Below are 144,179 nucleotides of genomic sequence, written 5' to 3'. Positions count from 1 at the left end.
AATAGAGTCAAGGGGAAGAACATCTCGTAAAAACAATGGCAACTAAATAGAATCAAGGCTCACAGTCTCAGTCCCCATTTTACCGATGAGGTAACTCAGGCACAGACAAGTGAAGTGACTTGCCCAACGTCACAAAGCAGAAAAGTGGTGGAGCAGGATTAGAAACACTGACCTTCTAACGCTCATGGCTCAGAAGCAGCCACAAAGCAGCAGCAGAAGAGAAGCAGCATGGCTCAGTGGAAAGAGCACGGGCTTTGGAGTCAGGGCTCATGAGTTCGAATCCCAGCTCTGCCACTTGTCGGCTGTGTGACTGTGGGCAAGTCACTTAACTTCTCTGTGCCTCAGTTCCCTCATTTGTAAAATGGGGATTAAGACTGTGAGCCCCACGTGGGACAACCTGATTCCCCTATGTCTACCCCAGCGCTTAGAACAGTGCTCGGCACATAGTAAGCACTTAACAAATGCCAACATTATTATTATTATTAACGCTCAGCGCCATGCTCTGTCCACTAGGCCATGCTGCTTCTCCACTAACAATGGTATCTGTTAAGCACTTCCTATGTGCCAGGCACTGTACTAAGTGCTGGGGTAGATACAAGCAAATCAGGTTGGACACAAATAGGGAGAGGGAGGGAGAGAACTTGGCCAAATTCTTCGTGTTTCAGGAAAAGTACGCTTTGCAGTGATATATGTCACCGTCATACATGCCCACAGCTCCCCAGCCTCAGCTTGGAGGCTGGCTGCCAGGGACCTCATGGTAGCATTACCTTACGGCCCATCTTGGTTGGGGTTGCTGATCTGAGGGGAGGGAATCATGGCAGTTGCCAGCTCAGCCATCCTATGGAAGGATGCAAGAAGCCAAGGCTCACCCTAAGCTTCATTCAACCCCAGGGCTGGCTATTGCTAGTAGACGTAAATCCTGGAAAGCAAGCTAAATCCAACAACTTGGGTAACCCAGAATAATCTATAAACTAGCCGGTAGTAACAGCTTTAGATTGCATGAGATGTTCTTCCCCTTGACTCTATTTATTGCCATTGTTCTTGTCTGTCCGTCTCCCCCGATTAGACTGTAAGCCCGTCAAAGGGCAGGGACGGTCTCTATCTGTTGCCGACTTGTTCATTCCAAGCGCTTAGTACAGTGCTCTGCACATAGTAAGTGCTCAATAAATAAATAAATACTATTGAATTGCAATTGTTCCATCCCGCAGCCCACATTGAGGGGAAGTTCCTCAGAGTACTTAACAAATACCATCATTATCATTATTATTATTAATCAACCAATCAGTGGCATTTACTGAGGGCTAACTATGTGCAGAGTGCTGTAATAATAACAAGTAAGGTACTTGTTAAGCTCTTACTATATGCCGGGCATTTTACTAAGCTCTGGGGTAGAGGCAAGCTCATCACGATGGACACAGTCTCTGTCACATATGAGGCTCACAGTCTTAATCTCCATTTTACAGATGAGGAAACTGAGGCACAGAAAAGTGAAGTGACTTGCCCAAGATCACCCAGCAGACAAGTGGCAGAGCCAGAATTAGAACCCATGAATTTATGACTCCCTGGCCCGTGCTCTTTCCACTAGGCCATGCTGCTTCTTGGGAGAATACAATGCACCCAATTGCTTATTGAAATATTTGACTGGCATAGGAACTCCATTCTCCAAAAGCCTACCCCGAACCATATCCTGTGGATAAAATTAATTAATAATGTTGGTATTTGAAAGCACTTACTATGTACAGAGCACTGTTCTAAGCGCTGGGGTAGATACAGGGTAATCAGGTTGTCCCACATGAGACTCACAGTCTTAATCCCCATTTTACAGATGAGGTAACTGAGGCACAGAAAAGTGAAGTGATTTGCCCACAGTCACAGAGCTGACAAGTGGCAGAGCTGGGATTCGAACCCATGACCTCTGACTCCCAAGCCCGTGCTCTTTCCACTGAGCCACGCTAATTAGTTTCACATCCTCAACTGAACCAGGATTCTTTAGAAACCATGTTCAGTGAAGATAGCTCTGAAAATAAGACCATCTTCTCCACTCCAGCTTACTTCATAATCAACTATTTCTAAAAAATCAAACATCCAGGGAACATTTAAAGACAATACATTCGATCAGTACGTTATAGAAGAAATTTCAACCCTGCTCTAAACTCTAAAATTCTCCCCTCTGAATGTATTTTTAAGGTAGTTATACTTCCAGAACCTATCAACAGTATTTACTGAGTCACTATGTGCAGAGCACAGTTTTAGGAAGACACAGCAACTTTAGCTATGAATTGATACTTCTCCCGTGTGAAAATGGCAACTCTGAATGTTTCATTTTACCCCCTGTTAAAATTGTAATTTATGTGTTTATTCATATTAATGTCTGTCTTCCCTCTAGACTGAAAACTCATTGTGGGCAGGGAATGTGTCTGTTTATTGTTATATTGCACTCTAGCCAAGCACTTAGTACAGTGCTTTGCACACAGTAAGCGCTTAACAAATGCAACTGAATTTTATATCTAGCAGTGTTCTTTGCTCCATAATAGTTATGCAATTAATTATCCAAACCTAACTTATAACATATTTCCACAGCATATTGACAGATGCTGTGAGGTTATTGGAGAATGCATTTATTCCACGCGCAAGCCCTTGTAATGGGAACATCCTGGGAACTAAATGGTACAATCTGACTCCCTGAAACAGGTGGTGTTTTACACACCACAAGAAATTGTTTCATAAATGGATAAACTCCAATTATAAAACAGCCTCCAAGACAAATGAATGAGTGTAGCAATCCCAGCAGTATTGTGTTGTTCATGTAAAACAGCCAGGTAATTGCTATAACCCGAAGAAATATTGATCATAACCATCCTGGCTATTTATAAGCCTCTAAATGTAGCCAGCACTCTATGGAGTTTGGGATTTCCCTTTTGCTACCATAAACCACGCTTCCTCCCAAAGTTCTGTTTATACATCTGCCTGTCAGCTCAGAGTCAGGGCCTGTCTCTCTCTCTCTCTAAAATTCACTGGTGCCGCTCCCTCATCCTGTTTATAGGTCAGCAGGGATTACCCCTGATGTAGCATTACTTAGTGCAGATCCAGCAGTGCTTGGGAGTGTCCCCGTGACATGGCTTGGGTTGTTTTGTTTCAAGCCCTCATTCATGTCTTAATCGGGGCCTTTCATCAAGGTTACGGTTTCGCCATTGAACTACAGTGCCTCGGTCCTCCTTAAGAGTCCTTTTCCTCTCAAAAAAAAAAATCAGTGGGTTTGGGCAAAAGCAAAAGACACAAAGGAAAACATTTTTGTTAACGTGGTTTAAAGTAGAGCTGGGTGATAAGTAGCTTCAGAAGAATGAGATCTCTTTCTTGCAGGGGGACGGGTGTCAGGTGGGTGCGCAGATGACAGACTTCAACAGAGAATTCACAAGGGGAACAAAAATTCAAGTCTGCTATGTGGCACACACATCCCCCCAAAATGAATAGAGTACCAGCTGGCTAGTGTTATAGTACACTGATTACCACCAAGTATAAGTCACTCCATTGCTCTGAGACTGTTAATCTAGTTTTCACATTATACAAGCTTTCCATTTTTCCTTTTATCAACCAACAATATGTAGTCTATACCAGATGAGAGCAGAGCACAGGGCAAGTATTAAAGAAGGAGAAAAGGCAATGCTTGTCTCCTGGGTGTTTTCATTTCAGTGTCCTTTCTTTACCTCTCAATATATCCAGTGTTTTGTTTTTGCATGGGGATTTCATACATGCTGAACTACATAATGGAAAGTCCAGATCTATAATCAATTATATTTATGGAGCATTTACGGCACTAAGCGCTCAGGAGAGTACGATATAACAGAGTTGGAAGACACGTTCTCAGACCAACAGAGTCTACCAAGGAAACATGCATGATCTGGATAACTGAGCTGGTTTCAAATATTCCATTTGTTAGCAGTGTGGCTTAGTGGCTAGAACACAGGTCCGGGAGTCAGAAGGACCTGGGTTCTAATCCCGGCTCCACCACATGTCTACTGTGTGATCTTGAGCAAATCACTTCACTTCTCTGTGCCTCATTAATTCATCTGTAAATTGGGGGTTAAGACAGTGTGCCCTTAGCGAGACAGAGACTGTGTCCAATCCAACTTGCTTGTATCCACCCGTGCTTAGTACAGTGCTTAGCCCATAGTAAGCACTTAAATGCCACAATTGATTAAAGTTTGGATTAAGAGTGTGGGGCTTTTGTGGGACAGGACTGTAACCAACCAGATTAATTTGCATCTACCCCAGCACTTAGAACAGTGCTTGGCACAGAGTAAGTGCATAACAAGTACCATAATTAACGATTAAAAATGATATAACAAGAGTAATCACCACACTATTCCTCCAAGAAAGCTGGTACCACTGTTGAAGATTGAATCCTGGGCTGGGTAGACTAATGGGCTGACACAGGAATGACATTCACCTGGATCACTCAGATTCACGAGTAATAAACATAAATGTATATATAACCCCCGTCAATCAATTGTATTTATTAAGCACTTACTGTGTGAGGAGTACTGTACTAAACTCTTGGGAAAGTACACTATAACAGAATTGGTAGACACATTTCTTGCCCACAGTGAGCTTGCAATCTAGAGGACTAACCAACCACAGCTGCATTCAAAGATGTTCACTATCCGGGAAGAGCAGGAAGGAGGAAGGTTCAGTGATGGGGCAGTGGCTGAAGGTGCTGAAGCCCAGTGAGCCTAATCTGGAAAGTTTTCATTGAGGAAGTGAGATGTGAGTAAAGGTTCATAGTGTGTTGCAGAGGACTGAGAAAGTACAGATGGGTGGCTCAGAGGCAAGGGTACACAAGGGATGGCAAGAAAATGGGAAGAGATCCTGGGCTGGTAAGGAAGAAGTGAGGGAAGTTACTGCAGTGGGGGACCAGTTAATGTAGGGGATTTTAGTGTTAGGTAAACAGAGATTAGGGACTACTATCAGGCTCTTAGAAAGGCTGAAGTTTAAGGATCAGGACTCTGGAAAATGTGACTCCTAATTGTGCATGGTATAGGCTGGAAGGAAAGAGACTTGATTAAGGAACTGGTATACAGAATTCTCTTGACAAGTGGAAATCCAAACATGTAAAAAAATTAAAGAATATCCAAAGTCTCTGAGGAAACTCAGAAACGGCTCCTAATTCATGTTCCTAATTCCCTGTCTCCCAAAACAACCCCTCTAGGATATTCCAAACCCATGCAGAAACAAGACTGAAGACAATTGGATCACGGTTCTTAGAACCAAATGTCTTTCAGTACTATGTCAGATGGATTTGACAACATCATTTTCCCTTGGGCCATAGGGAAACAACAACTTTACCTATAGACTGAAAATTCATTTTTTTATTATATTTCGAAGCAATTTCTATGTGCCAGGCACCGTATTAAGAGCTGGGGTAGACGCAAGTCATCGAGATGGACACAGTCTCTGTCCAACCTAGGGCTCACAGTCTTAATCCCCATTTTACCAATGAGGGAACTGTGGCATAGAAGAGCTTAGTGGTGCTCTGCACATAGTAAGCGCTCAGTAAATACTACTGAATGAAAGTTCATGGGCTTGGGAGTCAGAGGACAAAGGGGTCCAATCCTGGCTCCGCCACTAGTCTGCTGTGTGACCTTGGGCAAGCCACTTAACTTCTCTGTGCTTCAGTTATCTCATTTGTACAGTGGGGATTAAGACTGTGAGCCCCACGTAGGACAACCTGATTACCTTGTATCTACCCCAGCTCTTAGAACAGTCCTTGGCACATATTAAGCACTTAACAAATGCCATTATTATTATTTTTATTACTAAGTGACTTGCTCAAGGTCACATAGCAGGCTAGTGGTAGAACAGAGATCAGAACCCAGGTATTCTGACAGACTGGTGCTCTCTCCACTAGGTCACCCTGCTTCACCCTGTGGGCAGAGATCATGTCTACCAACTCCGCTATATAGTACTTTTTCAAACAGTACAATTCTGTGGACACAGTTAAGTATTCAATAAATACCACTGATTGAGTCACCTGTAGACATGACACACCAGGTATGCCTCAGAGGAGGAGTACCTCTTCCCTTGATTTTGCTTGCTTCTATGCTTCTCCTGGGGATTCAGTGCATGCACAGCCTGTGGCTCAGCCTAGTTCTGGGACTGGAGTCTTGATGTGTGGAAGTAAAGGTGTTTTAACTTTATCCCCACCTCCTGCAAAAAGGCAGATCAATGTTCCTATTACATGTGGTTTATCGTGGCTCAGTGGAAAGAGCACGGGCTTTGGAGTGAGAGGTCATGGGTTTGAATCCCGGCTCTGCCACTTGTCAGCTGTGTGACTTTGGGCAAGTCACTTCTCTGTGCCTGTTACCTCATCTGTAAAATGGGGATTAACTATGAGCCTCACGTGGGACAACCTGATTACCCTGTATCTACTCCAGAGCTTAGAACAGTGCTCTGCACATAGTAAGCGCTTAACAAATACCAACATTATTATTATTACCCCAGCGCTTAGAGCAGTGCTCGACACATAGTAAACGCTTAACAAATACCAACATTATTATTATCTACTGGGCAAGCGAGGCTTTCACTGAAATTGAACTAGTCACCCAATCCCACTGCTGAATCCACTTAACTGCTATCTTTAACTGCTATCTTTAACAGTTAACATGTAGTGGTTTTGTTTAATTTATGCATCTTCTCTCATTCAAACTAGAGATTAACAGATTTAGAACAACAAATTTTTTTAGGGCATTAGTTAAGTACTTACTGTATGTCAGGCACTGTACTAAGTGTTGAGGTAGCTACAAGATAATCAGGTTGGACATAGTCTATGCCCCACATGGGACTCACAGTCTTAATCCCCATTTTACAGATGAGGTAATTGAGGCACAGAGAAGTTAAATGACTTGCTCAAGATCAAATAGCAGACAAGTCATGGAATCAACGAACATTACAGCCTTGTGTTTTTTAAAGCAACAATCCTGGAAGAACTTATTCATTCATCAAGCATATTGCACCTCTTAATCCTTGTCATCATCCTCCTCCTTTTTTTACGGTATTTGTTAAGTGCTTACTATTTGTCAAGCTCTGTTCTAAGCACTGTGGTTGATACAAGGTTAATCAGGCCAGACACAGTTCCTGTCCCACATGGGACTTCCCAATCTAGGATCACAGCATATCTTCCTTTCTTTACTCCCTCCCCACCAAGCAACAACTATCGTGGACCCACTTGGAAAACACCATCTTGGATCATATTCCATTTACAAATATTCCGAGCCATTTCCCTTCCTCCCTTCAAAGCCCTCCTTAAAAGGAACTTCCTCCAAGAATTTTCTCCTGGATCATCCCCATCTTTCTTCCCATCAGTCACTGGGTCAAACTCAATGTTCATTGCTCTGGTTATTTCTGGGGTGAGGCCTAAGGAGCAGGGTTAGCCTTAACAGAAGTTCTCAGTGGGACTGTCATGCTTCAAGACCCCAAAACAGAGGAACATTCAGATATTTTATTCTCCATCTACATCTTAGAAAAAGAGGTTTTGAAGGCAAGGTAAAATCAGAGAAGCAGTGTGGCTTCGTGGCTAAAGCAAGGGTGTTGGAGTTAGAAGGTCTTGGGTTTCAATCTGGATCCACTACATATCTGCTGTGTGACCTTGGGCAAGTCACTTAACTTCTCTGGGCCTCAGTTACCCCATATTTAAAATGGGGATTAAGATTATAAACAGTTTGGGGGACTGTGCCCAAACTGATTAACCCTTATCTACCCCAGTGCTTAAGTACTTAAGTAAAATTATAATAATTAATAATAATAATTATGGCTTTTGTTAAGCACTTACTAGGTGCCAAGCACTGAGCTAAGTGCTGGGTTAGATATAAGGTAATCAGGTTGTCCCAAGAGTGGCTCACAGTTTTAATCAGGCAGCAGACAAGTGGCAGAGCAGGGATTAGAACCCATGTCCTCTGACTCCCAAGCCCGCGCTCTTTCCACAAAGCTATTATTATCAGTCTCAAACAATACAGCATAGCAGAGGACAAATGGGTGACTACTGGTCAGATAAATTGGGCCGGCAGCAATTGGCAGAGGGGTTACTCAAACTAGAGCAAAGATTTTGTGAAGACTGGGGTTTGAGGAGGCAATGAGAAGCCAGATTTGTGAGAAACCCAATACGTTACAAATCCAGGAGCGTGACAAGGATTTTTGCAGACACATGCTCTTTCATTTTTTTTATGGTATTTGTTAAGTGCTTGCTATGTGCCAAACACTTTTCTAAGCACTGGGATAAATACAAGGTAATCAGGTGGGATACAGTCCCTGTCCCACATGGAGCTCAGTCTTAATCCCCATTACAAATGAGGTTACTGAGACCCAGAGAAGTGAAGTGACTTGTCCAGTGTCACACAACAGACAAGTGGCCGAGCTGGGATTAGGATCCAGATCCTTCTGACTCCCAGACCCGTGCGCTATCCACTAGGAGACACTGCTTCTCAAGCCACTTTGACAGACCTCGCCACCAGTAGCACCATCTCAATTACATAGAACTGGTATAAACATCTTTAGACTACCCTAAGTTGTTAGGAATGGTTGTCTAGGGGTAATGCTCATGACAAGAATCTCCAAACTTTCCTCATCTCCCTAGGCTGGTCTTTGTCTAAGGCTGGCATTCAGCTTGCAAAAATAGAAAGGAGAGCCTGCTGATACTTCCAGAGCCTGTCACGTAAGGGAGGCCAGCGCCCCTAGATGGCTCATGGAACTTGGGCCAGATCTGGAACCTGAGAGGTTGTATCTTCTGTTGGTTCTCTTGAAGTTTATATACCTTAGATCTAATAATTCTGATAATAATTATGGTATTCATTAAGTGTTTGCTGTATGTCAAGCACTGTTCTAAGCTTTGGGGTAGACACAATTTAATCAGGTAGGACACAATCCCTATCCCACATGGGACTCATAGTCTAAGTAGGAGAGAGAACAAGGAGAAAGCATCCCCATTTTATGGTTGAGGAAACAGAGGCATAGAAAAGTTAAGTGACCTGCCCAAGGTCACACAGCAGGCAAGTGGCAGAGGAAGAATTAGAACCCAGATCCTCTGACTCCCAGATCCATGCTCTTCCCATGAGGCCACACTGCTTTTCATTTTAGGCGTGGCCTTTTTCCCAACCCTTTTTATCCAGCTAGCAATGGCACATGCTCTCCTGCTCCGCATTTCAGCCTCCCCTGTTCCCCTCACCACCAACCATACACTCTTTTCCCAAGCATTCAGTTCCCTCCCAAAGACTTGAAATGTTCCATAGAGAGATACGTACCAGCTACAAACTGGGACATGTTTATTTTGGGTTCTGCTTGCCGTATTCTTTTTCAAATATAAAAGGAAACAACTCCAAAATGAAAGCCTCGGAGTAAATATGCACTTGCATTTTTAAAGAAGCAATTGAAAATTCTAAAAGCTCCGGCAAAATGGGAATATCACTGCCACAACAAGCACAGTTTTATTTTGGAAAGGCAGGAAGAGTGTTATTTAGTTAATTCGCCTTTATTTCTTGTCCAGGTTTTTTAGTGATTACTCCCAAAATGCAATTATGATCCGATTTTCATTCCTGTCTGTGCCAACCATCAGCATTCTTTGTTTCTCCAGCCCAGAGATTAATCTTCATTTGCAGACCTGAAGGAGATCTGATGTCATTAGATAACAATTACTGTGGTATTTGTTAAGGACTTAATATGGGCCAAGAACCATATTAAGTGCTGAGATATATACAACATAAACAGATCAGAAACAGTCCCTGACCGGCATGCAGCTCACAATTTAAGGGGGGCAGAGCAAAGGTACTTCCATCCCCATTTCAGAGATGAGGAAACGGATACAGAAAAGTTACATGACTTGCATGAGATCACTCAGCAGGCAAGTGGCAGAACTGGGATTAGAACCCAGATAAGTACTCAACTTGTAATTTTTTCTGGACCTTCAAGACTACTGTAAAATGGAAAACCACAGGACACACACCTATCCTGTAACATTCAGGGGGAAGAGAGAACTCCAGACACTCAATGTTTCAGGCCACACCATAATTGTGAGCAATTTTGATGGATTATCATCATCTTTGATGCAAGACCTCAAAATGACTCGTCAATCAATCATTCAATGTTATTTACTGAGTGTCTCCTGTGTCTGAGGGACTGTACTAAGCACTTGGGAGAGTACAATAAAACAGAGATGGTGGAAGATTTGTCTGCATTTTAAATGCAACAACCCTCGTCTATATTCTCAATCCAGCTCCAAAAGCCACTGTAGACAGTTTAAACTATGGAGAAGAAAATCAGGATTTTCTTCAGTCACTTCTCTTCTTGTGAAACTAAATATTCTAAGAGGTTGCTTAGGCGTCAGGGTTCTTCAACTAGTTTAATGCAATAACTCTGCAGCATTGTCCATGAACATTCAAAGGTGGTGTTTTTTGGTTGGTTTTTTTTTTGGAGTAGGTTACTTTACACGACCACTTTCTGGGGAATGTCAAGAAGAATCGCCTTGGGTTTACAGATTAGCAAAGTAAGGTAAAAGCAATTTAGGCAATGTGTCTAAGATTGTAACCCAAGTCAGAAGCTGTTTACATTTGTACTCATGGACAGTATATTTCATCTGGAAGTCACAAAGTACTTTAGACATTGCCCTGGACAATTTTAAATCATGTAGGCTTTCCCATTAGAGATATCATGTGACTTGAGTATGAGATAAGAATTGTGTCCTAATCCTAACCCTCATTATTCAAGTGTGCCTTTGGACTAAGCAATGAATTTCTAAGAGTCAGTTTCATTATCTCTAACTGGGGATGAGTTACTGCATGGAGATATCAGGGCCCTCAACTAGAGGTTTCAAAGCCCCTTTGTATTTTTAATCCTCTAGAAAAAGGCAAAGTATTACATTGTACTTCATCTTCCATTGTAGACATCAGAAAATTTGTGTGGAGATTGAACCAAATGGCCTAATTCCCGGGTAAAGTCACAAAAAGAAAGGAATGCAATTGCCACTCATCTATCAACCTCATCTGCCCACTCCCACACACCTGAAAATTGCTTTTCTTTTCTCCTTCAGACATAACGAATGGCAGAAGAGTAGATACAGGGTTATTCTTTCCAGAATCAGTGTCAAAGTCCCACATTATTCGGCTCAGTTTTTCGAGATTATGAATCGTGTTACTTTTTTATGATATTTGTTAAATGCTTTACTAAGTGCTGGGGTAGACACAGTCCATGTCTTACATGGGGCTCACAGTCTTAATCCTCATTTTACAGCTGAGGTTACTGAGGCACAGAAATTAAGTAACTTGCCAAATGTCACACAGCAGACAAGGGGCAGAGCTGATATTAGAACCCAGGACCTTCTGATGCCCAAGTCTATGGTCTTTTCACTAGGCCACTCTGCTTCTGAGCACCAACCGGGTGCCAAGCACTGTGTCCTGAGTACCAACCAGGCTCAGCAAGACACTGTATCCTGAGGACTGACCAGGCGCAGACCACTAAGTCCTGAGAATTTAGTGGAGGGCAGTATAAGTAAAAGACATTGCTTTGACACTCAAGAAGCTTAGAAACAGTGGAGACAGAAGGAAAAACATAATATTCACAATGGCAAATGTATGGAAAAATGAATAAATAAGTGGAAGCTGCAAATCAGTGCAAATGTAAGGGCTAACGGTGGCTTTATATGTATACATATATGAATATATATACATACACACACACGATGCATTTCACACAAATTGTCCCACATTTATATTTCTAAATGTTTCTCTGAGGGTTTCAAATATTTGTTGAAACCTAATCTATTTGTGAATCTCCCTTTAGAAACTACCTATTTAGAATTCAATTAATGTACTAAATGGGTTTGCAAAATTAGTCCTGAGCGTGGAAGCAGATGAGATTTTCACACCATTTTATTAACAAACCAATTTTTATCCAACACGATTGGGAAGAACTGTTCATTCTCATTAATACCCAAAAGTAAATGTCACAAGTAATGGTCTTCATTATTGCAAAGAGCCGATTTATGGCTTCCTTTTCTTATTAAGTAATTTTGCTTGGTTACCCTGTGGACCATCATGGGCTCTTTTGCTCTGTGAAGACCAAAGAAAGCTGGAAGGGAATCATGCTCCTTTGTGAACAACTCGCAGCTCTTTCTAGAAGCTGATTCCAACTGCTACTTAACAGTGCCTTCTAGAGAGAAGAACCAGAAATGCACAGCTCAGCAAACGCCCACTGCCGATTCAGTCATCAAAGCTGAATTACATGCCTGTCAGTTATAGCTGTGTAATCATTTAAAGTATGTAATTATAAGGTGTATGAGAAGGTGAAGACAGAAAAATCTCCCCTTTTGTAAAACCACGGGGTCAAACACGAGTCAAAGAATAATGAGCCGATACTCCGGTTGCATTTTAATGCATATAGACGTTACCTATTTGTTAGAAATCAGAGGAGAGGACAACTATTATATAGGTCAAAAGAAATATCTGAAGATCTATAATGTGCACAGAAGAGCAATTCTTTGGAAACGTTACCCTGGGATGACCTCTGCATTTATAAGCATTTGTACATGCCCACGGGATGGAGGGAAAGAGAGTTCAAAGTGATTAACACCAGACAAAACGTTAGAGGCCTGGAGGTTCAATTCAGAGTAAGAAGGACCTGGGTTCTAATCCCAGTTCTGCTACTTATCTGTTGTATGACCTTGAACAAGTCACTTAACTCTCTATGCCTCAGTTACTTCATCTGTAAAGTGGGGATTAAGACTCTGAGTCCCATGTGGGCAGGGACTGTGTCCAACCTGATTAGCTTGTATCTACCTCAGTGCTTATTACAGTACAATGGCCTATAGCGCTTTAGAAACATCTTAAAAGAAACCAAAAACTGCTGCCAAAGCCAGTCATAGATGTCTGACATTGGTGAGAAGAGTGGACATTGCATGGGGGGACGGAGGAAGCAAAAGTGAGTTAGCACTGTTGGGGGTGCCTCATTTTCCACTAGATTGTAAGCTCCTTGAAGGCAGGGATTGTTATTCGTTCATTCAATCGTATTGAGTGCTTACTGTGTGCAGAGTTGTTTGCAAACAGTTGTCTATCAACCCTATCGTACTGTTCTCTCCCCAAGCACTTAGTACAGTGCGCTGCACAGAGTAAGTGCTCAATAAATACCAATGATAAGTCCCGGAGCTGAAGAGACTATAGTGGGGTGGGAATGGGAGAGGGTTGGCCTATTCTCCTACAGCTCTGGCTCTTTCAACTGGCAGAACGTGGCCTCCAGCCCAGGCCACAAACCTCATGTGACAACTCCTCATTTCCTCCTCTCTGTCTTTCCCTGACTCTCTCCTCCACCTCCATGTTCCTTTACCTTCCCAATGGAGCCCAAGTCCTGGAAGACAGTTCCTTGGGGGAACCATCAGAACCTGAGGGAATGGGCTTTTTTTTTTTAACCTTTCAAGAGCTCTAGTCACAATTAACTTTGTGTTTGAATGATTATTATAGCTTTACCTCCAACAGAGTAGCAGCCTTGAATCCTGTGCTAAATATTTTGAGACTCTTCCTAGTTCAGTGGCAAATTATTACTTGGTAAAAGCTTGATTTGTTAGTGTTTTTTTGTTTGCTCAGTGACACATCCATCATCTCCTTTCTTCCCCAGGCTGCAACTCATGCCCCGCTTAACTCTCTGTCCACCACCACTACTGAGGTTTGGAATCCCTCCCCTCGTGCCTCCTTCCCCCCATGCAATGTCCACTCTTCTCACCAGTGTCAGATATCTACAACTGGCTGTGGCAGCAGTTGTTGTTTTTAAAGATGTTTCTAAAGCGCTATGGGCCATTGTACTGTAATAAGCACTGAGGTAGATACAAGCTAATCAGGTAGGACACAGTGCCTGCCCCACAGGGGACTCAGCGTCTTAATCCCCACTTTACAGATGAAGTAACTGAGGCATAGAGAGTTAAGTGACTTACTCAAGGTCACACAGCAGATAAGTAGCAGAACTGGGATTAGAACCCAGGTCCTTCTTACTCCCAGCCCTGAACTCTATCAAAGGCCTTTTCCCCTCAACACCTGCTTTCCATTCCAGTAAAAGAAATCTTTTACTTTCCCTTCTGTTTATAAGAACCCAAAAAGTCTTCAAAATGAAACTGCGCACCCCAGTCTGAGGAAACTATGCAGTTCTAATTCATACAATACTGCCTGTTCGGACTAAAAGCAAACAGCATTTGGATCCAGTTGATCCAGTTCTTAGAACAGTGCTTGGCACTTAGTAAGTCCTTAACACATACCATAAAATATCTGGAGGTGTACAAAAAACCCAATGCACCATATTCAGTTGAAATCTGGAAAGAGATTGAAATTTTTCATTTTGTCTAGAGATAGGATTTTCCTCATGAAAGTGTCTAAATGTATATGTTCCACTCAGCCGTTTTTTTCTTCACTTCGACTGTAGCAGGCACCTCAGTCTATGCTCTTGAAGGGATATAAAATTGGAAAATAGACCACCAAACTGACATTTTGAGGAAGGAGCTCCTTACCAGGTGATAATACCAGATAAAAGATGGACTAATCAATCACTCAATCGTATTTATTGAGCAGTGTGTGCAGAGCACTGTACTAAGCACTTAGGAGAATACAACAGAGCTGGTAGACAAATTCTTTGCCCACAGTGAGTTTACAGTTTAGAGCGGGAGTAAGACAATGAAAGCCACAAATCTTAGATTCAAGTTGTGGTTCTAGTTCTGACTCAGGATATAGCTTCGATAAGGAGCCCTCTCTTTGTTTCAGTAGCAGAAAGCAGGTAACACCAAATCTCTTCCTAAGAATGGTTGGCTCTGCTTTGAAGAATCGGGACCAGTTAGTGCTCTGAATCGGTTCCATGAAAACAGCTTTAAGCAAGAGGCTGATAAATGCAAGTAGGTTCTCATAGGAAATGATAAAGTGTATTCATCTGGGTATGTTAATGGTATTTTTTAAGCACAACTGTATGTCAAGCATTGTTCTTAAAGCTGGGATAGATATTAATCAGTTGGGTCAGAAACAGTCCCTGTTCCACATGAGGCTCACAGTCTAAGTAGGAGGGTGAACCAGTATTGAATTTTCATTTTACAGTTAAGGAAACTGAGATACGGAAAAGTTTAAGTGACTTGCTGAAGGTCACACAGCAGGCAAGTGTCAGATTAGAACCCAGGCTTCTCTGACTCCCAGGCTCTAAATAATACAGTGCTCTACAGAAAGTAAGCACTCAATAAATAAGAAACGACCCAAAAGAAAGCATATGAGCTTTGAGGACCACAGCCTCTGGACCAGTCAAAATCCATGGAACATTAGAGGCCCACAGTTAATATTCTGATCATTTTCTTTTCTGGCTGCCATTTTACTATAGCACTTCAAACAATCATACATTCACTTGCTCTGATTTATAAATTCCTTATCTGGGGATCCTAAGAATTTTATTGGCAAGAACATCAAAAAACACTCTTTTGGGGTGGTCTCAAAACTCCTGGGCCCATGACTGATGGCCTGTCTATGCTGGGAGTAACAGAAGGGAGAGAGGGGCTTGGAGAAGTCATACAGGGGCGGGGAAAGGAAAAAAGAAAAGACATCCAGTGACATGATTTATTAACCCTCCTAACCGCCCCCATGCCCCTCAACCTGTCACCTCCTTAATCCCAGGCCTTTTGACAGTTTTCCTGAAGGAACTGGGTTTTCCCTCAGCAGTGGAGGGCCCCAGGGAATTCTCCTGCTGCTGACTGGTAAAAGTTGTGGTGGCAGTGGGTCCCGGTTGGGTTTCCGTTGGGTCTTACAAATTTCAATGGAGAGATTCTTTTAGTCACTCAATAAAGCATTTGTGCCAAGGGAGCAGGAAGGAACCAAGTTCAGTACAAGTTCAACACCAGCCCCACCTCTTTCCTCCCACATTCTGCTCTGTGACCTCAAATTAATGACACAGTTTACCCCTAGCTCTATGCCACAGCGTGTTTGCCAGCATAAAAGACATTTAGAATAAGTCACAGAGCTCTGCCTGTCAGGAACTCTGCACACTGGAAATAAGACTCTTGGGGCATTTAATCTTCTGATCATGCAATTTGCCTCCTGCCCCATATGGTCTGTTGGGTGGGGGGTGGGGTGGAGGGGAGGGAGAGAGGAGGACACAGGATGAGGTGTTTTTGATCCACAGTCAGATTATGATCATCACGCTCTCTATGACTAATAGTCTGAGCGTAAGGTAAACACCAAAGACAGATGGGATTCCAATTTTTATTTATTTTTCTTTTATTAAAAAAAAGAAGAATACCAGAGCAGTTCTAAATCTGTTGATTTGGGGAATGAGGTGACAGTCACTAGCGGAGTTCTGTTCCTGAACAAGGGGGAGGGGTTACCTGAGTGCATGTACTAGTGGGCGTTGCCATCTGGGTAGGGGATGCGGGGAGGGAGTCTCATGTCTGGCGATGGGTTTAGGGAAAGTTGGGGTAGGGAAAGAATGAATGTGACTAGGCAGGAACAGATTAGCAGCTACATCACAGCAGCAATTAGAGGAGATGGATTGTAGATTGAACTCTGAAAGACAGTTTGAATTCAGACTTTGTAGCCCCTTCTTAAAGCATGAGAAAAATTGCAAAGCTGGAGCAGGAGATGGAATAGAAGGAGCCTTTTTGGACCCTGCCAGCAGATCAAGGGAAAGGGGAGAGGAGCTCAGGCCATCTACCTAGGAATAAAACACTGAATTCCGTGTTTCACAGGCTGCAGAAGAGCAAGAGAAAGAAACAGTCTTTTCAACAAGAAATTTGTCAGAAAATTTGTTCTCAATCTATTACCAAGATGAAGCCAGGGTTTTGAGAGCATCAAATCACAGAGCCCTGAACTGTAGACAGGACGAAGGTGGAGAGGAAAAGCACATTTGGTGAGGGTTTCTAATGAGTTCTTGATGGTTCACCATTTTACTTTAAGCCTATGGAGAGGGCAAGGGTCCTGCAACCTAAGGCTCACAGACTAAACCCAATTCAACTCAACCCTTCTGCTCCAAATAAGGGGTGAACAGAAGACACCCTCAAGACTGCAAGCTTGTTGTGAGAGTTTGTTGTTGTTGTTGTTATTGTTGTTACAAGCTTGTTGTTGTGGGTGAGAAATATGTCCATTATATTGTACTCTTCCAAGCACTTAGTACTGTGCTCTGCATGCAGTAAGCACTGCTTAACAAATATGCTTGACTGACTGACTGACACCTGTTCCCGTAGACCCCCTTTTGGGAACAGGAAGGAATCACTCTTAATAATAATAATAGTTGTGCTATTTAAGTGCTTCCTATGTGCCAGGCACTGTACTAAGCTCTGGGATAGATACAAGCAAATCAGGTTGGACACAGTCCCTGTCCCCTGTGGGGTTCACAGTCTCAATCCCCATTTTAAAGATGAAATAGAGGCCCAGAGAAGTGAAGTGACTTACCCAAGGTCACACAACAGACACGTGGTGGAGCCAGGATTAGAACCCATGGCCTTCTGACTCCCAGGCCCGTGCTCTCTCCACTAAGCCACACTGCTTCCCTCTCGTCCTTGGCTGGTATTTCATGGTGGTGAGGGAGGGCCCGCACCACCGCTGCATGTCTCAGCCCACAAGGACACTGCCCAATCACACCCCTGGGACTATGAGAGCAGGAGGGAGCAGTTGGAAGGGGAAGGAAGGGAAGGAGAAAGAGATGGTCCCCTGCTATTTTCCATCTACATTCGTTCTCTTGGAGAACTCATTTCCTCCCATGGCTTCAATTTCCATCTGAATCGGGTGAGTCCCAAATCTACATCTACACCCTGATCTCCAAGCTCGCATCTCCTCTTGCCTTCAAGACATCTCTACTTAGATGTCCTCCCTTTGCCGCAAACTTAACATGTCCAAAACAGGGCTCCTTATCTTCCCACCCAAACCCTATCCTCTCCTGGACTTTCCCATCACTGTAGACGGCACCACCATTCTTCCCATTTCACAAGCCCCTAACCTTGGCATTACCCTTGACTCCGTTCTCTCATTCAACCCACATAACAAATCCATCACCAAATCCTGTTGGTCTCACCTTCACAACATCGTTAAATCTGCCCTTTCCTCTCCTCCCAAACTGCTACCATGTCAGTACAATCACTCATCCTATTCCGCCTTGATTACTGCATCAGACTCCTTTCTAAATACCCAACCTCCTGCATCTCCCCACTTCAGTCTGTACTTCACTCCTCTACTTCACTCCTCTGCCCAGATCATCTTTCTACAGAAACGTTCAGGACATGTCACCAACCCCCTGCTACCCGGCCTAAAAAATCCCCAGTCGTTGCCTATTCACCTCCGTATCAAACAAAATCTCCTCACCATTAGCTTTAAAGTACTCCATCCCCTTGCCCCCTTCTACCTCACTTCTAAATATAATAATAATGATGCTATTTTACTAAGCACTTTCTATGTGTCCAGCACTGTGCTAAGCATGGAACTCACAGTCTCAATTTCCGTTTTACAGATGAGGTAACGGAAGCACAGAGAAGTGAAATGACTTGTCCACATCTGTCTTCTACTTCTCTCTTTCTATAACCCAGACAGCACACTTTGTTCCTCTGGTGCTGATCTTCTCACTGTGCCTCGATCTCGCCTGTCTCACCACTGACCCTTGGCCCATGTTCTGCCTCTGGCCTGGATTACCCTCCCTCCTCATATCTGACAATTACTCTCCCACCCTTCAAAGCCATATTGAAGGCACATCTCCTCCAAGAGGACTTCCCAGACCAAGCCTCACTTTTGCTCACCTCCCACTCCCTTCTGCATCACCTTGACTTGCTCCCTTTGCTCTTCCCCATCTCCCCATCCCACACCACTTATGTATATGTCTACAATTTTATTTATTTATATTGTTGTCTATTTATTTTTACTGATGCCTGTCTACACCCTACCCCCCCACCCCCAGCCAGACCATGAGCTTGTTTTGGACAGGGATTTTTCTCTTTATTGTTGTATTGTACTTTCCAAAATGCTTAGTACAGTGCTCTGCACACAGTAGGCACTTAATAAATATGCTTGAATGAATAACCATACCAGTGCCTACCTATAATGCCACTCATCCCTTCCCTCCTCTCACCCTCCACCCATCCTTCGGCTGCTGGTAGCTGTTAACAGCAACTGCCCAGCACAATGTTATCACCACATTGTGCTGAATGACCCAAAAAAAAAATAGGAATTGAGTCCCCCAGCAGAGAGTTCAAAACTCATTATGAGCAAGGAATGTATCTGCTAATTCTGTTGTATTGTACTCTCCCAAGCGCTTAGTATAGTGCTCTGCACATAGTAAGCACTCAATAAATACCTTTGATTGATTGATCAATTTGGCCAAGCTCCTTATGGGCAGAGAACACGACTACCAACTCTGTTATATCGCACTCCCCCAAGCACTTAGTACAGTGCTCTGCACACAGTAGGGGCTCAGTAAACATGATTTATTGACTAATTACTATGGGAAGGTAGAGGATTGAAAACCACCATGCAGGGGTGGAGAACGCAGCATTTCAATTGTATTTTCCAAGCACTTAGTAAGTACAGTGGTCTGATTGAATTAAATTGAATTCAAACTTCAGATTTACCATGAAGTAGGCTCCATTAATATGTGTTTAAATTGTATGGTTGGATGTTGGTGTACTATCTGCTCAGGGGCTTCATGTTTAAGCTCTTCTGAACAACCTCTACAAAAGGTTGCCAAAGAGATAGAGTGGGTAGTCATTGGACAGTGGGTCTCACAGTGCTTTGCACGTAGTAAGGGCTTAACAAATACCGTAGTTATTATTATTGTCCCCCAAACAGAATCAGTAGAAAACTTCATACTCTTGTGAGCACATGTGCTTTCTAAATCTTGAGACATTAAAATCAAAATGAAATGCAATGAGGTCAAAAGACTTCACAGAGGCTCTCATTTTGGGACACAGAGAAACATCCTTATTTTCAAAACAGCTTTTCCCCTAAATGGAAACTGGAAGCTTCGCAAGCCCTTGTTGAATATTGTATAGATCAAGCTGGCATAGAGACTTCTTTAATATAAGAATTATTCTATAAAATATTCATTGTCATCCTTTAAATTTTTAATCAGTTGTTTTAATTGCTCTACCTTTTGTTGGGGGTGGAGGGGAGGGGATTACAAATAAACTGATATCAGGGATCACCAGTACCACTTAAAGGACAAGTTGGGCACTTTTGGTCCAGATCCTTCACAAGCGCTTAATACATTGCTCTGCATACAGTAAACGCTCAATAAAAACGATTGAATGAATGGATTCTGAGCTCACTTTTCATTCATTCATTCAGTCGTATTTATTGAGCCCTTACTGTGTACAGAGCACTGTACTAAGCACTTGGAAAGTACAGTTCAGCAAGAAATTGAGACAATCCCTACCCAACAATGGGCTCACAATCTAGAAGAAGTCTTTTGAAATCACCCAATGTGCCCATAGTCCGCTTCTTTTGTTTCCTGCTGCCCTTGCCAACTACTTTGAGGACAAAATCAAAATCATCAGGTATAAGTTCCACCAAATTTTCTTGCCCTCCAGACCTCTCCCTCTCCCAGTTCCATCCTCTCATCCTTCTCAGCTATTTTTCGAAAGATCTGAGATTGGCCTGCCTGCTTTCAAAATCAACACCCATTACCTGTGCCTCTGTCTTCAACTCAACTCAATTATTCCTACTCATCTTCCCTTCGTGATATCTTTCTTCAAATGCTCACTCTCTAATGGCTTGAAGCCTGCTCACATCGTCTTTATCCTAAAAAAGAGAAACTCTAGATCCCACTGCACCCTCCAGTGATCCACCCCATTTTCTTCCACTCATTCCTGGCCAATCACCACAAAGAGGTTGTGATGAAATTAAAGTACTCTTACAAGCACTTAATACAATGTTCTGCCCACAGTAAGTGCCTGATAAATACCATTGATTGATAATGGTATTTGATATAAATTGTCTTCAAATTGAGGTGTCTGAATTTCATTTAGAGTTGGGAAAAGAGGATCTATAAGGAAAAACTCAATGCACTGGGGTTCTATAACCAAAAAAAGAGAAAAAATTAAATTACTTTGTCATCATGTTTGAGTCACTCATCAACAACATACAAGCCCTATTTCATCATGAAAATTCCAGTGCAGAGAATGAATATAATGGAATAGATCATAGTCAAGCCCAATTAGGCTTCTGTTCAATGTTTGTGGATTGATTTTTTGGGGGGCCATATCGTGACAGGTGAAGGCATTATGTTGCTCTGTGTCTGACATCATTAGAGTTGTCCCTCCCTCTTGACCCCAGTCCTACCCTCCCCTGTGCCCTATGGGATTTTGTGGGCCACTAGATAAGATCGTGGGGCTGGGAGGTCTGTGCCTGTCGAGAGGCCTTCCCCAGTCCATGTTGGCTCCCCCTTACCACTCTCCCAGCCTAGAGGAGATTCATAGGTAGTCACAGCCAGATGTGGGCTAAGCTATGAGGTTGGGGCACAGTGTCGAGAAATACCACCCTCTGCAGACCAGGTGAACTTGGCAGAAATAAAGCTCAAAACATTTTCACCAAACCCCAACTCTCCCCTTCTTCCAAACCCTTCTGAAAGCACACTTTCCCTAATTAGTTTTTCTCATTTCCTTCCCAGGTCCTAGCCTCCAAACTGCCATCTCAACCCTTAGCATTTTCCACTCTTAAACACTCAAAACCACCCATAATATTTCCAAACATATTACCTTAATGTGAGGAGCAGTGTGGCCTAATGGAAAGAGCCTAGACCTGGAAGTCAGAGGCCCTGTGTTCTAACCCCAGCTCTGTCAATTGCTTGCTGGGTGAACTTGGGAAAGTCACAACTTCTCTGTGCTTCAGTTACCTCATCTGTAAAATGGAGATTAAATCCTCTTCCCTCCAATTTAGACTGTAAGCTCCTTGTGTAACAGGGACTCAGTCCAACCTGATAAACTACTATTTACCCCAACACTTAGGATAATACTTGACACACAGTGCTTAACAAATATTGTAAAAAAGAGCTTAGCATAGTGCTCTATGCAATCAATAAGTGGCACTGATTGATTGACTGTTAATTCCACTGAGCAAAGCCTCAGAATTCTTAATAATTTAGAGAAGCAGTGTGGCCTAGTGGAACGAGCACAGGCCTAGGAGTCAGAGATGTGGGTTTCATTCATTCATTCATTCATATTTATTAAGCACTTACTGTGCGCAGAGCACTGTACTAAGCACTTGGGAAAGTACAATACAACAATAAAGAGTGGTAATCCCTGCCCACAGTGAGCTCACAGTCTAGAGAGGGGAGACAGACATAAATACAAATAAATAAAATTACAGATATATTCATAAGTGCTGTGGGGCTGGGTGGGAGGGGAAGAGCAAAGGGACCAGGGTGATGCAGAAGAGATTGGGAGATGAGGAAAAGTGGGGCTTAGTTTGAGAAGGCCTCTTGGAGGAGATGAGCCTTCAGTAAGGTTTTTAAGGGAGGAAGAGTAATTTTCTGTTGGAGTCTAGGCCAAGGGCGGGCGGTGAGCCAGGCGAGATTGAGGCACAGTGAGAAGGTTAGCACTAGAGCAGCAATGTGTGCAGGCTGGGTTGTAGAAGGAGAGAAGCGAGATGAAGTAGGAGGGGGCAAGGTGATGAAGTACTTGAAAGCCAAGGTTCTAATCCTGGCTCCACCATTTGCCTGCTGTGTGACTTTGGAAAATTCACAACCTCTCTGGGCCTCAGTTACTTCATCTGTAAAATGGAGCTTCTATATCCTACTCCCTCCTATTTAGACTGTGAGGTCCGTTTGGGACAGGAGCTGTGTCCAACCTGATTAATGTGCATCTACCCCAGAAGAATTTAGGACAGTGTGTGGCACTTAGTAAGCACTAAAATACCATTATTGTTAGTACAGGTATTATTATTATAATAACAGAGTCACCTAATGGAAAGAGCATGGGCCTGGGAGTCAGATGTCCTGAGTTCTAATTCCTGTTCTGCTCCTTGCCTGTTGTGTAGGCTTTGTCAAGTCACTTCATTTTTCTGTGCTTGAGTTCCTTCATATGGTCTCTCTCCAACTTAGACTGCGGGTCGTCCTATTTCTCTGGCCACTTCTTCTCCATCTTTCACAGGCTGCTCCTCTGCCTCTTACCTTTAACCGTGAGAATCTCTCAAGGTTTGGTGCTGGGTCCCCTTCTATTTCTATCTGCACCCACTCGCTCAGAGAACTCATTCACTCCCACAGCTTTAACTACCATCTCTATGTGGATACGTTCTAAAACTACCTCCCCAATCCTGACCGCTCTCCTTCTATGCAGTCTCACATTTCCACATGCCTTCAGCATGCCTTGAAGCAGTGTGGCTCAGTGGAAAGAGCACATCTTGGGAGTCAGAGGTCATAGGTTCTAATCCCCGCTCCTCCACTTGCCCAAAGTCAAACAGCTGACAAGTCACTTCACTTCTCTGTGCCTCAGTTATCGCATCTGTAAAATGGGGTTTAAGACTGTGAGCCCCATGTGGGACAACCTGATCACCTTGTATCCCCCCAGCGCTTAGAGCAGTGCGTCACACATAGTAAACACTTAAGAAATGTCATCGTTATTATTATTCAGGAAATCTCTACTAGGATTTTTCTAGGATACCTCAAATTGAACATGCCCAAAAAAGAACTCAGCTTCCCACCCAAACCCTATCCTCCCAGTCTTTGCCAACACTATATGACACCACTATCCTCCCTGTCTCCCAAATCCATAACCTTGGCATTATCCTCAATTCTTCACTTTCAACTCTTGTACTCAATCTGCGATTAAATCCTGTCAGTTCTACCTTCACACCATCTCTAAAATCTTACCTTTTCATTCCATCTAAACTGTTACCACACTCTTATCATATCCTACTTCAACTTCTGCATCAGATTCCTCCCTGGCCTCCCTGCCTCCTGTCTCTCCTCATTCCAGCCCATACTTCACTCTCCTGTCCAAATCATTTTTCTAAAATAAGTTCATTCCATGTCTCCCCACTCCTCAAGAACCTCCAGTGGTTGCCCATCCACCTCCACATCCAACAGAAACTCCTTACCATAGGCTTTGTGGCACTCAATCAGCTCTTATCCTCCTACTTTGCTGATTTCTTACTACTACCCAGTCCACACACTTTTCTCCTCTAATGCCAACCTACTCACTGTAGCTCTGCCTCAAACTATGTCACCACTGATCCCTTGCCTACATCCTCCCCCGGCCCAGAATTTCCTCCCCTTTCATATTCATTCATTCATTCATTCAATAGTATTTATTGAGCGCTTACTATGTGCAGAGCACTGTACTAAGCGCTTGGGATGAACAAGTCGGCAACAGATAGAGACAGTCCCTGCCGTTTGACGGGCTTACCGTCTAATCGGGGGAGACGGACAGACGAGAACGATGGCAACAAATAGAGTCAAGGGGAAGAACATCTCGTAAAAACAATGGCAACTAAATAGAATCAAGGTGATGTACATTTCATTAACAAAATAAATAGGGTAATGAAAATATATACAGTTGAGCGGACGAGTACAGTGCTGAGGGGAGGGGAAGGGAGAGGGGGAGGAGCAGAGGGAAATGGGGGGAAAAGAGGGTTAAGCTGCAGAGAGGTGAAGGGGGGGGTGGTAGAGGGATTAGAGGGAGAAGAGGAGCTCAGTCTGGGAAGGCCTCTCGGAGGAGGTGAGTTTTAAGTAGGGTTTTGAAGAGGGGAAGAGAATCAGTTTGGCGGAGGTGAGGAGGGAGGGCGTTCCAGGACCGCGGGAGGACGTGGCCCGGGGGTCGACGGCGGGATAGGCGACACCGAGGGACGGTGTGGAGGTGGGCGGCGGAGGAGCGGAGCGTGCGGGGTGGGCGGTAGAAAGAGAGAAGGGAGGAGAGGTAGGAAGGGGCAAGGTGATGGAGAGCCTTAAAGCCTAGAGTGAGGAGTTTTTGTTTGATAGGCAACCACTGGAGTTGTTTAAGAAAGGGAGTGACATGCCCAGATCGTTTCTGCAGGAAGATGAGCTGGGCAGCGGAGTGAAGATATGATAGACGACCATTCACCCTAGCTTCAAAGCCCTATTCGTTCATTCAATAGTATTTATTGAGCGCTTACTATGTGCAGAGCACTGTACTAAGCGCTTGGAATGTACAATTCAGCAAGAGAGAGAGAGACAATCCCTGTCCAATGACGGACTTACAGTCTAATTGGGGGATACAGACGGACAAAAACAAGACAACATAATCACGATAAATAGAATCAAGAATAGAATTGTTGAAGCCAAGGTTAGATAAGATTCACGTTTAAATTGGCATTATCCACAAATACTAATTGGGGGGGAGGAGGGGATCGCTGGTACAGTGCTCTGCACAGGGTAAGTGCTCAATAAATACGACTGAATGATCTCGGGGTCTTCACGTTGCATCTAGGGAAGCAGCATGGCTCAGTGGCAATAGCCCAGGCTTGGGAGTCAGAGATCGTGGGTTCTAAACCCGGCTCTGCCACTTATCAGCTGTGCAACTTTGGGCAAGTCACTTCACTTCTCCCTGCCTCAGTTCCCTCATCTGGAAAATGGGGATGAAGACTGTGTTGTCCCACATGGGACAACTGTTTAGACCTGTGAGCCCGGGACTGTCTCTATCTGTTGCCGAGCCCGTCGCTGGGCAGGGATTGTCTCTGTTGCCAAACTGTCCATTCCAAGCGCTTAGTACAGTGCTCGGCACATAGTAAGCACTTGATAAATACGATTGAGTGAACGGCAACCTGATGACCTTGTATCAGCATGGCTCAGTGGAAAGATCCTGGGCTTGGGAGTCGGAGGTCATGGGTTCGAATCCCAGCTCTGCCACTTGTCAGCTGTGTGACTGTGGCCAAGTCACTTCACTTCTCTGGGCCTCAGTTCCCTCCTCTGGAAAATGGGGATGAAGACTATGAACCTCACATGGGACAACCTGATGACCCTGTATCTCCCCAGTGCTTAGAACAGTGCTCTGCACAGAGTGAGTGCTTAACAAATGCCAACATTATTATTATTATAAAATGGGGATTAACTGTGAGCCTCACGTGGGACAACCTGCTACTGTAATCACATCTCTCCCAAGAGACCGTTCCCAACAAATCCCTCATATTCCCTACTCTCTTTCCCTTCTGGATTGCCTATGCACGTCAATCTGTATCCTTTAAACACTTTATATTCACCCATCTTCAACCTCCAGAATTTATGTAAATATCTGTAATTTATTTTGATGTCTGTCTCCCCCTCTAGATTGTAAGTTCCTTGTGGTCAGGGAATGTGTCTACCAACTCTGATGTATTGAATTCTCCCAAGTGCTTGGCACAAAGTTACAAAAACGCAAAGAACTCGATAAATCCTACTGAATGATTGTGAGTGCTGTGTGGTACAGGGACTGTGCCTGACCTGATTGTCTTGTATCTTCCCCAACACTTAGTACAGTGCTTGGCATTTAGTAACCACTTACCAAATGCCATTAATATTAGTATTGCTCTATTAAGCATTTCTTCAACCACATATACATCCTTCCATTCTCCTCTCCCTCACCCACTTCATTGTAACCCTCATGCAGACAGAGATTATTTCTTCTAACTCTATCGTATTCTCCCAAGGACATTAGTACAGTTCTCTGCACAGAGTAGGGCTTTTAAAACCATTGATTGATTTTTATTCAAGAAGCTTTGCAAATATTGTCTAGAGAGTGACCAAGTTAAACATCTTTCCTAGTATTATTTTGTTAAGAGTAATACCAGAATTTTTTTGACTATACTAATTCTGGGAAAATGTATATTCTCTAGAAATAGGGATTTGGGAGAAAGTTGGCTTAAAAATGTTTAAAAGCCCTAATAATGTGTCAAATTTGTAAATCAATTGTATTTATTGAGCTCCTAATGTGTACTGAGCACTATTCTAAACTCTTAAGGCAGTAGAATAGACAATTCCTACCCTCAAAGAGTTTACAATATAGGAGAGAACACAGACAGTAAAGTATGTTACAGATAGAAGTAGTTTAATCATTCATTCAATTATTTATTGAGCACATACTGTGTGCAGAGCACTGTACTAAGCGCTTAGTAGACTACAAGACAACTTATTCCTTGCGCACACCTAGCTTATTGTCTGCAGGTTGTGGGAGACATATCAATACAAATAAGCAGTGTGGTTTAGTGTATAGAGCACGGACCTGGGAGTCAGAAGGGTCTCTAATACCAGCTCTGCCATATGTTGCTGTTGACCTTGGGCAAGTCACACACTTTCTCTGGGCTCAGTTACCTCATCTGTAAAATGGTGATTAGGAGTGTGAGCCCCATGTGGGACTTGGACTGTGTTCAACCTGATTAACTTGAATCCCGATTAGACTGTAAGCCCGTCAAAGGGCAGGGACTGTCTCTATCTGTTACCGATTTGTACATTCCAAGCGCTTAGTACAGTGCTCTGCACATAGTAAGCGCTCAATAAATACTATTGAATGAATCTATCCCAGTGTTTAGAAATCACCATTATCATTATAGGAGAAAGTAAAATACATAGATATGATAATCAATGATATTTATTGAGCGTTTACTGTGTGCAGAGCACTATACTAAGGAAGTGTTGACTTGGCAAGTTGGGGAGATCTAGGAATTAATTGGGGCAGGCATCCTAGAGGAGATGCGATTCCAGAAGGGTTTTGAAATTGGGGAGGGCCATGTCTATCTGACATAAAGGCAAAGGGAGTTCCAGTCATGGGGCAGGATATGAGCAAGAGTTCAGTAGAGGAAGAGACAAGAATGAAGTAGAATGATTAGGTTAACTTGAGAGGAATGAAGATGTGAGCTGGAGTGTAGTGGGAGAACAGAATGGATAAGTAGATGGTAGAGAGCTGATTGAGTGTCTCAGTTTCCATTTTTGTATGGTGCAGAGAGGAATGGGCAACATCGGTGTTTTTTGAGGAGTGGAGACAAGCTGAATGAGATTTTAGAAAAATCATCTGGGCGACAAGGTGAAGTAAAGGCTTGAGAAAGAAAAGACTGGAGGCAAGGAGATATGGAAGGAAACTGATAATAATAATAATAATGTTGGTATTTGTTATGCGCTTACTATGTGCAGAGCACTGTTGTAAGTGCTGGGGTAGATACAGGGTTATCAGGTGGTCCCACGTGAGGCTCACAGTTAATCCCATTTTACAGATGAGGTAACTGAGGTACAGAGAAGTTAAGTAATAATGTTGGTATTTGTTAAGCACTTACTATGTGCCGAGCACTGTTCTAAGCACTGGGGTAGATACAGGGTAATCAGGTTGTCCCACGTGAGGCTCACAGTTAATCCCCATTTTACAGATGAGGTAACTGAGGCACAGAGAAGTGAAGTGACTCGCCCACAGTCACACAGCTGACAAGTGGCAGAGCTGGGATTCGAACTCATGACCTCTGACTCCCAAGCCCAGGCTCTTTCCATTAAGCCACGCTGTTTCTCTATAACTGATATATAACTGAGTCAACTGATATATAATAGGCGAGTCAGGATACAGTAAATATCAAAGAGACTGAGGTGCCAGGAGGACATTCCTAAAGACGTCCTGGGGCAAGAGGAACTGCAGAACTGCAGAGAAAGAGAGAGAGAGAGAGAGAGAGGTCAAGAAGCGAGGGAGCTTTGCAAACCAGCTGCTTAGAAAGTTTCCTTGAAGAAATCTCCAAGGACACTTTTTAAGTAGAATCATTAAAAATGAAAAGAAGAAATTTTATGGGCTTGGTGACGGCAGAAAAAGAATCAAACTTTCCATAAAAAATAAATCCACTAGTATCAGTCATAAAACAACGTAAAGCAGAAAAGACGCTCTACAAACGACAAACAGTATTTTCACCAACCTGAGAGTAGACTTTAATACATTGAATTAATAATGCAGATAACACCTAGTTGTACAAAATGTTCAAACTACAGGGCTCTTTCCAGTCAAGCTGAATGGCACTAATTAATAAATCTGTCATGCGTAAAGTTTCAGAGTCAGCTTCAGGATGACCAGTAGGAGCCAAAATGCAATTTCCAAATCTGATTAAGTTAAATATTACTCCCATCGCTTCATATGAATTTATGGCATTAAATAACACAGCTAAACCACCTCTTTAGCTTGTTCCCATCCCTCTCCCCGTTTCTGCTCTATATTTGGACTTTGTGCTACATTACCATCATTAACTGTGAGAGATTAATCATTATTGGATTTACCACTGGATGTGAAGTCTTAGCTCTCTTTTCCATGCTGTCAAAAAAAAAAAGGCAGTCACATCCATGATAATGGATTAGAGCACAAAAATAAATCAAAGGTTGCAAATGGATATTTTTAATATATAACTTATTAGATCAACTCACATTTGCATAATTAGTTACAATTATTTTTAATCCTTCCAAACTCCCTAATGGCAACATGAAAGCAGAAATCATTTTTTCAAGTTTCCTGCATCACAAAGAATGTCATACAAAATGCTCAGCTCCTCTGATCTTAAGAATGAAGCAGGAAAAGAGAGGGCTGTTGACCTTTTGGGAAGATCAGAGAAAATTATTCCTTTCTACTTGTGAAATGATGGATTACCTTTAAGTGGTTTCTCCTCTGGAAAAATGATGTGCATTATTTGCAAAAACTCCATTGCTACACAGCTTTCTATCCAGTCAGAGTGGATTACTGTCAAGAAAATGATTGATTTTCTAGCATCCTGCTTTTAGCATTTGTTTTTTAGAGGCCCAGTACTCTAGTCAGAATCTCCTGCTTGGTCATTATGATAGAGGTTCATCCTCATCTGAAAAAGCTTATTTGGAGTGAACAGCAGTAGTGAGTGTATGAATCATAAAATCTCCTCAACACCTGGGTCTTTGGGCTGCAGGCCTGCCCTATCCTGCCAAATGCCACACAGACTTGCTCCAACCCTGAAGAGCAGCAGCTGGGAAGACCAGCTTGGACCCTCATCCCACTCAGCATCATCCATGCAGGAGCAGCAAATGGAAAACAGCTTGAATCTACATAGTAGACTGCTTGGCATGTTTGTAACTTTGGTATTTGTTAAGGGTTTACTAAGGGCCAAGCACTGTATTAGGCTCTGGGGCAGATACAAGATGATCAACTTGGACACAGTAACTGTCCCACACTGGGCACGCAGTCTACATAGGAAGTAGAACAGGTATTTAACAGGAAACTGGGGAACAGAAAATTTAAATGATTTGCCCAAGGTTACACATCAGGTAGAGGTAGAATTAGAACCCAGGGCCTCTGACTCCCAGACCCATACTCATTTCATTAGGCCATGCTTTAAGGGTGTAACAAATGCCACAATTAATATTGCTATTATTATTACTTAACTGAGGCTTTGTTGACCACCAGATGGTTCAAGAATTTTTTTACTTCATAGTAAAACCTTTCTTCTTTTAAAGTGGTAAAGAATGTGCTTTCTTTAAGAAATGTCAGTAAATCTGAAATCCATCCTATTTTAATTAGGATAGATGCTTACATGACTTGTTTTTTGCATTTTGAATTTGCAGAGCTTTTCATTTTTCCAGAGCCCCTTTTCTCAGAGTTGTTTTATGTATTCATTCATTCATACAATTGTATTTACTGAGCACTTACTATGTACAGAGCACTGTACTAAGCACTTGAGAGAGTACAATGCAGAAAGTTAAGGTTAAGCAAATAGGATTATCCTCTTTTGTAGATGAGGACATTAGAACCAAGCCATGATTTGAAGCATGCATTGACTCGCCCAAGAACACAGCACAGGTTAATGGCAGACCCTGGACTCCAATTCAGTTCTCTGGGCTTCCCAGGCCTTCAGGGTATGTTGGACTGCACTAAGGGTGGGAGTGTGGAGAGCAACCCTCATGGTAGATATAGCTTTCTGGGATGACTGAAGGAAGAAAACCACTTGAAAGTGGTTAAATTTTTAAATTGGCCAAGTTTTATGTGTGTTTGCCTTCTCCCATTTATGACTGTGAGCTCCTTGAAGGTGCTCCTCCTCTAAGAGGCCTTCCCAGATTAAGCCCCCTTTTCCTCCGCTCCCCCTCCCTTCCACATCACCTCGACTCGCTCCCTTTGCTCGTCCCCCTTCTCCTCCCCAAAGCACTTATGTATGTATATATAATTCTATTTATTTATATTGATGCCTGTTTACTTGTTTTGTTGTCTGTCTCCCCCCATCTAGACTGTAAGCCCGCTGTGGGCTGTGATTGTCTCTTTTTACTGCTCTATTTTACTTTCCAAGAGCATAGCACAGTTCTCAGCACACAGTAAGTGCTCAATAAATACAACTGCATGAATGAATGAATTTGTCTGCTTTGTCCTTTCTTTCCAGAGAAGCTTGCCAGAAGGATTAATAATTGCCCAATATCTGATTACTCAAGCCTTGCCCCTCTGCAGGGGCAGACAGAGAAGAAACCAGGGACCATCCAGAATCTCATGTTTTCAAGTATTTTGTCTGATGTACTTCTATGAGCGAAAGGTTGAGCTTCAATCCATGTTAGTGTCTTCTAGAAAGAACTTCTGGTGAGGCGTGATTCTTTTCTCCCAAGTACTTAGTTCAATGCTCCACATGTAGTAAGTACTCAAAAAATACCATTGACTGATAACATTGATGGAACATTTTGCTACCTAGGTCAGCCTTTCAGAAGCATCAAATATTCTCGTGTGTTTTAGCCAATGAGGCAGGACATATGTTTTTCATAGCTCAGGAACGTGTTGGCCTGCTGTCTGTTCTCAATCCATGTAAGGTCATAATTGTTGTCACTGTGAAGATTTACTGAAAGTATACTTTATTTGGAGCTCTGCAATGAGCACTGGGGAAATTACATAGCAGGTGAAAGAACTGTGATCCTTGGCCTTCAAGGAGCTCACAGTCATAAATGGGAGAAGGCAAACACACATAAAACTTGGCCAATTTAAAAATTTAACCACTTTCAACAGTGAGCAATAATGAAAATGAAAGCAAACTACCCAGTTATCCAGCTATGGCTCCTTGCTGCCTCTGGGTCTCATTGCACAAGTGGACAATTCCATCAAAACTCCTCCTAAAAATTCAGCCACCATCTAATGGAAGAAAGGATCATTTTTCTTACCTATTTGCTTATGCGGGGCTTGGGCTTATCTTAAGGATGGTGGCAAGTGACATGGGGAAGGTCTGCATTGTTCATGATTCCTGGGTTCCTGGAGACAGAGAGGGAAGCAGTGTGGCCTAGTAGATAAAGCAAGGGCCTGGGAGTCAGAAGGACTAGGGTTCTAATCCTGACTCCATCACTCTTCTGCTGTGCGACTTTGGTCAAGTCACTTCACTTTTCTGGGTCTCAGTTACTTCATCTGTAAAATAGAGATTAAAACTGTGAACCCCATCTAGGACATGAACTATGTCCAACTTCATTTCCTTGTATCTATTTCAATGCTTAGTACAGTGCCTAACATGTACTATGTGCTTAACAAATACCGGTTTGGGCATTCCACAGTCCTAGTGTAGCTTTGATAAAATTGGGAATCTGATTTGATCAAACTGAGCATTTAAGACTTCTGGTAGGGTCAGTTTTTTAAAGAGCAGCAGGGTCTGTGAATAGCTGCTCAGAACCACTGATGAATAGAAAATCTGGCAGCATTCATAGGTCTGACCTGGAGGATCCAGTATGTGTTGCCAGAAGCAACACTAATTTAAACCACCCATGCTCTGTACCTGCTGCAGTCTTTTCCTGATATCAACTGGTACTAATGCATGATCATTGTCACTGACATGCCTTCTCTTCCTTCTCCTCCTCCTTCCTAGCTGATGGGAGTTCACCCTCAGGCTGGAACACAGGATAGCAATAAATGCTAATGGTCAAGCTGTAGAACTCACTTACATGCTGCCTCCTCCTCAATCACTTTTATTGAGCATTTAGTGCATACTAAGCACTTGGGAGACTACAACAGAATTGGTAGACATGTTCCCTGCCCACCATGAGTTTACAGTCTAGAGGGGGAGGCAGACAAAGAGCACGGGCTTTGGAGTCAGGGCTCATGAGTTCGAATCCCGGCTCTGCCACTTGTCGGCTGTGTGACTGTGGGCAAGTCACTTCACTTCTCTGTGCCTTAGTTCCCTCATCTGTAAAATGGGGATTAAGACTGTGAGCCCCACGTGGGACAACCTGATTCCCCTGTGTCTACCCCAGCGCTTAGAACAGTGCTCTGCACATAGTAAGCACTTAACAAATACCAACATTATTATTATATTAATGTAAATAATTTACAGGTATGTACAAAAGTGCAGTGGGGAGGAGAGGTGAATAAAGGATGCAAATCCAAGTGTAAGAGTGACACAGAAGGTAGTGGGAGTAGAGAAGCAGCAGCGTGTCTCAGTGGAAAGAGCATGGGCTTTGGAGTCAGGGCTCATGAGTTCGAATCCCAGCTCTGCCACTTGTCGGCTGTGTGACTGTGGGCAAGTCACTTAACTTCTCTGTGCCTCAGTTCCCTCATCTGTAAAATGGGGATTAAGACTGTGAGCCCCACGTGGGACAACCCCAGCGCTTAGAACAGTGCTCGGCACATAGTAAGCGCTTAACAAATACCAACATTAATTAGAGGAATTGAGGGCCTAAGAGGGGAAGGCCTCTTGGAGGAGATATGCCTTCAATAAGGCTTTGAAGGTGGGGAGAGAGAATGTCTGCTGGATATGAAGAGGGAGGACATTCCAGGCCAGAGGAAGGACGTGGCAGGACGTGGACTCCTCCTTCTTATCTCCTTAGAACAGATACTGTGGTCTTGGCTTTTGGTCAACACTTGAAATCTGGAGGTTTGTAATTTCAGCAGAGTGAAAGGGAGGGTATATAGAGGTTACATGGAAAAGGAGACTAGTGGACATCCGTGGAGCCATTCAGTATTAGGGCTATTCTATGATGATGCCATTATGTCACATTACACCGGTTGTCATCTCTGTCACATAAAGAAGCAGCATGGCAAAGTGGCAAGAGCACAGGCTTGGGAGTTAGAGAACGTGGGTTCTAATCCCGGCTCCACCACATCGGCTCTGTGACTGTGGACAAGTGACTTCACTTCTCTGGGCCTCAGTTACCTCATCTGTTAAATGAGGATTAAGTCTATGAGCTCCATGTGGGACAACCTGATTGCCTTGTATCTACCCCAGGACTTAAAACAGGGCTTGACAAATAGTAAGTGCTTAACAAATACCATCATTATTATTACTATAAGGGATTTTGCAAGACATTTAAATCCCAGGTGCTGGTGTCAGCTAATCCAGACCTGGATCTCTTTGAAGATTGGTATATTCAAATGATATATTATTTTCTGAAAGATTCATTTTGGAACAGAGGGGAGTTTCTGAACAGAGTGGAACTAATTAGATACCTATATGGAAATGGAGACTCATATCCTGAGGGAATTTTGAATTCATTTAGGCCTCCTCCAGTAACCCACAATGTTTTGAAGCAGGGTGGCCTAGTTAATTTTAATTCATTCAATTGTATTTACTGCTTACTATGTGCAGAGTGCTGTACTAAGTGCTTAGGAGCATACAATACAACAGTAATCAGATACATTCCCTACCCACAACAACCTTGCAGTCTAGAGAGGGGAGACAGACATTAATATAAATTGATTACAGTCAAAAGTTCTGTAGAGTATGGGTCTGGAAGTCAGAAGAACCTGCATTCTAATCCCAGCTCCACCACTTGTCTGCTGTGTGACCCTGGGCAAGTTACTTCACTTCTCTGTGCCTCAGTTACCTCATCTATAAAGTAGAGATTAGGACTGTCAGCCTCATGAGGGGCATGGACAGTTTCCAACTTGATTAACTTACAATTAACCTAGGGCTTTTAAAGTGCCTGTTACATAGTAAGCACTTAAATACCATAGAAAAACATCAGGCCAATTCTAGTTAAAATAGTATAGGTTTCAGATTGCTAACATACCCTAAAGAAAATAAATTATTCGTCTCTTCAGAGGACAGAAACGCTTGAACCATATGGTTGTCCATAGAGCCTCAGATAACTAGAAGCAGAATGTAGAAGCAGCGTGGCTCAGTGGAAAGAGCACGGGCTTTGGAGTCAGAGGTCATGAGTTCGAATCCCAGCTCTGCCACTTGTCAGCTGTGTGACTGTGTGCAAGTCACTTAACTTCTCTGTGCCTCAGTTACCTTATTTGTAAAATGGGGATTAAGACTGAGAGCCCCACATGGGACAACCTGATTCCCCTGTGTCTACCCCAGTGCTTAGAACAGTGCTCTGCACATAGTAAGCGCTTAACAAATACCAACATTATTATTTCTCCTTCTCAGCTCCACATACATGCTAGGTGAATTAGACCCACAATATAATGAAAGTACTTTATAGAAACGCCTCAGACTGTTCCCCAACTCAAATTCATCATTCTCCTTTTTTTTTTTTTACAGCTTCTCAGATATTTATTTTTCAAATGATTACATTCACACAGCAAACATGTATAATTACTTCAGAATGCCTGTTTTTCAGGTGTGCTCCCTTCCAAGGTGATTAACTCATTCCCCATACAGTGGTAATCAAAATCTACTGCTAAACATTTACTAATGGTGAAGAGGACAACAATTTTCAAAAGTTGAATTTGAAATTTACAGGTTTTACATCACTATAAGCTTGTTGTAGGCAGGGAACATGTTTACCCGCTTATAGTGTACTCTCCCAAGCTCTTAGGACATAGCCCATAGGAAGCACTCAAATACAATTGACTGAGTGATTGATCACTGACTTAGTCTGTCACTGGGCCTCGAAAAACTTGCTTGAGTGTTTTACAGGAGTGTCCTTGCTGGTACTGGAGTCTGTTTATTTGCCTTAGTTACATTTGTAGCCATAAATCACTGAACATCCTCATTAGGGGAGGGAAGAAATAATAATAACAGCATTTGTTAAAGGCCTCCTGTATGCAAAGCACTCTACACTTAGGTGGACGTTCCTACAGAGTGCTGGCAATAGAAATTCTGGATTGGTCATGAGTGACAGGCACAGCCTCAAGAATGGTGTATAGCCCAGAATCCAAGAGGTAGTGCAGAAGAATGAAGCTCCTTTCCCAAAAAGGAAACAAAATAGGTATTTTGTGAGGGAAAGGGAAGAAAGCAACTTGGCGATCTAACAAAAGTTTCAGGTTTCTCACCCTTCCTTGTCTCTGAACTCACCCAGGGTGCATTTAACCATAGACCAAAGCAAACCTGACCAGATTTTTAATGCCACTGATGGGCTCAGAGGAAAGAGCACAGACTAGAGTCAGAGGATCTGGGTTCTAATCCTGATTCCTACACTTGCTGGCTGTGTGACCTTGGCTATACACCATTCCAGAGGCTGTGCCAGTCACTCAGGACCAATCCAGAATTTCTGTTGCCAAAGGGGCTCCCAACACACTCTGTAGGAATATCCACTTTACTTCTTGGTGCCTCAGTTTCCTCACCTGTAAAATGGAGACTCTATAATTGTTGTCCCTCTAACCTAGACTGGGAGTCCCATGTGGAACAGGGACTGTGTCCAACCTGATTATTTTGTGTCTATTCCAGTACTTGACAAAAAACGTTATAATTATCATCATCATCATTAAATCAATAAAAACGAGAGCTGGGATGCAAATTCACAGAGAGAGTCAAGTCAGACACAGAGGCAACTGACATCTCGGAAATAATAATTATAATGATGGTATTTGTTAAGTGCTTACTATGTGCCAAACCCTGTTCTAAGCGCTGGGGTAGATACAAGGTAATCAGGTTGTCCCCCATGAGGCTCACAGTCTTAATCCCCATTTTACAAATGAGGGAATTGATGCACAGAAGTTAAGTGATTTGCCCAAGGTCACAGACAAGTGGCAGAGCTGGGACTAGAACCCATGACCTCTGACTCCCAAGCCTGGGCTCTTTCCACTGAGTCACGCTGACTTTCTATACTTCAGTGCTCTTCATTCTAGCAGCTCTGCAGGCCCAGAGCCTGAGTGGGTAAGATCACTGCTTAACTTCCGACATCCAATGGGGCTGCCAATGCAGAATGACTATGGTGTAGAAAATATACAGGAGACAGAGAGGAAATCTAAGGTTAGGAAAACCCTTTTTAATTAAAGGGGAGAGCCTATAAGTATCCCACAGATTGGAGAGCATTTCCAGCTACTTGCCCAAGGACTTCTAAGACATAGAGTTGAAAATAGTTTTTGCAGAGGTTATGTAAGCTCTACCTCGATATGCTGGGAGCAAACACATCCCCTATGTTATGGGGAGGCTGAGCACATGGTGAAGAGCAGGGAGCACACGCTCTGTGGCTCGATCGGAGGGAACCTCAGCCGGAACAAGAATGACCAGATGGCCAAGGTGGTATGGAAATCGTTTGACCAGAGCGGCAGCAGGTTGTAGCGTGCTGCTGCTCCAACCCTTTTGGCCATGGTGGCTCCCCTGCTCACGTGGGAGTGTGGCGGAGTGACACAACCCCAATCCCAACCATCCCACTCCTCCAGGATAAACCTGCTCACCGCCTGTCACCTGTCATGCGGGGTCAGGTTGGAGGATTGGCACTGTAAGAGAGAACGGAGACAGAGAGGTTGTGCCATGCAAAGTGTAACCTATGTGATGGACTGAACTTCCCTTTCAACAGGAATACACTCATTTTTAGCTATTCATACACGGCAAATTGAACTTCCCTCTCAGGAGGAATACACTTATGCGTTACTCTCACATGGTGAAGAATCCAGCTCCCATTCATGAATGATTCCTACTTGCGTTACTCCCATGGGATGAAGCACCTAGCTCCCACCCACTAATGCATCCCACTCGAGAGGAATTCCCTTATGCGTTACACTCACATGATGAAGCACCTAGCTTCCAGCCCCACCAGACCGTAAACTCTAGTCTGTAAGTTTGTTGTGGGCAGGGAATGTGTCAGTATAATGTTACACTGTACTCTCCCAAGCACTTATTACAGTTCTTTGCACATAATAAGCACTGAGTGTGTATGACAATGAATTAAATGAAAAAGCATTCAGCAGGCCACCCACCTGTTCCACAGCCCCTCACTTGATGCAGAGTGGGCATTCCACGCTCTGGGCAGAGGCAACATGCAGCAGGCCACTGCAAGTCTCCATCTGCTGCCCAGAACATCAGAGTGGCAGGTATATACCACCTTTTCTTCCAGGACATTTGGGCTTTCAGTCTCCACTTGCCCAATCTCCATCCCTGCTCCTCCATACCTTTTATGCTTGCACAGGGGTGAGGGACACTAGCTTCCCCTTTCTTGGCCATAGGGATGTCTAGTAAGGCCTTAGCCCGCCACCACCCCCCACCTCTCTACCATCCCATTCTTCTACATTAATAATAGATATAAAACCATCATTCCCCTTATTCCTATTGCCGCCATCAATGGCCCCCTCTACTTCTTCTTCTGCCCATCTCCTCCCCCCTTCTAGACCCTGAGCCTGTTGTGGGCAGGGTGGGTCTCTCTTTGCCCCTCAGTTGGACTTTCCCAGCGCTTAGTACAGTGCTCTGCACACAGTAAGCGCTCAATAAATATGATTGAGTGAGAAAGTAGCCGTTTCGACGCCCCTCACGCCCTTCCAAATCTCAACTTGCTAGCTCAGGAAGTCATGGGTTCATCCATTCAATCATATTTATTAAGCACTTACTGTGTGCAGACCACTCTACTAAGCACTTGGGAGAGTACGATACAACAATAAGCAAGACACATACCCTGCCCACAATGACTTGATAGTTAGAGTCACCTCAGCACATCACCTTCCCTCCCTCCTGTCCCCAGGAAAGTCTGTTCACCACCACCTTCTTTTTTCTCCATTCTCTTTCCCCAAGGAATGTCTGCTCCTCACCCCTTACAAAGAACACCTGTTCACTGCCCTCCATTTCTGCCATCATCTCTCTCTTCCCCATTCCCCCATCACATACACACAATGCCTATTCTCCAGCACTTCATTCATTCATTCAAACATATTTATTGAGCACTTACTGTGTGCAGAGCACTGTACTAAGTGCTTGGGAGAGTGCAATACAACAATAAACAGACATATTCCCAGCCCACAATTAGCTTACAGGCTAGGGATGGGGAGTGGTGGTGGGGAGACAGACATGAATACAAATAAATAAAATTACAGATATGTACATAAGTGCTGTGGGGTTGGGAGGTGGGGAAGAGCAAAGGGAAAAAGTCAAGGCGATGCAGAAGAGAGTGGGAGATGAGGAAAGTTGAGACAATCTGGGAAGGTCTCTTAGAGATGTGGCTTCAATAAGGTTTTGAAAGTGGGGAAAGTAATTATCTGTCAGATTTGAGGTGGGAGAGCATTCCAGGCCAGAGGCAAGACGTGGGCTAGGGGTCAGCAGCAAGACAGGTGAGATCGAGGCATAGTGAGACGGTTAGCACTAGAGGAGCAAAGTGTAAGTGGGCTGGGTTGTAGAAGGAGAGAAGCAAGGTGAGGTAGGAAGGGGCAAGGTGGTGGAGTGTTTTAAAGCTAATGGTAAGGGTTTGTTTTTTTTGATGTGGAGGCAGATGGACAACAAATGGAGCTTTTTGAGGAGTGGGATGATGTCCTGAACATTTCTGTAAAAAAATGATCTGGGCAGCAGAGTGAAGTATGGACTAAAGAGACAGGGAGAGACAGGAGGCTGAGAGATCAGCAAGGAGACTGATGCAGTAAAATCCAGGCAGGATAGGATGAGTGGTTGTATTAATGTGATCCATCTTTTAGACTGTGAGCCCACTGTTGGGCAGGGATTCTCTACCTGTTGCCAAATTGTACATTCCAAGTGCTTAGTACACTGAAGTACACACAGTAAGTGCTCAATAAATATGATTGAATGAATTAATGAGGTAGCAGTTTGGATGGAGAGGAAGGAGAGGATTTTAGCGATGTCGTGAATGTGGGACCGACGGAATTAAGCATCTCCACTGTAATCTGCAGGTCTCGGCCATATCATGTTTTGGGTTTAAGGCTCTACAATACGTGAAGCTTGGCTACCTTGTATTTGAGCTGCAGAAAGCCAGTAAGGATCTGGAAATTCACAGCCACTCAGGGCCCTTTAACCCACAGGAACATCATCATCTGGTCTGAGAAGAGTCATACACACCCATTAGGATCATCTCCTGAGTGGCTCAGGCCTGATGCTCTAATTAGTCATGCTGGTTGCCTGCTGGCACTCTCATCTGACTGAGCAAGCCGAGCCTCTAGAGCTCAGTTTCTCTTTTATCACAATAATAATAATAACTGTGGTATTTGTTAAGCGCTTATTACGTGCCAAGCCCTGTCCTGAGCACTGGGGTACATTAAAGATAATCAGGTCCCACATGGGGCTCACAGTCTAAATAGGAGGAAAAACAGGTATTGAACCCCCATTTTGCAGATGGGGGAACTGAGGCACAGAGAAATTAAGTGACTTACCCAAGCAGGCAAGTGGCAGCGCTGGAATTAGAACCCAGGTCTTCTGACTCCTAGGCTCATCCTCCTTCCACTAGGCCATGCTGCTTCTCAAATATAGCTGCCCTTCAACTAATAAGATTGCAGTGCTGACATGAGATTCTCACAGTATACGCAAATTTGGTGGGCATGTTGTATGTGTGACAGACAATCCCTGTCACGCTTGGATAGTTTATGGATATTTTACCGCAGCCTGAACGATTGTACCTGGTGCTATTTTTAATTACCATGAATGGTGATCCCCAAGCCTTTTTCCTAAGAGTCACCCCATCACCCCATTTCTGACAGCTCTCCAGGAGGCTGATCTGACTGCTACTTCTTAAAAAATGCTAATACTAATAATAACGATATCTGTTAAGTACTCACTAGATGCAAGGCACTGGACTAAGTGCTGAGGTGAATACAAGCAAATCAGTTTGGTCACAGTCCCTGTCCTGCATGGGTCTCAAGTTTTAATCACCACTTTACAGATGAAGTAAATGAAGCACAGAAACAAACTGATTTACCCAAGGTCACATAGCAAATAAGTGACAGAGTAGACATTAGAACCCTAACTCTGACTCTCTGTGCTCCTCCCACTAGGCCATACTTTCACCATCTGTCCTCCGCTGCCATCATTCACCATCATGGTCAAGGCACATTATTCGAGGTTGTGCTTCACTGTGTCTTCAGAACATTTCCTCTGCCCTCTCTCTTCACGACTTCCTTGTTTCAGCTTATCCCAGAGCAGCTAAATAAGAATCCTACTGTTATCCATCCTCATGTGGCTTGTGGAACACAGGCGTGACATGCACTACTTTGATACTGATGAAGCATTTCATCTTGCCTGGCCATTTGATGCTAATAGTGGCACCGATGAAGCTGGGTGTGGCAGGACAAAGCCGCATGGGTATGGCAAAGGTTTGGCACTACAATTGTCCATTCACCTTCATCATTCTCTACCCCAGGGTACAGAAGACTTGAGGACCACATTCACACTCATTGATTATTGTTGTCGGTCTAGACTGCCTTATCCCTGAGCATTCATCCACTGAAACAACCTGGCAATAGTCACGCACCACCAGTAAATCACTGGTATTTACTGAGCGCTTACTATGTGCAGAGCACTATCCTAAGCACTTGGGAGAATACGAAACAGCGTGAGAAGCAGCACGGCACAGTGAATAGAGCAGGAGCCAGGGAGTCAGAAGGTAGTGGGTTCTAATCCTTTCATTCATTCATTCAATAGTATTTATTGAGCGCTTACTATGTGCAGAGCACTGTATTAAGCGCTTGGGATGAACAAGTTGGCAACAGATAGAGACGGTCCCTGCCGTTTGATGGGCTTACGGTCTAATCGGGGGAGACGGACAGATGAGAACAATGGCAATAAATAGAGTCAAGGGGAAGAACATCTCGTAAAAACAATGGCAACTAAATAGAATCGAGGCGATGTACAATTCATTAACAAAATAAATAGGGTAACGAAAATATATACAGTTGAGCGGACGAGTACAGTGCTGTGGGGATGGGAAGGGAGAGGTGGAGGAGCAGAGGGAAAAGGGGAAAAAGAGGGTTTAGCTGCGGAGAGGTAAAGGGGGGATGGCAGAGGGAGTAGAGGGAGAAGAGGAGCTCAGTCTGGGAACGCCTCTAATCCTAGTTCTGCCACTTTCTGTGTGACCTTGGGCAAGTCACTTCTGTGCATCAGTTCCCTCATCTGTAAAATGGGGATTAAGACTGTGAGACCCACGTGGGAAAGGGAATGTGTCTAACCTGATTTGCTTGTATCCACTCCAGCGCTTAGTACAGTTCCTGGCTCATAGTAAGCACTTAAATACCACAATATTAACATTGTTATTATTAATCCCAGCTCTACCACATGTCTGCTGTGTGACCCAGATCAACTCACAACTTCTCTGTGCCTCAGTTACCTCATCTGGAAAATGGGGATTAAGACTGTGATCCCCACGTGGGACAACCTGATCACCTTGTATCCCCCCAGAGCTTAGAACAGTGCTTTGCACATAGGTAAGCGCTTTACAAATACCATCATTATTATTATTATTACCCCAGTGCTTAGTACAGTGTCTGGCACATGGTAAGTGATTAACAAATACCATAAAATAAATACAATAGAACTGAGAGACATGTTCCCAGTCCACAAGATCTTGGAGTGTACTGTATTCTCCCAAGTGCTCTGCAGACAGTAACCTTTCAATAAATACTATTAGTTGACAGATTACCTTGGAGAGTACCAAGCAAGAAGGAGAGAGAGGTGTGGGAAACAGAGAGAATGTGAGGAATTAATTTCGACTGATTCTTAAGAAGCATAGAGAAGGACTTCTTTGGAAATTTCATTAGCTGTGTTCCAGTCCCTGCAATGGAAAGCTCATGACGTGTTTGGTCACATTCTGTCCCGGAACTGGCTGGTTGAAACCAAATCCCTTGAAATCAACAAGGCTAGAAAAAGTACAGCTCCGTCAGTGGGATCCCTGCCCTGTGAATGATTCAAGAGGACATTTGGAGAAATTCACTGGAACAAACCCACAAGCCCAAAGACATAGCAAACCTAACCCATTCCAGAATCTTTTTCAAACTGGAGAATCAGCATGGCTTAGTGGATAGAGCATGGGCCTGGAAGTCAGAAAGACCTGGGTTCTAATCCTGACTCTGCCAGCTGCTGATCTTAAGCAAGTCACAATTTTTGTGTGCCTCAGTTACCTCATCTGTAAAATGGGGATTAAGGCTATGAGCCCCATATGGGGCATGGACCATGTCCAACCTGATTAGCTTGTATCTAGCCCAGTGCTTAGTAATAATAATGATGGTGTTTTTTAAGCACTTACTATGTGTCAAGCACTATAAGTGTTGGGGTAGATACAAGTTAATCAGTTTGGACACAGTCCCTGTCCCTCATGGGGCTCACAGTCTTAATCCCCATTTTAATGTTAACTGAGGCACAGATAAATTAAGTGACTTGCCCAAGGTCTCGCAGCAGATACATGGCAGAGCTGGAATTAGAACCCAGGTCCTTCTAACTCCCAAGCCCGTGCTCTATCCACAAGTATAGTACAGTATCTGGCAAATAGTAAGCATTTAAATAGTATAAGAGGAAAAAAGACAAAAAAAAAGACAAGGAGCACCTAATGTGAGGTTAGAACACACATAAGAAATTCATGTAATAACTATTCTAAGAAAAATTTCTCTTCATTATCAGATTTGTACCCCAAAACTTCTGATGTAAGAAACCCCAAATAAAATAAACTGTGGCTTTGTTAAGTGCTTATTATGAGCCAAGCGCTGTACTAAGCACTGGGGTAGATAGAAGAAAACCAGGTGCAATCATTTATCTGGCTCAGTGGAAAGAGTCTGGGCTTCGGAGTCAGATGTCATGGGTTCGACTCCTGGCTCTGCCACTTGTCAGCTGTGTGACTGTGGGCAAGTCACTTAACTTCTCTGTGCCTCAGTTACCTCATCTGTAAAATGGGGATTAACTGTGAGCCTCACATGGGACCACGTGATTACCCTGTATCTACCCCAGCGCTTAGAACAGTGCTCTGCACATAGTAAGCGCTTAACAAATACCAACATTATTATTATTATTATATATCTCATGTGGGGTTCACAGTTCAAGTAAGTAGGGAGGACAGATATTGAATCCTCATTTGGTAAATAAGAGCACTGAAGCACAGAGAAGTTAAGTGACTTGCCCAAGGCTACACAGCAGACATGACGGAGCCAGGTTTGGAACCCAGGTCAGCATCGAATTGCTTGTATCTAATGTCCCTTCTCCCATGGCTAAGGAGATATAATGAAATGTTAGCTGGTTACTCAAGCCAAGAGACATAGGAATTAACAAAAGTATTGGCTGAATGATAACATCAGAAATACATCATGAGCCTTTCTGCATTCAAAACAAATATGATGAAATGTGCACTATTCTAGTTCTTGGTCATCAGCATGACCTAATGAAAAGAATACAGGTTTGAGAATCCAAGGACCTGGGTCCTAATCCCAACTCTGCCAGTTGTCTGCTGTGTGACCTCCAGCGAGTCACTTAAATTGAGACTCGCTTTTCTCATATGCAAAATGGGAATAAAACACAAAAAGGGTTGTGGGAGTTCCTACACAGGCACGCTCCTTTTAAATGACAATGAAAGAAGAGAATAAGACAGTTATGTCATTTATCTGGAATCCAATACAATCCTCTGCCTTTCTGCCTCCCTTCCTCCGCTCACAGTCCATTAATGGAGTTGTTCTTAAGGAAACTGGCCTATGACACACATGACAGTTTTAGGAATTGAGTTCAATTCTCCAAGTTTGAAAAGAGATAGCCTTCTTGAAGCCCATTTAGATCAAAGGTTGTTTCATTTCTGTTGGTCTTTCTATCTTTATCTTAACTTCTGAAGGGAAAAGGATGGAAATTAAGCCTGTTCATTGAGATCCATTCCATTTAATGCAAAGAAAGAAGGGATCAATATCATTTGCAAGTTAGGAAAGTTAATAATTGGAGCAGGGCTGTTTCAAGAAACAATTACTTTTTTCAAGTGCAACCTGGGCAAGGACAGAGAAATATCTACAACCTCAACAATCAAATTAGCATACTCTTTCCACTTTTTCTGTTAATGGTACTCAAGAGTTTACTATGTTCCAGACACTGCACTAAGCACTGATGTAGATGTGAGATAATAGGGGTGGACACAGGCAGGGAATGTATCTGTTTATTGTTGTACTGTACTCTTCTAAGCACTTAGTATAGTGCTTTGCACACAGTAAGTGCTCAGTAAATATGATTTAGTGAATGAATATGGGCCTTACAATCTATGCAGGAGGGAGTAGGATTTAATCCCCATTTTACAGATGAGGTAACAGAGGTACAGGGAAGTTAAAGTAACTTGCCTAATGTTCACACAGCAGATGAGTGTCAGAGCAGACATTAGCACCCAGGTCCTCTGACTCCCAGGCCCTTCTCACTAGATCACACTGTCTCCCATGCTGCTAGAGGGAGTCTTGTACTCCCTTTAGCTGAACCTTTAGTCAAGTAAGCTAAAGGAAGTCCTCTTTTCCTAGCATTTCAATCTTCCATACTCACTGTGACCTTTCAAAATAATCTCTCGAACTGTTGAAGGTTAAGATGCAACATCTTCATTCTTTATGAGTATTGACTATCCCCTACTCTTGAGCTCTCAACTGGAGAGAGATGAAGAGAACAGATTTCTAGCCTTTCTAAGGGACTGGAGGGCTAACATCATTTACCATCAAGAACTCCAAGTGAGCATGCAAATCTGTGGTTGCATGACGGAAGAAAGGAGCAGGTGAAGGACCCTTTGTAGGCAAACAAAATATAAAGAAAGAAAAAATTCAGTCCCCCATCAGCCCCAGAAAGAAAAGCGCCATAATCCCCTACACTGGGTGAGTTTAGCTGCTTTAAGACAAGTGTATCACAGCAGGTACAAGAGACAAGATTTATTTAGAACAAGCTAGCTTTCTCTTACTTCAGAGCACGAATACTTCTCAAAGGATAGAAACAGAAATCACTGAAGGACCAGAAAATTGGATCCCTGTCTCTCTAATACAGTATGTGTATGATTGTATATTCCAAGCGCTTAGCACAGCACACGGTAAGCATTCAATAAATACGATTGAATGAACTGGACTGAAAAGATATGAAGGAGGAAGCATTTTTTTCACTCCATAGACAGTAAGCACTTGGGATACTTAAACATGGGTAAAGAGGGGTTTGGCTAGATTCATGGATAAAGGGCTTAAATGGGTTACTGTAGGAATATATAGAGAAAAGTTAGGGATATTAGGGGTTCTTAATCATTAGAATCCAGGAGGACAGAATAAACAATATAAAAACATATCAAAACGTATTATCAATGTGAAACAACAGTAGGCTGTTAGGAGAACACTGTAGCAGACAGAGCTGCAGCAATCCAGAGATGAAGTGCTCTACTTTTTTTTTTTTAAATGATATTTGTTAAGCACTTCCTGTTCGCCAGTGACTTTTCTAAGTGATGGGGTATATACAAAGTAATCAGGACAGTCCATGTCCCATATGGGGTTCACAATCTTAGTACTCATTTTACAGATGAGGTAACTGAGGCACCGAAAAGCAAGCGACTTGGCCACGGTCACACAGCAGACAAGTGGCAGAGGTAGTATTACAACCCAGGTCCTTGCTCTATCCACTAGGCCAAGCTGCTTGTCAAAGGCTTGAGCAAAGCTTCACACAGATGGAGGTGCCAAGAGTAGACTCAAAAACAGGTGGGCACAAACCCGTAAATGCAGCAAGAATCTCTCCTTAAGCACCTGGATGTGCCAGTTATGCATCAATCACACTTCGTACCCAAAGAAGAGACCATGGATGGAGAAACTCAATTATGATTGAGTGCATGGCTGAGAAGGCCAATGCCAATATTTAAGTCTTCAACTTCTTCACAGTTGAGTACTGGAATAATACCTGCATGTTTCACAGGATACTGTCATGAAATTTCTCTTTCATTCGATTAACATGGTGTTTTCACAAATAAAACGTGCTCATGTTGCCGCGAAATGTGACTTTCTCTTCAGTGTGTTCATTCATTCAGTAGTATTTATGGAGCGCTTACTATGTGCAGAGCACTGTCCTAAGCGCTTGGAATGTACAAATCGGTAACAGATAGAGACAGTCCCTGCCCTTTGACCGGTTTACAGTGTTCTGATCACAAGCTCTCTGTCCAGATTATGTAAATCCCTTTAGTTTTAAACCTGGGAGAAGCTGTTTTCTTCTCAGCAATGCTGTTAGGGTGTGGGTTATTTTCTTGCTTTAAAGCTTGAACTATTTGTAAGCAGTTAGCCTGCCTTGTTCTTAATTGCCCATGCTAAGCACTGGGCAATGGTTTGATCGAAGGATTAAGTTAGAAGGCCAGGTGTTTTGGGGAATACATGGGGGAGACTGGAAAAAGTCTTCAGTTGATAAGAAGGGAGATAACTTCTCCTGTTACTCAGAACTGAACAGGTAGGAACTGGTGTTTTCCAAAGTCAGAGTTTCAAGTTATTTGACATTCCACTCAAGTTTTCTATTAGGTGATCAGAGTGTTCCCATTTTGTTTATGGCTCCTCATTTCAGATAAACAATGTTCTGTTCATAGCGTATCCGGTATAATTTATTAGTTGACTTTCATTGATGTATTTGTCTGCCATCTAACGTACTGGCTGAGGATATTTTGGAAACGATTCCAGTTCAGGATGAAACAGTACAGTGTTAGAGGAAGATTGCATTTGAACAATATTTTTAATGGCTATATCCCAGGTATCACCAAAAGTCAGACCCCTCTGAGCTTAAGAATCATTTGATTAATGAGTTTAAACATTTGCCTTTCTGTATGTCCTACTTTTCAGCTCAGTGCTACTTTATCCTAATAATAAGAGAAGCAGAGTACCCTAGTGGATAACATGGGCCTGGGAGTCAGCAGAACCTGGATTCTAATCCTGAACTGCCACTTTTCTGTTGTGAGACCTAGGGCAAATCACTTAACTTCTCTGTGCCTCAGTTCCTTTGTAATAATGTTGGTATTTGTTAAGCGCTTACTATGTGCAGAGCACTGTTCTAAGCCCTAGGGTAGACACAGGGGAATCAGGTTGTCCCACGTGGGGCTCACAGTCTTAATCCCCATTTTCCAGATGAGGGAACTGAGGCACAGAGAAGTTAAGTGACTTACCCACAGTCACACAGCTGACAAGTGGCAGAGCTGGGATTTGAACTCATGACCTCTGACTCCAAAGCCCATGCTCTTTCCACTGAACCATGCTGCTTCTCATGCTGCTTTGTCTGTAAAATGAGGAATAATAACGAAAGCCTCCTGTCAGACATGGACTGTGTCCAACCTGATTAGTTTGTATCTATCCCGGTACTTAGTACAGTGCCTGGTACCTAATTAACACTTAGATATAAAATAATAATAATGATAATAATAATTGTGGTATTTGTTTAATGCTATGTGTCAAGCACTATAATAAGTGCTGGGGTAGATACAAGAAAATCAGGTACCACCTAGGGCTCTGTGCAAGGGAAAACAGCTATTGAGTCCCCATTTTGCAGATGAGATGTCTGCGGCACACAGAAAAAAAGTGGCTTATCTGAGGTCACTAAGCAAACAACTAGTGGATTTGGGGTTAAAACTCAAGTCCTGTGACTCCCAAACTGCTCTTTCCATTGAACCACGCTATTTCTAGAACCTAACAGGATCAACTATAATCTCTATCACACACAGGGCTCACGGTCTAAGTGGGGAGGGAGAACAGATGTTTAATCTTCATTTTAAAGATGTAGAGGCTGAGGCAAGGAAAAGTGAGTTGCTCAAGATCACACAACAGGCATAGGGCAAAGTAGAGGTAGAGCCCATATCTCCTGACATTCGGTCCACTGCTCTTTCCAATACCCCATGCAGCTTCACGGCATTTCCCAGACCTGTTTGCTCAGCAGTCTTCACCTGAAGTCACAATAGATAATACATTAATTTTTTTTGAAAGACTAAATTGCTTTCTGGGACATTGAGGGGAACCTTAATGAATCAGTTGGGTCCTGAAGATATAGGAAAGAGGCAGGTTTACCACAGATGCTAGTCTTTTGGCATCCTTCTTGGCAGCATAGAGAGAGACTAATGAGCAGTGTAGAGGCTAAACCTCTTGCAGTGGAGAAGCAGAGCTTATGTCTGAGAGCAAGAGGAAGGACCTGGGTTCCAATCCCAGCTCTGCCACTTCTCTGCTGTGTGATCTTAGGCAAGTCACTTCACTTCTCTGGGCCTGTTACCTCATCAGTAAAATAGGGATTAACACTGAGCGCCCCAGGTGGGACATGGACTGTGTCCAATCTGATTAGCTTGTATCTACCCCAGTGCTTAGTACAGTGCCTGCTACGTAGTAAACGCTAAATGAATATCATAAAAAAGTGTCTTCCCTTATTGCCAAAAGAAGCAAAGCAGTTCTGGGCTGGTCATTTAGGGCAGGCACAGGTAACCCAAACCCTCATTCTCTTGTCCTTTGTCTCATTTCCTAGGATGACACTAACATCAGCTCTCTAGCAGTAGAGGTATTGCCAACATCAACACATAGCCAAAGTAATTATTTTTTCAGTGCCTTTCAACACAGGCTAGTAGCTAAACAGAGTGAATTTAAAAGGTATGGCACCTGTTCTCTAGGAGCTTGCATTTGAAACTAAACAACACAATGACTCAGCAGAAGAAGCATTTAAGGAGCCACTGAACAATCCTAGAAAAACCTATTTGTATTCTATAGAAGAAAATCGGCAAAAATAATTCAAAGGACTTCACAACTTCCACGCCTTCTGCTTCAGTGTGAGATTTAAAACAAAGGACAGAGAAGATGAATCACCTATTGAGTGGAGGTGGGAATTATCCTAGAGAGACAGTGCCCAGAGTGGGTGAAAGGTTGCAATATTACAGCTGAAAGATGACCAGACTCCAAGCTACAACTATAGCCATAGAGAGAAAGAAAGGCAGTGATTTTGTGAAGGGGAAAATAGCCCTAGAGGTAAGGTAGGAGCTACTGTTAATTTGAAGCTAATTGTCAAAGGACTGTGGAAGATAGATATTTAACCATTGCCAGAAATGTGTTTGGATTCAGTTTGGGGGTTTTCTCCTTGAATTCAGGCTGTGTGGAAAACTTCCAAGAAGATTTGTGCTTGGCACGAGGTAAGCGCTTAACTAATACCATTATTATTATTATTATTTCTGAAGCCAAAGGGAAAGATCAAATTCAGGAAGCAGCATATCCTAGTGGGAAAGTACCTGGGTTCTAATTCAAGCTTCATCACTTATTTATTGTGTGACCTTAGGCAATTTGCTATTTTCTCTGTGCCTCAGTTTCCTCATATGTAAAATGGGGATTCAATACCTGTTCTCCCTCAGACTGAGTACCTAATGTGGAAGAGAGGCTGTGCCTGACTTCATTATCTTGTATCTACCTCAGGGCTTAGTATAGTGCTTAGCGTATAGTAAATGTGTAATAAATATCCCAATTATTGCTTTTTCTATTATTATTTACTTTTATGGAAGAAAGGATAGGAGAACAAATGTAAGGTTAAGGGGAAAGATTTCTTTATTAGTGGCCTAATGAGGGGGCCTGAGATCTTTTTCTTGGGAAGTAGGCATGCTAAAGAGGACTTTCTACAATGTCAATTGGATTCTCTCTATTGCCTTTCATCCTGCTGAGAAGCAGCATAGCTTATGGGCTAGAGCATGGCCCTGTGAGTCAAAAGGACCTGTGTTCTAATCTTGGCTCTGCCACTTGTCTGCTGTGACCTTGGGCAACTCACAACTTCTCTGGCTCAGTTGCCTCTTCTGTAAAATGGGGATTATGACTGTGACCCCTATGTGGAATATGGACTGTGTCCAACCTGATTAGCTTCTATCTACCCCAGTGCTTAGTACAGTGCCTGGCACATAGTAAGCCCTTAAATAACATAAAGAAACTCCAAAAAAACTAAAATGCAGTTCACCTTCGTGGATGCAGAAATTCAATTCATTTTAACCTGGCAAGCTGACTCAGAGAAATAATGCGTAACCAGTCCCAGGCCGCACGTTCAGTTCAGCATGCTCAGAGCACTGCTGGAACTTTGCTCCCTCGTGATGTCAGAATTCTAGGTTTCTTGCTGGTCCTAGGAGAGAGGACACCACTGAACCAAGTCGTGCCGACACGCGTGATGGCAAAAAAACTCATAGTGGGAAACATTACGGAGAGCAGGGTAACCGTTTTAGTCACATCACATATCTACCCAAATAAAAGGACTCTTGAAATCAAAGGGGCTATAGTCGACCTCTCACAGTACAATTCGAGAAGATCATGGTGATTTAGTCTTTAACACCTGGCCACCCATAACTATAGTAATAAGTCTGTATTTGGACACTGAAGGAAGAGGCTTTGCCAGTAAGTTTGCAGCTATATCTTATCTGAAGGGCAACTTAAACCCTTCAGGGCTATCAGAGTCAGTACATTTCTAAAAGCCTTTCCACAGTATTTGCCAGCTCACCATAACATTCAGCTAGAACATCTACAGACGATAAACTTGCTAATCACCTTTCCACAATAAAGCTTATCTCAGTCTGGTCATTACTCACACAAAGCAGCTCCAGTGTAATTACTCGGCATCTGAATTTACCATCCCAGCTTTCTCAATCATTATGAGTTCCAACAAATAATAAAGAGAAGCATTTTGACAAAGAATTTGTGGATTTCTCTGTGGGTAGTGGGAAGAGAAGATGCAAGGGGGAGAAATCAGACGAGGAGGCTGCGGTCACGGAGTGGGATTTCAGAGTCTGTGAGGGTAGAGATTGTACAGTGCCTAGAGATTCTGAGATCAAGCATGTGTCCAAGTTGATGAGTAGGTGAGGTGGAGCAGAAGATGTGTGGAGTTGAAGAATGAGAGGCAGATGGGTGGCTGGAGGGGTGGGGGGTGGTCATCAGGAATGTCAAGGGACAGAAGAGGGACAAAGGGAGCAAGAGGAAGCCCTGGGACTTTCATGGGTTGGAAATTATGGAACTTTTTTGCCAGTCCAAATTAATTCATTCATTCAATAGTATTTATTGAGCGCTTACTCTGTGCAGAGCACTGTACTAAGCGCTTGGAATGTACAATTCAGCAACAGATAGAGACAAATCCATCCCAGGTCACAGAAGTTAAATCTCCCCTGGGTAGGTATAGCAACTCATAGATTCAGAGCTGCGACACTGAACGGAGTGAAAACAACAGTAAATGGTTTTATACTGAGATGGGATTGGTTGAAATCAGAAGAAAATATAACCTCCTCTCCCTTTTGGCTAATAGAAGTCTCCTTTGCTGGAGATGATTTTAGAGGATAAAAAGCCGGAGGCAGCCAGGTTTTTCTGGACATAGAGGCATGATTAGCGTGGCTCAGTGGAAAGAGCCCGGGTTTGGGAGTCAGAGGTCATGGGTTCGAATTCCAACTCTGCTACTTGTCAGCTATGTGACTGTGGGCAAGTCACTTAACTTCTCTGTGTCTCAGTTACCTCATCTGTAAAATGGGGATTAACTGTGAGCCTCACGTGGGACAACCTGATTACCCTGTACCTACCCCAGTGCTTAGAACAGTGCTCTGCACATAATAAGCCCTTAACAAATACCAACATTATTATTATGATGATGATTCTGAAGATCCAGCTAACTGATTCTCAGGAATATAAAACTTCAGTGACCACTATTACAAAGGACAAGCCATATAATAGATTGTGATTGACCGAAATACGGGTTACCTGTGCAGAGGACAACGTTTCTTTTTATAGTGCCCTAAGCACCTCATCACTTGGGTGTGTCAAACACACTCAGGAACCTCAAACGCCTCGAATGTAAGCTCCTTGAGAGCAGGGACCAAGTCTCCTAATGCCATTCATTTAATCGTATTTATTCAATTGCATTTATTGAGCATTTGTTACGTGCAGAGCACTGTACTAAATCCTTAGAAAGTACAATGCAGCAATAAAGAAAATCCCTGTGTTCTGCCAAGTCCTTAGTACAATCAATGATATTTACTGAGCACTGATAGTGTGCAGAGCACTATACAAGATTTGGTAGGCACTTTCCTTACCTAAAAAGAGCTTAGTCTAGAGGAAGATCTTACAATCCTCTGCACAGTGTGCTCTGTGGCAAACAAACTTCTGACCATTGCCTTCTCCACCAACTTTTTCCGTTTGATATATTATCTCCTTTTCACCCTCCCCTTCCTAGTCGCACTTTTCATTTCCAAGTTTGCCAAGGTGCAACTTTTCCTCAACTCTAAAATCAAACCGCTTGTTCACATTTCTCAATTAAGCCCTCTTTTCCATTTCTCCCTTCCCCTATCTACATTGCCTATGTATTTGGATTTGTGCCATTTAAGCACTTGATAATTCACCCAAAATTCAGCCCCACCACACTTGTATTCATATATCTGTGATTTATTTACATTATTGTCTGTCTCTCCCTCTAGGCTGCAATCTCTTTGTGGGCAGGGAACATTTCTACTAACTCTGTTGTATTGTACTCTCCCAAGTGCTTAGTACCATTTATTACCTCTCTCATTTCATCTTCAAAACCCTCCTAAAAATTCCTGTCCTTCAAAAAGCCACCTTTGATTAATCCACAACATTGCAAGTCATAGCATTCAATAACCACCCTTGGTAGTTGTGTATTTACACCTACCCTTAGTGCTTAGTGTATTCATAGACACAAACACACACACACACACACAATTCTATATTCTGATATTTCACCTGACATTCTGCTACCTATCTTTTCCTTGTACTTGTTCCTACTCCTTCAATTTGTAAATTTTTTTATGACCTTGTGTAAAAAGCAAGGGACAGAGTCAGAGAAAAGGGTTCTAATCCCTCCCTCTCCATGTAGGCCAGACCACCACTCTATCTATGTTCAAAACCTTTTTGAGGTCAAATCTCCTTCAAGAGGCTTTTCTTGATTAAGTCCTCTTAACGGCAACTCCCTCTCCCTCCTGCATCATCTATGCACTTAGATCTCTGACCTATGAGCATTTGATAGTCACCCACAGCACTTAAATCATATATTATAATATAAATTATAAATTGTTATAAAGTAATGTCTGTCTCCCAATCTGAACGGTAAGGTCACTGTGGGCAGGGAATATGTCTACCAAATCTGTTGTACTCTCCCAAGTGTTTAGTACAGTGCTCTGCCCTCAGTAAGCACTCAGTAAATACCACTGATGATGATGATCCTGGGTCCACCATTTGCCTACAGTGTGACCTTAGAAGAGTCACTTAAACCTCCTTGGGCTTCGTTTTTATCACTTGTAAAATGGAAATAGAATACCTGTTCTCTCTCTCACTTAGACTATGAGCCCTATGTGGAACAGGGACCATCTGACCTGATTATCTTTTATCTACCTTGTCATGTTGTACCTTGCTTGACATAGTAAGTACTTAAATTCCACAGTTGTTATTAGTATAAGTGCTAAATGAATCATATCATTGTTACAATTACTTTCTCCTCATCATTAAACTATAAGCTCCTTGCAGGTAGGGAACATGTGTTTTGTTTCTGTTGTACTTTGCCACAGACTTAGTCAGAGCCCCAATTAATATTATTTTCCAATTATTTAACCCTACAGCCAAAGTCAAGTTCCATGATAGAGGCTGCAGACAACAGAAAAGAGTTGTCCTGGACCAGATGTTGTGGAGCCAGATTTTTCCAGCCAAGGAAATAGCTTCATTTCCAGGCAGAGGGAGGGAGAGAGGGGAGGAGGGAAGGGAGGCATTTGGTAATGCCCTTAATTCCACTTCATTTTGGGATAGTGTGACTTAGAGCCACACAATGAAACTCTATACAGCCTTCCCTCCCTTTTTCCCTTCCTCCGTGCAGTCCTTTCATTCCTGAGAATTTATCTAACTATTGTGAGCTCTGACTGAATTTCAGATTCTCAGACAAATACGTAATTGGCAAAAAAAAAATAAATCTGCATTTTTGCCTCCCAACTTTGGACTACGAAGACTTCAAATCTCTTGATTATTGTGCCAGTAAATATTCAGAGCTATGGAAAGATCACATGGAGAGCTTAACCTAATGCTTAAAGATAATCAGAAATTAATTTGCCCAGTAATGTTTTCCCCAGGGCTTCATGTGACCTCCATGAATAGTTTCATGAGCAGGTCAGCTACGAAGACAAAAAAATGGATCTATACCACGGGAAGCTTCTAGACTGTAAGCTCCTTGTGGACAGGGAATGTGTCTACCGACTCTGTTATATTGGATACTCCCAAGCACTTAGTACAATGCTCTGTACACAGTAAGTGCTCAATAAATACCACTGATCAACTGATAGAAAGCCTCCATGGAAACACCTAGAGGCAGTTGGTTATACACAGTGTTTACCCCTGAGATGGACCCACCCCAGACAAGGACCTGTATTTGGACGAGCGACTCCGACATCCCTTTGTCATTCAGTGAAGTGAATGATGTCGCCTTAGCAATCACCACATCACTGGTATACCTATGCCCGAGTCACAGAGTCATCTTTCTGCTGGCTGAGTACCAGATCAGGTGACATCTTTAAACACACAATGTCCCATGGCAAGAACTCATCTGCTAATGAGCAGCCATGTTATCTCCCATTTTTCCATAGAAGTTGTTATTCAATGATGACTTCTTTTTTTTTAATAGTATTTATCTAGCAGTCACTATGTGCCGAACACTATACTGAGCACTGGGGTAAGCAGCGTGGCTTAGTGGAAAGAGCACGGGCTTGCAAGTCAGAAGACATGAGTTTCAATTCCAGCTCCACCACCTGTCTGCTGTGTGACCTTGGGCAAGCCTCTTAACTTCTCTGTGCCTCAGTTATCTCATCTGTAAAATGTGGATTAAGTCTGTGAGCTCCTCGTGGGACAACCTGATTACCTTGTATTTACTTCAGCACTTAGAACAGTGCTTGGCACATAGTAAGTGCTTAACAAAATCATAATTATTATTATTAAATACAAGCTAATCAGGATGGACATAATCTGTGGCCCATATTGGGCTCAAAGTTTGAATCTCTATTTTACAGATGAGTAAAAGAGAAGTTAAGTGACTTGTCCAAGGTCACACATCAGACAAATGGCAGCGGTAGGATCATATTATATCTACCTCATTGCTTAATACAGAGTGTGGTGTATAATGAGTGCTTTAAAAAGAAAAATTTTTTAAAAAGTCCTCTAACTCCCAGGCCTGTACTTTATCCACTGGGCCGCACTGTTTCTCTTGTTCCCACCTCCTATTTTGCGGGGAAGATTTAGTGGCATAAAGAGTTCGGAGTTGTGAAAAGTCATAATGGAAGTTAATTACCAAAACCTGTCCTCTCTGCTCCTGGTATACTGTTTTAGCCATTCAATTTACTAGCCCTATTTAGGGCACCACAACAGTTGAGTTGGTTTTCTCTGAAATGAACATCATATCGGGCTAGTTATCACATGTAGACTGATGAACTGATGAACCTGTGGACTGGGGAAGCAGCATTAAGCAGTGGATAGAGCCTGGGCCTGGGAGTCAGAAGGTCAAAGGTTTTAATCCCAGCTCTGCCACTTGTCTGCTGTGTGACCTTGGGCAAGTCACTTCACTTCTATGGGCCTCAGTTGCCTTACCTTGAAAATGGGGATTAAGACTGTGAGCACCGTATGGGACAACCTGACTACCTTGCATCTACCCCAGTGCTTAGAACAGTGATTAGGCACATATTAAGCACTTAAATACCATAATTATTATTATTATTATGAACAGGTGGCTTTGCAAAGGAATCATCTGACCCCCCCCCCCCCCAGTTTAATCGATCATTTATTGAATGCTTACTATGTACAGAGCACTGTACTAAGTACTTGGGACCTTACAATGCAATAGAATTGGCAGACACACTCCCTGATCTTAATGAGCTTATAGTCTAGAAGGGGAGACAGACATTAATATAATTTATAATATATAATTTAAAGATATGTATACAAGTCCTGTGGGGCTGGGGGTGGGGAGAATATCAAGTATCCAAAGGTCAAAGATTGAGCTGTTTTGACAATTTCAGGTCAATCAGTGATATATGTTGAGCATTGACTGTGCAGAACAGTGTACTACACACTTGAGAGAGTACACCTTGTATTCCCCCAGCGTTTAGAACAGTGCTTTGCACATAGTAAGTGCTTAACAAATGCCATTATTATTACTATTACAATATAGACACAATCCCTGCTCTCAAGGAGTTAATCTAAGTGGAGGAGAAAGACATTCAAATAAACAACAGATAGTGGAGGCCAGTCCTCTGGAATTCCTGGGAAATCTTTCCTGAACATTTTTAGGCTCCTACCATTTTGACAAAATCAACTCCAATAAGAATAACCCTCATTGGTTCTCATTGTCCTAGACAGTGAGCCCTTAGCCCAGTGTTTGAAGTCATAGGAAGCGCTTAATATCTCCAGTGCTATTATTACTATTACTGTTAATATCATTATTACTTGACCACCCAGACTGGGCTCTGCTAATCTCTCTCCCTCATCTAAGGAATAGCTACCCACCTGACTTTACCTGATCTTCCTGACCTCCTACCTCACCTCCCTTCCCTCCTTCTACAGCCCAGCCACACACTCCTCTCCTCTGCCGCTCACCTCCTCACTGTGCCTCGTTCTCACCTGTCCCACCATCGACCCTGGCCCACGTCCTACCTCTGACCTGGAATGCCCTCCCTCCTCACATCAGTCAAACTAGCTCTCTTTCCCCCTTCAAAACCATACTGAGAGCTCATCTCCTCCAGGAGGCCTTCCCAGATTGAGCCCCACCTTTTCCTCTCCTCCCCTTCCCCTCCCCATCGCCCCTACTCCCACCCTCTGGTCTACCCCCTTCCCCACCCCACAGTACTTGTGTATTTGTACATATTTATTATTCTATTTTATTAATGATGCATATATCTATAATTCTATTTTTCTATTTTGATGCTATTGATGCCTGTCTACTTGTTTTGCTTTGTTGTCTGCCTATCCCTTCTAGGCTGTGAGCCTGTTTTGGGGTAGGGATTGTCTCTGTTGCCAAATTATACTTTCCAAGAGCTTAGTACAAGTGTTCGGCACACAGTAAGCACTCAACAAATATGATTGAATGAATGAATGAGTGAACTTGAGCAGAATTGAATTCAACTGAAACAGAAACAGAAAAGGTAACCATATGGTATTGAATTGCTCAGAGATTCCATCCACCCTTCTCTTTTAAGCACCAAAGAGGAGAATTTCAATGATAAAATGGATGAAATTCAAATTATTATCCTGATACCCAGACGAGAACTTCAGTGGTGGACTATCCTTTCCTCTCCGGTTTCTTTTCTGCCTTTAAGAGGTGAAAATAGGGGTGTTAAAGCACATGCAGTGACAAAAGGCACTTTAGTTCGCAAGCACTCCTTAGATCTTTTCCAAGAAAGGCTTACTTGTAATCTGCTGCTGTTATCATTTTGTTTGGAAACTGTTGAAATGTATACAGATGGCAAAAAAAAAAGAGTGATAGAGACTTGTTTTTCTCCCTTTAATTCTTTCTTATTTCTCAAAGTTATCCAGTGTTTCGTTGTATGAAATCTTAGCCTCAGAAATCTTAGCACAGGAGTTTGGCAAAACTTTCTGAAAAGAAACTCCAGCCTATCCTAAATGGTGATGAGATTGCTATATTTTCCATTCTTCTTGTCCTTCTCACCCTCCATTCTCACAAGGAAAGATGGGACATATCTGGCTTCAAAACATTATCCTCTTTTTTTTACTTTTACTTTGTAGAGATAACGTTTAAAGTGAATGAAGTGGATTTTCTCTGAGGCTAATTAATTGAAGATGAACAAAGTCTATTTGACCATCCCAAAAGCTTTTTAGCCCCACCAGATTCTAGGGCCCCTCTCAGGGTCCTACCTGGAAAGTTTCCAGTCCTCTACCGGTCTTGACTATGGGAAAGAGAGTCAAGCAGAGACCTACCCATTCCATTCCTAGCTTGGGCAATGACTAGCGAGTGGAAGGCATCTGCCACAAGTCAAAACTCCCCTTCACTGGGCAGGAGTGGCATGGGAGAGAGTCAAGGGCAAGACTTGAGTTTATTGCATGGAAGCAGGCAATGGTAAACCACTTACGTATTTTTACCAAGAAAACTCTCATGGATACACCACTGGAACGATTGCAGATGGGGGTGTGGCATTCTGGGAGAGATGTGTCCGCGGTGAAACTATGGGTCAGAGACAACCCAATGGCATAAAACCAAACAAGATTCTAGGCAAGAGATCCCTTGGTGGATCAGTAGTCCCCACCCCTAACAAGCATGGCTTTCCCAGGTCCTATTCATAGTCACATCATCCTGCTTCTTCCTGCCAGTCTGGGCTGCCATCTTTCCCGGCAAAAAAATAAATAAAAATGAAGCTTTAGAGGAAAGGCAACTTTTTCATTATACCTCTATGTCACCTATCTTGCCGCTGACCTCTCGCCCACATCCTGCGTCTGGCCTGGAATGCTCTCCCTCCTTATATCCGACAGACAATTCCTCCCAGCTGCTTTAAAGCCTTATTAAAGGCACATCTCCTCCAAAAGACCTTCCCTGACTAAGCCCTCTTTTCCTTTTTTTCAACTCCCTTCTGCGTGCTCCTTTATTCATCCCCACTTCCTAGTCCCATAGCACTTAAGTACATATCTTTATTTATATGTCTGTCTCCCTCCCTAGTCTGTAAGTTCATTGTGAGCAGAGAATGTGCCTCTTACATTGTTATCCCCCAAGCGATTAATACAGTGCTATGCACCAAGTAATCAATAGTTACAATTGACTGACAGAGAAAAAAATGCTCATGTCAGTATGAAGTCTATATAAAGTGCTGAGAATATATAAGTGGTTAAACATTTCTGATGAGGACCGTATTCATCTTAGATAATTTTACAATGTAGATTTAATTTAAATGGTCATAAAATTAGGTAATTGTTGGGTTACTAGAGAGGAAAATTAGGATTGCATGAAGCTGCATCCTTTACTGTGCAGTTCACTAAGAAAGGACTCTACTACATAGCTCCTTCTAGCATTCTTTGATACCATTATCTGAGACAGAATACTAGAGGAACCACACGGAGTAGTAGAGAAGCGGCATGGCATGGTGGATAGAGCATAGGCCAGGGAATCAGAAGGTCTTGGATTCTAATCCCGGCTCCGCTACTTATCTGCTATGTAATCTTGGGCAAGTCACTTCACTTCTCTGTGCTTCAGTTACCTCACCTACGTAATGGGGATTGAGACTGTGAGACCCATATGGGACAGGGACAGTGTCCAACTCCATTTGTTCGCATCCATCCCAGCATTTTTTTTTTTGGTATTTGTTAAGCGCTTACTATGTGCAGAGCACTGGTCTAAGCGCTAGGGTAGATACAGGGTAATCAGGTTGTCCCACGTGAGGCTCACAGTTAATCCCCATTTTACAGATGAGAGAACTGAGGCACAGAGAAGTTAAATGACTTGCCCACAGTCACACAGCTAAGTGGCAGAGCTGGGATTCGAACCCATGAACTCTGACTCCCAAGCCCAGGCTCTTTCTACTGAGCCACGCTGCTTCTCTAAACATTGAGTATAGTGCCTGGAACATAGCAAGCAGTTAATAAATACCACATTTAGTATTAGACTGGATGAACCATTAGTTTAGGGTCACCTCCACCCATGGACCAGCAGCCTGCCCTGGCTCTCAGAATTCCATACAACTGAAACTCCATTCCCTGCAGGGGTTAAGAGTGGGAGGGAATGGGACGCATATGTAAAATTGGGAACTCTAGGGTCTCCACTGCCCAATCCCCGAACCAATCTTTCCTGGCCCACAGAACCCTGAATGACCTATTCCCCATCTTTACCACTTTTAGAATGGTGGGGAGGCTGCAGCAATTTGTAACTAAAGACTGTTTTCCTAGTGTATTTAGGAGTCCAAGGAGTCCTCTTTCCAAGAAATGTTTATTTGCTTTATCTTAACTCTGTTATCTTGGATGGTTAACTCAATCACTTGCCATCACTCATAATTCGCTGTTATCGTTCTTTGTATCTGTCCACCTCCACTTAGATTATGAGCTCTGTGTGGAACAGGTATGGCTGGTCTACCTACCCCAGTGCTTAGCTCAGTTCTTGGCACATAGTAGTGCTTGAGAAATACCATAAGCAATTAATCAACCAACTTAATAATGACATTGTATGTGGGTTTATTTTTTCCTGTTGCTATATCCATTTCTCTTTGCTTCTCTGGTGACACAGAAAAAGCACAATAGTTTACTGTTCATAGAATAGCAAAACGAAAAATGGTGGAAATTTTTGGATAATTTCTGTTTGCAGCCTGCATTTCTAATTCTCTTTTAGAAGGTCTCATCTGAATATGAGTCATTACCCAGAATCTTTGACCAGGTCAAAGCTTCCATGACATTATAGAAGTCTTAGATCTGGAAATATACAAAACTCTGGAAGAAGTAGATACTATTTTTTAAAATGAACTTTATTCCTTGGAATAAAATTGCATTCATATACCCATAGCAGATAAACAGTAACAACTAGTCTGGTAAATCTTGTGTGAATTCAGCCAACACTAAATATTCTACCTAGACATACAATTCTACCTAGACTATTCATTCAATAGTATTTATTCAGCGCTTACTATGTGCAGAGCACTGTACTAAGCGCTTGGGATGAACAAGTCGGCAACAGATAGAGACAGTCCCTGCCGTTTGACGGGCTTACAGTCTAATCGGGGCTTACAGTCTAATCGGGGCTTACAGTCTAATCGGGTAATTGCTTAAGCATTTACATGGCAAAGAAAGGATTAGTACACAAGAAAATTGGTGTCCTGAGAGGAAAAGAAGGTTCAAAATAGCAAAAATAGTAGATATATATCCAAGTATCTTAAGTTAGAGTTTGACTTTATTTCTTTGCTAGCTTTTCATTATTCTTGAAACCCCTTCTGTAAACCTATTGTTATCTACAAGCAATTTTTATGAATTTATTTCACTCTTGTGTAATGTTTTTCTTCATAGTCAGCTATTTTTAATTCACTCAGAAAGAGGGTCTACAGTTCAACTCGGTCATTAAACTTGTGAGAAGCAGCAAGGGATAATGGATAGACCATAGACTTGGGAGTCAGAGGATCATGGGTTCTAATACCAGCTCCACCACTCGTCTTCTGTATGACCTTGGGCAAATCACTTCACTTCTCTTTGCCTCAGTTACCTCATCTGTATTCTCATCCTCCTTCTCCAAAATCTTCAGTGGTTTCCTATTCACTTCCGTATCAAACAAAGGCTCATCGTTGGCTTTAAAGCCATACTTCCCTCCTCTAGTGCTAACTTTCTCACTGTGCCCCAATCTCACCTGTCTCGCCTTTGACCCCTGGCCCACGACCTGTCTCTGACCTGTAACTCCCTCCCTCCTCAAACCCAACAGACAACTTCTCTCCCCCCCCGCCCCCTTCAAAGTCTTATTTAAGGCACATCTCCTCCAAGAGACTTTCCCAGACTAAGTCCCACTTTTCCTAATCTCCCAATTCCTTCTGAGAAGCAGCGTGGCTCAGTGAGAAGCAGCGTGGCTCAGTGGAAAGAGCACGGGCTTTGGAGTCAGAGGTCATGGGTTCAAATCCCAGCTCTGCCACTTGTCAGCTGTGTGACTGTGGGCAAGTCTCTTCACTTCTCTGTGCCTCAGTTCCCTCATCTGTAAAATGGGGATTAAGACTGTGAGCCCCACGTGGGACAACCTGATTCCCCTGCGTCTGCCCCAGCGCTTAGAACAGTGCTCTGCACATAGTAAGCGCTTAACAAATACCAACATTATTCTGTGTCACCGACTTGCTCTCTTTGCTCTTCCCCTCCACCTCCCAGCTCCACAGCACTTATATATATTTCTGTAATTTTATTTATTTGCACTGTTGTCTGTCTCCCCCACCTCTAGACTATGAGCTCATTGTGGGCAGGGAATGTCACCGTTTGTTGTTGTATTGTACTTTCCCAAATGTTTAGTACAGTGCTCTGCAAACAGTAAGCACTTAATAAATAAGATTGAATGAATGAATGAGTGTAAAATGGGGATTGAGACCGTGTGCCCCATGTGGGACAGAAGCTGTGAGCCCAAAGTGGGACAGCCACTATGTCTAACCCATTTTGCTTATATCCACCCCAGGACTTTGTATAGTGCCTGGTACATAGTAAGCAATTAACAAATACGATTATGATTATTAGTTTATACGCGCATAGCTGCCAGTTGGTTTTGGACCTTATGATGGCTGGTTTTGAGGGAAAAGGAAAGGAAAGAAGGAGGAACAAATCAGTTACTTTCACATCTTTTTAATCACTCTGGAAAAGAGATTTGATGGAATTTCTCACAATCCCTTAGAATGTAAGCCTCATATAGGTTAAAGACTGTGTCGAGCCTGATTTTCTTGTATTATTTATCTCAGTGTTTAGTTCATTCCTTACCACAAATACTTAACTAAATACCTCAGCTATCATTATTATTGTCATGCTTAGACTATGAACTCAACTGTATATATTTTCGTTACCCTATTTATTTTGTTAATGAATTGTACATCGCCTTGATTCTATTTAGTTGCCATCGTTTTTACGAGATGTTCTTCCCCTTGACGCTGTTTAGTGCCATTGTTCTTGTCTGTCCGTCTCCCCCGATTAGACTGTAAGCCCATCAAACGGCAGGGACTGTCTCTATCTGTTGCCGACTTGTTCATCCCAAGCGCTTAGTACAGTGCTCTGCACATAGTAAGCGCTCAATAAATACTATTGAATGAATGAATGAATGAACTGAAATGAACTTTGGTATGGGTGTTTTGGGGGAAACTACCTATAAATTTAGTTAAGGTGGCCCTGTCTCTTGCTATTTTGTACTACTGAGAGCTGGGAATCTTCCTGATTCCTCCATCCCAGGTCTGGCCTAAGAATGCACACACCGATTGAACACACCACTTCTGCACTATTTCCAATCCAAAGGTCAACCCCTTTGAAAATATTTCAAATTCCATGATTAATCTGATCGCCTCTGGAAGTTTCAATGCTTTCATTTAACCTCGCTGACCCAGTGCTGACTATCTTCAGTTGCAAATTTCCTCAGATGCATTTTAAAACATTCATTTCTGTTATCCAGTAGATCTGACCCAGCCCTTCAGTCCAGGAAGAAGGCCTTTCACAATGCCTTTCTGAGAGTCGACAATCAAGCCAACACCTAGTGTTTTGGTCCTTCCTGGTAGCCCAGGCAGGCATACTACTGTGCACAATAACCACAATGGGCATGATCTGTGTCCAAGACACCCATTTCATTCATTGTGGGAAGGGAACATGCCTACCAACTGTGTTAATACTGGACTCTCCCAAGCGCTTAGCACACAGTAAGCTCTCAATAAATACCACTGATTGATAGAGAAGCAGCATGGCTTAGTGGATAGAACTCAGGCCTGGGAGTCAAAAAGAACTGGATTCTAATCCCAGCTCTGCCACATGTCTGCTGTGTGAACTTGGGCAAGTCACTTAACTTCTCTGCACCTCAGTGACCTCATCTGTAAAATGGGGATTAAGACTATGTGGTACAGGGACTGTGTCCAACTTGATTAACTTGGATCTCCCCCAGCACTTAGAATAGTGCTTGTCACAGAGCACTTAAAAAGTACCGTAATTATTATTATTATTGATCATTGCTATCATTTGGAGGCAGTGAGAGCTAATAGAAAAGGCATCATCAGAACAGGATTTAAAAAATCTGGGGTTTATTCATGTTGAGAGTTTGTTGGAAGCCAACAAGAGAACACTGTACAACACTGTACAACACTGTAAAGGCTCCAGTGAATAAGTTCTGGGAAAATGGCAATAGTGCTCAAGAAAGTACTAAAGATATAGTACAAGGAAGTTCAACTGAAAAATATATCTGAGCACAGCCTGGCTGGAAATGCATGATTGCTGCTTTTCTCAGATCCTAAGAATAAAACTTAGTGCTTTATGATTGTGATAAGAGCAGGCTGAGTTAACGCGTACTCAAGGAAAGCTACTCCAAACAGCACAACCACAGCTAAATGTGGAAACCCAGGCACATTAAAGTCAAGTCATTAAGCCATCAGAGATCAATTAGCTTAGGCTGTGGGAGACTTGATAAGGCATGAACTCTGGCCTAGCCTCATGCCCAGACCCCAGACTCTGGCCTAAACTAAAGGCCATACCCCAGAGACATGGAGGAGAGTGTGATGGGTGAGGCGACAGGTAGACAGGGCTCTGAGATCCAACTGGAACAAAGCCTCTTGAAGATCAGAAGCAATAAGACTGACACACTGGCCCACTCCCTGCACCAGCCATCACTGTTGCCCCCACCCATGGCAAGCCTGAATTCCCATCTATGCTTTTATAAACTAAAAGAACTAGAGCCTCCCCATTTTTTTAAAATTCATTACCATTTCACCAGAGCACTGAAAGATTGAAGACTCCACCTTCTAGGAACTGCTTTCTACTTACTGTAATGTTGCTTTCTTGGATGGGTGATTTTGCTCTCACTATAAATATAATAATAATGGTATTTGTTAAGCACTTACTATGTGCCAGGAACTGTACTAAGCACTGAGGGGGATGCAAGGAAATTGGGTTGGGCAGTCCCTGTCCCAAGTGGGGCTCACAGTCTCGATCCCCATTTTACAGATGAGGTAACTGAGGGCCAGACTTGCCCAACGTCAGAGAGCAGACAAATGGCAGAGCCAGAACTATAACCCATGACTTTCTGACTCCCAGGTCTGTGTTCTATCTACTGATAATATTGATGGTATTTATCCATAGCTTACAATGTCAAGCTCTATTCTAAGCACTAGGGTAGCTATAAGTTTAAAAGTAAAATCAGCTGTGGTATTTGTTAAGCACTTACTATGCGCCAAGCATTGTATTAACGACTGGGCCAGATTCTAGGTCAACAGGTCCCACGTGGGGCTCATAGTCTAATGGGGTATTGAATCCCCATTTTGTAGATGAGGGGCCTGAGGTAAAGATAAGTTAGGTGATTTGTCCAAGGTCACACAGCAGCTAAGTGGCAAATCTAGGATTAGAACCCAGGTCCTCCAACTCAAAGGTCTGTGCACTTTCTACTAGGCCACTTTGCTCCATACAGTGATTTCAGAGATACCAAAGATAACAATACAGTGTTGCTCACAGTGCAGTGGTATGTATTTCATCATCATCAACAGTATGTATTGTGTAAGCAATACTGCATTTAATTCTTGGAACAGTACAGCTGAAGCAATATCTGCTTATTGTGAACTGAAGAAAGAGATAGTTTATGAAGAAAAAAAAATTTACGTTACTTTATCTCATTACACAACTGGCTTGTCCCATAGTCCAGCTGCCTCTGCAATCAGTCTGGCTCAATTGCTAAGTACTTGTGAGACTCCTCATTGGACTGGAAATTCCTTCAGGCAAGGACTGTGCTTTTTACTCTGATTGATTGCTACCCAGTTCCCAGTACTGTGCTCAGCACACAGTAGGTACTTCAAAAAAAAGTTGTTGTTGCTGAATCTGATGCTGAATTGGCATCACAAGTCACTGTCATCTAAAACTTAACATGTCCATAACAGAACTTATCTTCCTACTCTACCTTGCCTCCTCATCTTTCCCCATCATTGTAGACAATATCACCATCCTCTCTATCAATCAGTGGTATTTACTGAAGCACTTATGTGTTCAAAACACTATACTCAGCACTCAGGAGAGTACAATCACAGAGGTGGTAGACATGTTCCCTAACTACAAGGAGCCTACAGTCTAGAGGAAGAGCTTACAGTGTACGGAAGTTACATGCTACAGTTTGTCTCACAAGCCTATAACTTTGGCATTATCCTTGATTCATCTCTCTCATTCAACCCACATATTAAGTCTGTCACCAATTCCTGTCGGTTCTACCTTCACAACATCTCTAAAATCCACCCTTTCCTCTCCATCCAAACTACTGCTATGCTGATCTAAGCACTTATATCTCATCTTGACTACTGCATCAGTCTTCTCACTGACCTCCCTTTCTCTTCTCTCTCTCTCCCCATTCCAATCCATATATCACTCTACCTGGATCATTTTTATTAAAAAAATGTTCAGTCCACATCTCCCATGCCTTAAAAACCTTGCAAAGAAAGGAGTTACATTTTAGACATATTGTAACAAGACACCATCAAGGCAGGAGGAAATTTGAGATTGCAATAAAGAAGAGAGGTTGAGTCTGATAAGGTAAATATGTAAATTATCCACATAAAGGTGAATAGTTGAAGGCGCTGGAGCTGATGAACTCACCAAAATTTAAAGTGAGAAGAGATGAGAGCCCAGAACAGAATCTTGAGAGATACCAAGTTAGGGTGAGAGACAAAGGAAAAGTAGTGAAAGAGATAGAAGTCCGAGGAGTAAGAGAACAACCAAGAGAAGCTAGCGATCCATAGAATTAAGAATTAAGACAGCCTAGAGATTGAGAAGCATTAGGACAGAGAAGAGTCGATTGGATTTGTCAAAGAGTTTGTTGATTACCTTCAAGAGAGTGGTCTCAGTGTGGAGGAAGAGGATGAAAAACAGATTGTGAAGATTCAAGAAGGATGGGAAGAGGGAGACATTAAAACAAATGGATAATGCAATAGAGTCCAGAGAAGGTTTTATTAGGATTGGAGAAAGGTAAAATTTTTTTAAGCTCATAGAGTAAGAAGCCATCAGAGAGGGAGCAGATGAAGATGGTGGTCAGGGAGGGAAGAAAAATGGGGACGACTGTTTTAGGAAGATGAGAAAGGATGTGGTTAGTGGTCCAAGTGAAAGAGTTGAATTTTAAAAGCATATGAGAAATTTTGTGGCCTAGTGGATAGAACACAAGCCTGGGAGTCAGAAGGACCTGGGTTCTAAACCCCGCTCTGCCACTTGTCTGCTCTGTGACCTTGGGTAAATCACTTCACTTCTTTGTGCCTCAATTGCCTCATCTGTAAAATGGTATTACTACTGTGAGCCCCATGTGGGACAAGGATTGTGTCATACCTGTTTGATTAGCTTGTATCTACCCCAGTGCTTAGAACAGTGTCCAATGCATAATAAGCACTTAAATACCATAAAAAAACAGCCAAGAAAAATGAGAGAGTGGATATGAGAGTGGGAGGGAACTGGAGAAGTGAGAGGAAGATTTTGAGGGAACTCATGCTTTATGATTCCAATTCAGTCAACAGACCAGTTGCCACGGTCATCGGTGCATAGTTGGGGGCACTGAGGATGTTAGGAGGGAGTTAATCTGGAGTAGTTGGTGGAGTCAATAGGAGAGGGAGTCACTGAGGGAGAGCTGATAATGTTGCTCAGCAGAGGGGAGGCCAGGATTTTAGCAAAGGAGGATGAGTTTTATAGTCATGGTTCGCCTGATGCCTGAATTTTCACCAGCAGCGCTCTATGGCACAAATGCAAGTGTGGAGGTAGAACATCGTGTAGAGGTGGGGCGGGGGCCAGTGGTGTGAGATCATACAGACAGACAAGGAGGGGAGAGACTTGAGTTTGGCAGAGAAAGCAGAGTTTAGGGTGTAGGTAAGTGCATCAAAAAAGGACAAGCTAGGAAGGGAGTCCCAAAGGGACATGATGGACTGAGATCATTGATCAAAGATATCTGTTGGGGAACAGAACCATTTTTCAGTAATTCTTCTCCTAAAGGAAATCTTTCCCTTCAGCAGAAACTCCAAGGTAATTTCTCTCAGTTCACGTGAATTCTGCTCAGATGGTTGTTTACAAAGTTTCCAAGAGTATCATCCATTTGCTGATGTTTATTTTTAGAATCATGGCAAAGATGCCTCTCAGACCTTGAGAAAGTCCTAAAATAGTTTTGCTTTACCATCTTCCTCCTCCCTGACCTTTACAAATATTTTTCATTGTTTTCATTTAAAAACATTTTTCCCATGCATTTCTCACTGTGACTGTCTACCCACACTAATTATCCATAGAATTGAGGTCTTAAAATACATACACTTAAAGCCTCCATAATTCAGATATTTCAAGCCAGAAGTCCAAGAGGAGTTCAAAACAAGCTCCTTTAGAGGTACATTTCAATTCACCAGAATACCATCTACTAAGTTATTCTCCCAGACTCTAAATGGCACCTTAGAGAACTGAAAGGTTGGAGAAAAAGATAATAATAATGATAATAATGGTATTTATTAAGGGCTATGTGTGAAACACTGCAGTAAGCACTGGGGTAGATACAAAATAACCAGGTCATTTAGGGCTTACAGTCTAAAAGGGAGGGAGAATGTTTAATCTCCATTTTCCCATGCTCTAGGTACAGTGTTCTGCACAAAGTAAGTTCTCGATACCATTCATTCATTCAATAGTATTTATTGAGCGCTTACTATGTGCAGAGCACTGTACTAAGCCCTTGGGATGAACAAGTTGGCAACAGATAGAGACAGTCCCTGCCGCTTGACGGGCTTACAGTCTAATCGATACCACTGATTGATTGATCTTATAGGTGAGAAACCTGGGGCAGAGAAGTTAAGTAACTTGTCTAAGATCATACAGTAAGTGGCCAAACCAAGATTAGAACTCTGGTCTCCTTGTGCCAAACCAAGATTAGAACTCTGGTCTCCTTGACTCTCCAACCCTAGACCATGATGCTCATTTAGTTTCTATCAGTTCTTCTATAATTGAATGGTTTTGTCCTTGAAACACCTTGTGTAATGGGAGATATTGCTTATAATAACTACTGATTCCATGAAAATAAATCGATTTGGGGGTAGATGATTCAAAGACACCTACCTTAAGTGACATTTTAAAATCCAAATTCTTATTCATTCATTCAGTAGTATTAACTAAGCACTTACTATGTGCAGAGCACTGTACTAAGCGCTTGGAGTGTACAATTCAGCAACAGATAGAGACAATCCCGGCCCAATTACGGGCTCACATTACCATTCGCAGAACACTTTACCCCTTTGCAACTATCTGATTGTATTAAATACTGTGATGTCACACAAAGTGCTGAAGGATACAATGCAGAAAGGCTGAGAATAGGAAGTATAGTAACATGCTATGGGCATGTGTGTGACCATTTCTTCCTCTACGAATCTGCTTGTGCCAATTTATCATGTTAGTACAGTGCAAGTGCTTAATACAGTCCCCTGCACATAGTAAGTGACCAGTAAATACCACCGAAAGTGTTACACCCAGAACAGACTCAGGTTGAGAAGCAGCATGGCCTAGTGAGAAGCAGTGGAAAGAGCACAAGCCTGCAAGTCAGAGAACCTGGGTTCTACTCTCAGCCCTGCCAATTGCTTGCTGTGTGACTTAGCCAAGTCACAACTTCTCTCTGTGTCAGTTTCCTCACTATAAAATGGGGACTAAATACCTGTTCCCCCTCCGACTGTGGTGCCCCGTGGGGCAGGGACGTGTTCAACCTGATTAATTTATATCCCCCCTAAAATGTTGGAGGATTTTATCAGCTAGTAGGATCATCATTACAAAAACAGCAATCCTACAAGGAAACTGAAGCAAGGAAAGGCGGATAATATGAAGCTCATTTTTCAGGTGGGGAAACAGAGGCTCATAGTGACTTGACCATGGTTATAGCATTAGGAGAAGCTCCAGAAATCTTAACTCCAAGGCCAGTGTTTTTCCTGGGCCTGGCATGTTGCTTGCCCAATTTTGTGAATGTTTTGGGGCAGGCTGCTTCGGTGACAAACTTGTGGGGAGAAGAGGAGGCTTAAGGGGAGGAAGTGACCTCACTTCTGCTTGTCCTAATTAGGTTCAAACCTGTTGCAATTCCTGCCACCTTTTCACCCAAAGATTCTGGACCTAGTAGGGGTCGTGGCTTCCTGCTCCAAGACCACGACAATGGCTGCGCCCCACACCCTCAGAAGTGCTTGGCAAATTTGGGGGTCATGATTTGGAGCCATTGGCCTAGTGGATAGAGCACGGGCCTGGGAGTCAGAAGGACCTGGGTCTAATCCCCGCTCCGCCACTTGAGTGTTGTGTGACCTTGGGTAAGTCACTTCACTGTTCCTCAGTTACTTCATCTGTAAAATGGGGATTAAGACTGTGAGCCCCACGCAGAACATGGATTGTGTCCAACCTGGTTAGCTTGTATCTGCCCCAGAGTTTAATACAGTGCCTAACACACAACTAATGCTTGAATGCCATTAAAAAAAAACACTTCTAGCTCCAAGCCTGCTAAAGTAGCTGCACCCCGCACCCTCAAAGGTGCTGTGCAGAGTGGGGTGTCATGATTTCCAGCTCCAAGCCTGATATGACTGTGGGCCACTTCCACACAATGTAGGAGCCATGGCTTCTGGGGGAGGTTGGACAGGGTGCTGAGGATCAAATGGCAGTTTGAAGCCGGCTAGCTACCACTAACCTGAGTGATTCCTCAGGCTGGTGAAGTTCCCAATCTGCAGCCAATAATTTCCCTTGTCATAGACCACTTAATCTGGTTCTTTCTTCTGTAACCCGTAGCAGCGCTACAACATTCTTCCCACCTAAATGCCACACTTAATCTTGGAGGTGCTGGATTCAAACAATTCCAGTAATGATTAATTTGGATTTCTCTTATTTGTTGGATGACTATATAGATCACTACTGAGAGACTCCCAGGAGCCATGACAATCGATTCCAAAACAAACTCCTCTAACAGAACATGAGTCAACACAAATGGTGAGTTAGGAAAATCAAATACTGGGCTGAAATGGGTCATTCATTGTTAGAACTTATCGTCAAGTCACTTTTTCAAACTTTATGACAACATACTTAGGCAAAGGAAAATTAAGATTTATCTTTGAGGAGATTATATTCAGAAGAACACCCCAGAATGCAATGTAAAATTTTTATGGTGTTTGTTAAACACTTACTCTGTTGTAGGCACTGTACTAAGTGCTGGGGTAGATATAAGCTAGTCAGGTTGGACACAGTCCGCATCCCATTAGGGACCCACAGTCTTAATCCCCATTTTACAGATGAGGTAATTGAGGTACAGAGAAATTAAGTGACAAATGATAGAGCTGGGATTAGAACCCAGGCCATCTGACTCCCAGGCCCATGCTCTTTCTACTAGGTCAGATTGCTTCCCATGCTGTTGACTACCAACAAAATATCCCAAGTAATAATAAATTAATAGCACTTGGGAAGTGTATTTGTAAGAGGAGTTATAATTTTCTAATAATAGTCGAGATCTCATATGCACTTAAAATTGTTAACAAATCACAACCTAACCTGGACTTTGCTGATAGTGTCCTCTCCTAACTCCTCCAACCTCTCTGGCCACTCCTCAGTCTATTTCACTGGCTCCTCTGCCTACCTATAATTTATTTTAGTGTCCATCTCCCCTGATAGACTCTAAGCTCTTTGAGGGCAGGAATCATATCCACCTACCTTACTATACTCTCCCAAGTATTTAGAACAGTGCCTCGTACCACTTGTACCACTGATTTTAAAATTTTCACAGTCAATCAGTGGAATGTGGGGGAAAATGCTCAGTATGTTAAGGTCACTACCTGGGGATACATGTGGCTAAGTATCCAAAACTACTAAATGCCATCTTCCCATAGAATAACTGGTGAAACTAGGTGAAGGTGAACTAAGGTCCCAAAGTTGCTCAACATACTAAAATTGGACTGTGGGGTCTTAGGCAGAGTTGGGATGGCACACGTGGAGTCTTTAGAAATTAAGGAAGTCTCGCATCAGAGATAATGACCCAGAGAATTTTGCTTTTGCTCCTTTCCACCCACAAAGTGGAACTGAGGCTATGCTAGGGGTATAGAGAATAATAATAATAATAATAGTATTTGTTAAGTGCTTACTATGTGCCAGGCACTGTACTAAGTGCTGGAGTGGATATGAGTAAATCGGGTTGGACACAGTCCCTCTTCCATGTGGGGCTCACAGTCTCAATCCCCATTCTACAGATGAGGTAACTGAGGCCCAGTGAAGTGATTTGCCCAAGGTCATACAGCAGACACCAGGATTGGAACTCATGACTTTCTGACTCCCAGTCCCATGGTCTATCTCCCACCACTGTCTGGAGTGGATCTGGGGCCATCCCAGCTTTAAATCGGGACCATTCCACAAGGAGATGAGGAATCAGGGAGCCACTTGATGGTCATTTCAGGACGTCAGTCAACCAATGGGATCAATTGAGCAGTTCAGGGTGCAGAGCACTGAACTGAACAGTGGGGAGACTGCCATATGACTTTCCCTCAACAAACTTACAGTCGAGTTGGAGAAACGGACATTAAAATACATTACAGATAGGGAAAGCAACAGTCTACAAAGATATGCCCTTAATTAGTTAAGGAACAGTGAACTAAGCCTCGACAGGGTCAATTGTATTTACTGAGCATTTACTGTGTGCAGAGCACTGTACTAAGCACTTGGGAGAGTACAATGAACAGACACTTTCCCCACCCAAAATGAACTGACAGCCTAGAGGGGGAGACAGACATTAACATAAATTACAGATATGTACATAGTACATTAGAGCAGTGAAATGTGAGACCATGGTACATGGTATGCTCAGTCTTAGCTATAGAGGGAAAAGGGGCTTGGGTTTAGGAAAACCTTCCCTCTTATTCAATGAATTGGAAAGGAGAGACTTGATGTTAACTTTCTCCTCCCCAGGGATAGAATATAGCTGGCTGCAATAGTTCAGACCCTGGGGAGTTTGGATTCAGGGAATAATACTTCAAACCACCCAATCTTTCCCCTGGAAAGAGTCTCCTGGTAATTGAATCAAGGAACCTGAATCCTCAAAGGATTAAACCTCAACAGCCAACTGGAGACCTAAGCCATCTATTGCTTCCTCTAGAAATGGATATTCCTTATCTCATTTGGGAATCCATCCCTGTCAAGATGTTCTTTCTTTAATTCTCCAATGCATCAGCACAGTCCACAAGCCACTCAGCTTTTTGTAAATACTGAAGCTTTTTGCACAAATTTACTCTGTGTGTGTGTGCACGCTTACGAGGAACCTTAATGCAGGGCACTGTAGCTGGTATTTTTGTTTGTTTGTTTTTAGTCTTGTCTCCTTATATTACAGTACACACCTTCCAAGGACAGACAGGAACTCTATCTACTCTTTACCATCGCCTACTTGAGGTCTGGTCTGGTCTGGTCTGACCTACACTGACCTCTCCTGTTTCTCTCCCTCTCTGGCTGCTCATTCTCAGTCTTTATTGCAGGTTCCTTTTTTGCCTACATCCCCCTGTGGGAGTCCCCCAGGGCTCATTTCTGGGTCCCCTTCTATTCTCCATCTACACACAGCTCCCTTGGAGAACTCATTCACTCCCATGGCTTCAACTGCCTCTATCATCTGCATCTTTATCTTTCTCCACTTATCTTACCCTTATCTTTCTCCTCTGTAGTCTTCCGAACATATCTACTTGGCTGTCCCAACAACACCTCAAATTTAACATGCCCACAACTGAACTCCTCCTATTCCCACCCAAACCCTTGTCCTCCCCACGGTTTTCCCTTTGCTGTAGTCTGCACCACTCCCCTTCCTGTCTCACAAGCCTATAGTCTTGTGTTTTCCTCTACTCCTCTCTCTCATTTAACCCACATATTCAATCTGTCACCAAATCCTGCCGGTTCAACCTTCACAACATTGCTCTAAAATCCACCCTTTCCTCTCCATCCAAATGGCTAACCCATTAATCCAAGCATTTATCTTATCCATCCTTGATTACTGTCTCAGCCTCCTTGCTGACCTTCCTGCCTCTTGTCTCTCCCCTCTTTAGTTCTCATCCCAGCTCTACCACTTACTTGCTGTGTGACATTGGGCAAGTCACTTAAACTTCCCTGGACCTCAGTTTCTTCAACTATAAAGTGGGGTGGCAGAACCTCTTCTCTCTTCCAAGACTGTGAGCCCCATGTGAAACAGGAACTGTGTCTGAACTCCTTAACTTGTAGCTACTCCAACACTTAGAATAGTGTTTGAAACAGTCAATGTTGAAGAAATATTAAATAAAAGTAAAAAGTGAGGGAAAGGGGCTCCAGAGCACAGAGGTTCCACACTGGATGCAGCACTGAAGATATAGAGGATGATGATGGAATATCCCACCCTGTCCTTCTTTCACTTCTTTCTTTCACCAATTCAATCTTCTTCTGATGCCATTTTAATTCTGAAGTCTAGAACCAAACTTTGTCCTTTGGCCAGAGCTGATTTAAAGGAAAAGGGGAATCCATGCATTTACATCCTCTATTTTCACTCAACATTCTGCTTGCTTTCTAAATTGCTTTCCCCTCCCCACTGCCCCAACTTGCTCCTTTTTCTCTACCCCCTCCCCTCGGCACTTGTGTATATTTGTACATATTTACAATTATATTTATATTAATGATGTGTATATATCTATAATTCTATTTATTTTGATGCTATTGATGCATATTTACTTCTTTAGATGTCTGTCTCCCCCTTTAAGGCTGTGAGCCTATTGTGGGCAGGGATTGTCTCTGTTGCTGAACTGTACTTTCCAAGCCCTTAGTACTCTGCACAGTAAGCTCTCAATAAATACAACTGAATGAATACATGATCAGTAGTATTTATTCAGTGCCTACTACAAACAGAAGACTGTACTAAGTAAGCTCTTGGGAGAGTACACCACTAGTAAAAGCCATGGTCTCTGCCCTCAAATGAGGAGGGAACCAGACATCAAACCATTAACAAATAGCAGCTGCAAGAGGAAAAATTAGGATATAAAAGATGTCAGCCCACACTAGTAACTGTAGTTGACCTGATGTCTGTTTCTTCACATAGACCATTTTGTACCAGACTTGCACACTGTCAATCATTCCTCTGTGCTGATTGATTTTTTTTCTTCCCCTCCTCAGAACTTGAACTCTAACTTCAAAGAGAGATGACTTGGACATTTGTTCCATTTGGAAGGCACAGAAAACCACAGGCCACATAGGGCTTTAAGTTACCTAACAAAAAAGTTCAAAAAAGACACTTATTTGAAGAAATGTTTCTTTTAAGGCTGTGGTCCTCACAATGTGCGACTTTCCACTCTCTCATGTAGCATCTTTAGCATCTTCCTCTCTAAAATTGACTTAAAACAATTCCACAGTCATATTGTCAGATGTGAAGAAGACAGTACCGATGGTGAACTTGTATTCATATGTTTAGTGTCACAGCCTTCTTCACAGGGTGAACCTAGAGATGGCTCTTTGCAAGTAGATATGGTGTTCCATGACACAATGCTTATTTTTTGTGCAGTGTTAGTTTTCTATTGGTTATAGCCCTGCAGAATTAAAGTTCACCAGATCACAGGCCTCCAATAGATATGTCTTTTGAGAGAGACAGATAATATTTGGGGGCAGTTTTCCAAAGCCCTTCACAAGGAGAAGTTTCAGTGCTAGGGAGTTTTGCATGTTAATGAACTCTTTGGTTTGCAAAATGGAGTTAGCTTCATTAGAGAGAAGCAAGAACAAATAGAAAAAAGCCTTTCTGAAGAGGCTTTGCTGGTGAACAAGGGAAAACCCTCAGAAATTAACACCTACTCCATTCCACACCAACACTCTCTAAAAGATTGATCAACATGGTGAGGCTTTAGAGGAAATGGTGAAAGGATGAATTTTCAGTACAAATGTCTTCTTGAAGCATTTTCTCTCATCCAAACTTTACAAACAGAACTAGGATTGAAGTAAGTCTTCTCAGAGGAAAGTATTTGCCTGAGGTAAATGACCTCTTTCAGAGAGCCTTAGGGTCTAACCTAACTAGTAATTTTATTTTTAATAGACAGATACATTCCCAAATGAAGCATTCATTACTCCATCCTCATGTTGGGGCTAATGCTAATAGAGGACTCATACTAGTTTATGCGGTCAAACAGTAGTGTCTCATGTGCTTATTTCTGTGCAGAACATTATATTAAGTGCTTGGGAGAGTACAATAGAGTTAATAGATGAGAACTTTACAATCTAGCTGGGGAAATAAACACTAACACAAATTACAGGTAGGGGAAAATCAATCATCCAGTTGTATTTATTGAGCACTTAATGTGTGAAGAGCACTGTAGAGTACGGGCCTGGGAGTCAGAAGTCCTGGGTTCTAATCCCAGCTCCACCACTTTTCCTGCGTGTGATCTTGGGCAAGTCATTTAAATTACCTGTGCCTCAGTTACCTCATCTGTAAAATGGGGATTACCCTCTCAGGGTTAATAATAATGTTGGTATTTGTTAAGTGCTTACTAGGTGCCGAGCACTGTTCTAAGCGCTGGGGGAGATACAGGGTAATCAGGTTGTCCCACGTGGGGCTCACACACTTTTAATCCCCATTTTACAGATGAGGGAACTGAGGCACAGAGAAGTTAAGTGACTTGCCCACAGCCACACAGCTGACAAGTGGCAGAGCTGGGAGTCGAACTCATGACCTCTGACTCTGAAGCCCGGGCTCTTTCCACTGAGCCATGCTGCTTCCACGTTGCACCTGGAGAGTTTCCAATACTCTACCAGTCTTGGCTACAGGAGGGAGAGTCAAGCAGAGGCCCACCCATTCCATTCTTAGCTTGGCCAGGGGCTGGTGAGCGGAAGGCAATTTGCCACAAGGCAAAACTCACCCATGCTGGGCAGCATCAACATGGGATAGAGTCATGGGCAGAGACTCAAGTTTACTGCATGGAAGGCGGGAATGGTAAACCACTTCTGTATTTTTACCAAGAAATCTCTGTGGATACATTACCAGAATGATTGCAGATGGAGAGCGGGCCATTCTGGGAGAGATAGGTCCATGGTGTTGCTATAGATTGGAAAGGACTCGATGGTAAAAGACAAACCAAAATGGGGATTAAGAGCGTGAACCCTATGTGGGGCAGGGACTATGTCCAACATGATTGTATTTACTCCAGTTGCGGGTGGTGAACGTATCTACTATCTCTTTCATTGTACTCATGTGTTTAGTACAGTGTTCTACACACAGTAAGCACTCAATATGATTGGGTGGAGTTAATAGAATGATGCTTGAGGCAAGTCAGGAGTAAAGACTGAGTGTTTGACAGAACAAGTCTTAGACTACCACCAGTCAATAGCAAGAGAGCAGTTGCCAGGACAGTGACCACAGAGAGGAGGGGGCCTCAGACAGCACCCCAATCACAGCACATTCCCTGGTAACCTTCGAATGAACTGCAGGGGAGCAGGGGAAAAAAGGGACCAGGGACCAGGCCTGCCTCCTCCATCCCCACATGACCAACAGCTGGAACCACCCAAGGATGCTCAGTATAGCTAGGCACATCCTGACACACCCAGGGCACACACATCAGGAGTGGGCAAGACCAACCAGGGAGGAGCTTGGTTTTTGTCACACAGTGATCGCCTCTCTACCAGCCAGAGACCACCACAATCAGGTGCGTTGGCTTGAGACACGTTTGGAGCAATAAACCACCGACCGAGAGATGTCAGTGTCTGTCCATGGCCAGGGTGGATGATCCATGTCCTCTCAAGGTAGACGGGTTACGAGAATCCCTAAGTCATCCTTTCCGCTTCTCCCACTCTCTTCTGGGTTGCCCTGTCTTTCTCCCTTTAATCATCTCCCACTCACAGCCCCTCAGCACTTACATACACATCTGTAATTTATTTATTTATATTAATGTCCGTCTCTGCTAAACTGTAAACCTGTTGTAGACAGGGAATGTGTCCATTTATTGCTATATTGTACTCTCCCAAGCACTTAGTACAGTGCTCTGCACCCAGTAAGAACTCAATAAATATGATTGAATGAACAATTGAAAGAATATTGGACATGTTGCTGGCTGCCTGGGGTCCGGTATCATTCTGCAGGGCTTGACCATTTCCAAAATGATTTCCTGAAAATCCAGGCATGGGTAGTCAAGAGGAGAGGCTGAGAAAAGGGAAGAGGAAGAGTTTGAATAAGAGAAGGTCCTCACCACCATATAGCATTGCCCTCATTGTTCCTGAATTTTTCCTTTTGTCTTTCAAATGAAGAAAGAACTGCTCAGAGTTAAACTCAGGCCAGATTGCTTCAAACAGGAACTGTTCCACCTGTATGGGCCTGATCCCATGGCCCTGCATCCCTAATTCCTCCCAACACCACACTGGTGGCCTGGAAAAAAAATAACAATCTTCAATTTTGGAGACTCTGAATGGGTTGACTTAAAATATTAATAGTAATTGTGGTATTTGTTAAGCACTTACTATGTGTCAGGCACTATAGTTAGTTCTGAGGTGGGTATAAACAAATCAGGGTGGACACAGTCCCTGTCCCACGTGGGGCTCATTCTCAAACTCATCTCGACTCTCTTGCCCCCCTTTCCCTCTGCCGCTCTCGCTCCACTAACCCACAGCCCTGGATCACCTCCTCCGTCCGCCTCCTACGCTCCTATGCTCGAGCTGCTGAGCGCTGCTGGCGAAAGTCCAAGCACCAAGCCGACCTCACACACTTCAAATTTATCCTTTCCTGCCTTAACTCTGCCCTCTCCTCCGCCAGGCAAAGCTTCTTCTCCTCCCTCATCGACACCCATGCCCGTCACCCCCGCCGATTGTTCCGGACCTTTAACTCTCTCCTTAGGCCCCCTGTTCCTCCCCCTCCCCCATCTCTCACCCCTAATGATCTGGCCACCTATTTCCTCACGAAAATCAACACGATCAGGTCTGAGCTCCCCAAAGTCACCCCTCCGCCTCTCCCCTCCCCCCCAACAACCCCCTCCCCTACTTTCCCATCCTTCCCTGCAGTATCCTCAGAGGAGATCTCCTCCCTCCTCGCAAGTGCCACCCCCTCCACCTGCGCCTCGGACCCCACTCCCTCTCACCTTCTTAAAACCATCGCCCCTGCCCTCCTCCCTTCCTTAACTTCTATTTTTAACCACTCAATCTCCAAGGGCTCCTTCCCCTCTGCCTTCAAACACGCCCACGTCTCCCCCATCCTAAAAAACCCCGCTCTTGACCCCACTTCCCCCTCCAGTTATCGTCCTATCTCCCTACTACCCTTCCTTTCCAAAATCTTAGAACGAGTCGTCTACAATCGATGCCTAGAATTCCTTAACTCCCATTCTCTCCTGGAGGCCCTCCAATCTGGCTTCCGTCCCCTCCACTCTACCGAGACTGCTCTCTCCAAGGTCACCCATGACCTCCTTCTTGCCAAATCCAATGGCTCCTACTCCATTCTGATCCTCCTTGACCTCTCTGCTGCCTTTGACACTGTCGACCATCCCCTCCTCCTCCATACCTTATCTCACCTTGGCTTCACGGACTCTGTCCTCTCCTGGTTCTCCTCTTACCTCTCTGGCCGATCATTCTCAGTCTCCTACGCTGGAGCCTCCTCCCCCTCCCATCCTTTAACTGTTGGAGTTCCTCAAGGGTCAGTTCTTGGCCCTCTTCTGTTCTCCATTTACACTCACTCCCTCGGTGAACTCATCCACTCTCACGGCTTTGACTACCATCTCTACGCAGATGACACGCAGATCTACATCTCCGCCCCTGTCCTCTCCCCCTCCCTTCAGGCTCGCATCTCCTCCTGCCTCCGGGACGTCTCCACCTGGATGTCGGCCCGCCACCTAAAACTCAACATGAGCAAGACTGAGCTCCTCATCTTCCCTCCCAAGCCCGGTCCGCTCCCAGATTTCTCTATCACCGTGGATGGCACGACCATCCTTCCCGTCCCGCAGGCCCGCAATCTTGGTGTCATCCTTGACTCGTCCCTCTCGTTCACCCCACACATCCTATCCGTTACCAAGACCTGCCGGTTTCACCTCTACAATATCGCCAAGATCCGCCCTTTCCTCTCCACCCAAACGGCTACCTTACTATTACGGGCTCTCGTTATATCCCGGCTAGACTACTGTGTCAGCCTTCTCTCTGACCTCCCTTCCTCCTCTCTCGCCCCGCTCCGGTCTATTCTTCACTCCGCTGCCCGGCTCATCTTCCTGCAGAAACGATCTGGGCATGTCACTCCCCTTCTTAAACAACTCCAGTGGTTGCCTATCGACCTCCGCTCCAAACAAAAACTCCTCACTCTAGGCTTCAAGGCTCTCCATCACCTTGCCCCTTCCTACCTCTCCTCCCTTCTCTCTTTCTACCGCCCACCCCGCACGCTCCGCTCCTCTGCCGCCCACCTCCTCGCCGTTCCTCGGTCTCGCCTATCCCGCCGTCGACCCCTGGGTCACGTCCTCCCGCGGTCCTGGTACGCCCTCCCTCCTCACCTCCGCCAAACTGATTCTCTTTCCCTCTTCAAAACCTTACTTAAAAATCACCTCCTCCAAGAGGCGTTCCCAGACTGAGCTCCTCTTCCCCCTCTACTCCCTCTGCCATCCCCCCTTTACCTCTCCGCAGCTAAAGCCTCATTTTCCCCTTTTCCCTCTGCTCCTCCACCTCTCCCTTCCCATCCCCACGGCACCGTACTCGTCCGCTCAACTGTATATATTTTCGTTACCCTATTTATTTTGTTAATGAATTGTACATCGCCTTGATTCTATTTAGTTGCCATTGTTTTTACGAGATGTTCTTCCCCTTGACGCTGTTTAGTGCCATCGTTCTCGTCTGTCCGTCTCCCCCGATTAGACTGTAAGCCCGTCAAACGGCAGGGACTGTCTCTATCTGTTGCCGACTTGTTCATCCCAAGCGCTTAGTACAGTGCTCTGCACATAGTAAGCGCTCAATAAATACTATTGAATGAATGAATGAATGAATCAAACCTCATTTTACAGATGAGATGAGGTAACTGAGGCCCAGAGAAATGAATTGTCTTGCCCAAGGTCACACTGCAGACAAGTCGCAGAGCTGGGATTAGAACCCATGACCTTCTGAATCCCAGGCCTGTGCTGTATCCACTATGCCAAGAGAAGTACATGGCCTAGTAGAAAGCACTGGCCTGGGGGCAGTCAGAGGACCAGGGCTCTAATCCTGGCTCTGCCACTTTTTTGCTATGTGACCTTAGGCAAATCACTTCACTTCTCTGTGCCTCAGTTTCTTCATCTGTAAAATGGGTATTAAGACCATGAGCCCCAAGTGGGACATAGACTGTGTCTAAACTAGTTAGCTTGTAACTACCCCAGTGCTTAGTACAATGTCTGACACATAGTAAGCACTTAAATACGAATAAAAAGAAAAAGGAGAATAATAATTGTGGTATTTGTTAAGTGTTTACTATGAGCCAGGCACTGTACTAAGCACTGGGGTAGATCCAAGATCATCAGGTTGACATGGGAAAAGAGAACACTGATCCCCAGAAGGGTGACCTAGAGTACTCATCAGGAGGTTGGTATTTGTTAAGCGCTTACTATGTGCAGGGCATTGTTCTAAGCGCTGGGGTAGACACAGGGGAATCAGGTTGTCCCACGTGGGGCTCACAGTCTTAATCCCCATTTTACAGATGAGGTAACTGAGGCACAGAGAAGTTAAGTGACTTGCCCACAGTCACACAGTTGACAAGTGGCAGAACTGTGATTCGAACTCATGAGCCCTGACTCCAAAGCCTGTGCTCTTTCCACTGTGCCACACTGTGTTGGCATGTCAAGTCCTCCCTAGCTACCTGCTTGCAGTGGATAAAAGGCTCCTTCATTAAGTCACAAAAACCTGGAGATCTGGGATTCAAAAGAATAATTAATAATAATGTCATTTAATAAGCACTTAGTGTGCTAAGCTCTGGGACAAATACAAGGTTATGAGGTTGGACTGAGATCCTCACTCAAGGTTCAAATTCTTACATTCTTATTTTACAGATGAGGAAACTGAGACCCAAAAAGATTAAATGACTTGGCCAAGGTCACACAGGAGTCCAGTGGCAGAGTGGGGACTTGACCCTGGGATTCCTGAATCTCAGTCCCATGCATCTCACACTGTGAAGGTTGAGTCATTTTAACGTCATTAAACCTGCAGAGACTTGGAGACTTCTAAGATGATGCAGATGATCCTGATTAGCTTAAGTGATACTACCCAGAAATAAAATTGGTAGCAAGCCCGGAACCAGGAGATATTAACCAAATGCAATATATATTTATGTCACGGCTGATTAAGTCCCAGACTGTGCCTTTGATTAACGACACTGACCAAAATAATCTTGACGTCATAGCTATTCAGAATGACCAAGAACCAGTGGAAAATTTAAACTGTGTATTTCATTCAAATAAACCACAAATTCCATTGTTGTATTCCAGTTAATGAAGCACTTGACCCAGTTCCTTTAAATTCAAGGCAGCCTTCAACCCAGTGTGACAAGTCATTTAGAGCTATGGTACAAATTTATAGCCACCTTTTTTTTTTTGCCAGAGTTTTTCCTCACTTCTATTTTTGTCCATTATAGACATGGCCCACTCACTTGTAACACCTAATATAGTAAACAAAAAGCACTTCATGGAAGGAGAGGGAAGCCAAGATAAAAGCCAAACTGGTACTCTTTTTTATCCCTACCCCCCAACTCATTTCCCCAAAGCCTAGAAATGTATTGTCTCTACACGTTGAGAGCTAAGTATTTCTTGAAGACCACTCAAGAAGTATTCTGGGATCATACAACGGTAGCAAGACAGGACCCTGTCTTCAGGGAACTTGAAATCTAATGGTGGATACAGATAAAAATTAAAATTAAAGATAGTGAAAAATGGAGGAATAATAATAATTTTTAAGCACTTTGTGCCAAGCACTGTACTAAGCTCTGGTGCAGAGTTAAGATAATAATAATAATGTTGGCATTTGTTAAGCGCTATGTGCCGAGCACTGTTCTAAGCGCTGGGGTGGACCCAAGGGAATCAGGTTGTCCCACGTGGGGCTCACAGTCTTAATCTCCATTTTACAGATGAGGTAACTGAGGCACCGAGAAGTTAAGTGACTTGCCCAAAGTCACACAGCTGACAAATGGCCAAGCCAGGATTTGAACCCATGACCTCTGACTCCAAAGCCCGTGCTCTTTCCACTGAGCCACGCTGCTTCTCTACATACCAAAAAAACACTGTAAATCAGGAAGGGTAGGCTAAGTGATTATATTATTATGGTAGCAGTTTGGATAGAGAGGAAAGGTCAGATTTTAGCTCTGTTGTGAAGGTGGGTTCAACAGGATTTAGTGACAGATTGAATATGTAGATTAAATGACAGAAAGGAGTTATGGATAAATGCCAAGATTAAGGGTCTGTGAGATAGGAAGGACAGTGGTGCGTTATAGTGCTGAAAAAGTCAGGTAGAGAACAGGATTTGGGTGGGAAGACAAGGAGTTCTGTTTTGTACATGTTACTTTTGAGGTGATGGGAGGACATCCAAGTAGAGATGTCTTGAAGGCAAGAGGGAGATGAGAGACTGGCAAGAGGGAGAGAGAGATCAGGCCTGGAGATGTAGATTTGGGTATCATCCACATAGAAGTGGTAGTTGAAGCCATGGAAGCTAGTATGTTCTCCAAGAGAGTGGGTATAGATGGAGAATAGAAGGGGACCTAGAACTGAGGGAGTCCTACACTTAAGGAGAGGGAGGCAGAGGAAAAGCCTGTGAAGGAGACTGAGGTTGAACGGCCAGAGAGATGAGGAGAACCAGGAGGGGCCAGAGTCAGTGAAGCCAAGGTTGGAAAATGTTTCCAGGTGAAGGGGGTGGTCCACTATGTCGAAGGCAGCTGAGAGGTCAAGGAGGATTAGGATGGAGTAGAGGACTTCGGATTTGGCAAGAAGGAGTTCTTTGGTGACCTTGGAGAGGGTGGTTTCTGTGGAGTGAAGGGGATGGAAGTTAGAGTGGAGGGGGTCAGGAAAAGAATTGCAGGACAGGAATTTGAGACAGAGAATGTAGACAACTAGCTCAAGAGTTTGGAGAGAAATGCTAGGAAGGAGATGGGTGATAAATGAAGGGAGCCATGGGGGTCAAGAGAAGGTTTTTTGTTTTTTTTTTTTTAGACTAGGGGAGACATGGGCATGTTTGAAAGCATTGAGGAAGAAGCCATTGGAAAACGAATGGTTGAAGGTGGTTGTAGGGAGGGGGTGAGAGTTTTGATAAGTTGCGGAGTGGGGTCAAGTGCACAGGTGGAGGGGATAACTTTTGAGAGGAGGTAGGGGGAGATGGATGAGGGTGGAGCTGGGACAGGAGGAGAGGGATGAGGAGGGGAGGAGTTGAGTGGGGGATGTCCCACCAACCACACGTATTTGAGAACTGCACTAAGTGCCCAGGAGAGTACAATATAACAGAGTTGGGAAACATGTTCCCTGCCCACAAAAGCTAACAATCTAGCGGGGGAGATATTAAAATAATTTACCATTCTCTATAGAAGTGCTGTGGGATTGAGGGTGAAGTGAATAAAGGGTTCAAATCCAGTTGCAAGGGTGAGGTAGAAGGCAGAGGGAGTAGGAGAAATGAAGCTTAGTCAGGGGAGTAGGAGAAATGAAGCTTAGTCAGGGGAAGCCTACTGGAGGAGATGGGATCTTCATAAGGCTTTGAAGATGGGGAGACTGGAAATCTGTCAGATCTGAAGGGAGAGGGTGTTCCAGGCCAGAGGCAGGACATGGGTGGGGTATCAATGGCCATATAGACAAAATCAAGGTAAAGTGAGAAGGTTGGTGTTAAAGGAGTGAAGTGAACATGCTGGGTGGTACTAGGAAATCAGCCAGGTGAAATAGGAGGGGGCAAATAGGAGGGAGTGTTTTAAAGCTGGTGCTAAGGAGTTTCTGTTTGATGCGGAGGTGAATGGGCAGTCACTGGGGGTTCTTGAGGAGTGGGGAAACATGGACTGATTGGTTTTGGAGAAAAATGACCTGAGCAACAGAAAGAACTAAGGACTGTTTTAGGGAGAGACAAGAGGCAGGGAGGTCAGCGAGGAGGCTGATCCAGTAGTCAAGGTGGAATAGGATAAATGCTTGGATCGACATGGAGTGAATGTAAGAACCATCTTAAAGGACAATTCCATTAAATAATTGGCCTAATTTCTCCAGGCTAAAAACTTTATATGGCCACTCTCCTTCATGACACACACACAACTTTAAATAAACATGTTGATAATTGGGAAAGAGCTTTGGTTGATTGACAGATTTGGGGGTATGGAGTCTTAGACACACAACCCTCAAATAATTTTTTAAGAGTGCAGTTGAGCTACCCCAGACAAAAAAGAACTTACATATATGTGAATAATAGGTGTGAAGGGGGAGGGTGTGTGTGTGTGCGTGTGTGTTAGAAAAGGTCCATTTTTACTTTAGGGATGTTTAGTTTCAGTAGTAAAAACTGAATATATTCCATTTCTCAAGCCAGTTCAAGTTTTACTAGTGAAATTAAATATCCCAAAAGTAAAAATGGACCTTTTCTAATACTCAACTTGCAGTATTTAATTGAACTCAGTTGCTTGAAAAGCAAAGTTCAAAGAGACCGACATGGGGGTTGAAATTGGAAATGTTCCAGTGCTCTAGTGCCAAATAAAATACAGAATTTTAAATATCACTTTTGACTTTCAGTTTGCTCTTTGCTAGGGCAAGGAAGGCCCAGAATATATGTATTCAGTTAAATTATCCACCTAATAAAACAATTATTTTTCTAACTAAGCTAAGTGTATGGCTTTCGGTTCATGCAAAATCTTTCCCACTATGGGAAAGCAGAGAAAGAGAATGACTCAGAATGGGAAGAGCAGTGGGCAAGGCAAGGCCAGCGTAAGGTTGGTAGGAGAGTTATGAAGAGTTGGTGAGTGAAGGGACAAATGGGAGAACTGAAGATGACAGGTAACATGGAATAGAAGATGGGTGACTGTAGGGGTTGGGACTTTTTATAGTGGGCACCAAGGGCAGTTGGGATTGAGTCTGCCTGTTTGAAAGAATAAGAAATAGGAAAATAAAACAGACAGAGCCTCAAGAAAGCCTAGGGAAGACTCACTGGTTCATGTGCTCAGATGCTCAGGTGGCCCATCCTGGAACTAATGGAGCTAAAGGAGTCAACTGATTATAGCTCCATAGATCCTGCTATACAAGGAGGGAACCCATCTCTGTGGTAAAGCATGGGACTCCTGGGAGTTCTCTCAGCATCCTCCCACACCAATTCTACCACCGTGGGATCAGGGGCACAGGATATGAGGAGAGGAAAGACCCAAGAAGGGAGCAGCAGCTGCAGCTCTTCCTACATCCAACAGTGGTGGCTGTTTCCAGCTCCCACATGGTGCTTTCAACCTGGAAGGAAACCAGAAAAGGAGCCATGGAAGTTTTGAGGAGTCTTGATGCCTCTCCTTGGGCCCCTGCTGCCCATTCATTCATTCATTCGATTGTATTTATTGAGAGCTTACAGTGTGCAGAGCACTGTACTAAGTACTTGGAAAGTCTACTGCCTACCTGTTTTGTTTTTGTCTGTCTCCCCCTTCTAGATTGTGAGCCCATTGTTGGGTAGGGATTATCTCTATCTGTTGCCGAACTGTACTTTCCAAGCGCTTAGTACAGTGATCTGCACACAGTAAGTGCTCAATAAATATGGTTGAATGAATGAAAGTACAATTCAGCAATAGAGACAATTCCTACCCACTAAGGTGGCGCCAGGGTGAAGAAGACTGTTCACCCCCTCACTGGGTCTTTTTTGGTTTACTGCTGTTGGGTTAGGATGAGGTGCAGATTTTAGTCTCCCAACCACACTGAAACCAGAGCTCAATGCCCTAGCCTGCAATTGCTCATACTCAGACCAAAACACTTCCTGCACAGGTCTGGGCCTCAGTTTCCTCATCTGTAAAATGGAGGGAACACAAGTTCTCCCTCTCTCTAAACTGTGAGCCCCATGTGGGACAGGTAGGGACTGTATCTGACCTGATTATCTTTATCTACCCCAGTGCTTAGTACCGTGTCTGGCACATAGTAAGCACTTAAATACTAGTCATCACCATCTATCATCTCTTTTCCATTTTCTCCTACCCCCAGTCTCAACTTTTCAGTTCACCCCAAGCATCTCTGAATCTGGAACTGGTTCAAGCCACAAGCTACCTCAATCCAGAGAAATCATAAGGGAATGTTCAGTCAATCAGTAGAACTTGATCCTGGTGCCTTTTTCAAGGTCAGATGCACTTTGAGGAAGGGAAAAGAAAAAACAAAAAACCAATTTACGTAAATGTACCCCTGTAAGTCTATTTATTTAAAACTTGGATGGAAAGGGGGAAAACCAAATACTGTTAACAATGAATAAAATAAACAGCTAGCTTCTTTAGTATCCTTTGCTCAATGAAACTCATTTGTCTTGCTTGACTGAAGTTAATAGAACTTGCCTGCCTGGGGTAGCCTTCGGCAGACCACAGCGTAGAGCCTTAAGGCAGAGAAAAATACATGCTTTAGAGTGTGACGTGTTGCGAACAAATGCCTAGAAAGGCTGAGCTCGTGATGGCCTCACCCAAAGGTGCAGCAATAAAATTAAAATTCCATTGAAAAGTTGAATCTGTCCTGTCCTGGTCATTCTAGCCTCTCTTGTGCAGACCCACTTTGGAAAGCCTGTCAGGTCCTGCTGTTGAGAAAGGTCATTTCCAGGAACAGCTGAGCCTGTCACATTTGATCAGGTTGCTGACAACCCCTGCCATTCTACCTTCCTCCTCATGCCCCTCCCTCTCCCAACATGCTCTCCTGACCTACTTTTTCCTACTGAGGAAGTGTGCCACCAATTCCCTCTTATGCAGAAATGCTGGATTACAGAAATCCCTCATCAGGGCCCTGCTCCAGCCTCCATCAACTGGGAATTACTTTTCCCCTTAAGATGACTAGGTCATTCTAAGTCTGATCCTTAAGCCACCTTTATTTCCACATTTCAGGTTGTTTTTTCCTCCTATGGCTCTTCCCCTGCTCATGGTCAGAAATAATTCCATGGAAGGAAACCTGGTCCACATCAGCAGGTGGGCAGCCCTCAGGAGTCAGAAGGATGTTGGTGGGGGGGGAGCGGGGGGAAGGGAACGAAAGAAGGGGGCAGGAGGGCAGATGGCTCGTAGGCTCTGAGATGCATGCGGCACTGCATAAGAAAGACACATGTTTTGGTGGAAAGAGCGTGGACCTGGGAGTCAAAGGACTTGGGTGCTAATTCTAACTGCCACTTGTCAGCTGTGTGCTTTGGATAAATCACTAAACTTCTCTGTGGCCTCAATTACCTAATCTATAAAAGGGGGATTAAATCTTCCTCCTTCCAGTTTAGACTGTGAACCCCATGTGGAACAGGGATTGGATTTGAACTGATTAACTTGTCTACCCCAGCACTTAAAACTGTGCTTGACACCCAGTAAGCACTTGACAAATGTCATAATTATTATGATTCCAGGTACTGAGCAGATTGCAGTGATGTCATATACCACATCTCATGGCAGTTGGTCTAATTAAGCCTGAAGTTCAGCCTGGAGTGATTCTCTGGGGACATCACCAAGTCTCACCCCTTGCTCCAAAGACTTTGCCATCTCCTCCAACAAACTTCTGAGTGCCTAGTACAGTGCATTTCATCAGACCAGCAGTCAAAACGCTAATAGAAGTTAGGATGCCCCTTCTAAGCTGCGAGACTCTGTGGCCGAAGCCAAGGGAGATTGGAAGTTTAAATTTAAAATTCAATATCAAGTGTTGAGTGCCATATCAGCATCAGGCAGGGGATAAGCCAGCTGAAAACCAGGCAGTTCAATATAAAATTGGATGAAGGGTCAATCATTTATTGAGCACTTACTGTGTGCAGAGCACTGTGCTAAGCACTTGGGAGAATACAACAAAGTTGATAGCCTTGTTCCCTGCCCACAACAAGCTTAAAGTCTAGGTGCAGATGCAGACATTAAATATGAAGAAATAAATCGTGGATATGTACTTAAGTGCTGTGGGGTTGAGGGAGGGGTGAATAAAGGGTGCAAATCCAAGTTGCAGAATGGAGTAGGAGAAGAGGAAATGAGGGCTTAGTAAAGAAAGGCCTCTTGGAGGGGATGTGCTTTTAATAAGGCTTTAAGGAGGAACATCTGTCAGATATGAAGAGGGAGAGGTTTCCAGCCCAGAGGAGGTCATAGACAAGAGGTCAGCAGCAAGATAGATGAGATTAAGGTACAGTGAATAGGTTAGCATTAGAGAAGTGAAGTGTAAATGAAGTGTATAGGCTGGATTGTAGTAGGAAATCAGGGAGGTGAGGTAGAAAAGGCCAGGGTGATTGCATGCTTTAAAGGGAATTTCTGTGTGATGCAGAGATGGATGGGCAACCAGTGAAGAAAGAATGTCTGTGAAGAAAGAATGATCTGAGCCCCAGAGTAAGTATGGACTGGAGTTGGGGGGAGGCAGGAGGAAGGAAGGTGAGCAAGGAAGTTGATGCAGTAAGCAAGCCAGGATTAATGTGTAAGGAGTTTGGATAGAGAGGAAAGGATGGAAACCAGTGATGTTGTGGAAAGTGAACAGAAAGGATTTGATGACAGATTGAATAAATTGGTTGAATGAGAGAGGTGAGTCGAGGAAAACACCAAGGCTTGTGAGACAGGGAGGATGAGGATGCCGACTACAGTAATGGGAAAGTCAGGGGGTGGGGAACTGGGTTTGGGTGACAAGATTCGAGTTCTGTTTTGGACATGTTAAGTTTGAGATGTCAGTGGGACATCCAAGTCGAGATAATCTCAAGGCTCCCCCGGTTAGACTGTAAGCCCATCAATGGGCAGGGATTGTCAGACACACCAGATATCTGGTGTCAGGTCAGACACAGTCCCTGCCCCATACAGGGCTCACAAAGTAGGAGGGAGAACAGGTATTGAACCCTCATTTTATAGCTGAAGTAAATGAGGCACCGAGAAGTAATTTACCATAAGTCACACAGCAGGCACGTGGTTGAGCCAGGAATAGAACCCAGGTCCTCTGACTTCCAGGCCCATGATCTTTCCACTAGGCCATTATACACTCCCAAGTGCTTAGTGCAGTGCTCTGTACACAGTAGGCACTCAAAAAATATCACTGATTTATTCATCTGCTCCCTTTGCTCTTCACCTTGACTTTGAGCAATCTGAAGATAGGGTCTGAAACCTTGGGAATCTAAGAGAATGATTGCCCCCTGAGGAACTGGCAGACTTAATACACCAGACACTTTACTCTGGTTCCCTTCATTCTCCACAAGACTTAACAGCCTGATCACCTAAGTCTCTGGCCCACCCTTCCCTGGCCCAGATAGCCAGGTTACAGACATGCCAAGGGGTCACCCATGCCACTGACACCTCACAACTAGCTTTCCTCCCTAATGCTCATATCATTTTTCAATACCAGTGTCCAAAGCAGATTTGTGGAGAAAGACAAGTGGAGAAAGTAAAAATAGTTAAACTAATAATAATAATATTACTAAGAGTGGTATATTTTAAGTGCTTACTATATGTCAGGCACTGTATTAAGTGCTGGGGTAAATACAAGCAAATCAGGTTGGACATAGTCCCTGTTCCACATGGGACTCAGAGTCTCAATCCCCAATGAGGTAATTAAGGCACAAATAAGTGACTTGCCCAAGGTCACACAGACAAAAGGGTAGAGCCAGGATTAGAATTTATAATTGTCTGAATCCCAGGCCTGTGCTCTAACCACTACGCTATGCTGCTTTACCAGAATATTGGCACCCCAGTTGTGCCCTCAGCCCTGTCCTTTTTGGCCCCAAGGCCCTCCTCAGAGAGTAGTGGGGGCTGGAGGGAAATAAGGGCTTTCTATAATAAGCCTCTCAGTACTGCAGCACTAATCACAGCTTCTTCCAAACTGCTGGAGTAAAACCAAATAGCAGACCCTTAATCAATCAATGGTATTTATGGAGCACTGTGGGCAGAGCACTGTACTAAGTACTTGGGAAAGTACAATATATCACTCCTGTCTAGGGAGTCCCCTAGGGATCAGGTCCTGGAGGCTGCAGCCTCAAAAGCAAAGGGTGGAGGTTTATAATATTTCTTCTGGGCATCAACCAATGGGACTTCTTTCCGCTCATCAGATTGAATCATCAAAATAAACCAGGAAATTAAATTTAAGGAGAACTTTTAAGAGTGCTCTTATCTAATCCTTCTTGGACCTGGAAAAAAATGGTCCCATCCTCAAACAGCTGTCCATCTTTAAAGATGAAAATGCCCAAGTTCCATATCTTAATAGTCAATCTTCCCCACCAGAGGCTTCTCCTTCAGGGCCTGACAGGTAGCCAACAAACTCTAAATGAATGGAGCTTCTCTCTGGACTCTGATCCTATAATAATAATAACTGTGGTATTTGTTAAGTACTTACTGTATTTTCTAAGCACTGGAGTAGATACGATCAATTGGCCTGGACAGAGGCACTGTCCCACGTGAGGCTCACTGTCTCAATACCCATTTTACAGATGAGGGAACTGAGGCCTAGAGAAGCAAAGCAACTTGCTCAGGGTCACTCAGCAGACTGGTGGTTGAGGTGGAATTAGAACCCAGATTCTTCTGACTTCCAGGTCCGTACTCTATCCACTTGACCATGCTGCTTCTATAACCACACGGAGGTATCAGTCAATGGCATTTATAGAGCAATTACTGTAGAGGCTTGGGCTAAGTGCTTAGGAGAAAATAATACAGCAAAGTTGGTAGGCATGTTCCCTGCCCACAGTGAGCTTACAGTTTTGAGGGCAAGTAAATGTGCTTTGCTAAGGCCAAGCTTGCACTAACCCTAGCTTTCCATGACGTACTTGCCTTTCCCAGCACCCACAGCAGGGGTGGATGGCCTTGCTTGACTGATTTCCCTTGGACGAGTCCCACACAATGTTCTAAAGTTTAACTGAGTGCTCATGCGGCAACTGCATGCTTTGTGCATATTAGTCTTGCTAATTCGCCATTGCAGAATATCCTCTGGTACATTTTGATGGATAACTTACCCAGTGTCAGGGCAAGTTACCAAGCTCATTTTAATGACTAATAGACCTACCACCATCACCCACTGATTTGGAAAAGAACATTCAGTGGAATGTGAGCCCTGCAGAGGTCAGAACCTAGATGGCTCTCCTGGAGTTTCCCAGCAACCCATAGGAACTTAACTGCATTTATACTTTTCACACTTTGCACTGTCTATTCTGTCAGCTGTAGCTGAAACAAGATCTGAAATTCAAAGATTCAATGGTATTTGAGCACTTACTGTGTGCAGAGCACTATACTAAACACCTGAGAGAACAACAGACTTTGTAGATACTATCCCGCGGCACTTATGTATTTATCCATTTGTGTATTATTGTCTGTCCCCCACTCTAGATTGTGAGCTCGCTGTGGGTAGGGAATGTGTCTGATGAACTCTCCCAAGTACTTGGTACAGTGCTTTGCACACAGTAAGCACTCAATAAATTCGTTTTAATGAATTCCTACCCACAATGGATTTAGTCCAGAGGGAGTAAAGAACAAGGCTTTCAAATAGGCCACTTTTTCCAAACACTGCAAAGTTATTTTCCCTGGTGGGATAAATTTGCATAGTTCCAGATTATTGCTGCTCCATATGAACAAAATACTAATTTGCCTGGATTCTAAAGCTCCACACTTCAATATCCTCAATAGTGTTCACTAAGGTCCTTCTGTATACAAAGCACAATACAGCAGCTGAAAAGACATACAAAACCCCAAAAAGCAATCCCCACCTTCAAGGAGCTTGTAGTCCAGTGGGGAAGTAGATATGTTGATAGCAAAGAAATAAGCTTTATAGAATGGTTCATTTCCTTTATGTGACATATATTTGTTGGACCTAAAGGATTACAAGGGACTCTCAAAAATCCTATAACATCAAAGATGAGTATGATCCTAATCAGTTTGTAGACTGACTTTGTGGTTCTTCAGCACCCCACAGGTGTAAAGGGAGAGCAGAGGACATAATGACGACACACCTGACTAATCTGTAGTATTTACTGGCACAAACTTTGCAGAGCACTTTACTAAGCACTTGGGGAGAGAACAACTGAGTTACTTGTTATGAATCCTCCTTTGAGGGAGATGCAGTCTAATGGGGGAGATGGACACTAAAATAAATTACAGGTAAAGAAAAGTGCTATGGTGGGGGAGAGGGTAGTGTGAATAAGTTCTTAGCGGGTAAGGATTCAAGGGTATTGATGATGCAGTAGGGAGTGGGGGTTGGAGATGAGCTTTAGTCAGGAAAGGCTTCCCAGAAGAGATGTGATTTTAGTAGGGCTTTGAAGATGGGGAGAACAGTGGTCTGTCTGGGTCAGAAAATATACCAGAGGGACAAACTTAGCTCATTCCCTCCATTTTGGGTCCTGGTGTTTGTGTAAACAGTAACTTCTGCTGCCCCTGAAATCTGAAGTCAGCTCTCAGCAGGCCTTTCCTGCATCAATAAAGATGTCTTGAGAAAATGAAACACAAACATCTTGCGCTGTTTATGTAATTAAGAGTCACTTCCTGAGTCTGTCCTGCAAAGTGCAAAAATGGCTCTGGATTGTCTCTCATTCCCATCTCAGTGTTATTGTTCTGACGTTAAAGTCCAGGGAGATGAGAAAGGACATACTTTGTCTGTTGTAGGAGGTCAACAAATACGTATGTGGCATTTGAAAAAGCTTGGGTTGCAAATGTGCGAGCTAATGAAAATTCAACTATCTCCTCACTTTTTTTAGCGTGCATTTAAAATAACTGCTTACATGGCTCTCCTGATCACATTTAAGGAAAATGAAGTAAAGTACAAATTAGGGAACTTTACTGCAGTTTTTCACAAAGCTCCCTCCTCCACCTCACTCATGCTCCTCTCTGCTGCCCTTTGGAAGGACGCAAGCCACCTTCCATTCATGAGGATGGATGGAAATGAGCGAGTTGATGAGCTACAGGATCACCATGGGGTGATAGCCAAACTACAAGGAAGTAGAATTCAAAGAAGAAGGGGTGCTTTTCTAATAACAACAATAGTAGTAGTTGTTAATCACTTACTATGTGCCAGACACTGTATTAAACACTAAAGTGGATCAAAGCAAATCAGGTGGGGCACAGTCTCTGTCCCTCAAGGGGCTCCCGTTCTTAATCCACATTTTACAGATGAAGGAACTGAGGCACAGAGAAGTGAAGTGACTTGCACAAGGTCATACAGTAGACAAGTGGAGGAGCCAGGATTAGAACCCAGGTCCTTCTGTTTGGCTGCCTTTCAAATAGAGCCTGGCAAAAGATGCTAGCTGAAATGCTCAGAGTATTCCAGTCTGCTCTGCTCTAGATACCCATGGATTTCTTTTGATCCAATCAGCCCACTTGTATCTGTGGGGCAGGATGGAGGTTGCCTTGGGGAGTCCAGCTGGGGGTCCCAAGAATTGTCAGTTTAATTCCTCAAACTCACCCCTGATTGTAGGTAATCAGAAAGGGTCACTTGACTCCCCTTTTCCCCCTCCCCCCACCCCCAAATACACACCCCACCGGCCTCAACTTCCTCACTCCATTACCTCAAATTCAAGGACATGGAAGAGAGGGGTATAACTTGGGCAAAATAGTGGCTTTACTATGGTGCTCTACTGTCCAGCTTCTCCATTAAAGGACAGGGTTGGAATTAGAAAACGGAGGGCAAAAAGGAAGTCCTTTGGTTGGAAAAATCAGAACTATCTGAGGCCAAGCTAAGTAGTTTATATGGTTTCCTCAGCTTCCAACATGCATTCAGGTGCCTTTTATATGGTATTTGTTAAGTGCTTACTATGTGCCAGGTACTGAAATAAGAACTGGGACTGATACAAGCTAGTCAGTTTGGATACAGTCTTTGTCCCACATGGGGCTCACAGTCTTAATTCCCATTTTACAGATGAGGTAACTGAATCACAGAGGAGTTTAGTGACTTGCCCAAGGTCATAGAGCAGGCAAGTGGAGGATCAGGACTAGAACCCAGATCCTTCTGACTCCCAGACCCATGTTCTGTTCACAAGGCCATGCTCTTTCTCAGGTGTCTTCCCTGAGTAATAAGAGGATCTTTATTCATCAATTTGTCAGGATCACAATTTCAAGAACAACCGGCCTTATCAATATACCCACAGTATGCCAGAGAGAGAAACTTATAATTAAAGGAATTTATTTTTAAGATCTTTCCATAAAAGCACCCCAGACTTAACATGTAAGATTCAGTAGATTCAACATACTCACTGAGCATATCACAGTTTTCAAAAGCATACTGCGGTTATCATAAACCAAAATTTTTCACATGAGGTAGTTCCCCTACACCTTTATAACATACATATGCCTCCCATAAATTTATTTTCAAGACAAAAGATGGAAATCTGTTGTAGCTTTGCTATTTAAATTTTCCTTTAGTCAAATCTGCAAATGGAATATATGCATTTTTAGTATGTGCGCAAGATTACATGTCAATGATATCTGTACCTGCACATTGAAATCCCTAAGGGGAGATGACAAAGTGGGTAAGAGTGACCAAATCTTTTAGATCTACTGAGTGTAATTCAAGTTGGGCTGGAGGCAATTCAGTGTGTTCCTTTATAAAAGGGCATGATGAGATTTTCTTAGTTATTTTTGTAATAATGTTGGAAATAGACTGCTATTGATGTAAACTAAAGACACCTTTTTGATTCTTAAAATAGTGTAAGCAAATTTAAAAAAAGTCACTTGAAGTGCATCAGTGGTTAGGAGTGTATATTCAGTATATTAGTATATTGAACTATATATATATATGCATATCTCAGGACATTCAGTATATTAAATTTAGTTCTTACACATTTGTAAAAATTGGGGTCCATAATGATTAAAGCAATGACTGTGCTTTCCATTTTGAAAACAAGTTATGATTGTCTGCAACTATACTATATTTTGAAAAAAGGACTTAAATCTGAATTTATTTTAACATTTAACAACTTGCTTAAGACCTGTGCACCTTCCCAGATGCATTCCAGAAGTGGAATTCCATACAGTAACAATGACAGATATATTGCTTTTAACATCTATTCAATAATATTGATTGAGCACTTACTGAGTACCAAGCATTGTATTAAGTGCTGGGGAAGAGTATGCTGGATATAAATTCAAATAACATACACTCAGTTTTCTTAGAATGTCAGAGATTAAGAGTGGCACTGTATGATAATCAGTTTCTCCACACAGGTTTTTAGTCCTCTGCTTTCTTGTTGGGAGATACCAGATCAATTTTCTTGAGGACAGTGATCAGATCAGCCAACTCAATTGTCTTCTCCCAAGCCTTCAGAAACAGTGTTCTGCACCCAGTAAGCACTCACATACCGCTGAATGATAGATGATCACCCAAAGACATAATGTGTTAAAGTTTGCTTCAAAGTCAGTGATATGAATGCATTCCAGTGCTCTATTTGTGATTCTGTCTTGCCACAAGATATTAAGTATGAAAGGTAGATGACATTTATAGAACTTCAAAAGACAAATCAGTGGTATTTGAGCACTTATTATGTGCTGAGTATTCTAAGCACTTGGGCAAAATAGTGGCTTTACTATGGTGCTCTACTGTCCAGCTTCTCCGTTAAAGGACAGGTTTGGAATTAGAAAGCGGAGGGCAAAAAGGAAGTCCTTTGGTTGGAAAAATCAGAACTATCTGAGGCCAAGCTAAGTAGTTTATATGGTTTCCTCAGCTTCCAACATGCATTCAGGTGCCTTTTATATGGTATTTGTTAAGTGCTTACTATGTGCCAGGTACTGAACTAAGAACTGGGACTGATACAAGCTAGTCAGTTTGGATACAGTCTTTGTCCCACAGGGGGCTCAATAATACAAATTGAGGTGGAAGGCATGAGGCCTCCCCACAAGGAGCTTACAGTCTAGAGGGAGAGATAAACATTAAAATGAGTAACAAACAGGGGAAATGGGAAAGTATATGTACATAGGTGATGTCAAGTGCTTAAAGTGTAACAGAACCAAGTGCATGGATAATGCAGAAGGGAAAGCAAGTAGAAGAAATGAGGGTTTAGATGTGGAAAGAATCTTGGAGGAGATGTGATTTTAGGAGGGCTTTTAAGGTGGGGAGGTGTGGTCTGTCAGCTACAAAGGGGAAGGGAGATTCCTGTCAGAGTCAGTCAATTGTTTTTATTGAGTGTTTATTGTAATAGGGATGAAGACTGTGAGCCTCATGGGGGACAATTTGATTACCCTGTATCTACCCCAGCTCTTAGAACAGTTCTCTGCACATAGTAAGCGCTTAACAAATACCACCATTATTATTATTGTGTGCAAAGCACAGAATTAAGTGGTTGATAGAATGCAATAAAACAGTAAACAGACAACCCCTGCCTCACAAGTAGCTTACAGTCTAGAAGGAGGAAGTAGGTAAGGGGTTGGTGGTGTGATAGATGAGATCAAGATAAGTGAACCAGCATGGCTTAGTGGAAAGAGTAGGGGCTTGGGTTCTAATTCCGACTCCACAACTTGTCTGCTCTGTGACCTTGGGCAAGCCACTTAACTTCTCTGTGACTCAGTTACCTCATCTGTGAAAGGGGGATTAAGACTGTGAACCCCTTGTGGGACAACCTGATTACCTAGTATCTACCTCATGACTTAGAACATTGCTTGGCACATAGTAAGTGCTTAACAAATAGCACTATTATTTGTATTAGTGAATAGATTGGCATTAAAGAGTAGAAGTGTGTTTGTTGGGCTTCAACAGATCAGTGAGGTAAAGTGTGTGGGAGAGACGAAAAATTGGTTTAAGGATACCTAATCAGACAGACCCACAATGATTAGAATCCAGGGAAGAATCTGGGGATCTTCAGGATATAACTTAGGGCCCAGTTGCTGGAATTGGCATATTTTCCAATTCCCTCAAGGCAATGCATTCAAAACGCATAGAAAAAACTGAGTGAATTAATGGGTGCAATAGTACTTTTCTCACTCATATCCAGTGCCTCATGAATCTGCTTTCTGGAACCTCTTACTATTTCTGAACTAGAACACAAGTCATATCTCCATTAGAAAACCCCAGGGGGGAAAAGCAAGTCAGTTAAATCTAAACCATAGAGCTAATCCAGGGCAGAGTTGACAGTAAAGCTCATCTTCCAACTCCAGAGCCCACGTTATAGGTGACCTCTTTATGAGCCAAAGTACAGAGGTAACTCAGAGTGCACTTCTACCCTCAGGACTGGCTTCAGATATCTGACCTTCCTGATGTGGGGAAGAAAGCACTGCTGCCTCCTCACAGATAAAATCTCCAGAGTTGCAAATTTTTCAAATTTTCGACCCCCAGTGCTACACTATGTGCCTTAGACAACTGCCTCTCTCACTGGCCATCTAAAGCCAGCCCAGGCCAGCCATCCTAATGCTAAGGTACGTGAAGACCTATATAATTTTAAATAAGATTAAAATTAACCTTAATTCCTACTAGGGACAGGTCAGCCCATAATAATCGCTCGGATGAAACAAATCTTACAAAGTCAGTTAAAAAAAAAGTCAGCGGCCTAAAAGTAAAGCAAATACTCAAAATTTTTAAAAATCGGGCAAGTGCTGGGACTCACTACCAGGTGAGGTGGGTTGGGCCTGACCTCTGGCCCCTGTGAGCTGCTGGGAGAATTATGTCAAAGTGAACGCACCAAGTATTTCTAGCGGCACCACTGTCCCCCTTCTGCCAGAAGGATCCTGGAATGGGGCTATAGGGGAAGCAAAAAAGGACCCAGGCATGCAGGTTGGGATTCTCAACAATGGAGATCCTGGATACTGCAGTGTAAGTGAGGCCTGAGACTTTCCTCTTCCACCTACCCACCATCACCCAGGATGGGACTATGCCCCTGGGGACCCCAGGGAGAGTAGCCAAAAGCCAGCTGTGTGACTCCTAATTTTGCTTCAAACGGGGATTAAATATGGGCCCTTGCAGGCCTCGGGCAGGGAGTGCGGTGACCACAGAATACACTCAAAAATATTGGACCCAGAGACACACGTGACACCACATGCAGAGTGACATCATATACACCATTCACCCTAGAGTTTTTCTCTGAGGAGTCCCACCCCTTTCCTCCTACAAAGGCTCACTGCTAATTTTCCAGAAGCCTCTAAAGACAGACACCGCATATGAGATGAAGGACTCAGTGGCAGGAGTTGCAAAGGAGGGAGGCCGACTCCTGAAAATAAAGATACCAAATCCAAAGCCACCCAGTGCAATAACCCTACTGGATTAAGGACAGACTACCTGAAAACTGCACTAGCTACCCTAAGACCTTGGAGCAACTGCAACCGAACTGAACTACTTGATAACATTATTTGCTATCAGCCTGTGTTTTGAACTAGGCCATGAGAAGCAGTGTAGTCTAGTGGAAAAGGCACAGGCTTGGGAGTCAGAGGACCTGGGTTCTAATCCCAGCTTCTGCCACTTGTCTGACCTAAGACAAGTCACTTAACTTCTCGGCACTTCAGTTACCTCATCTGTAAAATGGGGATTAAGCCTATGAGGCCAATGTAATAATAATAATAATGTTGGTATTTGTTAAGCGCTTACTATGTGCCGAGCACTGTTCTAAGCGCTGGGGTAGACATAGGGGAATCAGGTTGTCCCACGTGGGGCTCACAGTCTTAATCCCCATTTTACAGATGAGGGAACTGAGGCACAGAGAAGTGAAGTGACTTGCCCACAGTCACACAGCCAACAAGTGGCAGAGCTGGGATTCGAACTCATGAGCCCTGACTCCAAAGCCCGTGCTCTTTCCACTGAGCCACGCTTTTGGGACATGGACTGTGTCCCACTTGATTAGATTGTGCTTAATACAGTGCCTTGCACATGAGTGCTTTGCAAATTAAAAAAAAAACAAACCTTTAGTAGTGTGAGAGTTCAATGTTTCTCTCAATGGGTTTTAACCCCTTTATAAATTGAAAGCTCCTAAAGGGCAGAGCTTCCGTCTGCTAATTTTCAAAACTTTATCCCAAAGCTCTGGTTCAGTCCCTGACATATTGTCATGTACTTAGTGAGTCATGGTGGTAATAATGACAACAGCCTAAACCTGGACCCCACCATTCTGTGGCTTGAGTAGAGAGCATCTAAACAACATCATAAAGTAGCACTCACTTAAGCCATTTTAGATTATTGCAGGAAGGTGTCATTAAGAAAACAGAAGACAGAACATGTAGTGACTAGGACATCTTACCAGTGGTTAATTTGTCTTAACAGTTTTCAAAGACAGAATTGCATACTGGGGAAAATAAGAGAGAGGAAAGAAAACCCACTCCCCAATGAGATCTTATGAGAATTTAATGGAGTTTTACAAGTGATACTAGCTTGGTCTTTACCACATACATGTTAAGCTGCCAAGACCACATTCAGTAATAGTCAAAAAGGAGGTGGTCTGATTCAGCTACTTCATGTCTTTACCACAGATATGTTAAGCTGCCAAGACCACATTCAGTAATAGGCAAAGAGGAGGTGTTCTGATTCAGCTACTTCAGGCAAATCATTGCCCCTCTTTGAGCCTCATCTTCCTATGGGATGTTGTGAGTATAAAATGAAATAATTAGCCAAGAAAAATAAAGAGCACTATACAAATTCAAAATCCAATTATTGTCATTGCTGTTTCTAAGGAACATTAAACTCTGCAACAGGGTTTTCAATAATAGTTGAACATTACTGTGGCATTTGTTAAGTGTTATGTGTCAAGCACTGTATTAAGTGCTGAGGGAGATACAAGATAAGCAAAGCCCACATGGGGCTAACAGTCTAAATAGGAGGGAGAGCAGGTACTGAATCCCCACTTTGAGGGAACTGAGGCACAGAGAAGTGACTTGCCTGAGGTCACAGAGCAGACAAGTGGTAGAGCAGGATTAGAACCCAGGTCTTCTGATTCATTCCCACTGGTCCTTCTCATTCCAGGCCAGCCCTTGCTCCTGCAGAATTCTACAAATTCTGAGTCTCCTACAAATCTTTACCCTGACATAGTACACCTTGTTAAAAATTAAAACACATAACTCTTATTGCTCTGGCTATATTTTCCATTAGTGGTAATGTTGTATCCATGAAATGAGCATACAGTGGAACACATAGCCCCATAGGATAGAACCAAACCATCTGGATTAGAGACAGCATCCAAATTCATCTCTCCCATAATACAATCATATGGTCAAGATCAAGAAGATGTGTTAGCTTATTTCTTGAGGTATTGAGTCTTTAAGGGACCTGTTACTCTTTTATCACTATGATATTTATTAAGCACTTACAATGGGCCAAGCAGGATGCTAAATGCTGGGGTAGATACAAGTTAATCAGGCCAAAAAGTCCCTGTCCCACATGGGACTCCCAATCTAAGTGGGAGGGACCAATGGGTGTTTAATCCCCATTTTTCAGATGAGGAAACTGAGGCACAGAAAAGTGACTTGCCCAAGTCTCACAGCAAACAACTGGCAGTGCCAGGATTAGAACCCAAGTCCTCTGACTCCAAGGCCCCTGCTCTTTTCCCTAGGTCACACTGCTCCTGTTTTTTCCCCCTCAGGAGAAAAAGTCAAATCACAGGACCGAGGGTGGCAATAGATGGGGTACCACAGGGATCTTAGGAGATGAATAACAGGACACCCTATTCCCACCTGTCTTCTTGAAACTCCCCAGACTGCCTCTCCTAGGCATTCATCAGGCACTCAGAAAGTACATTCACAGGAATTTCTGACAGCAAGCCAATCCATCAGCTATATGCATTAAATTAATGGAAGATACCAAATGAAAGTCCCAGGTCTTGGTGAGCTAAACACCCAAAGAGGTATGGAACCAGAGAAAAAGGTTTCCTGAGAACTTCTGGCCAGAGGAGTGGGCAGAATATCAAGGAGGCAAAAAAAAACCACAAAAAAAAACCAGCTGAACTCCTGCAGTGCTTGAGAAGAACTTGGAAGAAGATATCCAGAGAAACCCAGTTCCAAATGCACTCATGTCTATTAAACATTACCAGAAAGCAGGGGTCCAAGGACCATGGTTAATATCCTACTAAGACTTTGCCAAAGTTCCATCAAAGGAGCAGTCTGATGATTTATCTTTTGTGAGAACACAGAGTTACACAAAATTGACAGCATTCCATGTACCACGACCACACAGGATAATCTTTTTTGTGTCCACTGTGGCCAGGAATGTAGATTCCGTGTCAGCCTTTTCAGGCACACCTACACTTATAAGTGAATTTGACCATCAGGAGTGAAGACTCACCACTTCAGACAAGTGTGTTTTGTGCTGTAGGATTCTGCAGGATCAGGAGCTGCCAGAGAATAGAAAGGACCAGTGGGGATAAGTCAGAGGACCTGGATTCTAATCCCTGCTCTGCCACTTGTCTGCTGTGTGACCTTGGGCAACTGTGGATAATGTGTGTAGATATTACATCTATGCACATTTTTTTCAATTTCAAAACTATAAAAAGATTTCCTCTCTAGTAGCCTGGGACTAATCTGCATGTTGTACCTGGAAGACTCACAAGACATAAATCTTCCAATGCATAGGAGTCAGGAATTCAGTCAAGAAACTAGGGGAAAATAAACTGCCACTCAGCCACCATGAAGATTTTTTGTTGTGGTATTTAAGTGTTTACTACATGCCAGGCACTGAACCGAGCACTGGGATAGATGCAAGCTGATCAGGTTGGATGCAGTTGATGTCCCACTTGGGGCTCACAATATTAATCTCCATTTTACAAATGAGGGAACTGAGGCACAGAGAAGTGAAATAACCTGCCCAAGTTCACAAAGCCAAGCAGTGGCAGAGCTAGGCTTAGAATCCAGGTCCTTCAGACTCCCAGGCCCATGCTCTATCCACTGTTAACTACCTAGATGCCTAGATCCCAGCTCTGCTACTTGTCAGCTGTGTGACTGTGGGCAAGTCACTTAACTTATCTGTGCCTCAGTTACCTCATCTGTAAAATGGGGATTAACTGTGAGCCTCGCGTGGGACAACCTGATGACCCTGGATCTACCCCAGCTCTTAGAACAGTGCTCTGCACATAGTAAGTGCTTAAGAAATACCAACATTATTATCATTAAATTTAGACACACCCCTTTCCAGTGCTTTTCATGAATTACTCCATGGAACTCTGGGAGATCTGTTTACCCTGATAGACTCTACTGAACGAATGAGGAAGTGTGACATGGTCCCTGTCTGGTTCTGAACGAGATGACTCAATAGTCACCTACGTGGATGGAAGAATTCTCACTTCTTGCCCAACTACTGGGGTAGCTTTGCCTCTGGCCACATTTGTGTCTGACCCAAGCAGGATTGACCCCTTGTAGTTACTTCTTTGGACCTGCTGCATGCATAATGGTATGCGGGACAAATAAGTCTTGTTTCCAAGTCTGATGGCAGAGGGAAGGGAAGGAATAGAAGACAGGTTTGCTTCCAAGTGACTTGATTTTACTCTAGCATTGGGTTGTTATTTTGTTTTTTAAATAGAGCCCCAATTCTAGAAGTGCTACTAGGGCAATTCTCACAAGTCAAAAGACACCTCCCCTTTCCTCTTCCTCTCCCTCCCACTTAGGCTACACCTCTTTTGAGCCCAATGATTCTACTCTGAATCCCAAAAGATTGAGGATTTCAGGTGCTAGTCTCACTGTGAAGGGAGACCCTGGGCAGCACAACCATATTAATACCAGTGGAAAACTATTCTCCCCCTTTTATATTCCCTTTACACCTGATGGACTTCGATGCTGTAGGGGGAGGATCTCATCTTAACATTAAAACTATCTAGATCAAGATCGCTTCTGCCATAACAAGAAAAGCAGCATGACCAAGTAGAAAGAACATAGGCCTAGGAGTCAGGAGACCAGAGTTCTAAACCTGGCTCATTTACCTGCTGTGTGACCTTGGGCAAATCACTTCACTTCTCTGTGCATTGGTTTCCTCCACTGTAAAATTCATTCAATTGCATTTATTGAGCCCTTACTGTGTGCAGAGCACTGAACTAAGTGCTTGGAAAATACAATTTAGTAACACATAGAAACAATCCCCAATCAACACTGGGCTCACAGTCTAGAAAAAGGGGGTTCAATATTTGTTTTCCCTTTTAAACTGCGAGGTCCATGTGGAACAGTGACTGTTCAACCAATTTAACTTGAATCTATTCCGGCACAGGGCTGTGCTGGAAACATAGTAAGCATTCAATAAATATAATGCTATGTGCCAAGCACTGTTCACACAAGGTAATCAGGTTGGACACAGTCCCTGTCCCAGATGGGTCTCCCAGCCTTAATTCCCATTTTACAGATGAAGTAACTGAGGCCAGAGAAATGAGGTGTCTTGCCCAAGATCACATAACAGACATGTGACAGAGCCAGAATTAGAACCCATGTCCTCTGACTTCCATACCCATGCTCTTGCCACTAGGCCAGGCTGCTTCTTAGAAATATAAAAAGCAAGTCAGTGCCTTCCAAATCCCTGACCATTTTCCTGTTTTCCCTTTGATCACATGTAGATGAGACAGAATCAACTTGTACATCACTGATTTTCATCCACATGACATGGTTTCGAGACCCAACAAACCATGTAAGAAGCACCTTTGATATACACACTTGTCCCAATCACATTTTAACCAAATCCAGAAGTCAAAGAACTTCAGCAAGGAATCTCTATTGGACTGGTAGTATATGACAGCATCTGTAAAATGAGTAAACCCAACTCCAAAATTATTTTGAAGATAAAGTACCCTTAGGAAAAAGAGAGAGCCCAGTAAATAGCAGAACTAAAAGATAAAGACTCCCTCTTATTTCTCTATTTCTTATAAACACTCTAATTCAGACTAAAATACTTAGGAGTTTGTGGTTGGCCAGGGTTTTTTTTTTCTACTTCTTCACTGTACCCTTTTCCCAGTGTTTAGGAAAAGAATCCTGTTAGAGAGCTACCAAGTGAGATTTTTTAAGAGATGAAGTTAACTGCCCATGACATACTTTCTGACTTGTAGAACAAAGTCCCATTGCTTTTAATCAAAGCGAGTTGTCATTTGGCCCCACTTACCTCCAACAGCTAGAAATTGAAGACATTTAGAAGATTAAACAGTGCATATGCAATATGACCCCAGAGAATCCCAAATTAGATCTGACTCATTATAATAGGACAATATTAGGAATTCAGTTTAGCTCTAATATAACAGTGTATTCATATCCCACCTTAGTCATGCTCTTCAAAAACCTCATGAGAAGGAGGCATATCCCAAAACTTAGATATCCAAAATCATCCACTTGGTTTGAGGAAGAATAGTGAGGAAAAGCCAGCTATTAGAGCTGTTCACTGCCCTTCTGCAAGCTAATAAACTAATGAAGGCTAGGATTGTATTTCTCCCTGTGGTCTAAGGGAAAATACTACAATCATAGGCTAACAGAAACACATGAGAAGGGGATGGAGAAGTAAACAATCAGCAGCTTTCTCCAGCTGTTCCATATTAATACTGATGGCAGCATTAATCCTGACAAAGATGAATCACCTGTGTTTTCTGTTTTCCCCCCAAAACCATAGACATTTAAAGCTCTCCAGCTACGTGTGTTAAAAAGGAGGAAGGGATTTGTTCCAGACATATGCCTACTTCAGGAAGCATTTTCTGATTAATTCACATTGCATCCCCTCCTTTCACACACACACACACCATGGACCCATTAAATCAGACCAAAACCCACCCTTGGCACCACGCAAAACCCATGTGTCTCTGCAGTAGTAGTAATACTAGTTACTAAGCACTTATTGTATGCAAAGCACTGTAGTAAGCACTGGGAGAGAATATACAAGTGGGAAATAGATATGGACCCAGTTTCCCAGAGGCATCACTATCTAAGGGAATCTGTGTTTTTTTACTTATATATATTTATCAATATATTCACTTAATTTTCAGCTGTAATGACCTGATGCCCTTACCCTGTTTCCTGCTTATACTAGTCTTTCAATCAGCTAATTGTATTTATTGAGCACTTGCTGTGCACAGAACACTGTACTAACACCTTGGGAGAGTACAATATAACACTAAACAGACACATTCCCTTCCCACAATGAGTTTACAGTCAGAGGGGGAAATGGACATTAATATAAATAAATTCCAGATATGTGCATAAGTGCTGTGGGACTAGGAGGGAGGATGAATAAAGTGAGCAAGTCAGGGCAATGCTGAAGAAAGAGGGAGAAGAGGAAAGGAGATCTTAGTCAGGTAAGTCCTCTTAGAGAAGATGTGCTTTCAATAAGGCTTTGAAGGGGGAGGGATAGTAATTACCTTTCAGATATGAGGAGGGAGGGCATTACAAGCCAGGGGCAGGATGTGGGTTAGCGGTTGGCATCAAAATAGATGAGATGGAGGTACAGTGAGGAGAGTAGCATTAGAGGAGCCAAGTGTGTGATCTGGGTTGTAGTAGGAAAGTAGAGAGGTGAGGTAGCAGGGAGCAAGGTGATTGAATGCTTTAAAGCCAGTGGTGAGGAGTTTCTATTTGATGTGGAGGTGGATGGGCAACCACTGGAGGTTCTTGAGGAGAGGAGAAACATGGCCTGAATGTTTCTGTAGAAAGATGATCCGGGCAACTGAGTAAGTATGGACTGGAGTGGGGAGAGACAGAAGGCAGGGGGGTCAGCAAGGTGGCTGATAGAGTAATCGAGGCAGGATAGAATAAGATATATGATTGGATTCATGTGGCAGGAGTCTTTTCTTACAGCTTTCACCACCTGTAAGTCATTTATAGTTTCCCCCATTAAAGTAGAAGCTAGAGAGCAGGACAGATATGTCTTGCAACTAATGTACTCACCCACACTCCTAGTAAAGTGCCTAGTACACCGTAGGTGCTCAAAAAATGCCACTGATTGATGGATTTACGGATCTGACTTGTTCTCTGGTTCAGTGCCGGCTGGTTTCCCCACATTTAAGCAGTATCCTGAGAACTGCATGAACACAGGTAAAAGGAAAATAAGTAGGGGATTATTTCCTGCCCTTCTGAATGGTGGGTGCAAGGGGCCTTGAAATTGTTGTATATGAGAACTGTAATATGTGAAGCTATGAGAAGTAGAGGATAAGCCACCATGACAGAGGATCAGGTTTCTTTTGCACTTCTGCTTGTCCTTTCTCTACTAAAACTTCCAAAGTCCAAAGTAAAGATTACACAGTTTACTGAGGAAGCCAGATTCAGTACTGACCCAGGAAGTTCTCTTCAGAAGTTTAAAATCACAGTAGTGTTGTGATTTGCCAACACTAGAGAGTTGGCAAAGGACAGTCTTTTTTAATTAAGACAGGGTTAAAATATGTGTTCTAGTGACCCCTGCTGTGAAATAAGCATATATATCTTTGGGACATTAATGACCTCTGAGAAGTTTTGTCTGCTTGCAAATGACTTAGAAACCCAGGAAAGAATGCAGTTGGGGGTGGTTTTGGCAGGGACTTTGAGCATGAAATGCAGAAATGCACAATACAAGTTGGAAAATATTTGGAAAACTTGAAAACAACAACTTGGTTTCATTCTCAGAGGAGGTACAGTGGGTTTTCACAGTTCTCAATGGCAGGGAGAGTAGGGAATGCTGAGATCATCACCCCTCCTGCATTGTGGGGGTTCATGGTGTGGTGAAAATCAGCCCTGGTGTCTGACTAATTAATCCTTCAACCCACAGTCAATTGTGTTTATTGAGAAAGTTGCATTGTTTGCTGCTTTACAAACTCATGGGTCTTAAAGTGGAAGCAGTATTTCAGCCCTAGTGACTCACCGGAACACAGATCTTTTCCTTCGGCACAAAGTAAGTACATTGAGATGACTGTGGAAGATAATGATTATAACTGTGATAAGTTCTAAGTGCTTGATGTGTACCAAGCACTGTACTAAGTCATGACGTAGATACAAGATGAATCAGGTCGGCTACAGTCCTGTCCCATGTGGGGGCTCGCAGTCTAAGCAGGAGGAAGAACAGGTATTGAACCCAATTTTTCAAATGAGGAAACTGAGACACAGGTAAGTTAAATATCTTGCCCAAGGTCACAATGTAGGCAAGTGGCAGAGCTGGGATTAGAACCCATGTCCTCTGACTCAGATCCTCTAGACTGAAAATGCCTTTTGGAGAGGGACTATATCTATCAACACTCATTTGTAGACTGTAAACTCACTGTGGATAGGGAATGTGTCTGTTTATTGTATATTGTACTCTCCCAAGCACTTAGTACAATGCTTTGCACACAGTAAGCACTCAATACGATCAAACACTAAAAGCAGCTAGGAAGCAGCATAGTCTGGTGGATTAAACACAGGCCTGGAAGCCGGAAGACCTGCATTCTAATCCCAGCTTCTTCACCTACTGTTTTGTGACCTTGGACAAGTCACTTAATTTCTCTATGCCTCAGTTTCCCCAACTGAAAAATGAGGATTCAATAGATGTTCTTCCAAATCTTTAGACTGTGAGCCCCAAGTGGGACAGGAACTGTATTTGGCCTGATGAACTTGTAACAACTCCAGTGCTTAGAACAGTACTTGACATAGTAAGCGCTTAGCAAATATCATTAAAAAAATTACTATTGAAATTTCCCAAGTGATTAGTTCAGTGCTTTGGGCAATTATCCAAAATCTCCACAGGGTCAGAGATATAGATTAAAAAGTAAAAAAAAATCGGATTATTTTAAAGAGATTGAAACCTTATTTTATTGTTTTTAACCAAAATTCAGTAACACTAGAGAACTATAATTGTGCTTATTATTTGAAACCTATTTGGAAGAGGTCTTTCCCAATTAAGCCATCTTTTCCCCAGCTCCCTCTCCCCTCTGTGTTGTCTATGCACTTGGGTTTGTGACCTATGGACATTTGATATTTGCACCACACTCAACCCAACAACACTTAGCAACTGATATTTAAATTATATATTATGAATTATTTATTCAAATCAGTGTATGTCTCTCCCTCTAGACTGTAAGGTTGTTGTTGGCAAGAAACATGTCTGCTAACTCTGTTGTATTCTCCCAAGTTCTTATTATTAGTAGTAGTAGTAGTAATAATGATAATTGATATTATGGTATTTGTTAAGTGCTTACTAAGTGCCAGGGACTGTACTAACCACTGGAGTGGATAAAAGCAAATTAGGTTGGATATAGCTCCTGTCCCACATGGGGCTCACTCTCTTAATTCTCATTTTGCAGAGGAGGTAACTGAGGCACAAAGAAGTTAAGTGCCTTGCCCAAGTTCATACAATAGACAAGTGTCGGAGCCCGGGATTAGAACACAGGTCCTTCTGACTCCCAGGCCTGTACTCTATTCACTAAGCCATGCTGCTTCTCAGCTTTGTATAGTGCTCTGCACATAGTAAGCACTCAATGCCATTATTTGACTGATTGGAAGTCCAGTGGTGCTTTCCAAGTCAGATGACAGAGTGGTACTATGGCTGGGGGTGTGACTCAAGACACAGGACTTCCTGCTCCGTTGCCCTGGTGAATAGAAAGGGCCACAATATTCCAGTGGGATCCACCCAGCAATGGGCCAGACCCTCTGATTGAATTATACCACTGACCATGCTTTGTGTCAGCCATTTACTTTAAAATGTCGACACTTTTGGCCTGCGGCTTGTCATCAGTTCTTCAGAGTGTTCTTTCTCTTCACAGTGTTCTTTCTTAAAAATCAGCATTACTATTTGCCATGTTACCATCCATCTGTCGCTTGGGACAACCTGATCACCTTGTATCCCCCGAGAGCTTAGAACAGTGCTTTGCACATAGTAAGCGCTTAACAAATACCACTATTATTATTAACTTAGATCACAGGATCCTAATCTAGGAGGCCACAGGACACAAAGGGCCATAGTCTGATATATGCATATTCCTGTATATGTTGAAACTCAAAGGTAGCCTAGTGGAAATAACATAGGTCTGAGCATCAGGAGACTCAGAATCTAGACCTGGCTCTTCCACTTACCTTTTCTGTGGCCTGGGGCAAGTCATTTAAACTCTCTGTGCCCCAGTTTCCCCATTTATAAAGTAGTGCTGAAATATCCATCCTCCCTTCCTCTTAGACTTGTAGCCCAATTTGGAACAGGAACTGTGCCCGTTATGATCATTCAATCGAATTTATTGAGTGCTTGCTGTGTGCAGAGCACTGTACTAAGCACTTGGAGTGTACAATTTGGCAACAGATAGAGACAATCCCTGCCCAACAGGCTCACAGTCTAAAGTCTTGATCTCTTGAACCTACCCCATCACTTAGTGTTGCCCAGATCATTTTTCTACAAAAATGCTCAAGACATATCACCCCACTCCTCAAAAAACTCTAGTGGTTGCCCATCCATCTCTCATCACAGAAAACCTCCTCACCACTGGCTTTAAGTACTCCACCTCCTTGTCCCCTCCTACCTCACCTCGCTTCTCTCCTTCTACAACCCAACCCACAAACTTTACTCCTTTAGTGAGAAGCAGCATGGCCTAGTGGCAAGAGCACAGTCTTGGGAGTCAAAGGATGTGGGTTCTAATCCCAGCTCGGCCACTTGTCTGTTGTGTGACCTTGGGCAAGTCACTTAACTTCTCTGTGCCTCACTTTCCTCAACTGTAAAATGAGGAGGAAGACTGTGAGCCCCATGTGGGACAGGAACTGTGTCCAACCTGATTTACCTCCTATCTACCCCAGTGCTTATAACAGTGCTTGGAACATAGTAAGCACTTAATAAATGCCATTATTATTATTGTTAGTGCTAACCTTCTCACTGTGCCTCTATCTCACCACCGACCCCTAGCCCACATCCTGCTTCTGGCTTGGAATGCCCTCCCTCCTCAAAGCCAACAAACAATTACTCTTCCCTACTTCAAAGCTTACTGAAGGCATGTTTCCTCCAAAAGACCTTCCCAGACTAAGTCCCACTTTTCTTCACCTCCCACTCCCTTCTGCATTGCCCTGAATGGTTCCCTTTGCTCTCTCCCCCTCCCCACCCCCACAGCTCTACAGAACTTATGTACATATCTGTAATTTAATTTTATTTATTTGTACTGATGCTTGTATTTCCCCCCCCCGAATGTAAGCTCGTTGTGGGCAGGGAATATGATTGTTTATTGCTGTATTGTACTTTCCCGAGCTCTTAGTACAGTACTCTGCACATAGTAAGTGCTCAATAAATATGAATGAATGAATGAAAAGTGCTTGATAGCATTGTTATTTAACAGTTTTAGGGCTATTCTCCAGAACTACACTCTTGGGGTGGATTGAAGTAGATGAGTGGATGGATGTTTATATTTGTGCTTTTTTAAAATGGTATTTGTTAACCACTTACTGTGTGCCAAGCACTGTCTTGTCTTATGCCGTCAAATTGTTTCCGACCCATAGTGACACCATGGACACATCTCTCCGAACACCCCACTCTCCATCTGAAATCATTCTGGTAGTGTACCCATAGAATTTTCTTGGTTAAAAATATGGAAGAGGTTTACCATTGCTGCCTTCCATGAAGTGAACTTGAGTCTCCGCCCTCCACTCTCTCCCATACCTTGGCTGCCCAGCATGGGTGAGTTATGACTTGTAGCAGATTGTCTTCCACTCACTAGCCACTGGCCAAGATAGGAATAGAATGTGTAGGTCTCTGCTTGACTCTCCCTCCGGTAGCCAAGACTGGTAAAGTACTGGAAACTTTCCAGGTGTGACCCTGAGAGGGGGCCAAGCACTGTACTAAGCACTAAAGTAGATAGCAGGTTGGGCAGAGCCCGGTAGAGAGACTTGAAAATGAGCAGTCAGGGAGAGAGTAGAAACAGGAGAGGACATTGTCAGTGAAGCCAAGGTTGGATAATCTTTTCAGAATTGGGGAGTTGACAGTGACAAAGACAAAGAGATCTTTAGTGACCTTTGAGAGGGTAGTTTCTGTGGCATGAGGAGGGAGGAAGCCAGTTAGGAGTGGGTCGAGGAGAGGAAGTGAAGACAGTGGGTGTTGACAACTCACTCAAGGAATTTGGTAGGAGAGAGATGGGGCAATAACTGGAGAGAGCATGGGGTCAAGGGAGGGGTTTTTTTAGGAAGGGGATGTGTAAGCATGTTTGAAAACAGTGGGGAAAAAGTTATTAGACAGGAAACAGTTGAAAATGGCAGTCAGGGAAGGAAGAAGTGGGGAACAAAATCTTTGATAAAGTGTGAAGGGATTGGGATCAGAGGCACAGGTGAAGGGGGTGAATTTTGAGAGAAGTCAGGAGATCTCTTGAGATTCTGCTGGGAAGGATGGGAGACTTGAAGAAAGGGCAGGAGGAGTGAGAGGAACAGGAGAGATTTTAGGGAGATCACACCTGATGATTTCAATTTTCTCAGTAAAGAATGTGGCCAGGTCATTAGGGGCGAGAGATTGGGGAGGTCATGGGACAGGAGGTTTGAGGTGGGAGTTAAATCTTCGAAACAACTGGTGAGGGTTATGGGCCTAGGAATCAATAAGGATGGGGAAATAATGTTGCCAGGCAGAGGAGAGAGCAGAGCTAAAACAGGCAAGATAAACTTGGGGTGGACGAGGTCAGCCTAATATCTGGATTTCCCTCAGCAGCACCCTGTGGCTCATGCAAAGAATCAGAGAAAACAGACTGTGGAGTTGATCCAGGGTTGTGGGCTAGCGGTGTGAGATGGAAGAAGGGATAAGGGAGTGAATGAGTTGATTAGAGAGAGTGGTGTTGAGGGTGTCAATTTGGTTGTCGAGGGAAGTAAGTTTGTTTATGGACTCTAAATTGGGCATGTTGACTTGAGAAAACTGAATGCAGTCAAAAGATCAGTGGTCTCTTTGGAATAACAGGACAGATTTGCCGGGACAGGATGTTTGGAAGAAAAGGCAGGTGAGAAGGTTGTGGTCGGATAGAGGAATTTTAGAGTAGGTGAGGGTAGAGATTGTACAGTGACGAGGGACAACGTGATCGAGTGTGCATCAGACTTGGTGAGCGAGTGAGGTGGGGTGGAACAGGAGGTCAGTGGAGTTGAAGAGTGATAGAAAGCCAGCAGCGGAAGAGTCAGGTAAAGGCAAAAACCATAAAAATGTAGGCTTCTTGGGAGCAAGAACCATTCCTTTTACTTCTCTTGTACTCTTCCAAGCACATAATAAGTGCTCAATAAATACAATCGAATGACTGAATGGTGGTGTGTAAGTGCTTATTATGTGCCAAACACTGTAATAGTAATGATGGTATTTGTTAAGCGTTTACTATGTGCCAAGCACTGCTCTAAGCACTGGGGAGGATAAAAGTTAATAAGGTTGTCCCACGTGGGGCTCACAGTCTTAATCCCCATTTTACAGATGAGGGAACTGAGGCCCAGAGAAGTTAAGTGACTTGATCAAAGTCACACAGGGGACAAGTGGCAGAGCCGGAATTAGAACCCACAACCTCTGACTCCCGAGCCCACACTCTTTCCACTAAGCCATGCTCTTCTTCTACAGTTCTAAACTAGAAGATATGAAAGATAATCAGGTTTGACACAGTTCCTGTCTCAGATGGGGCTCACAGGCTGATGGGGAGGGAACACAGATATTTCATCTCCATTTTATAATTGAGGAATCTGGGGCCCAGAGAAGTTAAATGACTTGCCCAGAGTCCCACAGGAGGTACGTGGCAAAGCCTCTGTCGAGAAGCAGTGTTGCCTAGTGGAAAGAGAGCAGGCCTGGCTTCTAATCCCATCTCCACTAATTGTCTATGTGAGACCTAGGGCCACTCATTTAACTTCTTGATGCCTCAGTTTCCCCATCTATAAAAGGGTATAAAGACTCTGAGCCTCATGTGAGATTTGGACTGTGTCCAATCTGATTAGCTTTTTATCTACCCCAAACTTTAGAACTGTGTCTCAGTGTGGCTCCATGGAAAAAGCACAGGCTTGGGAGTCAGAGGTTGTGGGTTCTAATCCCAGCTCTGCTCCTTGTCTGCTGTATGACTTTGGGCATTTCACTTAACTTCTCTATGCCTCAGTGACCTCATCTGTAAAAAGGGGGATTAGGACTGTGAACCCCACATAGGACAACCTGATTACCTATTATCCACCCCAGTGCTTCGAACAGTGCTTGGTACATAGTAAGCCAGGCAACACTGCTCAGCATACAATAACTGCCATTGAAAACAGTAGGGTAGACCTCCAGCTTGGGATCCACTAAAAAGAGAACTCCAGGCTCAATCTGAATATTTGGTTATAAAGAAACACAGTTCAGGTGAGTTTAAGCCCCTTGGTGGGTGAAATTCATTTTTTAAAATGGTATTTGTTAAGCACTTTCTATGTACCAGGCACTCTACTAAGCAAAGGGGTTTATAATCTTAATCCCCCTTACAGATGAGGCAAATGAAGCCCAGAGAAATTAAATGACTTGATGAAGGTCATAGACAAGTGTCAGAGCTGGGATTAGAACCCAAGTACTTCTGACACCCAGGCCCATGCTCTATCCATTAGGCCATCCTGCTTCTCCCCAAAACACTTGGTTTTCCAAAAAGAGAGAAACTACCTAATTTCCTCTTCTCTCAAAGCAACCATCATCAGGGTATTTATTGATCACTCACTCTGTTCAGAATTGTACTAAGTGCTTGGGGAAGCTCAATAAAACACATCCTCCCTGCCCACAACAAGTTTATAGTATAGAGGATCCAAGTAAAGAGGTTCGTGAACTCAGCTCAGTTGGAATTTTTGGCCTACCATAGATCTTCTCTTCAGGCTGTTTCCATTTTCATTTTTAGGGCTCAAACTCATTTTTCTTCATCAAACCTTCATTTCCTCTTGCCTGCTCGCTTTTCTCATCTCAAGTAGAGAGCAGAAGAATTGGGTTAATTGGGCTAAACGTTTCTACCACAAAGGAATTACTGTAAAGTTTGACTAGGAAATGATGACGAAAACACCCCGAAAATAGCATTATTCAGCAAGGGAGTAATCATTCATTTGGTTTTGATCCCCACATCCCCAACTATGCCTTGGATCTTAGTGTTGAATACACAGTCCTAGAGACTTTTAAGTCTAAATAAGCAACAAATATCCCCCAAATCAAGAATTTCAAGGCTTTATTGATGAATACTATAAGGTACAATGTTTCAAAGCAACCTGGGCTTGGCTATCTGCCCTGCATGCAAACACAGGCAGACCCGTACCATTTGATCTGCCCGTAAGAAACCCCAGTCAAATAGAAAACAGGTGGGAGGTGTGTGATGGGTATGCAATAGTCCCAGGGCCATAGCTTCAGGTGGCCAATTGCCAGCATTGCATCAGGAGGTTACCGCCGAGTGTCCCGTTTCTTATTCAAGTCCACCTACTGCTTGGGGGAGTAGCAAGAGGTGTAAGGGGAGAGAGCCAATCTGAATCAGGCAACTAGTGTGTGCTCACTGTCTAAGCCAGTAGAAGGTTGTACACAGGATGATGTCAGAATACAAGGCCGTGGGAAACCTGGCACGAGTTAGCTTTTCTGGTCAATAACCTTGCGTGCGACCCCAGCCAATACCGTCATTCAGGGTGGGTCACCTTGAACTGTTAAACTCTCCTCTGGGTCACCGACTGCTATGCGACCTGCTGGTAAACCGTCCAAGAGGTACATAATACTACTCACCTCACTGTGGGGTCTCTTCTCCTCTTCCCATCTTTCACTAATAATAATAATTATGGTACTTGTTGAGCATTTACTGTGTGCCAAACACTGATCTGAGTACTGAGGTATATACATGTTAATCAAGTTGGACACAGTCCCTGTCCCAGATTGGGCGAACACTCTTAATCCTCATTTTTTACAGATGAGGTAAGTGAGGCACAGAGAAGTTAAGTGACTTGCCTAAGGTCACACAGACAAGATTAGAACCCAGGTCCTTCTGACTTCCAGGCCCTTACTCTTTCCACTAGGCCATGCTGTTTACTCCTATGCACAGCACTGTACTAAATGCTTGGGAGAGTACAGTACAACAATAAATAGTCAGTGCCTTGTCCACAGCAAGCTTAGTCTAGAGGACTGAAATGAAGGGACTATACTGGCTTTGGGAGTCTTGAAATGATTGGGTCCTGGCATTTCCTGTGTGCCATTCATCCAAAGCCACTCAGGGGTGCTCACCGGATGAATTTTCTTCCACTCTTTGGCCTCTGTCTTTTTTTTTTTCTTAAATGCTATTTGTTAAGCACTTACTATGTGCCAAACACTGTACTAAGACCTGGAGCTGATACAAGCTAGTCATGTTGGACACAGTCTCTGTCCCAGATGGGGCTCAGAGTCTTAATACCCATGTTACAGATGAGGTAACTGAGGCACAGAGAAGTGACGTGGCTTGCCCAAGGTCACACAGCAGACAAGTAGTGAAGCCAGGATTAGAACTTATGTTCACGGCTCTTTCCACTAGGTCACGCTGCTGCAGTCTTGGTCAGGACTGGTGCAGAGTAGGGTCAGGAGATCCGGCCTGGCAGGAGAGGAGGGGAGGAAGGAAGGAGGGGTGGTTGCCTCAGCTTCCCACCAACGGGAGGGGAAGGGATCCTCATGTCAGGTGACGGTGCCCCATTACTGAGGATCAGCCTGAGACATGGTTCCTAGAAGCACTGTGGCCTAGTGGCAAGAGCAGGGGCTTGGGAGTCAGACGACGTGGAATCTAATCCCAGCCCCGTCACTTGTCTGCTATGTGACCTTGGCCAAGTAACTTAACTTCTCTGAGCCTCAGTGACCTTATCTGTAAAATGGCGATTAAGACTGTGAACCCCACGTGGGGCAACCTGCTTACCTTGTGTCTCCCCCAGTGCTTAGAACAGTGCTTGGCACATAGTAAGCACTTAAATATAATTATTATTATTATTATAACAGAGCTTGCCCCTAGGCCCATGCCCTTTCCAGAGCACGTGAGCCTTCCTAACTCATGCCATTCCTTCCTCTTCTATTACTTCCAGAGCTATTTCTGGTTGGAACAGACAGGTAGGAATAGGCTAGTGGGGAGATGAGTATGGGGGTGGAGGAGGAGGAGTATGCAGTCAAATCAGCATGGGTCATCCTTAGATAAGAAGACCCTAGATAGATGTTGAGCCCCTCGAGCGACAGAGTCTATGTGTAATTCCCATCTGTTATACTCTTTCCCAGTGCTTAGTACAGTGTTTTTCACGCAGTAATTATTTAATAAACACTAATTACTACTAGTATTATTAGTAATATTACTACTAATACTATTACTAATTATAATATTTGTTAATTGCTTACTATGTACCAAGCACTGTACTAAACACTGGGGCAGGTACAAGATAATCGCATCCCACATGGGGCTCACTGTCCAACTAGGAGGAAGAACGGGTATTGAATCCCCTTTCTACAGATGAGGGAACTGGGTCACAGAGAAGTTAAGTGCGTTGCCCAAGGACACACAGCAGACTAGTGGCAGAGGAGGGATTAGAACTCTGTTTTTCTGACTCCTAGGCCTGTGCTCTTGCCATTCGGCCACACTACTACTACTGCCCAAATAGCCAGCCATGTCCCTCACTGCTTCAGGACACCTTTTTCAGGTCTTGTAGGCGACATAGGAGTTGAGCAGATTAATCCAAGAGCCCCCCATATCCTTTGGCCTTGTTTCTTGCGCCCATAGCTGTGCCTGTTAGTGAAAGGGCCTCACAGTGATCCTGGTGCACAATGTGGAGTTTTAGAGACTAGGAAAAAATCCCCTCCTAGAGCAAAATAAAACAAATGAAGCTTTAAGAAGCTTCGGAGAACTGAAATATGCTTCAAGGTATGTTTTGCGACATGAAAATATCATTTGGATAGCAGGTTGCCACCTAATGATAATACATGCGAGGTAACAGATCACTTTGTGTAATTACCCCTGCCAGATGGACCAAAGTATAAATCTTGTGTGTAAATTATTTTTATTCATATTCTAGAGCTCAATGCTCCTAACACTCCCACTTTGTCTAATTATATAACAATAATCGAGGAATTTGTTAAGTGCTCACTATATGCCAAATGATCTGCTAAATGAGGGGTTAGATACATCATAATCAGGTTGGACACAGTCCCTGTCCCAAGATGCTAAAAGTCTGAGGGAGCTCACAGTCTAAAGGGGGGAGAGCAGGTTTCTAATCCTCATTTTACAGAGGAGGAAACAGCTACAGAAAAGTTAAGTGATTTTTCCCAAGGTTATATAGCAGACAAGTGGCCGAGTCGGATGGAAACTAAGGTCTCTTGATTCCCAGGTTCACCCTCTTTCACTAGGCCACCCTCACTTACATATTTGTATTTTTCCATCTCCCCCATGGATTGTAAACTCCTTGAAGATAGGGGATTTAAAAATTTACCAAGGCTCAATAAATAATATTTCTCAGATTATTGGTTTAAGCAATGTTACCATCAGAAAAATTCCTGAGGATTAGTGTTTAGTAAAAGGAATGTAACCCTAAAGGGAAACAGCATTCTTAAGTTATTTAGCATTTTGAAAATTCATAACCTATAGATTTCTCTATGCCTCATTAGCTTTAGGTAAAGAATTATCTTGCTGATTCAAGTTCTAGCCTAGAGGAAAGATACTTCCAGACAAGATGGATGTATCTGGATTATCCACAGTAATGGCTGTTTGGAAGAGAGTGAATAATTATAATCCATAAATAATTCAGATGTAACATTCTAGTCCATCCGTCAATCAATCTAGAGTATTATTTGAACATTTACTGTGCACTAAGCACTATATTAAACTCTTGAGAGAGCAAAAGAGTTAATAGACATAATTCATTCATTAATTCTATCTTATTTATTGAATGCTTACTATGTGCAGAGCACTGTACTAAGTGCTGCCCTCAATCCCTGCTTTCAAGGAGTCTACATTCTAGTGTTCAGTCATTTCAAAGTGTTCCTCATCAAAAGATTTCACAGCTGCTAACAAATAGAAACATGGACTGGGTCACAAACCATCACCCTTTTCATTTTCCCTATCGTAATGAACAGCCCATATGGGCAGAAGCCAAGAGGAGGAGGAGGAAAAGGACAGGGTCTGGTTTACTCCATAAATTGGATCAGCATCCCAGGAATAATTGAGAAGAATTAGAGGAGCCACAGATTAAATACTGGACTTTTAAGATAAAACCTCTTCCTTCACTTGAGAAAGTAGACGAAGCTCACTGGTGGGTTGTGATTTTACGTTTAGTGATTCAGTCCCATTGCCGGCACTATTGGCTTATTTATTTGCCTGTCTGGATGGTGTCTACCTGAAGATATCAAAATGCCACACACATTTCCATATCTTTGTCATGCAAGTACCACTGGTACGTATTTCAGAATCATTACACTTTGCCCTAATTCTGGAGATAAGGGGCAAAATGCAGTACTCTACATATTGTTTCTGCTGTTAAGTCATGGAAATTGTGTCCATTTTTTTCCATCCTCAGAACTGAATCATAAATCCATACCACTGACACATTCAAACAATTTCTCAAGGTTTGGGGGAGGTGATGTTTAAATTGTAATTTGAAGTAAAATAAACTGCACTGAAATTCATAAATGATGCAGAAGACAGCAGGACTAATTCATGAAAGTGAACTCATACGTTTGAATTTCTTTCATTTCCTCCATTTTTACAGACCATATTGTTTCTTATTCAGCCAAGCAAAACAAACCCTTGGCCCTCAACACAGCCAAAATATTTTTCCTGAGTTTACGAAAGTCTCATCATGAAACAGATAAGAGGTCGCATGTGATGTCAATATGAGGTCAAGCAAACTTGAACAATGTAAATAATTCTTGGTTAACTGTAGTGAAAGAGACCAGCACTTCACTAGTCTTTCTGTGAAAAGGAAAACGCTTGCTGAGGTGTTCTTACAAAAAAAGAGAAAATTTCCATCCCTTCACTTTGAAGTTTAGAGGGGGTGGAAAGAGCATGGGCCTGGGAGTCAGTTGACGGGGTTTCTAATCTCCCCTCTGCCACATGTTTGCTCGGTGACTTTGGGCAAGTCACTTCACTTCTCTGTGACTCATTTACCTCATCTGTAAAATGGGGATTAAGACTGTGAGCCTCATGTGGGACAGGGACTGTATCCAACTGGATTACATTGCATTTACCCCAGCTTTTAGAACAGTGCTTGGAACCCAGTAAGTGCTGAACAAATACCACAGTTATTACTATTATTATTATTGTTAGACTGAGAGCTCCTCTATGTACTAGGTGTCCTCTAAATGTCTTGTACTGTCTCTGCACCCAGAAAATAGTGGTGATGATGATGATGATGTTGATAAACCCACAGGTGATAAGGGAAAAATGTCATCACTGAGGGAGTAAAATAAACTGGATTGCCCACAGGCATATGGTAGAAGAGGAAATCAACTATTGCAACTTAATTCTCCCTACGGATTTTGGTCAAGAAGTATGGGAACTTTGGTCCTTAGACATGGCATTTTAGGCTGAACAGGTGGGGAATTTTCAGGATTTTCAGAGAATCAAAATGATCATTATCCTGGAATTCTGAGGCATATCGGAAAAACACCCATCAGTGAAGGTCAATTCCCAGGCATAGCTAATTCTGGAGGGACTAAAATACTTCTTCTCTTGTATCTTCTTCTCTCATTGCTCCAAAATTCGGGGCGCTTTCATTCCCTTTAAAGAAGATATTCTACTCCTGAAAGATTTGCCCTTTGCAACTCTTGGTCTAAGACACCTCAGTAGACAGTGATTGTTTAATCGTTCTATTTTGAAAGTGTGAAATTGCATGCATCTCTCTGTTGAGGACTCATATTTCTTAAAAAAATGATCCTTATAGCCATTTAAAATTGCTGATCATCAAAAATCCCAGAGCAAAGTACAGCTAGGTGTATCTAGCTAGAAGGCATATATTTGGGTGTATCAGCAGAAACAATCCAATGATAACCTTCAAAAATGTTCCATAATCTCTTTAGGAGTTTACTTAGTAAGCACTCAATAAATACCACTGGTGATGATGAGTTATGAATAAATAAAAAGTCACTGGATTATAGACGTAGTAATGCAGTCATTAACTGAGCACCCACTGGATGCAATTCACTCTACTAAGTGCAGGGCAAATATAAAACCAAGAAGTGACAGTTCCCTGCCCAGCAAGATCTTACCTTAAGGGCAGGTGGATCAAGGGAGTCTAAGAGAGGACCTTTAGGTAGAGTCTTTCAATTCATCAGGATCTAGTTTATTAAATTGCTCCCCCAGGCTCTCAACAGCACTCCAGGGGCCTGAAACAGCTGGACTTAAACCCACATAGTAGCACTTATCAGTTTATTTACATCCTCTTTAGCTCTAGCATTTATCGTCCAGTCAATTTAATTATTTTGTTAGTGTTGTAAATATTTTCATTCTTGTCTCCCCTATAAGAATGTAAATTCCTTGCAGTCAAAGAAGGCCTAGTACAATGCACTGCACCAAGTAGTCATTCAATAAATGCTGCTACTATCCATCAATCGAAGGTATTTGTTGAGTAAAGCAGCATGGCTCAGTGGAAAGAGCACGGGCTTTGGAGTCAGAGGTCATGGGTTCGAATCCCACCTCTGCCACTTGTCAGCTGAGTGACTATGGGCAAGTCACTTAACTTCTCTGTGTCTCAGTTACATCATCTGTAAAATGGGAATTCAGACTGTGAGCCCCACGTGGGACAACCTGATCCCCTTGTATCCTCCCAAGTGCTTAGAATAGTGCTTTGCACATAGTAAGCACTTAGCAAATGCCATCATTCATCATTAATAATAATTAACAAGTACCATTTGAAAAAAAAGAAAAAAATCTTTCTTCTCCCTCTCATATGACCAAGTGAATTGGAGAAGATAAAGGAGCTGATGTGACTCATCCAGTAACTGGATTTCCCACCAAAAGTGCACAGAACTGAAGCATCCTCAGGCGCCTCATCGCATCTGGCCTCAGCCAGATCTAAGCAGACCAACACCAGTGTGAAAGGGAAAATTGCTAAATCAAATAAAGTTGGACAGCTATGTTGGACATTTTTAGGGGAAACCAGCTCAGTTTTTTTCATTATTGAGGTCAAGCTAAACCAAATTTGATTGGATTCTTTCTGCATATGGAAAAGATAGTTTTTAGGAGTCCTCTCAGAAAATTAATTGGTTCATTCATTCATTCATTCATTCAGTCATATTTATTGAGAACTTACTGTGCTGAGGCAATGAATGGAAGCACAGCCGTGTGTGTCAGTGTACAATAGATAGAAGAATGGTAGACAGGAGTTGCAGTTCAATCAATTTATTGCATGCAGAGAATTCCACTAAGTTCTTGAGGGAGTGTAACACAGCAAAATTGGTAGACACATTCCCTGCCTATAAGGTGTTTATAGTCTAGAGGTTATGGATATGTACATAAGTGCTGTAGAGTTGAGGGTGTGGTGTATATCAAGTGTTTAAAAGGTACAGATACATGTATAGGGAGTAGGGGAAAAGAGGACTTAACCATGGGAGGCCTTTTGGAGATGTCATTTTAATAAAGTTTTGAAAGTGAGGAGAGTTATGGTCTAGTGTATATGGAGGAATAGGAATTCCAGATCAGAGGGAGGGAAAGAGGGCAAGATGGATGAGATCAAGGCACAATAAAGAGTGAAGTATGTTGGCTGGGATCTAGTAAGAAATGATTGAGGAAAGGTAGGACAGGGAAGCTGAGTGAGTGCTTTAGAGTTGATGGGAAGGAATTTCTGTTTGATGTGGAGGTGGATGAGCAACCACCAGAGGTTCTTGAGGAGTGGGGAGACATGGACTAAACTTTTTTTAGAAAAATGATCTGGGCATCAGAGTGTAGTATGAACTGGAGTGGAGAGAGACAGGAGGAAGGGAGGTCAGTAAGGAGGCCGACATGGTAATCGAAGTGGGATGTGGCAAGTGCTTGGATAAGCATGGTAGTAGTTTGGGTGGAGAGGAAAGGGCAAATTCTAGCGACGTAGTGAAGGTAGAATCGACAGGATATGGTGAAAGAGTGAGTATGTGGGTTGAGTGAAAGAGATGAGTGGAAGATGATGCCCAAGTCATGGGTTTGTGAGATAGGGAGAATCGTGGTATTGTCTACAGTGATGGGAAAAACAGGGGGAGGAAAGGTTTTGATGGGAAGACAAAGAGTTCTGTTTTGGATTTGGAAAGGAAACTGATGGCCAAAGCAGAAACCCAAACTAGAGTAATTTTATTACCCATCCTATTCCCAGTGTATTTCATCATGACAGCAAATGAGTGTCCTAAAGCAAATCTATCAACCAACAGTATTTCTTGAACTTTTATTGTGTTCACAACACTGTACTAAGTGCTTGGGAGAGTCCGAGGCAAAGGAGTTGGTAGACATATTCCCTCCCCATAAGAAGCTTACAGTTTCGAGCAAATCTAGAGAAGCAGTGTGGCCGAATGGAAAGAGCATGGGTCTGGAAGTCAGAAGGTCATGGGTTCTAATTCTGGCTATGCCACTTGTCTGCTGTATGATCCTGGGCAAGTCACTTAATGTCTCTGTGCCTCAGTTACCTCATCTGTAAAATGGGGTTTGAGACTGTAAGCCCCACATGGTAAAGGGACAGTGTCCAACCACCTGATTACCTTGTATCTATCCCAAGGCTTAGAACAGTGGCTGGAACATAGTAAGTGCTTAACAAATACCACAATTATGATTATTATTATTAAATCCTTCCCTCATCTCAGACTTGCATGGGGGAGGCAGGAAAATCTCCTCAGCAGACTCCAGAGAGAAAACTTTAAATGTTCTAATGCTCTAATGGATTTGTCCGGAAACAAAAGGACAAAGAAACGTCTCCAGTGAAGAATAATAATGATAGAGATGATTTTTCAAGGCTGGATTTTTTTTTAAACCCACAACTAGAATAGGAAAAACTAGAGATCCCATTTCTAAGCCAGCTGGAAAGAGGTCATTTTCAATCTGTCAGCTGTAATGACGCATCATACCCTCCTCCCCCCAAGACGGATGGATATTACTCTGGAACAGTGTGAGCTCTCTCACCAGCCCTGCGCAGTAAGATGGCGTTACCCCAAGGCCTCATGATAACTGTGAATCATGGTTTGATGAATGAACATCTACCCCCTCAACATGCTCCGCTCAGTGCACAGTGGAAATCTGTTATAAATTAGTACTTTCAAAGCACACGTTCTTTTGCCAAGTGCTTTTCAGTCATTTCTGCTAGTTAATTCTCCCTACAACTGAGAGATCGTGCCGATGAGGAAACTGAATGTCTCAGGAACTGACGCTTCAGAAAGAACAAGTTTGACCCATCCCTTGATCTATCATTCTTTTCATCTACATTAACATGATTTCTTCATCTGGCAGGCATTCCCTTGAAGGGTGGGGCAGGGCCCATGATAGCATGGCTACCTGATCCTATGTGATCTATTGTACTCTCCCAAGTGCTTAGTACAATGTTCTATGCCCAGGAAGGTACTACTTATCAATTGACTGATTTGTTGTAACACATGGTAGCAGATTGAGTCCAATCTTTGGAACGGCACCATGAGGCTGTAATCTTTAGAGGGTGCTCTCTCTCAGATCTGGTATTGCTGTCCGGGCCCAGGCAGCCAGGGTGAAAACTCTAGTCCAGACCGGAGTGATCTGTGTGGTCAGTAGTGGCATGGAGTCATTAGCAGCATGGCCTAATGTAAAGAGCACAGACCTGGGAGTCAGAGGACCGGGGTTTGAAATCCCGCTCTGCTACTTTACTGTGTGATCTTGGGCAAGTCACTTAACTTCTTTGTGCCTCCATTATCTCATTCATTCATTCCATTGTATTTATTAAGCACTTACTGTGTGCAGAGCACTCCACTAAGCTCTTGAGAAAGTACAATACAACAATAAACAGTGATAATCCCTGCCCACAATGAGTTTACAGTCTGGGGAGGGAGACAGACATCAGTAAAAATAAACAAAATGAAATTACAGACATGTACATAGTTGCTGTGGGGTTGGGTGGGGGAAGAGCAAAGAGAGCAAGTCAGGGTGATGCAGAAGGGAGTGGGAGATGAGGAAAAGTGGGCCTTAGTCTGGGAAGGCCTGTCGAAGGAGCTGTGCTTTCAAAAAGGCTTTGAAGGTGGGGAGAATAATTGTCTGGTGGATTTGAGGAGGGAGGGCAATCCAGGCCAGAGTCAGAACATGGGCCAGGGGTCAGCAGCGAGACAGGTGAGATGGAGGCACAGTGAGAAGGTTAGCACCAGAGGAGTAAAGCATGTGGGCTGAGTTGTAGAAGGAGAGAAGTGAAGTGAGATAGGAGGGGACAAGGTGATGGAGAACCTTAAAGCCAATGGTGAGGAGTTTTTGTCCACGGAGATTTTTGAGGCAAGGTGGGGGTGATGTCCTGAATGTTTCTGCAGAAAGGTGATCCAGGCAGAAGAGTGAAGTATGGATTGGAGTGGGGAGAGGCAGGAGGTTGGGAGAAGTGGAGATTAAGACTGTGAGCTCCATGTGGGACATGGACTGTGTTCAACTCAATTATCATGGATGTACTCCAGATATAAGAACGGTTCCTGGCACATAGTAAGCACTTAACAAATACCATTAAAAAAGAATAGCCAGTGCTGCTTGGTACTCTGAAAAAGCTGACAGCCACATCAGGTCTTATCATTATCATCATCATCAGTATTGTGAAGCAGCAAGGCATAGTGGATAGAATGTAGGCCTGGGGGCAGAAGATCACTCTAACGCTGCCTCTGCCACTTGTCTGCTGTGTGACCCTGGGCAAGTCACTTCACTTCTCTGGGCCTCACTTACCTCATCTGTAAAATGGAGATCGAGACTGTGAGCCCCATGTGGGTCAGGGACTGTGTCCAACCCAATTTGCTTGTATCCACCCCAGTGCTTAGTACAGTGCCTGTCATATAGTAAACACTTATGAGATACCATAATTATTACTATTATCATTATTTGCTGAGCTCTTGCTGGGTGAAGAATGCTTCACTAGGTATTTGGAAGCACTGAAAAGAAGTGATGGCAACCAATGGTATTTATTGAGAGTTTACTGTGTGCAGAGCACTGTACTATGCTCTTATCCCTTCCTTCAAGGTGCATACATCATTTCAAACTGTTCCTCAGAAGCTTCCAGGCTCCTCTGTTCCCAGGTCTGGCTTCAAGTATAGAGGTACCAGAACTAAGTCTCTAATCTTCCAGATCCTTCATCCCCAGCTTCTGAATGGAAGGCTCATGAATGAGCCCCACAGACGTTTGTAGATGGCAAGAGAGCAGCAGAGCATTTGTAACCAAGTTTTCTCAAAGAGAAAACTCTAGAAGAAGGAATTTATTTGATGCTATTGATGCCTGTCTCTTGTTTTGTTTTGTTTTGTTGTCTGTCTCCCCCTTCTAAACTGTGAGCCTGTTGTTGGGTAGGGATTGTCTCTCTTTGTTGCCGAATTGTACTTTCCAAGTGCTTAGTACAGTGCTCTGCACACAATAAGTGCTCAATAAATACAATTGAATGCGCCTGTCTCACCCTGTAGTCTGTAAACTGCTTGTGGGCAGGGATCACAACTACCAGCTCTGTAACTTAAATTTTCTGAAGTGCTTAGTAGTGTGCTGCACAAAGTAAGCACTCACTAATTGCCATTGATTGACTGACTGATTATCAAAATAATTGTGAGCAGGTGGGAAATATGCACCGGGGCAGGTTTTCCTTCAGCTGAGGTCTAAAGTAGCAAATTTAGAATCGGCCACCATGGTTTGTGGCTGGCCTAAATGACCGGTGTGGCCAACCATCCCAGGACACAGGGAGTTGTAGCCTGCCGGCCCTGGGCTTGAGAAACCTGGCTGCGTGAAGGAGAAGGGCCCCTAGCAGGGGCAAAGTTGGCAAAGGCACAGTGGGGAAACTGGCCGGTGGCTTTAAACAGGCCTATTGCTTCCCACAAGGAGCTTGAGGAAGCCAGATTGGATAACCATCTGGCTCAAGAAAAACCACCAAAGTTGTGACAGCACATTCTGTCCCTCTAGGGTTCTTAAAGAGGCATCGAGTACTGAGAACAACTCTACCCATGCATTTTATCTCATTCCTTCCTGCCCTGAATCTCCACTCCCCAGATGATCCTCTTGGGAGCATTTGTAGATTTGCTCTTTTTCTCGTAAAGACTGCTGGGCATCCTGTCCTCTCCTGCTGCCCAGACCCATAAACCCCAATAATGTAACGAGACCAAACCTGCCCTCTGCAGAGGCAGGGATCAGCTAGGAGAAAACTTGTTTCCTTGACCCTCTTATCCTGAATATAGAGAAGCAACACAGCCTTCATGCTCATGAGCACACATTATGATACCTCCCTTTTCTGAGGGCAGGGCAGAAAGGGGGACATCGGTCTCCACACCTGCCAAATTCATACATTCATTCATTCAATCATATTTGTTGAGCACTTACTGTGTGCAGAGCACTTTTCTAAGCACTTGGAAAATACAATTCAGCAAAGAAGAGAGACAATCCCGGCCCACACAGCCAGGGTCCAGGAGCAACCATTCCCAATCAAGCAATCGATCAAATGACCATGGTATTTATTATATGGTCTTGTTAAGTGCTTACAGTGTGCCACGCATCATTCTAAGTGCTGGGGTAGATTCAAGCTAATCAAGTTGGACTTAGTTCATGTCCTGCATGGGGCTCACAGTCTTAATCCCCTTTATACAGATGAGGAAACTGAGGCATAGAGAAGTGAAGTGACTTGCCCAAGGTCACACAGCAGACAAGTGGGAGAGCTGGGAATAGAACCTAGGTCCTCTGACTCCCAGGCCCTTATTCTATCTATGGGGCCATGCTGCTTCCCAATTTATTTATTTAATGTTGGTATTTGTTAAGCTCTTACTATGTGCAGAGCACTGTTCTAAGCGCTGGGGTAGATATAGGATAATCAGGTTGTCCCACACGAGGCTCACAGTCTTAATCCCCATTTTACAGATGAGGTAACTGAGGCACAGAGAAGTGAAGTGACTTGCCCACGGTCACACAGCTGACAAGTGGCAGAGCTGGGATTCGAACCAGTGACCTCTGACTCCCAGGCCCAGGGTCTTTCCACTGAGCCCCGCTGCTATTTATTGAGTGTTTATTATTTACTGAGTGCTCACTGTCTGTATGCTTGGGAGAGTACGGTGTTACAGAGTTGGTAGAGACGTTCCCTGCCTTCTCCTGTTGAGGCCCCATGTTTCTCTACATGTGGAGTTGAACCAACCCTCCAAGGAATCTGGCTGGTGTCTGATTGAGTCACCCTCCACTGGAGGCGACTGCACATCTCCTTCCTTGATTGGAGTTGAGAGCAAGCCAGTTCAGGGACTAGATGTCACTGTCGGGAAAGAGGAGCTTCCATCCTATAGCCCCTTATGCCTGTCCAAAGCCACCCCAACACATTCTGGAATCCTAGGCTGAAGAAGGCGATCCGGGAGCAGCTGAAGCCTTGAGCACTTTGCTACTCACTCCAATCCCACAGCACTTAAGTGCCACTCTATTATTTCATTATATTACATTATTATACTATATAACATTATATTGTAATGTATTTCAATGTCTCTCTCCCCTTGCAGACTGTAAGCTTCTGGTGGGGATTGTGTTGGTCAGTAGTGAATCAGAAGTACTTATTGAGTGCTTACTGTGTGCAGAGGATTGTACCATGCCCTTGGGAGAGTCTTGTTTTATGCTGTTGAGTCATCTCCGACCCATAGGGACTCCAAGGAAACATCTCTCCCAGAATGCCCCACCTCCATCTGCAATCGTTCTGATAGTGTATCCAGAGAGTTTTCTTGGTAAAAATACGCAAGTGGTTTACCACTGCCTCCTTCCACGCAGTAAACTTGAGTCTCCACCCTCAACTCTTTCCCATGCCTCTGCTGCCCAACACAGGTGAGTTTTGACTTGTAGCAGATTGCCTTCCACTTTCTAGCCACTGGCAAAGCTAGGAATGGAATGGATATGCCTCTCCTTGACTGTCCCTCCCATAGTTGAGACTGGTAAAGTACTGGAAACTCTCCAGGTGAGGCCCTGGGAGGGGAACTTGAGAAAGTACAATATAACAATAAGACACATCCCCTGCCCACAATGAGTTTACAATCTAGAGAAGCAGTGAGGCCTAGTGGATAGAGCACAGATCTGGGAGTCAGAAGGACTAGGTTCTAGGCCCAGCTCTGATGCTTTTCTGCTGTGTGACCTTGGGAAAGTCAATTAACTTTTCTGTGCCTCAGTTCCCTCATCTTTAAAATGGGGATTAAGATTATGAGGCCTTTGGGGGACAAAGACTGTGTCTAACCCAATTAGCTTGTATCTACCTCATTGCTTAGAATTGTGCCTGGCATAGAGTAAGCACTTAACAAATACCATAAAAAATAGAGGGGGAGACAGACAATAATATAAATAATTACAGATACCAACATTATTGCACTGTATTTTTCCAAGTGCTTAGTAGAGTGCTCTGCTCACAGTAGGTCACTAAATATAAACTATTGATTGGTTGATTGAATCACAGGCAAGGAGAAGTTGGAAAGAGCACAGAGATGCCCCCAGCCAGAGAGAGACTTAGGCGATCATCCGGTTTGACTATAAGATAAAGCCGGCCTTGCCTCTCGAGGTATCTAGCTCTCCAGTGTTTGTTTAATATGTTTTTCTGGTAAAGATTTCTGAGCTACTTCCTGTGTGCAGATCGAGTCACACATGGAATTATTTGGCAGGAAGCTTCATATAATCAGTCAATCAGTGATATTTAGTGAGTTTTTACCATGTGCAGAGTACTGGTACTAAGCCCTTGGGAAAGTACAATGCAACAGAGTTAGCAGACATGCTACCTGTCCACAGTGAGTTTAGATTCAAAAGGGGGAGACAGACATAAATATGTCTAATTTATAATATGTAATTTAAAGATACATATGTAAGTGCTGTGGGATTGAGGTACGATGAATAGCAAATGCCCAGAGGTCATAGGTCCAAGTGCATAGATTATGCAGAAGGGCGAGGGAGCCAGGGAAAAGAGGTCTTAATCAGGGAAGGCCTCTTGGAGAAGATGTGTCCTTAATAATGCTTTGAGGATGCAGAGAGTGGTGATCTGACATATGTGAAGAGGGAGAGAGTTTCAACTTGGAGGGACGATGTGGGAAAGAGGTCAGTGGTGAGATAGATGAGATAGGACAGCCTGAGTAAACTGTCACTAGAGGAGTAAAGTGTGTGGGCTGGGCTGTAGTAAGAGATCAGAAGTGAAGTAGGTTGGGATGAGCTGATTGAGTGCTTTAAGGCTAATGACAAGGAGTTCCTGTTTGATATGGAGATGGATGGGCAGCCTTTGGAGCTTCTTGAGGAGTGGAGAGATATGGAGTGAACTTTTTTTAGAGAAATGATCTGGCAGCAGAGTGAAGTTTGGATTAGAGTGGGGAGAGACAGGAGGCAGGGAGGTCAGCAAGGAGGCAGATACAGTAAAGGCAGGATGAGATAAGTGCTTGGACAAGCACGGTTGCAATTTGAATGGAGAGTAAAGGATGGATTTTAGCAATGTTGTGAAGGTTGAACTGACAGGATTTGGTGACAGATTGAATATGTGTGTGGAATGAAAGAGATGATTTGAGGACAACGCCAAGGTTATGGGCTTGTAAAATAGGGAGGATAGTGATATGGCTACAGGGATGGGAAAGGCAGGGGGAGGACAGGGATTCAGAGGGAAGATTAAAAGTTCATTTTGGGACATGTTTAGATTGAGTTGTCAGCAAGACATCCAAGTAAAGATATCCTGAAGGCAGGAAGAAATGCAAGATTGCAGGGAAGGAGAGAGGTCAGGGCTAGAGAAGTAAATTTGGGAATCATCTGCATAGAGATGAGAGTTGAAGTCATAGGAGCAAATGTGGTTTCCAAGGGAGTGACTATAGGTGCAGAATAGAAGGGGACCTAGAACCGAGCCTTGAGGGACTCCACGGTCAGAGAGTGGAAGGCAGAGGAGGGATCTGCAAAAGAAACCGAGAAGGAGCAATCAGAGAGATGGGAGGAGAACCAAGAGAGGACAGTGTCAGTGAAGCTAAATTTGAATAAAGTTTCAAGGGAGTGGTCTACAGTGTTGAGGTCAGCTAAGGGGTCAAGGAGGATTAGAATAGAGTAGAAGACAGGTTTGGTGATAAGAATGTCCTTGGTTACCTTGGAGGGGTCTGTTTCTGGGAATGAAGGGGACAGAAGTCATATTGAAGGGGATCAAGGAGAGAAGTGGGGGAGAGGAAGTGGAGACAGTGGACGTAAACAACTCTCAAGAAGTTTCGAAAGGAATGGTAGGCAATGGGTGGGGTGATAAGTGGAGGATAAGAAATTATAAGCATATTTGAAAGTAGTGAGGAAGAAACCATTGGAAAATGAACACTTGAAAATGGCAGTCAAGGAAGGAAGAAGGGAGGGGGGTAATGTTTTTAAAAGGTATGAAGGATGGGGTTAAAAGCACAGGAGGAGGAGGTAGATTTAGAGAGGAGGTGAGAGACAGCTTCTTGAGTTACTGTAGGGAAAGTAGAAGAGGGTGGAGGAAGGTGGGGGATATTGGAGAGGAGCAGAAGAGATTTTAGGGACATCATGCTTGATTGTTTTAATTTCGTTGGTAAATATGTCATCAGGTTATTGAGGGAAAGATCGTGAGGGAAGGAGGACAGGAGGTTTGAGGAGGGAGTTAAATGTCTAGAAGAGCAGGCAGGGGAAATGGGTGTGGGAGTGAATTAGGAAGAAGAAGTATCATTGTCAGGCAGAGGAGAGGGTTGAATTGAAGCATATAAGAAAGAATTTAAGGTGTTCAAGGTCAGAGAGATGTCTGGATTTCTGTCAACAGCACTCCAAACCTCAGGCAAAGGATCGGCAAAAACATACTGTGGAGGTGATCCAAGGTTTCTGAAGTTAACAGTACAAAATTATCAGAGGGAGAGAGGATCAAGAGAATTGAGTTCAGTGGAGAGGGTGGTGTTCAGAGTGTAGACTTTTGTGCATCAAGAGAAGGTAGTTTGAATGCGGAGACCAAATCTTGTAGGGTGGCTGTAGAATATTGGAGGGGTCAGAAGAACGAAGGTCTCTATGGGGAAACTGGTCATATTTGCAAGGGGTGGGTGTATGGGAAAGAAATCAGGTGAGAAGCCTGGGGTCAGATAGAGCAATTTCAAAAATGGTGAGAGTAGGAATTGTACAAGGATTAGAGATTTTAAGATCAAATTTGTGCCCAAGTAGTTGAGTGTGTGAGGTGGGGTGGATAAAGAGGTGACTGGAGTAGAGGAGTGAGAGGAGGTGGACAGTAGAAGGATCACCAAGGACAACCACGTGGATACTGAAGTTTCCAAGGGTAACTGAGAGAAGAAATGTGAGAAAGGGATTGAAATGGTTCAGAAAGTTGGAGAAAGAGGTTGCGGGTGGTAGCTCATCGTGACTAGTAACTGGAGTGGGTGATAGAGGCAGACTATATGGGCTTCTAAGGAAAGGAGAGGGATTGGGTGTTTAGGGAGTGAAATGGTGCAAAAGTGATATTGGGGATTAAGAAGGAAGCCAACTCCTCCCCCTTTCCCAGTGAGTCTTGGGGAGGGCGAGAAGATGAGGCCTCCCTCTAGAGAGAGTGTGTTATCTGGGAAGACAGTATTATCTCGGAAGAGCCAGGTTTCAGTGAAAAGTAGGGCAGCAGTTCTCTGCGTCAACCATCCATAAACCTTGTTGAGTAGATGATATAGAAGACTCTGCTTCCCTTTGTGGCTTTTTATGAAGGCCTCGGGAGCCAAATGGGAAGAATATAAAAGTAGGTGTGAATATGGGAGGATAAGGGGGAAATGGAAGAGAGGGAAAGAGCTCCTTGTGGGCAGGGAACATGTCTACCAGCTCCACTAGCAACAGTGTGGTCTAGTGGATAGAGCAAGGGCCTGGGAGTCAGAAGGACTTGAGTTATAATCCCAGCTCGGCCACTTGTTTTTGTGAGTGACTTTTGGCAAATCAGTTAACTTCTCTGTGCCTCAGTTACCTGAGCTGTACAATGGAGATTAAGATTATCATCCCCATGTGGTACATGGACCATGTACAACTTGATTAGCTTTTTTCTATCCCCATGTCTATACAGTGCCTGGCACATAGTGAGCCCTTTACAAATACCATAAAAAAAAGAATGAATGAATAAGCATGCAAAAGGTTGGACTTGGATTGATAATCATTCCCCAGACTATAAAACTTCATACTCATCTTTAATTATATATAAGAAACCACTCACAATTAAGAAAAGCAGTATAACTGAATATCAATATAAGCTCCTCAGAGGAAAAGTACCCACCATTCCCAAGGAGCTCTACTTGAGATTGTTCTGCCTCTCTAATCTCACATTTTCATGGAAAAAATGTTGCTTGAGCAAAATGTAGTTGACTATAGTTGGCTACACTTCACTAGAGCAGGCAAGTGTATTTGCTGAACAGCCTGCCAGTTTGAAAAATGACGATAGCTAAATATGCACTTTAGTGATTTCCTGAACCCAATTCCCAAACCAAATTCCATCTCTGGGCATAGCAGGTTATTACATTTTGTAAATAGAAAAGGAGTTGGAATTTGATGATCACTTAACACACAGAGACATTCACTGATTCCAGAGACAGATTGCAAGCGTTTTTGCATCCAGGGACTGGCAAAATTCAAATGGTGAAGCAGGGGCAAAGGTGGCCAGGGGTTCACTGCTTTAAACTAAGATTCCCTGCAGCAGGAAAAGTTAGGGATGTTTGAAGAATGTCCCTAAAGATTAGGAAGAAAGTCCACGAGGGCAACCATCAATCACATGGTTCCTCCAAATCTCTTATTGTTCCTGTTAGAGGCAGAATGCTGAACTGAATGAGCCACTGACTTCCCCCCACGGGCATTTCTTAGAATTTTAAACTTGGGCTTTTATACTTAGGGTGCATACAGTTGTGGGAGTCTTCTAACACTGAGGCAATATTTGAATTTGATTACAGTCGATTAGACTGTAAGCCCGTCAAACGGCAGGGACTGTATCTGTTGCTGACTTGTTCATTCCAAGTGCTTAGTACAGTGCTCTGCACATAGTAAGCGCTCAATAAATACTATTGAATGAATGAATGAATTTCATAGCTCCCCTGTGACAGTGTAGAAAGGGACAATCCTTACATGTGCAATGGAAAGGATCATTATCTGCAGATTGGTCTTTTTGGCCTAATTATAAAACAATAATAATAATATATAATATTATTAACTATCTGAAATTCATTTATCTGTATTGATGTCTGTCTCCCCCGCTCTAGACTGTACGCTCATTGTGGACAGGGAATGTGTCTGTTTATAATTGTATTGTATTCTCCCAAGCACTTAGTACAGTGCTCTGTACACCGTAAGCACTCAATAAATATGATTGAATAAATGAATGAACTACTTACTCTCTGCCAAGTACTGTATTAAATGATAGGATAGGTGCAAGATTACAAAAGATATAGTCTAAATAATAGTATTTACTAAGTGCTTGCTGTGTGCAGACCATTATACTAAGAACTTGAGGAGAGTAAACAGAAATAGAAGGGAGAACAGATATTGAATCCCCATTTTAAAGATGAGGAAACTGAGGCACAGAGAAGTTAAATGTCCTGCCCAAGGTTACAGAAGCATGGCCTAGTGGAAGGAGTATGGGCCTGGGAGTCAGAGGATCTGGATTCTAATTATGGCTCTGCTACTGGCCTGCTGTGTGAACTTGGGCAAGATACTTAACTTCTCTGTGCCTCATTTTTCTCAGCTGTAAAATGGGGATTCAGCATCTATTCTCTCTCTCCCTTAGACTACATTCCTATTAGTAGAAGCCAGAGATTCCGTTTCTCTTTTCCATATTTTCCCCTCTTTTGAAAAACCACTTAAAAATGACAACCTACCTACTTATCCTATACTAAGAATGGGATGTTACATGAGTTTTAAAGAGATGCTGGACCCACAAGGCTTAGAATCTTGACCTGGGACACTCTAGAAAGAGTCAATCAATGGTCAATCAATAGTCTCTATAGAGAGCCTCCCTGGGTACAGAGCACTGTGCTAAGCACTTGGTAAAGTACAACAGAAGTAGAAGACATATTTTTTGCCCTGAAGTTTACAAGGTGATACAGAAGACCAGCAGTAACAGATTATTTACCAATAGTGAGAACAGGGTCACAATTGAACCTAACAAGTGTTCCCAGTCCCAAACTACCAGATGGGAACAGTTCCCAAAAGGATCACTTACAGAGATCCTGGTTCCCAGTAGCTCATTTCTCCAATCCCTCCCTCAACCTCCCTTCCCCCAACCCCATATCAGCATCTATCATTGCGACAGGATCTTCGGGAAGGCAGAACCCGAACAACAAAGATCACACCCTTTTATTAGCGACAAATTCCTCTAAACTCCTCATGAAAATTTACCCGTTCCACAGACTCAGGGTCACCTATGCCTGACCAGTTTCATTACTGGAATACCCAGGCACTGTAGTCCCTGAGGTTAACCAAGTTCAGCAGAGTTAAATTTGCGGGTCAGGAACGGTCCCTCATTCCAAGTTGCTTTACCCTCTGTACTTTGCTACTCGGCTCTCGTCCAATCAACTTTCCTGGCAAACTACTTTATTAGTCTCTGTCAAATGAATGTCTTTTGGGTGATTTTGGCAACACCACCCCCCAGCCCAAATTTCTGTCAGAGTTGTTTTCATTTCTGCTTGGCAACACTATGTTCTAATATGCCTGGTCACCATAGGATAAAATAGATTAATAAACAAATAACTAATGTACAAAGATTATAAATACCAATATCTAGAGAAAACCAGTATCTTTTTATGCAATATCTATTGAAGACGGTTGAAAATACATAAGTTCTAAAAAAGATACTTTTATGGGATACCTGGAAAAAATGTTTCAAAGATTATTAAATAGTAGTATTTAAGTTATCAGTTTGAAATGGGATCACTTATTAGTCTCTGACCCAGTGGCATAATGGCAGTATACCGAAGAACACACCTAAGGCCATTTAGCATTAACAGAGTAAGAATCATAACCACAGCATGTCCATCTTCTTATTCAGATACCTAGGTACAAAGACCATTTCTATATGAGAAGCAGCATGACCTAGTGGACAGAACACGGACCTGGAAGTGAGAAGGTCATGGATTCTAAATCCAGATCCACTACTTGTCTGCTGTGTGACTTTGGGCAGTCACTTCACTTCTCTGTGCCTCAGTTACCTTATCTGTTAAATGGGAATTGGTACTGGAAGCCCCATATGGGACAGGGACTGTGTCCAGTAAACAGGACAGTATATAGGGCTCAGATACATTAATGATAATAATAATTGTGGTATTTCTTAAGCACTTACTATGTGCCAAGCACTGCACTTAACGCTGGGGTGGACACAAGCTAAGCTGCTTGGACACAGTCCATATTCACGTGAGGATCACGGTCTTAATCTCTATTTTACAGCTGAGGTAGCTGAGGCCCAGAGAAGTGAAGTGACTTCAACATAAGATAAGTGGTGTCAGAACTAGAACCTCGGTCATTCTGACCCCCAGGCCCATGTTCTATCCAGTAGGCCAAACTGCTTTGTAAATCTAGGGAGGAGGCCAGCACATGTGGCATTTTGATTTTACCTTTGCCAACCAAGGCATACCTGTGTTTCCTAGTTCTGCTAAACTGCAAACCGATGAACCCCATGTTATACTGCACAACTGCAACTGATTCATACATCTAGCACTACATTGGACCACTAGTCATTATAGCCCCATTACAATAAAGCTCAGCATGGGTAGTTATATCCTCTTAATGGTCTCAGAGAGTTTCGAGGACGCATCTAAATGGCAGTAAAGTGAAGGGCATTTTCATTGCAATTCAGTAACAGGGCCAGGAGCTGGCATTCGCTGGGTAAATAATGCAAAAGAAAAGCACCCAGATATTCATTCACTGGGTCTAGTTTGAACACTCATAAATGGTCTACTACATTTTGTTCTTTGGCTCAGTGATTTAACTATGCTTGGACATACGTAACCCAGCATGAAGGACACGGGAGCTTCCTCCTTCCCTAATCCAAATGTGTGAAGTTGAGATAACAAATTGAAACTAAGACTGCCCATTTCTTTGAAGAGTTACACTAACCTCTGTTCAGCATTTCCCTCAACTCTGAAAGCACCCAATTACCCCCACACAACAGTGAGTTTACATAGAAACTAAAGGCCTCTTTCTTTCATTAAAGTCATTTCACACCCCTTGTTCAGTGGACACCTTAGTTTCAACATTCCCCTTGGCAAAAAAGGAAGACCTCGTGGCTTCATGGCCTCTAACTAACTCTTGCATCCCCTATAATGTTCCACATTAGAACAAGATCACTCACTGTTTTCTATAGTTTGAGGCAGAAGTTTTCATTTTACTAGGCTTTTTCTTTTTCAGAAACATCCCTCTTCTCAGATCATCTAATTTTCCCTCAAAAATTTGCCCCCTACACTAAGGTCCTCTTCCATAAACAACTCTAAGGACATTTCCAGCCAACACACCCTCAGGCCACATACTCTTAGAAATACTGGAGCTAAGCATTAGTCTGGTCAAGGAAGAGCAGCAGTTGCAGTAACAATGAGGTACCCATCAAAGAAAAATACTCCCATATGCTACCAATTACTTGTTCTGGAATTCCCATTCCCAATTCCCATTGGAAAACACTGGTATAAAGGCTATATTTTATCCAACTTTATTTTTTTTTTGGAAATAAATCTTCAATGCAGCTCTTGGCATAGCATACAGTTTGGCTTCTGCTCCTCCTATCTCATTCTCAATTCTTTTCCTCATTTTATTTGCATGTGAAATTTCTTTAATGTATCTGATTTTTAGGACCATTTGGTACAGCTATGGCACCAGATGGCTTTGTGTCCAGTATTTTTAATTTAAGCACCTAGTCTCACTCTACCTCATGTCCTGCTGTCAAGTACCATAGTTAAAAGGAAAGGATCCGCGCTTTCCTCTCCACCCAAACAGCTACCTTACTGTTACAGGCTCTCGTTATATCCCGGCTAGACTACTGTGTCAGCCTTCTCTCTGACCTCCCTTCCTCCTCTCTTGCCCCGCTCCGGTCTATTCTTCACTCCGCTGCCCAGCTCATCTTCCTGCAGAAACGATCTGGGCGTGTCACTCCCCTTCTTAAACAACTCCAGTGGTTGCCTATCGACCTCCGCTCCAAACAAAAACTCCTCACTCTAGGCTTCAAGGCTCTCCATCACCTTGCCCCTTCCTACCTCTCCTCCCTTCTCTCTTTCTACCACCCACCCCGCACGCTCCGCTCCTCCGCCGCCCACCTCCTCACCGTCCCTCGGTCTCGCCTATCCCGCCGTCGACCCCTGGGTCACGTCCTCCCGCGGTCCCGGAACGCCCTCCCTCCTCACCTCCGCCAAACTGATTCTCTTTCCCTCTTCAAAACCCTACTTAAAACTCACCTCCTCCAAGAGGCCTTCCCAGACTGAGCTCCTCTTCTCCCTCTACTCCCTCTGCCACCCCCCCTTTACCTCTCCGCAGCTAAGCCCTCTTTTTCCCCTTTTCCCTCTGCTCCTCCACCTCTCCCTCCCCATCCCCACAGCACTGTACTCGTCCGCTCAACTGTATATATTTCCATTACCCTATTTATTTTGTTAATGAATTGTACATCGCCTTGATTCTATTTAGTTGCTATTGTTTTTACGAGATGTTCTTCCCCTCGACTCTATTTATTGCCATTGTTCTTGTCTGTCCGTCTCCCCCGATTAGACGGTAAGCCCGTCAAACGGCAGGGACTGTCTCTATCTGTTGCCGACTTGTTCATCCCAAGCGCTTAGTACAGTGCTCTGCACATAGTAAGCGCTCAATAAATACTATTGAATGAATGAATGAAAAAGACAGTGCCTGTATACACAGGACTGAGAATCGATCAATCAAATCAGAATGGAATGGCTCTGAAGTAAATGGAAGAAGTGTGGCTTCGAGGGAAGAGCGTAGGCCTGGGAGTCAGAGAACCCACTTTCTAATCCTGACTCTACACTTGCCTGCTGGGTGACATTGAGGAAATTACTCAGCATCTCTGTGCCTCATTTTTCTCATCTGTCAAATGAGGATTCATTACCTGTACTCCCTCTTACTTAGACTGAGTTCCCCATGTGGAACAGGGACTGTGCCAACCTGACTATCGCTTATCTACCCAGGACTTAGTACAATACTTGGCCTAGAGTAAGCACTTAATAAACAATAAAATCATTACTGTTATTATTTTCAGGATTATTATTATTATTGGAGGGGCAGAAATCCCCTAAGAGAAAGACTCTAGGGGCAAATGGCCTTGGACAGATTTCCCCACACAATAATAATAATAATGATGGTATTTGTTAAGTGCTTATTATGTGCCAAGCACTGTTCTAAGCACTGGGGTAGATACAAGGTGATCAGGTTGTCCCATTGGGTCTCAAAGTCTTAATCCCCATTTTACAGATGAAGTAGCTGAGGCACAGAGAAGTGAAGTGACTTGCCCAATTTCACACAGCAGACAAGTGGTGGAGCTGGGACTAGAACCCACGTCCTCTGACTCCCAAGCCCATGATCTTGCCACTAGGCCATGCTGCTTCTCTGTATTATAAACAAAATAGCGTTTATAATATCACTACACTATGTTGGTGTCCAGTGATGTTCCAACCACTTCACTGTCCGATATCCACAAATGCCATCACTGACCACCTTTCTCAGAAGCTCTGCTGCAGTCAGTCCATAGAGGTCCAGGCTGACTCAGGGCTTGTCTCCTCTGATTTTCATGACACCGTCCTCCCTCCCTTCCTCATTTCTGCAGCTTGCAGTCCACACCCACTCCATGACCCTTACTCAGTAATTCTCATTATTGCACTTGTCAACCACAAGGTCCTCTCACGAGCCTTGAAGCTGTTTCGGCATGGTCGTCAGAACTGCCCTTGATCCAGATTCCAATTCTCCCAGGGTCACCACCTATAGACAATCCTCTGAAAATTGTTCGCGTTAAAGGACCATCACCCAGAAAATTCCATCTGTCAACTGAAATGAAAGAGCAGCATGTATTCATTTTCAATGACAATTCTACCCAAGATCATATTGACCCCAAATTGCAACTTTAATGAAAAACGAAGAAGGGAAATGCTTCGGAGACATTTACTGGGTGAAATCTCAGATCTCTTGACTTATTGCTCCAGAGAGACAATCTAATTCTGAGCTCCTAGATCCTACCCTGCTCTGAAAACTTTCTCCTTTCCACATCTATCAGAGAAATGCTGTTTCTTCATTTTTCTCTCAGAACATGGAAGCTCGGTTCATTTCCTATGCATTTTTTTTGCAACTCAATTACACAAGCTGCCTGTTTCACCAGGTTCTGCTGACTCTGAGGAGACACAGATGCACAGAGACATGTGCTATCATAGCGTTTTTGAAGGACTGAAACGTGGAGGTAGTAAGGAAGAGCAAAGGAGTGAATTGGGTTCTCTTTCACATAGTTTCAAGTTTGGAATGGACAAATGTGCCACTATCTTCAGGTTGAAAGGTTGCCCTGCCAGTAGTGAGTTTTTTTCAGTGGCCTGTGGGGCGAATAAGACCAATGCATTATTTCACCTGCCCCTTGCCTTATTGTTGCTTGGAAGGCTGGAGCTATTTGTGTTTCTCCCTCTTGGTGTCATGACCTTTCTGAAGCCCCAAGTCCCAGACTTCACCCCTTTTGATAGCAGGTGGCAGACTGACTTCTCTTCTGCTGCTGTTTCCTAACTGTCTTTTGAGGTTTTGCTTAACTGACTCTTCGATGTTTTCATCCACCCTTTTCACAGTTTCTCTGTTTCAGATCATCATAGAGCAGCTATGTGGTTGTCCTTTATCATTCATTCTCAATCAACCCATCTATCAATCAATTGTATTTATGGAGCATTTGCTATAAGCTCAACAGTATATAGTCCGCTCAACTGTATATATTTTCATTACCCTATTTATTTTGTTAATGAAATGTAGATCGCCTTGATTCCATTTATTTGCTATTGTTTTAATGAGATGTTCATCTCCTTGATTCTATTTATTGCTATTGTACTTGTCTGTCCGTCTCCCCCGATTAGACTGTAAGCCCGTCAAAGGGCAGGGACTGTCTCTATCTGTTACCGATTTGTACATTCCAAGCACCTAGTACAGTGCTCTGCACATAGTAAGCGCTCAATAAATACTATTGAATGAATGAATGAGTAGAGCACTATTCATTCATTCATTCAATAGTATTTATTGAGTGCTTACTATGTGCAGAGCACTGTACTAAGCGCTTGGGATGAACAAGTCGGCAACAGATAGAGACAGTCCCTGCCGTTTGACGGGCTTACCGTCTAATCGGGGGAGACGGACAGACGAGAACAATGGCAATAAACAGCGTCAAGGGGAAGAACATCTCGTAAAAACAATGGCAACTAAATAGAATCGAGGCGATGTACAATTCATTAACAAAATAAATAGGGTAACGAAAATATATACAGTTGAGCGGACGAGTACAGTGCTGTGGGGATGGGAAGGGAGAGGTGGAGGAGCAGAGGGAAAAGGGGAAAATGAGGCTTTAGCTGCGGAGAGGTAAAGGGGGGATGGCAGAGGGAGTAGAGGGGGAAGAGGAGCTCAGTCTGGGAACGCCTCTTGGAGGAGGTGATTTTTAAGTAGGGTTTTGAAGAGGGAAAGAGAATCAGTTTGGCGGAGGTGAGGAGGGAGGGCGTTCCAGGACCGGGGGAGGACGTGACCCAGGGGTCGACAGCAGGATAGGCGAGACCGAGGGACGGTGAGGAGGTGGGCGGCGGAGGAGCGGAGCGTGCGGGGTGGGCAGTAGAAAGAGAGAAGGGAGGAGAGGTAGGAAGGGGCAAGGTGATGGAGAGCCTCGAAGCCTAGAGTGAGGAGTTTTTGTTTGGAGCGGAGGTCGATAGGCAACCACTGGAGTTGTTTAAGAAGGGGAGTGACATGCCCAGATCGTTTCTGCGGGAAGATGAGCCGGGCAGCGGAGTGAAGAATAGACCGGAGCGGGGCGAGAGAGGAGGAAGGGAGGTCAGAGAGAAGGCTGACACAGTAGTCTAGCCGGGATATAACGAGAGCCCGTAATAGTAAGGTAGCCGTTTGGGTGGAGAGGAAAGGGCGGATCTTGGCGATATTGTAGAGGTGAAACCGGCAGGTCTCGGTAACGGATAGGATGTGTGGGGTGAGGGACGAGTCAAGGATGACACCGAGATTGCGGGCCTGAGAGACGGGAAGGATGGTCGTGCCATCCACGGTGATAGAGAAATCTGGGAGAGGACCGGGTTTGGGAGGGAAGATGAGGAGCTCAGTCTTGCTCATGTTGAGTTTTAGGTGGCGGGCCGACATCCAGGTGGAGACGTCCCGGAGGCGGGAGGAGATGCGAGCCCGAAGGGAGGGGGAGAGGACAGGGGCGGAGATGTAGATCGTGTCATCTGCGTAGAGATGGTAGTCAAAGCCGTGAGAGCGGATGAGTTCACCGAGGGAGTGAGTGTAAATGGAGAACAGAAGAGGGCCAAGAACTGACCCTTGAGGAACTCCAACAGTTAAAGGATGGGAGGGGGAGGAGGCTCCAGCGAAGGAGACCGAGAATGACCGGCCAGAGAGGTAAGAGGAGAACCAGGAGAGGACAGAGTCCGTGAAGCCAAGGTGAGATAAGGTATGGAGGAGGAGGGGATGGTCGACAGTGTCAAAGGCAGCAGAGAGGTCAACTATAGTAAGTGCTTGAGAGAGTACTATATAGCAAAGTTGGTAGAGATGCTCCCTGGTCCCCACAAACATACAGTCTAGAGGGGGAGACATTTATTAATATGAATAAATTAATTTAATTATGGACATGGAATAATTGTGGTATTTCGTAAGTGCTTACTATGTGTCAGGCACTGTACTGAGCACTGGGGTAAATACAAGCAAACTGAGTTGAACACGGTCCTTCTCCCATGGGGGATCACAGCATTAATCCCCACTTTCAGATGAGGTAACTGAGGCACAGAAACCTGAAGAGAGTTGCCCAGGTTTATACAGCAGACAAATGGCAGAGTTGGGATTAAAACGCAGGTCCTTCTGACTCCTAGGCCCATGTTTTTTCCACTAGGACATGCTCCTCTCTAAGCATCTTGCATTGCAGATAAGTGCAATGGGGCTGTGGGGGGGTGAATAAAGGGTGCAAATCCTAGAGCAAGAGTGATGCAGAAGGGAGTGGGAGAAGAGGAAATGAGGGCTTAGTCGGAGAAGGCCTCTTGGAGGAGCTGAATATTATCCAGAAAACAATCTAAGTCAACTGCCTTTCCCAACCTTCTTATTAATAATTCTTACTTCTCATTTGATACTAGCTTTGCACTTTGGGGACGTTGGTGGAACTCTTAGAAGTCTATTCTCCTTCTATTGTTGTGCTGTTGTACTCTCCCAAGTACTTAGTATAGTGCTCTGCACAAAGTAAGTGCTCAGTAGATATGATTGATTGATTGACCAACTGAAGTCGAACATGGTGGCTGTGGTAGAGTCTCCAGCCACAAAGATAACTGGACATCACATATAGAAGGCTGGATACATTTACTTTGGTCAGAGTTTTAATTCCAGTTTGATTGATACTTTCTTGGGGAGGAAGCCCACTATTTTGAATGAGAAAGAATTGAGATTTTTTTACCTAGACTTGAAGCAGATGTTCATCAGCTTTGCAGATAACTTCTAAATGAGAAGTTGGATTCTTGCCCTATGGCCACAATCCCAATCCAAAGGTCGGGATAATCTGAACAAGTTACAAGATCAAAAACATTTCACTCTAATT

At 43.4% G+C, this 144,179-nt stretch overlaps 1 non-coding gene across 1 annotated transcript; it reads right to left on the bottom strand.

Moving 5' to 3' along the window:
• Positions 1-112,072: 112,072 nt before the first annotated feature.
• Positions 112,073-112,210, bottom strand: LOC114809627. Its single transcript, XR_003757403.1, has one exon. It is a non-coding gene; the product is annotated as a small nucleolar RNA SNORA7 (small nucleolar RNA).
• Between the last annotated feature and the right edge of the window lie 31,969 nt (positions 112,211-144,179).

This window comes from Ornithorhynchus anatinus, chromosome 2 (assembly GCF_004115215.2).
Source record: "Ornithorhynchus anatinus isolate Pmale09 chromosome 2, mOrnAna1.pri.v4, whole genome shotgun sequence".
Taxonomy (NCBI): Eukaryota; Metazoa; Chordata; class Mammalia; order Monotremata; family Ornithorhynchidae; genus Ornithorhynchus; species Ornithorhynchus anatinus.
This window is presented reverse-complemented; position numbering and strand designations above follow the sequence as displayed.